Source organism: Homo sapiens, chromosome 5 (assembly GCF_000001405.40).
Source record: "Homo sapiens chromosome 5, GRCh38.p14 Primary Assembly".
Lineage (NCBI taxonomy): Eukaryota > Metazoa > Chordata > Mammalia > Primates > Hominidae > Homo > Homo sapiens.
In genome coordinates this window covers 130,787,982-130,932,160 of record NC_000005.10, presented here as the reverse complement: position 1 = coordinate 130,932,160, position 144,179 = coordinate 130,787,982, and the positions used below count along the sequence as shown (strand labels likewise).

Genomic DNA, 144,179 nt, shown 5'->3' with positions numbered 1-144,179 from the left:
TTTCCTCTTGTCTCTCTAGCTCTTTCAATTGTGATGTTAGGGTGTTGATTTGAGATCTTTCTAGCTTGCTGATGTGGGTATTTAGTACTATAAATTTCTATCTTAACATTGCTTTAGCTGTGTCCCAGAGTTTCTGGTACGTTGTCTCTTTGTTCTCATTGATTTCAAAGAACTTCTTGATTTCTGCCTTAATTTCTTTATTTACCCAGGAGTCATTCAGGAGCAGGTTGTTCAATTTCCACGTAGTTGTGTGGTTTTGAGTGAGTTTCTTAATCTTGAGTTCTAAATTGATTGCACTATGGTTTGATAGATTGTTTGTTATGATTTCAGTTGTTTTGCATTTACTGAGGAGTGTTTTACTTCCAATTGTGTGGTTGATTTTAGAATAAGTGCCATGTGGCATTGAGAGGAATATATATTCTGTTGATTTGGGGTGGAGAGTTCTGTAGTTGTCTATTAGGTCCACTTGATCTAGAGCTGAGTTCAAGTCTTGAATATCCTTGTTAATTTAGGATTAACTGTCTGATTGTCAGTTAATCCTGCCTTGCTGACCTGTCTAATATTGACAGAGGGTTGTTAAAGTCTCCCACTATTATTGTGTGGGAGTCTAAGTCTCTTGGTAAGTCTCTAAGAACTTGTTTAATGAATCTGGGTGCTCCTGTATCGGGTTCATATGCATTTAGAATAGTTAGCTCTTCTCGTTGAATTTTTCCCTTTACCATTATGTATTGCCTTTCTTCGTCTTTTTTGATCTTTGTTGATTTAAAATCTGTTTTGTCAGAGACTAGGATTGCAACCCCTGCCTTGTTTTGCTTTCCATTTCCTTGGCAAATTTTTCTCCATCCGTTTATTTTGAGCCTATGTGTGTCTTTGAACCTGAGATGGGTCTGCTGAATATAGCACACTGATGGGTCTTGACTCTTTATCCAATTTGCCAGTCTGTGTCTTTTAATTGGGGCATTTAGCCCATTTACATTTAAGGTTAATATTGTTTTGTTTGAATTTGATCCTGTCCTCATGATGCCATCTGGTTATTTTGCACAGTAGTTGATGCAGTTTCTACAGAGTGTCACTGGTCTTTATATTTTGGTATGTTTTTGCAGTGGCTGGTACAGATTTTTCCTTTCCATATTTAGTGCTTCTTTTAGGAGCTCTTGCAAGGCAGGTCTGGTGGTAATGAAATCCCTCAGAGTTTGCTTGTCTGGAAAGGAGTTTATTTCTTCTTCACTTATGAGGCATAGTTTGGCTGAATATGAAATTCTGGGTTGAAAATTCTTTTCTTTAAGAATGTTGAATATTGGTCCCCCAATCTCTTCTGACTTGTAGAGTTTCTGCTGAGAGGTCTGCTGTTAGTGTGATGGGCTTCCCTTTGCAGGTAACCTAGCCTTTCTCTCTGGCTGCCCTTAACATTTTTTTCTTCATTTTGACCTTGGAGAATCTGATGATTATGTGTCTTGGGGTAGATCTTCTCATGGAATATCTTAGTAGTGTTCTCTATATTTCCTGAATTTGCATGTTGGCCTGTCTTTCTAGTTTGGGGATAATATCCTGAAGTGTATTTTCCAGCTTGTTTCCATTCTCCTCATCTCCTTCAGGTACTCCAATCAATTGTAAGTTTGGTCTTTTTGTGAAGTCCCATATTTCTTGAACGCTTTGTTCATTTCTTTTCATTCTTTTTTTCTCTAATCTTGTCTGGATGCCTTATTTCAGCAAGGTGGTCTTCAAACTCTGATATCCTTTCTTCTGCTTGGTCGATTTAGCTCTTGATACTTGTGTATGCTTCATGAGGTTCTTGTGCTGTGTTTTTCAGCTCCATCAGGTCATTTATTTTCCTCTCTAAACTGGTTATTCTAGTTAGCAGTGCCTCTAACGTTTTATCAAGGTTCTTAGCTTCTTTGCATTGGGTTAGAACATGCTCCTTTAGCTCAGTGTAGTTTTTTTATTACCCATTTTCTGAATCCTACTTCTGTCAATTCATCCATCTCATTCTCCGTTCAGTTCTGTGCCCTTGCTGGAGAGATGTTGCAATCAATTTTGGGGAGAAAAGGCACTCTGGCTTTTTGGATTTTCAGTGTTTGCTTCGTTGATTCTTTCTCATCTTCATGGGTTTGTCTAGTTTCGATCTTTGAGGCTGCTGACCCTTGGATGTTTTGTGTGGGCTTTTTTTTGTTCTTGTTGTTTCTGCTTTCTGTTTTTCTTTCAAAGGTTGGGTCCGTCTTCTGTAGGGCTGCTGTGGTTTGCTGGAGGGTCACTTCAGGCCCTATTCATCTGATTCACTCCCGCGCCTGAAGATGCCATTCAAGGAAGCTGGAGAACAGCAAAGATGGGTCCCTGCTCCTTCTTCTGGGATTTCTGACCTCAATGAGCACAAACATGATACCAGTAGGATCACTCCTCTATAGGGAGTCTGACAACTCCTGTAGGAGGGTCTCACCTAGTTGGGTGGCACAGGGAACAGGACTCTTTTTTTTATTATTATTATACTTTAAGTTCTAGGGTAGATGTGCACAACGTGCAGGTTTGTTACATAGGAATACATGTGCCATGTTGGTTTGCTGCACCCATTAACTGTCATTTACATTAGATATTTCTCCTAATGCTATCCCTCCCCCTACCCCCCACCCCCTGACAGGCCCTGGTGTGTGATGTTCCCCGCCCTGTGTCCACGTGTTCTCATTGTTCAGTTCCCACCTATGAGTGAGAACATGTGGTGTTTGGTTTTCTGTCCTTGTGATAGTTTGCTCAGAGCGATGGTTTCCAGCTTCATCCATGTCCCTGCAAAGGACATGAACTCATCCTTTTTTATGGCTGCATAGTATTCAGTGGTGTATATGTACCACATTTTCTTAATCCAGTCTATCATTGATGGACATTTGAGTTGGTTCCAAGTCTTTGCTATTGTGAATAGTGCCGCAATAAACATATGTGTGCATGTGTCTTTATAGTAGCAATTTATAATCCTTTGGGTATATACCCAGTAATGGGATCACTGGGTTAAATGTTATTTCTAGTTCTAGATTCTTGAGGAATCACCACACTGTCTTCCACAATGGTTGAACTACTTTACAGTCCCACCAACAGTGTAAAAGTGTTCCTATTTCTCCACATCCTCTCCAGCATCTTTTGTTTCCTGACTTTTTAATGATCGCCATTCTAACTGGTGTGAGATGGTATCTCATTGTGGTTTTGATTTGCATTTCTCTGATGACCAGTGATGATGAGCATTTTTTCATATGTCTGTTGGCTGCATAAATGTCATGTTTTGAGAAGTGTCTGTTCATATCCTTTGCCCACTTTTTGATGGGGTTGTTTTTTTCTTGTAAATTTGTCTAAGTTCTTTGTAGATTCTGGATATTAGCCCTTTGTCAGATGAGTATATTGCAAAAATTTTCTCCCATTCTGTAGGGTCCCTGTTCACTCTGATAGTGGTTTGTTTTGCTGTGCAGAAGCTCTTCAGTTTAATTAAATCCCATTTGTCTATTTTGGCTTTTGTTGCTATTGCTTTTGGTGTTTTATTCATGAAGTCCTTGCCCATGCCTATGTCCTGAATGGTATTGTCTAGGTTTTCTTCTAGGTTTTTTTTTTTATGGTTTTAGGTCTAACATTTAAGTCTTTAATCAATCTTGAATTAATTTTTGTATAAGGTGTAAGGAAGGGATCCAGTTTCAGCTTTCTACATCTGGCTAGCCAGTTTTCCCAGCACCATTTATTAAATAGGGAATCCTTTCCCCATTTCTTGCTTTTGTCAGGTTTGTCAAAGATCCGATGGTTGTAGACGTGTGGTGTTATTTCTGAGGCCCCTGTGCTGTTCCATTGGTCTATTTCTCTGTTTTGGTACCAGTACCATGCTGTTTTGGTTACTGTAGCCTTGGAGGTGGTGTGATGCCTCCAGCTTTGTTCTTTTTCCTTAGGATTGTCTTGGCAATGTGGGCTCTTTTTTGGTTCCATATGAAAGTTAAAGTAGTTTTTTCCAATTCTGTGAAGAAAGTCATTGGTAGCTTGATGGGGATGGCATTGAATCTATAAGTTGCTTGGGGCAATATGGCCATTTTCACAATATTGATTGTTCCTATCCATGAGCATGGAATGTTCTTCCATTTGTTTGTGTCCTCCTTTATTTCATTGAGCAGTGGTTTGTAGTTCTCCTTGAAGAAGTCCTTCACATCTCTTGTAAGTTGGATTCCTAGGTATTTTATTCTCTTTGTAGCAAGTGTGAATGGGAGTTCACTCATGATTTGGCTCTCTGTTTGTCTGTTCTTGGTGTATAGGAATACTTGTGATTTTTGCACATTGATTTTGTATCCTGAGACTTTGCTGAAGTTGCTTATCAGCTTAAGGAGATTTGGGGCTGAGATGATGGGGTTTTCTAAATATACAATCATGTCATCTGCAAACAGGGACAATTTGAGTTCCTCTTTTCCTAATTGAATACCCTTTATTTCTTTCTCTCGCCTGATTGCCCTTGCCAGAACTTCCAACACTATGTTGAATAGGAGTGGTGAGAGAGGGCATCCCTGTCTTGTGCCAGATTTCAAAGGGAATGCTTCCAGTTTTTGTCCATTCAGTATGATATTGGCTGTGGGTTTGTCATAAATAGCTCTTATTATTTTGAGATACGTTTCATCAATACCTAGTTTATTGAGAGTTTCTAGCGTGAAGCGCTGTTGAAATTTGCCGAAGGCCTTTTCTGCATCTATATAGATAGTCAAGTGGTTTTTGTCATTGGTTCTGTTTATATGATGGATCACGTTTATTGATTTGTATATGTTGAACCAGCCTTGCATCCCAGGGATGAAGCTGACATGATCATGGTTGATAAGCTTTTTGATGTGCTGCTGGATTCGGTTTGCCAGTATTTTATTGAGGATTTTTGCATCAATGTTCATCAGGGATATTGGTCTACAATTCTCTTTTTTTGTTGTCTCTCTGCCAGGCTTTGGTATCAGGATGATGCTGGCCTCAGAAAATGAGTTAGGGAGGATTTCTTCTTTTTCTATTCACTGGAATAGTTTCAGAAGGAATGGTACCAACTCCTCTTTGTACCTCTGGTAGAATTTGGCTATGAATCCATCTGTTCCTGGACTTTTTTTGGTTGGTAGGCTACTGATCATTGCCTCAATTTCAGAGCCTGTTATTGGTCTATTCAGAGATTCAACTTCTTCCTGGTTTAGTCTTGGGAGAGTGTATGTGTCAAGGAATTTATCCATTTCTTCTAGATCTTCTAGTGTATTTGCAAGGAGGTGTTTATAGTATTCTCTGATGGTAGTTTGTATTTCTGTGGGTTTGGTGGTGAGATCCCTTTTATCATTTTTTATTGTGTCTATTTGATTCTTCTCTCTTTTCTTCTTTATTAGTCTTGCTAGCGGTCTATCTATTTTGTTGATCCTTTCAAAAAACCAGCTCTTGGATTCGTTGATTTTTTGAAGGGTTTTTTGTGTCTCTATCTCCTTCAGTTCTGCTCTGATCTTGGTTTTCTTGCCTTGTGCTAGCGTTTGAATTTGTTTGCTCTTGCTTCTCTAGTTCTTTTAATTGTGATGTTAGGGTGTCAATTTTAGATCTTTCTTGCTTTCTCTTGTGGGCTTTTAGTGCTATACATTTCCCTCTACACACTGCTTTAAATGTGTCTCAGAGATTCTTGTATGTTGTGTCTTTGTTCTCATTGTTTTCAAAGAACATCTTTATTTCTGCCTTCATTTCATTATGTACCCACTAGTCATTCAGGAGCAGGTTGTTCAGTTTCCATGTAGTTGTGCGGTTTTGAATGATTTTCTTAATCCTGAGTTCTAATTTGATTGCAGTGTGGTCTGACAGTTTGTTGTGATTTCTGTTCTTTTACATTTGCTGAGGAGTGCTTTAGTTCCAACTATGTGGTCAATTTTGGAATAAGTGTGATGTGTTGCTGAGAAGAATGTATATTCTGTTGATTTGGGGTGGAGATTTCTGTAGATGTCTATTATGTCAGCTTGGTGCAGAGCTGAGTTCAAGTCCTGGATATCCTTGTTAACCTTCTGTCTTGTTGATCGGTCTAATATTGAGAATGGGGTGTTAAAGTCTCCCATTAATATTGTGTGGGAGTCTAAGTCTCTTTGTAGGTCTCTAAGGACTTGTTTTATGAATCTGGGTGCTCCTGTATTGGGTGCATATATATTACGATAGTTAGCTCTTCTTGTTGAATTGATCCCTTTACCATTATGTAATGGCCTTCTTTGTCTTTTTTGATCTTTGTTGGTTTAAAGTCTGTTTTATCAGAGACTAGGATTGCAACTCCTGCTTTTTTTTGCTTTCCATTTGCTTGAGAGATCTTCCTCCATGCCTTTATTTTGAGCCTATGTGTGTCTCTGCACGTGAGATGGTTCTCCTGAATATAGCACAGTGATGAGTCTTGACTCTTTATCCAGTTTGCCAGTCTGTGTCTTTTAATTGGAGCATTTAGCCCATTTACATTTAAGGTTAATATTGTTATTTGTGAATTTGATCCTGACATTATGATGTTAGCTAGTTATTTTGCCCATTAGTTGATGCAGTTTCTTCCTAGCATCGATAGTCTTTACAATTTGGCATGTTTTTGTAGTGGCTACGTGAAACATGCAGTGGCATGTTTTTGCAGTGGTACTAGTTGTTCCTTTCCATCTTTATTGCTTCCTTCAGGAGCTCTTGTAAGGCAGGCCTGGTGGTGACAAAATCTCTCAGCATTTGCTTGTCTGTAAAGGTGTTCTCGGTATTTCCTGAATTAGAATGTTGGCCTGCCTTGCTAGGTTCGGGAAGTTCTCCTGGATAATATCCTGAGGAGTGTTTTCCAACTTGGTTCCATTCTCCTCGTCGCTTTTAGGTACACCAGTCAAATGTAGGTTTGGTCTTTTCACATAGTCCCATATTTCTTGGAGTCTTTGTTTGTTTCTTTTTACTCTTTTTTTCTCTAAACTTCTGTTTTCAGTTTATTTCATTGATTTGATTTTCAATCACTGATACCCTTTCTTCCACTTGATTGAATTGGCTGTTGAAACTTGTGCATGCATTGCGTAGTTCTCATGCCATGGTTTTCAGCTCCATCGGGTCATTTAAGGTCTTCTCTACACTGTTTATTCTAGTTAGCCATTTGTCTAATCTTTTATCAAGGTTTTTAGCTTCCTTGCGATGGGTTTGAACATCCTCCGTTAGCTTGGAGAAGTTTGTTATTACCGACCTTCTGAAGCCTACTTCTGTCAACTCATCAAAGTCATTCTCTGTCCAGCTTTGTTCCGTTGCTGGCGAGGAGCTGTGATCCTTTGAAGAAGAGGCGCTCTGGCTTTTAGAATTTTCAGCTTTTCTGCTCTGGTTTCTCCCCATCTTTGTGGTTTTATCTACCTTTGGTCTTTGATGTTGGTGACCTACAGTTGGGGTTTTGGTGTGGATGTCCTTTTTGTTGATGTTGATGCTATTTTTTTCTGTTTGTTAGTTTTCCTTCTAACAGTCAGGTTCCTCAGCTGCAGGTCTGTTGGAGTTTGCTGGAGGTCCACTCCAGATCCTGTTTGCCTGGGTATTACCAGTGGAGGCTCAGTTGGAAATACAGTAATCTCCTGTCTTCTGAGTCAGTCACACTGGGAGCTGCAGACTCGAGCTGTTCCTATTTGACCATCTTGGAGCAGGCCCCCCCATTTTTTCAGATGGAGTCTTGCTCTGTCGCCCAGGCTGGAGTGCAGTGGCACCATCTCAGCTCACTGCAAGCTCTGCCTCTTGTGTTCATGCCATTCTCCTGCCTCAGCCTCCTGAGTAGCTGGGACTAAGGGTGCTTGCCACCATGCCTGACTAAATTTTTTTGTTTTTGTATTTTTAGTAGAGATGGGGTTTCACTGTGTTAGCCAGGATGGTCTTGATCTCCTGACCTGGTGATCCGCCCACCTCGGCCTCCCAAAGTGCTGGGATTACAGGCATGAGCTACCGTGCCCGTCTGGGAACTGGACTCTTTTAACAAAGTACATTAACTGTCCCTTGGTGGAGGAGGTGAGCATCACTTGGGGTAACCCACTCATTTGGGCTGCCTGGATTCCTCAGAACTACCAGGAGGAAAGGCTAAGTCTGCTGGTCCACAGAGACTATGGCCACCCCTTCCCCTAGGGACTCAGGGCCAGTGAGATCTGGGTTCTGTCCCTGAGCATCTGGTTGGAGTTACTGGAGTTCCTGCAGGGAGGCCCGACCCAGTGAGGAAGGATGAGTCAGGATGAGGCCTGAAGAGGCACTCTGAGTGCAGTCTGCCACAGCTGGTATATTGGGCTGTGGAGGACATGTCTTGGGACCAAGCCATCCAGACTCCCTGGCTCCAGCAGAGGAAAAGTGTGGCCTGGACCTACAGAGATGGATGCCGCCTTTCCCCCACCCAGGGAGGTTAGGGTGTTAGGCAGTTGTGAGTCCCAGTGCTGGCTGCTGCCCCTCCCCCAGTGAGCTGAAATGGCTTAGACAGCAGGCAGCCACAGCTGTAGTACTGGTTGCCCCTTTCCCCAGGAGCTCAGTGGGCTTAAGCAGATTCTAGCTGAGAGGCTGTTGAGAACTGTGCAGCTCTGGGGTTGGGAAACAAGGCCCTGGTGGTATGGGTTTGGGAGTGGGATCTTTCGATCTGGGTTACACAGTTCTGTGGAAATAGCATGGTTTCCCTGGCTGGGTAGCACGCTCACTCACTGCCTCCCTTGGTTGGGAGGTGGGGGCTCCTCTGCTCTGTGTGGCTCTTAGGTGGGCTGCCACACCACACTGCTCTTCCTCTCCGTGGATTACGCCAGCCACCTAGTCAGTTCTGGTGAGAGAACCTGGATACCTTGATTGCTGGTGAAGGATTCACATGTTTATTTTGTTTTTTTTTCGTTGGGAGCCTCTGATCGCTGCTGTCCACTGATTAATGATCTTGAGGATATTATTCTGGATTATCTGTGTGGGGCCAATGTAATTACATGAGTCCTTATAAGTGAAAGAGTGAGGCAGGAGAGTCAGTATCAGAGTCAGAGATATTCAAAGATGTTATGCTGTTGGCTTTGAAGACAGATGAAAGGGCCATGGACCTAGGAGTGAGAACAACCTCTAGAAGCTGGAAATGGCAAGAAAAAAGATTTTCTGTAGATCCTCTAGCAGGAATGCAAGGTTGCTGGCTGCTAACACATTGATTTTAGGACTTCTGACTTGCAGAGCTGTAAAATAATAAGTTGTTTTATACCACTAAGTTTGTGGTAACTTGTTATAGCAGCAATAGAACACTAATACAGTGGGTTAGTCTCTAATTTGGATAAGTATCTCCTTCAGGATCTTGAAAAAGAACACATGGAAAATAGATTTTTGATGATTTATATATCTAAAAGTATCTTTATTTTTATCTTAGAGTTCTTTGAGGTTGGAAGTAATTTTCCCTCAGGATATTGAAGGTATTTCTCTATTGCATACTTTATTCCAGTTAGAAGTTTAATGCCATTATGATGCCTTATCCTTTCTTTGTTGCCTGCTTTATTTATCTCTCTGAAAGTTTCTAGTGTATGTATTTTTATCTCTTATGTGGAGAAATTTCATGATGATACACTTTTGTTTCAGCGTGAGTCTTTTTCTGTCTATTGTGTTAACCACTCCCAATTTGGAAATTTAACTTTATCAATTCTGAAACATTTTGTGCATGATTTATTTGATAATTTCCTTTATTTCCTTTCCTCTCCTTTATTTCCTGTCTCTCTTTCTGGAACTCTTGTTACTTGGATGGTAGACATCCTGGACTCATTGTTAAATTTTCTTTTTTTCTCCTTCCCATTTTCTATTTTTTTATTTGCTCTACTTTCTGGAGATTTCTTTAACCACTTCTTCTAATTCTTCTTGACATTTCTTCTATCTTATTTTTAATTCCCAAGAGTTTTTTCTTGATCTTTGAGTGTTTCTTTAAAATTTGCCATTCTTTTTTTCATATATATAGTATTTTTTTCTTCATCTTTAAAGACAATAAGTAAAATATCAGGCTCCCTTTAAGACATCTGTTTCTGACTTTCCAGTTCATTTTGGTCTTTGTTTCATGTAGGAGGCTTTTCTAAAATATCTGATGTTGCTTGTCTACCTGTTCACATTGAAGAGCGAGGCACTAGAAAGCTGTTTGGAAGTGTTGTGTGTCAATTTAAGTGTGTATATGTTTGTGGCAGAGATGTAGGTTGCTGATTGGTGGCCCTCACCGAAGGGTTATTTGGCTTGGGTCTTTCAGGAATGGAATTTCAATTATTATTGTAGTTTTATTTTTCCCTAACTTGTGCTGGTCAGTTAATTCAGAGATGATTCTTTTAACTTCTTATCTAAGATATTTAAAGTCTGCTGGTGTTCTTGGAGACAAATAGGAGAGAGGACCCATGCATCTTATTGTTCAGTATACAGACATTCACTTAATCCTTCTGTTTTTCAACTTGCCTGGGTTTTATATAGATACAGTCTCCCTGATTTAATCTCTAAGTTATCTGTGGGAATGGAGGAGGGAATCTGTGTTTTCAATAACATGTTATACAAATTCTTTAACAGTCCTCCTGTATCAAATTCAATTGCATGCTATGATGACTCCAATTTCTGAGAATCTCTTGGATTCTAAGGTCCAAAAAAAGCTAGCTTCCAGTTTCTTTGATTTGGGACTTTTCTTGTTCCCTAATCCTCTTCCTAGCTTCCAAAATTTAGTCTGTGTTATTGCTTCTTGGACTTACTTTATTCTTACGAGCTTTAAATCTTTTCTCCATCATTTTAATGAATTTCAAGAGAGACAGTAGAAACAAAGTATGTTCAATTCTTCATATTTAACTGGAAGTTCAAGGATTTATCTATTTTTAAAAATCATATATTGATTTTTAATAAACATTTATGAGCTCTAGTGCTCAGCCTCTCAGTCTGGAAGTTACCTTATTTACTAAGGCACATGACAAAGTAACTGATGAGTCTGTAAAACTGTATAGTTCTTCTACCAATTTTCTGGCTATGTTGGCAATTGGTGATTTAAGTGTTCATGGCAGCACTGAGGGAACATTGTGCTTTGTCATTGCCATGTCCGTATGTCATATAACAATTGTTTGAAAATTAATGATGGTTCAAAAATTTTTGAACTTTTCCTAAAGGTGTACTGTGCTCAAACACTATAAAAGAAAATTTGTTATCATGGTGTTGAAAGAGCCATTCCACTCTTCTCTCCCTATTTTAATAGAATTTTGTTTTTTATCATTATTTCTGAGAATTCTTTCTGAAACTCCAAACCAGCAGAGTATTCTTTGGTTTGTTAATTTTTTATTCCACATCCTTTTGAATTCATATTTTGTGATTAAATGGGGAGACACTTTCATATTCTTCCCCCCACGTAAAGTATTTATTGTAAAATTATTATTATTATTATTTTGAGGCAGAGTCTCACTATGACTCACGCTGCTGGAGGGCAGTTGTGCAGTCACAGCTCACTGCCACTTCGACCTCCTGGGCTCAAGCAATTCTCTTATCTCAGCCTCTTGAGTAGCCAGGACTACAGTCATGCCACCATGCATGGCTAAGTTTTTTCTGAGATAGGGTCTCACTGTGTTGCCCAGGCTGGTCTTGAACTCCTGGGCTCAAACCATCTTCCTGCCTTGGCCTTCCAAAGTGTTGGGATTACAGGCATGAGCCACCAGGCCCAGGCTACTTTTTAAGTTTTAAGAGAGTGCTTGTTCTAATACTTTGGAGTACATTGAAGAGATAATACCTGATCCATGTTTTGGGGGATATTTATCTCCATTGCTCTACAGTCTTAATATTTTCATAAGAGAGAAACTTAGTTATTTTAGTTTGTGTTCAAATAGATATCTTTTATCATTTTAATTTTGTGTCTTTGGACCTTCTCCAGCCTCATTGTTTTGTTTGTTTTGAGGTTCGTTAAACGGAAAGTCACATGGTATTTCTGGTGTGACTTATCTATGAGTTTTTAATAAGGATAGAATTTTGTTCTGTATTTGGCTCAGTATATTTCCTGATGATACCCAGAGCTTTTCTTGTTGTAGACTGCATTCCAAAATCTATAGAGATGGACTTCCAGGACAAACTGTGATCTTTAGTTTTGTGGGGTATCCTCTGTCCCATACTCTTCTTTAATTCCCTAATATTACTTCCATTATTTCAATCATCCCCAATTCCTTACCCATTGCCTGTCTACACTCTTTTCAATTTCCTCTTACTTCCACCTACTGTTCTCACACCTTTCCTTAGTCCTGCCTCTTTTATCATGTGTGCCTTTAAGGCTTTCTGAGAACAAGAGAACTATGAGAACTTTGGTCTCCCTGGTTTCCATTTTTGTCATGCTATGCCTGTACTCCCCACAGCAGCTTGAGTGTTCTTTAGAAATATATGAATTAAATCATGCTGCTCCTTAGCTTAATAGCCTCCAGAAGCTTCACATTGTGCTCAGAAGTAAATCCAAGTTTGACAATGCCCTACATTATCTGGCCTCTGCCTACCTCCTTGATCCTATCCCCTGTTAGATCACAGTACTGCCAGATACAATGGCCTTCTTGCTGTTCTGGTAACACTTCAAGCTCATTCCTGCCTTGTCTCTATGCACTCAAGTTCCTTTTCCTTTTCCATACTGTGCTCAGATCTTTGCATAACTGGCTCCTTCATATCATTCAGAAATAACCTTAGATGCTACCTCTGGAGAAGTGTCTTCCAATTCAATCCAAAGAAGCATACCCCGAGTTTCAGTCACTTTCCATCACATAACACCATTTTATTGTCTTCACATTACTTATTATAATCTAAAATCATCATTTACACTATTTGTATATTTTAAGATTGTCTTGCTCTCTATTTTTTGATCAATTTTTTTTTTTTTTGAGACGGAGTCTCGCTCTGTCGCCCAGGCTGGAGTGCAGTGGCGCGATCTCGGCTCACTGCAAGCTCCGCCTCCCGGGTTCACGCCATTCTCCTGCCTCAGCCTCGCGAGTAGCTGGGACTACAGGCGCCCACTACCACGCCCGGCTAATTTTTTGTATTTTTAGTAGAGACGGGGTTTCACCGTGTTAGCCAGGATGGTCTCGATCTCCTGACCTCGTGATCCACCCGCCTCGGCGTCCCAAAGTGCTGGGATTACAGGCGTGAGCCACCGCGCCCGGCCTTTTTGATCAATTTTGCATAGTATATCTTTTTTCCATTCTTTTACTTTTAAAAAAAATTTTACATTTTAAAAATTGAGGTAAAAAACACCTATACGTTTATGATCTTTGCCATTCTTTTTTTTTTGTCTTTAGTTCTGTTTATGTGATGAATTACATTTACTGATTTGCATATGTTGAACCAGGCTTGCATCCTGGGGATGAAGCTGACTTGATCATGTTGGATAAGTTTTTTGATAGGCTGCTGGATTTGGTTTGCCAGTATGTTATTGAGAATTTTTTTTATTATACTTTAAGTTCTGGGGTACATGTGCAGAATGTGCAGGTTTGTTACATAGGTATACACATGCATGGTGGCTTGCTGTACCCACCAACCTGTCATCTACATTAGGTATTTCTCCTAATGCTATCCCTCCCCCAGCCCCTCACCCACCAACAGGCCTCAGTGTGTGATACCCCCACCCCCGTGTCCATGTGTTCTCATTGTTCAGCTCCCACTTATGAGTGAGAACATGTGGAGCTTGGTTTTTGTTGTTGTGTTAGTTTGCTGAGAATGATGGTTTCCAGCTTCATCCATGTCCCTGCAAAGGACATGAACTCATCCTTTTTTATGGCTGCATAGTATTCCGTGATGTATATGTGCCACATTTGCTTTATCCAGTCTATCATCGATGGGCATTTGGGTTGGTTCCAAGTCTTTGCTATTGTGAACAGTGCCACGATAAACGTACATGTGCATGTGTCTTTATAGTAGAATGCTTATTCTTAAATGTATGGTTTAATGGTAATAAATACATTTATATATATTTCCCCATTCATCCCTCCCTTCCCTCTACCATTCCCAGCCTCTGTTAATCACCAATCTATTCTATCTTCATGAGATCCACTTTCTTAGCTCCCACATATATCAATGAGAACATGCAACATTTGTCTCTTTTTGCTTGGCTTATTTCACATAATGACCTTCAGTTCTATCCATGTTGTTGCAAATAACAGGATTTCATTCTTTTTAATGACTGAATAATACTCCATTGTTTGTATATACTGCATTTTCTTTATTCATTCATCTGTTGATAGGCACTTAGATTGATTCCGTGTCTTGGCTATTGTCAATAGTGTTGCAATAAATAAGGGAGTGCAGATATCCCTTCAATATATTGATTTCCTTTCTTTTGGATATATACCTGGTAGTGGTTAGTTTTTTAAGGAATCTCCATGCTCTTCTCCATAGTTGCTGTACTAATTTACATTCCCACCAACAGCATATGAGCGTTTCCCTTTTTCTACATCCTTGCCAGCATCTGTTATTGCCTGTCTTTTGGATAAAAGCCATTTTAACTGGGGTGAGATTTTACCTCATTATGGTTTTGATTTGAATTTCTCTGATGATTAATAATGTTAAGCATTTTGTCATACAGTTGTTGGCCATTTGTGTGTCTTCTTTGGAGAAATATCTAATCTGTTTGTTTGCCCAATATTTAATTAGATTAATCACTTTTTTCCTATTGAGTTGTTCGAGCTCCTTATATATCCTGGTTATTAATTTCTTGTCAGATGAATAGTTTACAAATATTTTCTCCAACTCTGCATGTTGTCTCTTCACTTTGTTGATCATTTCCTGTGCAATCAGAAGCTTTTTAGCTTGATGTAATCCCATTTGTCTACTTTTGCTTTGGTTTCCCGTGCTTTTGAGGTCTTACTTGAAACATGTTTGCCCAGATCAATATCCTGGAGCATTTCCCCAGTGTTTTTCTTCTAGTAAGTTCATAGTTTCAGGACTTAGATTTAAGTCTTTAATCCATTTTAATTTGATTTTTGTGTATGGAGAGATAGGAGTCTAGTTTCATTCTTGTGCCTGTAGTTATTCCGTTTTCCCATCACTGCTTATTGAAAAGATTGTCTTTTCCCCATTGTATGTTCTTGGTGCCTTTGTCAAAGATGAGTTGGCTCTAAATGCATGGATTAATAAATGAGCTCTCTATTCTGTTCTATTGGCTTATATATCTATTTTTATGCCAGTATCATGCTGTTTTGGTTGCTACACTTTTGTAGTAAATTTTGAAGTCAGATAGTATGATGCCTCCAGCATTTTTCTTTTTGAGTAGGATTGCTTTGGCTATTTGGGGTCTTTTGTGATTCCATATACATTTTAAACTTTTTTTCTATTTTTGTGAAGAATGTCATTGGTATTTTGATAGGGATTGCATTGAATCTGTTGATTGCTTTGGGTTGTATGAACATGTTAACAATGTTAATTCTTCCACTCCATGGGCATGAAATATCTTTTCATTTTTTTTTGTTCTCTTCAATTTATTTCATCAGTTTTATAGTTTTTCTTGTATAGATCTTTCTTTAGATTGATTTCTACATATTTTGTATTTTTTGTAGCTATTGTAAATGGGATTACTTTCTTAATTTCTTTTTTCAGATAGTTACTCTTGGTGCATATATTTAATAAATGCTACTAATTTTTATATGTTGATTTTGTATCCTGCAACTTTACTGAGTTTATTGATCAGTTCTAAGATTTGTCTGGTGGAGTCTTTAGGATTTTCTAGATATAAACTCATATCATCTGTAGAGAGGGACAGTTTGACTTCCTCTTTTCCAATTTGGATGCCCTTTATTTCTTTCTCTTGCCTAATTGCTCTGGCTGGAACTTTTAAGACTATGATGCATTAGAGTGGTGATAGTGGGCATCCTTATCTTGTTCCATTTCTTAGAGGAAAAGACTTTCAGCATTTGTCCATTTGGCATGATGTCAGCTGTGGGTTTGTCATATATGGCACTTATTATGTAAAGTGTGTTCCTTCCATGCCTAATTTATTGAGGATTTTTATCATGAAATAATGTTGAATTTTATAAAATTGTCCTTTTTCTGCATCAATTGAAATTATCATATAGGTTGTGTCCTTTATTCTATTGATGGGATATATCACATTTAGTGATTTGCATATGTCAAACCATCCTTGCATCCATGGGATAAATCTCACTTGATCATGGTGTGTTATCTTTTTGTTGTGTTGTTGGATTAAGTTTCGTAGCATTTTGTTGAGAATTTTTGCACATATGTTTATCAAGGATATTGACCTGTAGTTTTCTTTTTTTGTTTTTTCCTTATCAGATTTGTTATATGATAATGCTGGTCTTCTAGAATGAGTTTGGAAGTATTTCCTACTCTTTATTGTAATTTTTTTTGGAGTTTTAAGTAGGATTGGTATTAGTTCTCTAAATAATTGGTAAAATTCGGCAGTGAAGCTGTTAGTTCCTGAGCTTTTCTTTGATGAGAGACTTTTTATTATGGCTTTGATCTTGTTATTCATTATTTGTTTGTTGAGGCTTTCTATTTCTTCATGGTTCAGTCTTGGTAGGTTGTATGTGTCCAGTAATTTATCTATTTCTTCTTGGTTTCCAATTTGTTGGCATATAGTTGTTCATAATGGTGTATAATAATTCTATGTATTTTGTGGTATCAGTTGTTACATCTCCTTTTTCATTTCTGATTTTATTTATTTGCGTCATCTCTCTTTTTTCCTTAGACTAGCTAAAGATTGTCATTTTAAAATTTTTTTCAAAAATCAACATTTCATTTCATTTATCTCTTGTATTTTAAAAAAATCTTAGTTCAGCTATTGTGGAAGACAGTGTGGCAATTCCTCAAAAACCTAAAGACAGAAATATCATTTGACCTAGCAAACCCATTGCTGGGTATATACCGAAAGGAATATAAATTATTCTATCCTAAAGACACATGCACACGTATGTTCATTGCAGCACTATTCACAATAACAAAGACATGGGATGAGCCTAAATGCCTATCAGTGATAGACTGAATAAAGCAAACGTGGCACATATACACCATGGAATACTATGCAGCCAGAAAACAGAATGAAATTACATCTTTTGCAGGGACATGGATGGAGCTGGAGGCCATTATCCTTAGCAAACTAATGCAGGAACAGAAAACCAAATACTGCATGTTCTCAATTATAAACGGGAGCTAAATGATGAGAACACATGGATGCCTAGAGAAGAACAACACCCACCGGGGCCTTTTGTTGGGCATAAAAACATAAATAATGGGTAGTAGGTTTAATACCTGGATGATGAAATAATCTGTATAACAGACCTCCATGATACAAGTTTACCTATGTAACAAACCTATACTTGTACCCCTGAACTTAAAATAAAAGTTTTTTAAAAATCTTGATTTCATATATTTCTGTTCTAATCTTTATCACTGCTTTCTTTCTACTAATTTTGGGTTTGGTTTATTCTTGCTTTTCTTAGTTCCTTGATTTTCATCATTAGGTTATTTATTTGAAGTCTTTCTACTTTTTTGATACAGATGTTTATTGTTATAAACTTCTCTCTTAGTGTTGCTTTTGCATATCTCATACATTTTGATGTGTTATATTTCTATTTTTGTTTGCTTCAAGACACTTTAAAACTTCCTTAATTTCTTTGTTAACTCATTGATTATTCAGAAGCATATTAATTTCTATTTGTTTGTGTAGTTTCCAAAGTTTTTCTTATTGATTTCTAGTTTTATCACATTTTTGTGAGAAGAGAGACTTGATATAATTTCTATTTTCTGAATTTGTTCAGATTTGTTTTGTGGCCTAACATATGGCCCATTCTGGAGAATGTTTCATGTGCTGAGGAAAGAATGTGTATTCTTCAGCAGTTGGATGGAATGTTCTGTAAATGTCAGTTAGGCCTATTAGATCTAGCGTGTAGTTTAACTCAGCTGTTTATTTGTTGATTTTGTATCTAGATGATCTGTTCCTGTCAGTGGGGTATTAAAGTCTCCAACTAGAATAGTATAACATACTGTAATATATTGCAATTATTTTTATTGTAGTATATCTCTCCTTTTAGATTTATTAATGTTTGCTTTATATATTTGGAAACTGGTGTTGGGTGCATATATATTTGTTATATCCTCTTGCTGAATTGACCCCTTTATCGTTACATAATGACTTTGTCTCTTTTTACAAACTTACATTGGCAATCTATTTTATCTGGTGTAAATATTGACACTGCTGTTCTTTTTAGTTTGCAGGTACATGTGGAATATCTTTTTCCACCTCTTCACTTCCAGTCTATGTGTGTCTTTATAAGTGAAGTGGGTTTCTTGAAGGCAGCATATAGTTGCATTTTGTTTCTTTATCCATTCATCCACTCTGCCTTTTAATTGGAGAATTGAGACAATTTATATTCATTGTCACTATTAATAAGTAATGAGTTATTACTGCCATTTATTGCTTATTTTCTGCTTGTTTTGAGACTCTTTCCTTTTTTCTTGCTTTATGTTTAAGTGATTTTCTCTGGTAGTATGTTTTAATTTGTTGTTTTTTATTTTTAGTGATTCTACTATAGATTTTTGCCCTATGGTTACTATACAGAAATGCTTACAGAAAACACTTATAGATATAACAAGTTATTTTAAAGAGATGACAACTTATCTTAGATCAAAAATATAAAGATAGACATAAACAAAGGTAAAAGACAAAATATTCTACACTTTAACTCCATCCCCCCACATTTTGACTTTTAGTTGTCTCAATTTTTACATTGTCTACTCTTAGCCAGTTGCTTTAGCTATTGTTTTGTTTGATAGGTTTGTCTTTTGGGCCTCATACTAGTGTTATATGTGGATTGCATACCATCATTACAGTTATAGAGTATTCTGGGTTTGTCTGTGTATTTAATTTTACCAATGGGTTTTATACCTTGAAAAATTTTATTTTTGCACATTACTGGTTATTTTCTTTTAGATTGAAAAACTGCCTTTAGCATTTCTTTTAAGATGGGTCTGGTGACTTTCTCTCATCTTTTGTTTGTCTGGGAAAGACTTTATCTCTCATAGTTGAAGGAGAATTTTGCTGGACACAGTATTACTGGATGGCAGCTTTTTTTCTTTAAATATTTTGAATATGTCATTTTATTCCTTCCTGGCTTGTATGGTTTTTGTTGAGAAGTCTGTTGCCAGATGTATTGGAGCTTCATTTTATGTTATTAGGATCCTTTCTTTGTCCTTGGCCTCTGAGAGTTTGACTATTATATTTCTTAGGGTAGTCTTATTTGGGCTGAATCTGGTGTCCTCAGGCCTTTCTGTACCTAGATATTTATATGTTTCCCAAGGTTTGGAAGGTTTTCTGTTATTATCTCTTTGAATAAGCTTTCTACCTCTTGGTCTTGCTCAGTTCCCTCTTGGACATCAATATTTCTTAGATTTGGTCTTTTGAGGTACTTTTCTATATCTTTTAGGCAGTCTTTGTTCCTTTTCATTCTTTTTTCCTCCTCTGACTGTGTATTTTCTAATAGCTGATCTTCAAGCTCACTGATTCTTTCCTCTGCTTGTTCTATTTTGCTGTTCAGCGCCTGTAATGAGTTAAGCATCTGTCTTTTTCAGTTCCAAGATTTCTGTTTGACTTTTTCTATTATTGCAATCTCTTTTAAATTTTTCTGATAAATTTCTGAATTGCTTTTCTCTGTTATCTTGGAGATCACCGAGTTTCCTTAAAATTTCTATTTTGAATTCTTTGTCAGAGAGTTCACAAGTTGCCATCTTGTTAGAGTCAGTCACTTGATTTTTGCTTTGTCCTTTTGGTGAAGTCATAGTTTCCTGTTTTCTGTTGTTTCTTGTGTGTATATACCTATGTCTTTGCATTGAAGGATTATTATTGCAGTCTTCTCTGTTTTGTTTTGGTTTTATTGGATAAATTTGCTTAGGAAATTTTTACTGCTAGGTTGCTGCCTCCTTTTTGGCTCTAGGTGGCACCTTAGGTCCAGGTTCATCTTGGCTTTATTAAATAATTGGAACACTGCCTGTCTTGAATTGGGAAGGTCCCAAAGGCATTATCCCACTAATGTATCAAAGCTGTTTGTGCCCAGGGGATCTGTGGAATGTATCTCCTACAGTATTGGGCTGATGAATGGCTATTCTGATTTGGCATCTCCTTAGGTCAACTGGTAGAGCAGTTTCCAGGGCCAGGGATGATAGCCCTGTATTCCCACTTTGTCTTTTCCTGTCCTTAGGGATATTTCTCCCATCAGGCAGTCACAATGCTTCCTATGTGTTAAGGCAAAAAAGGTCTTCTGTCATGGCACCCAAGATGGTAGGGGTACTGATTGACTACCTCAGTCTCACCTTTTCCAGCATAAAAACCATGAGTTGGGGGCAGATTTTCTATGTGCTTGGTGCTGGGCAGAATGTGGGGTATGTGTTGTGGATATGGAAGTCTGATTCTCTTAACAACTTCTCAGTTTTTTCACTTTTCTGTGGCCTTGAGAACGCTCTCATTTCTCATATTTGTGTTCTGGGATGTTGCTGGTGAAAATCTTGGTGCTGTATATTTGTTTTTGGTTTTCTTTAGGGGAGAGTGAAGCCAGTTTGTTTCTACACTGCCATTTTGCAACCAGAAGTATTTTACTTCCAACTTACCTATGTTGTTGAATTGGAAGTATGTTTCTTGTAAATAGCATGTGGTTGGGTTTTGTTTTCTCATCCAGTCTGCCAATCTCTGCCTTTTAATTGGCGTATTTAGAATACTCATATAGTTGAGTTTTTAGAAATGACTTGGAGTGGATTTCTTTGGGTTTATCCTACTTGGGATTCACTTAGCTTTTTGAATTTGTGTTTATATCTTTCACCGCATTTGGATCTTTCACCGCATTTGGAGAGTTTTCAGCCATTATTTCTCTGAATACTCTTTCAATTCTATTCTCTTTCTCCTCTTTTTCTGGAATTCAAAGAATGTGAATATTGGATCTTTTGATAGTCTTGTAGGTTCTTGGGACTCATTTCTTTTTCAGTCTATTTTTTCTTTGTTCTTATTGGGTAAATTCTATTGATTTGTTCTTAAGTTTATTGGCCCTATCCTCTGTTACCCCTACTCTACTATTGAGCCCATCTGGTGAGTTTTAAAAAAACCTCTGTTAGGCGGGTAGATCATGAGGTCAGGAGATCGAGACCATCCTGGCTAACATAGTGAAACCCCATCTGTACTAAAAATACAAAAAAATTAGCTGGGCATGTTGGCGGGCACCTGTAGTCCCAGCTACTTGGGAGGCTGAGGCAGGGCGGAGCTTGCAGTGAGCCAAGATTGCGCCACTGCACTCCAGACTGGGAGAGAGAGCGAGACTCTGTCTCAAAAACAAAAAACAAAAAACAAAAAACAACCCTCTATTATTGTATTTTCCAGTTTCATAATTTTTATTTGGTTCTTTAAATAATAATTTTCATTTTTTACTGTTATTTTTATTTTTCATTTATTTTAAGATAATTTGTAATTCCTTATTCAGTCATTTTTATGACGGTTGCTTTAAAATCTTTATCAGACACTGATTCATCTCAGTGTTGGTATCAGTAGTTTGTCTTTTCTCATACAAATTGAGATTTTCTTGCTTTTTGATATGACACGTGATTCTTAAATTGTATCCTTGACATTTTCTTTGTCATTTTAGGAGACAATGAGTTTTACTTTAATTTTTTATTTTAGCAGGCAGCAAGTCTGTTTAGATTTAGTACAAAGGCCCTTGATTACTTTTTTACGCTGTGATTCGGTGACATAGGTCTTGTGGTGATATTTTTGTCTGCTTGGTTTATCTCATGCTGCTGGATCTCCTACTAGTCCTTAATGGTGCTCCTTGATGGGGTGAAAGGAGTTTCCTCCAGCCACGTTTCCAGGTGCCTCTGTATGCAGGAAGAGAGTTTCTAGCCCATGGGGACCAAGACTACTCCTGGGTTGGATATTTGTTGTAGAATCCCCTCTGCTTATGGGGAGTGAAGTGGCTTTCCACTTTTGTAAGTTCCTTGAAAGCTAGCATATTTCTTTTCTTTTCTAGCTGAATGTTTAGAATAGTGTTTAGTGCATACTGGCTCATCAATATGTATCTTTCAGTTAATGAATTAATACTTTATGACCTGCCCTCTCAAGTTATGAGGTGAAAAACATGATCCATGTCAGATAATTAATAATTTTCTGTAGCCGGATGTGTTGGCTCATGCCTGTAATCCCAGCACTTTGGGAGGCTAAGGCGCGCAGATCACCTGAGGTCAGGAGTTTGAGACCAGCCTGGCCAACATAGTGAAACCCTGTCTCTACTAAAAACACAAAAATTAGCTGGGCGTGCTGGCATGCACCTGTAATCCCAGGTACTTGGGAGGCTGAGGCAGGAGAATCGCTTGAACCCAGGAGGCAAAGGTTGCAGTGAACGGAGATCGCGCCACTGCACTCTAGACTGGGTGACAGAGCGAGACTCCATCTCAAAAAAAAAAGTTTTTTTTTTCACCTGAAAAGTTGGAATTAAGAGCATCAGGTCTGTATATGAAAGTGGTTGCAACTTGCAAAGTATATACTAAAGAGGTGTGAAGCAGCTATAATCTGCCATGTGTAATGAGTTTCAGAAAAGCCATCTGCAGAATGAGACAAAAGAATGAAACGGGTTTACTGAGATAAGTAGGACCTGGTGTTAGAGAGAAAGCCATGGTGGCTCTCCATGGGACTCAGCTATATTCACATGTCTTGGGGTTGCACAAAACATCCCTATATCCTTGTAATAAATTTTCTTTCTATGCTTTTGAAAGCCTAAGTTTGTTTATATTATGCACAACTGAAGTATCTTAGCTAATGTCATGTGTTTACATAAAATAATGAACTATTTGAATATTTATTTTATGTTGAAAAGAATCATATGAGCTTTTCCTTGCATCTGAAACACCATTTATACTATTGTTTCTATGGGAAAATCTGTGTCCAAATAATGTAGATGATTGTTTACAACAAAATCTATGGAGATTACTGCATGTTAGTTTTTACCAATTACACTTTTAAAAGCGCATATTTATATATTTATCTCCCCTTTACTTTATGTACTTTTTGGAGGTGAGGTGAGGTTGGGAAGATACCATGCTATGGTCCTAGGAAGATCTTATTAGCTGTTGGTGAATATTAAAAGAATTTTTCCTTGCCCATCAGTGTATCCCAAACCTATTGACTTTTTCAGTCAGAGTTTTTGGAGGCAGAATTCAACATCAGTAAAAATTTGTTATGCAAATGTGAGGAAGCATAGGACAATGCTGAAGGAGAAAAGATTTTTGCAGCATTTGTTTCTCTTAAAAGATGAAATCCATTAACCTTATGATCTTTTTACTACAAAAACTTGTAAAGTGAAAGAAAGAGAAGATAAAGATAAATGGCCTTTAAATCAAATTGGTTTGATAAATAAATAATCTCTGAATGTTCAGCCATACTTTTAGGTAGCTGAGTTTTGTGTGTGTGTATGTGTGTGTGCATGTGCGTGTGTGGGCGTGTGTGTGTCTATAGATGGCTTTGAAATGCAAGTAAAGCATTTTAAGTCAAATACGCAAGAAAAAAGAGATGTAAACATGGTCTGTTAATTGCTGAGGCAATATCCAGTGAACATCAATTAAAATAGAAGGCTTTGAAATCAGGGAAAAATAATAAAAAAAATCATTGTTTTTCTTAATTACAGAGTAAGAATGAGGCTAATTCACTGCGCTCTTCCTCAACCCTCCTCAATCATAGATAAAGAAATCTCTGTGGCATGTTATTCAGTACAAGAACTTTACCATCAGTTTTATTCATCAGCAAAACCAAAGGAACAATTGCAGGATGTTCTCTATTATTTAGCATGGAATGCCTTTATTACTTTATATTCTTGCCTGACATTCTTCCTTGTTTGTTGCCATTAAATGCTTGGATTTTAGTGACACAGTATAGTGCCAAATACGTCAGTGCCTAGGACTTTATGTTATACTACTTAGAAAGTTATGGCAATATCACCTCTTGCTTAAAACACTTGGTCGACACTGCCTACCAGGTTGAATATAGTGGAATACATACAATATAAGGCCATGTTGATTACCATGAGAAACAAAATAAATAATTAACTGTAAAAATAATATTAAGAATGAATTGCTTGGCAGACTATTTGATCCCATTAATGATTTCACTTTTATAAGATTAAATAAGATCCTATCATATTCTGTGGTGCTGATACTAAAAGTTCTATCCCCTCCCCCATTTTTAGCTCCCTGTCCAAAACGGAAGGCAAGTGCTTTTTTGGCATACTTTTCTTTCTTGTATTAATTACTTGACTTTTCTGTACCTAGAAAAAGGCAACTAGCAGGCAACATAATCATCCTGCTGTCATTTTCTAAATTATTCTAATGTAATTTTCAGAGCATGGCTTCCATAGATCATTTATTCATTTAGTTGCAATGCTTTTGGAAGTATAGAAGTATAGAAGTATATTTTCTTATGTGGTGTTATAACTTATAAGGACAATTTGGAAATAATAAGTTTGGATGCTTCACTAAGACATTTTGGCTATCTTTCCCTAACCATATTAGGAGCTTCATTTCAGGCATCTTTCAAATCCCTCCTCTAAACCTTTTACTTTGGGGATGGTTTCTGGATACCGTAAAAACAGTTGGCTTTTGAAGGTGGTAATTGTGGACTGCATGCTGTTTGGCAGCTACTAATTCTCTTTCTTTTTCTGTGGGCTCTAAGTGGAATGTCCTTGAAATAATAATGAGGCATTACTCTCTTTTCTACCATGTCCAGAATATTCCTGGTGATCTTAAATTGTATTATTTTTGATGCTCATACCAGAGACACCTATGTTAATTAGTTCTGTATATACTTCTTAAGTTCTCATCTCTAAAATTAAAAGAGCCAAATTATAGACATAGTGAACTTTGACTCTGAATGTGGTTGGGTTTAAATAAGTTCCTCCAAATAATAATTTGACTTTAATATATTTTCATTTGCAATCCTGTGTCACATTTTATGCCTCATGATTGGTTTCCATTTTTTAGTAATAAATAATCAACTGCAGGTTTCTTTGCGGTGTTGATATTTCCGTTTATATTACTTTGTGTATTTAAATATTTCCATAAGGCTACATCTGGCTATTTCTTACCTTGGATGATTACTTCTGCAGTTTCTGATGTCAAAATTCCTTTTTTATTTAAGAGTTAATTACAATTAAATACAGTTTTGGTCCCACCTAATATTATTTTTTTGAGGTTTTCTTTTTAGAGCTAAAGCCGCATCTTACTGCTAGATAGGAATTAGTTTCCAGAGGCTTGTACCATTATTGAGTCACTAAATATTTCTTAAACCCATCTATACTATATTTCCCTAGTCTCTTCACTCTCCCATACTCCTAGATAATAATTTCATATAAAACCTCCTCCCCCAGCACCACTCTCAGCTTTTTATTTCCCTGAGAAAATAGAAGCAATCAGAAGAGAATTTGGACAAGCTACCCACAACATCTACTCACTTCTTTGTATCTGTCCTCATATACTCTGCTTTCTTTCCTATTTGCTCTAATGAACCATTCACGTTCCCAGCAAATGCCAACATCTCCATTCTGCCGAGGTCCCTTCTTTTCTTGTGTAGTTGAAGAAATGTCTCTAGCAATTCTTTGCTCTCCCTCCCTCACTAATAAGTTTTCCCCCTCAAGTGGACTTCTCTTATTGACCTGCAAACATGCAGATACAACTTTATCTTTAAGAAAACTCTCTTTTTGACTCCACATCCTCCTCTAGCTATCATCCTGTTTCTAGCCTTTTTCAAAAACACATTTATATTCATATATTTTAAAACTAATCCTGTCAATCTGTTGTGCAGAGTTATTGTATCATTTTGCATTCCCATTAGCAGTATATGAAATTTTGAGTTGCTCTACTTTCTTGCTAATACTTGGTATTGTCAGTATCTCTTCCTCTTATTTTTTCTTTCTTCTTTTTCTCCTCCCCTTCTCTAACCCTTCCATCTTTTATTTTTTTACTTTTTTGTTTTCTTTTCCTTTTTTTTATTATTATTATATTTTAAGTTTTAGGGTACATGTGCACAATGTGCAGGTTAGTTACATATGTATAAATGTGCCATGCTGGTGCGCTGCACCCATTAACTCGTCATTTAGCATTAGGTATTTATGCAGCCAAAAGACACATGAAAAAATGCTCATCATCACTGGCCATCAGAGAAATGCAAATCAAAACCACAATGAGATACCATCTCACACCAGTTAGAATGGCAATCATTAAAAAGTCAGGAAACAACAGGTACTGGAGAGGATGTGGAGAAACAGGAACACTTTTACACTGTTGGTGGGACTGTAAACTAGTTCAACCATTGTGGAAGTCAGTGTGGCGATTCCTCAGGGATCTAGAACTAGAAATACCATTTGACCCAGCCATCCCATTACTGGGTATATACCCAAAGGACTATAAATCATGCTGCTATAAAGACACATGCACACGTATGTTTATTGTGGCACTATTCACAATAGCAAAGACTTGGAACCCAACTCAAATGTCCAACAATGATAGACTGGATTAAGAAAATGTGGCACATATACACCATGGAATACTATGCAGCCATAAAAAATGATGAGTTCATGTCCTTTGTAGGGACATGGATGAAATTGGAAATCATCATTCTCAGTAAACTATCGCAAGAACAAAAAACCAAACACCACATGTTCTCACTCATAGATGGGAATTGAACAATGAGAACACATGGACACAGGAAGGGGAACATCACACTCTGGGGACTGTTGTGGGGTGGGGGGAGGGTGGAGGGATAGCATTAGGAGAACCCTTCCATCTTTTAAATTTTAAACATTCTGTTAGGTTTATAGTGATATTTCATTGCGATTTTAATTTGTATTTCATTAATGACTAATAATGTTGAGCATCTTTCCATGTAGTTATTTGCTATCAATTTATCTTCCTTGGTGAGGTGTTTGTTAAAATCTTTTGCCCATTTTATATTGTAGCTGTTTTTCTTTGGCTAAGATTTGAGAGATTTTAATATATTTTATATAGAAGTCCCTTGTTGAATATGTTATTTGTGAATATTTTCTCCTAACTTTCAGCTTGTCTTTTCATTCTCTTAAATTTTTTTTTTTTGGCAGAGAGAAAAGTTTTAAAATTTGATAAAGCCCAATTTGTCCTTAAAAAAAGTCATGCTTTGATGTCAAATCTAAGAACTGTTTTTTAACCCAAGGTCAAGAAAATTTTCTTGTGTATAAAGTTTTATATTTTACATTTGGGCCTATGATACACTTTGGGTTAATTGTTGAACAAGTTGTGAGGTATGGGTTGAGGTTTAATTCTGCTTTTCCATACAGATGTTCAGTTGTCCCAGGATCATTTGCTGAAAGGACTATACTGTCTCCACTGAATTCTTTTGCACATTTATCAAAAGCCTATTTTGTTCATATTTGTGTAGATCTATTTTTGAATTCTCTATTCTGTTCTTTTAATCTATGTGTCTATTATTTATCCAATAACACATTGTGTTGTCTACTAGTCTGAATCCTCAAAGTTTTTTTTTTTTTTTAAATTGTTTGGGCTATTCTAATTTCCTTGTCTTTACATGTAAATTTTATAATCAGCCTTCTCTCTCCCTGTTTTTTTTTTTGTTCTTAAGTCTACATGGCTACATCCAGTCACTTTCTTTCTTTTTTTATTATACTTTAAGTTCTAGGGTACATGTGCACAACGTGCAGGTTTGTTACATAGGTATACATGTGCCATGTTGGTTTGCTGCACCCATCAACTTGTCATTTACATTAGGTATTTCTCCTGGTGCTATCCCTCCCCCAGTCCCCCACCCTCCGACAGGCCCCTGGTATGTGATGTTCCCTGCCCTGTGTCCATGTGTTCTCATTGTTCAATTCCCACCTATGAGTGAAAACGTGGTCGTTGGTTTTCGGTCCTTGTGATAGTTTGCTGGGAATGATGGTTTCCAGCTTCATCCATGTCCCTGCAAAGGACATGAACTCATCCTTTTTTATGGCTGCATATTATTCCATGGTGTATATGTGCCATATTTTCTTAATCCAGTCTATCACTGATAGACATTTTAGTGGGTTCCAAGTCTTTGCTATTGTGAATAGTGCTGCAATAAACACATATGTGCATGCGTCTTTATAGTAGCATGATTTATAATCCTTTTGGGTATATATGCAGTAATGGGATGGCTGGGTCAAATGGTATTTCTAGTTCTAGATCCTTGAGGAATCAACACACTGACTTCCACAATGGTTGAACTAGTTTACACTCCCCCAACGGTGTAAAAGTGTTCCTATTTCTCCACATCCTCTCCGGCATCTGTTGTTTCCTGACATTTTAATGATCGCCATTCTAACTGGCGTGAGATGGTATCTCACTGTGGTTTTGATTTGCATTTCTCTGATGACCAGTGATGATGAGCATTTTTTCATATGTCTGATGGCTGCATAAATGTCATCTTTTGAGAAGTGTCTGTTCATATCCTTTTCCCCTTTTTTGATGGGGTTGCTTTATTCTTGTAAATTTGTTTAAGTTCTTTATTTTATTTTATTTTATTATTATTATACTTTAAGTTTTAGGGTACATGTGCACAATGTGGAGGTTAGTTACATATTATACATGTGCTATGCTGGTGTGCTGCACCCATTAACTCGTCATTTAGCATTAGGTATATCTCCTAATGCTATCCCTCCCCCATCCGCCCACCCCACAACAGTCCCCAGAGTGTGATGTTCCCCTTCTTGTGTCCATGTGTTCTCATTGTTCAATTCCCACCTATGAGTGAGAATATGTGGTGTTTGGTTTTTTGTTCTTCAGGTAGTTTACTGAGAATGAGGATTTCCAGTTTCATCCATGTCCCTACAAAGGACATGAACTCGTCATTTTTTATGGCTGCATAGTATTCCATGGTGTATATGTGCCACATTTTCTTAATCCAGTCTATCATTGTTGGGCATTTGAGTTGGTTCCAAGTCTTTGCTATTGTGAATAGTGCCGCAATAAACATACGTGTGCAAGTGTCTTTATAGCAGCATGATTTATAGACCTTTGGGTATATACCCAGTAATGGGATGGCTCAGTCAAATGGTATTTCTAGTTCTAGATCCCTGAGGAATCACCACACTGACTTCCACAATGGTTGAACTAGTTTACAGTCCTACCAACAGTGTAAAAGTGTTCCTGTTTCTCCACATCCTCTCCAGCACCTGTTGTTTCCTGACTTTTTAATGATTGCCATTCTAACTGGTGTGAGATGGTATCTCATTGCGGTTTTGATTTGCATTTGTCTGATCGCCAGTGATGATGAGCATTTTTTCATGTGTCTTTTGGCTGCATAAATGTCTTCTTTTGAGAAGTGTCTGTTCATGTTCTTCACCCACTTTTTGACGGTGTTGATTGTCTTTTTCTTGTAAATTTGTTTGAGTTCATTGTAGATTCTGGATATTAGCCCTTTGTCAGATGAGTAGGTTGTGAAAATTTTCTCCCATTTTGTAGGTTGCCTGTTCACACTGGTGGTAGTTTCTTTTGCTGTGCAGAAGCTCTTTAGTTTAATTAGATCCCATTTGTCAATTTTGGCTTTTGTTGCCATTGCTTTTGGTGTTTTAGCATGAAGTCCTTGCCCGTGCCTATGTCCTGAATGGTAATGCCTGGGTTTTCTTCTAGGGTTTTTATGGTTTTAGGTCTAATGTTTAAGTCTTTAATCCATCTTGAATTAGTTTTTGTATAAGGTGTAAGGAAGGGATCCAGTTTCAGCTTTCTACATATGGCTAGCCAGTTTTCCCAGCACCGTTTATTAAATAGGGAATCCTTTCCCCATTTCTTGTTTTTCTCAGGTTTGTCAAAGATCAGATAGTTGTAGATATGCGGCGTTATTTCTGAGGGCCCTGTTCTGTTCCATTGGTCTATATCTCTGTTTTGGTAACAGTACCATGCTGTTTGGTTTGAAGTCAGGTAGCGTGATGCCTCCAGCTTTGTTCTTTTGGCTTAGGATTGACTTGGCGATCTGGGCTCTTTTTTGGTACCATATGAACTTGAAAGTAGTTTTTTCCAATTATGTGAAGAAAGTCATTGGTAGCTTGATGGGGATGGCATTGAATCTATAAATTACCTTGGGCGGTATGGCCATTTTCATGATATTGATTCTTCCTACCCATGAGCATAAAATGTTCTTCCATTTGTTTGTATCCTCTTTTATTTCATTGAGCAGTGGTTTGTAGTTCTCCTTGAAGAGGTCCTTCAAGTCCCTTGTAAGTTGGATTCCTAGGTATTTTATTCTTTTTGAAGCAATTGTGAATGGGAGTTCACTCATGATTTGGCTCTCTGTTTGCCTGTTATTCGTGTATAAGAATGCTTGTGATTTTTGTACATTGATTTTGTATCCTGAGACTTTGCTGAAGTTCCTTATCAGCTTAAGGAGATTTTGGGCTGAGACAATGGGGTTTTCTAGCTATACAATCATGTCATCTGCAAACAGGGACAATTTGACTTCCTCTTTTCCTAATTGAATGCCCTTTATTTCCTTCTCCTGCCTGATTGCCCTGGCCAGGACTTCCAACACTATGTTGAATAGGAGTGGTGAGAGAGGGCATCCCTGTCTTGTGCCCGTTTTCAAAGGGAATGCTTCCAGTTTTTGCCCATTCAGTATGATATTGGCTGTGGGTTTGTCACAGATAGCTCTTATTATTTTGAGATACGTCCCATCAATTCCTAATTTATTGAGAGTTTTTAGCATGAAGGGTTGTTGAATTTTGTCAAAGGCCTTTTCTGCATCTATTGAGATAATCATGTGGTTTTTGTCTTTGGTTCTGTTTATATGCTGGATTACATTTATTGATTTGCGTATATTGAACCTGCCTTGCATCCCGGGGATGAAGCCCACTTGATCATGTTGGATAAGCTTTTTGATGTGCTGCTGGATTCGGTTTGCCAGTATTTTATTGAGGATTTTTGCATCAATGTTCATCAAGGATATTGGTCTAAAATTCTCTTTTTTGGTTGTGTCTCTGCCCGGCTTTGGTATCAGGATGATGCTGGCCTCATAAAATGAGTTAGTGAGGATTCCCTCTTTTTCTATTGATTGGAATAGTTTCAGAAGGAATGGTACCAGCTCCTCCTTGTACCTCTGGTAGAATTCGTCTGTGAATCCATCTGATCCTGGACTCTTTCTGGTTGGTAAGCTACTGAGTATTGCCACAATTTCAGAGCCTGTTATTGGTCTGTTCAGAGATTCAACTTCTTCCTGGTTTAGACTTGGGAGGGTGTATGTGTCGAGGAATTTATCCATTTCTTCTAGATTTTCTAATTTGTTTGCATAGAGGTGTTTGTAGTCTTCTCTGATAGTAGTTTGTATTTCTGTGGGATTGGTGGTGATATCCCCTTTATGATTTTTTATTGTGTCTATTTGATTCTTCTCTCTTTTCTTCTTTATTAGTCTTGCTAGCAGTCTATCAATTTTGTTGATCCTTTCAAAAAACCAGCTCCTGGATTCATCAATTTTTTGAAGGGTTTTTTGTGTCTCTATTTCCTTCAGTTCTGCTCTGATTTTAGTTATTTCTTGCCTTCTGCTAGCTTTTGAATGTGTTTGCTCTTGCTTTTCTAGTTCTTTTAATTGTGATGTTAGGGTGTCAATTTTGGATCTTCCTGCTTTCTCTTGTGGGCATTTAGTGCTATAAATTTCCCTCTACACACTGCTTTGAATGTGTCCCAGAGATTCTGGTATGTTGTGTCTTTGTTCTCATTGGTTTCAAAGAACATCTTTATTTCTGCCTTCATTTCGTTATGTACCCAGTAGTCATTCAGGAGCAGGTTGTTCAGTTTCCATGTAGTTGAGCGGTTTTGAGTGGGTTCCTTAATACTGAGTTCTAGTTTGATTGCACTGTGGTCTGAGAGACAGTTTGTTATAATTTCTATTCTTTTACATTTGCTGAGGAGAGCTTTACTTCCAAGTATGTGGTCAATTTTGGGATAGGTGTGGTGTGGTGCTGAAAAAAATGTATATTCTGCTGATTTGGGGTGGAGAATTCTGTAGATGTCTATTAGGTCTGCTTGGTGCAGCGCTGAGTTCAATTCCTGAGTATCCTTGTTAACTTTCTATCTCGTTGATCTATCTAATGTTGACAGTGGGGTGTTAAAGTCTCCCATTATTATTGTGTGGGAGTCTAAGTCTCTTTGTATGTCACTCAGGACTTGCTTTATGAATCTGGGTGCTCCTGTATTGGGTGCATGTATATTTATTATCCTTAGCTCTTCTTGTTGAATTGATCCCTTTACCATTATGTAATGGCCTTCTTTGTCTCTTTTGATCTTTGTTGGTTTAAAGTCTGTTTTATCAGAGACTAGGATTGCAACCCCTGCCTTTTTTTGTTTTCCATTTTCTTGGTAGATCTTCCTCCATCCTTTTATTTTGAGCCTATGTGTGTCTCTGCATGTGAGATGGGTTTCCTGAATACAGCACACTGATGGATCTTGACTTTTTATCCAATTTGCCAGTCTGTGTCTTTTAATTGAAGCATTTAGTCCATTTACATTTAAAGTTAATATTGTTTTGTGTGAATTTGATCCTGTCATTGTGATGTTAGCTGGTTATTTTGCTCGTTAGTTGATGCAGTTTCTTCCTAGCCTTGATGGTCTTTACAATTTGGCATGATTTTGCAGTGGCTGGTACTTGTTTTTCCTTTCCATGTTTAGTGCTTCCTTCAGACGCTCTTTTAGGCAGGCCTGGTGGTGACAAAATCTCTCAGCATTTTCTTGTCTGTAAAGTATTTTATTTCTCCTTCACTTATGAAGCTTAGTTTGGCTGGATATGAAATTCTGGGTTGAAAATTCTTTTCTTTAAGAATGTTGAATATTGGCCCCCACTCTCTTCTGGCTTGTAGAGTTTCTGCCGAGAGATCCGCTGTTAGTCTGATGGGCTTCCCTTTGTGGGTAACCCGGCCTTTCTCTCTGGCTGCCCTTAATATTTTTTCCTCCATTTCAACTTTGGTGAATCTGACAATTATGTGTCTTGGAGTTGCTCTTCTCGAGGAGTATCTTTGTGGCGTTCTCTGTATTTCCTGAATCTGAATATTGGCCTGCCTTGCTAGATTGGGGAAGTTCTCCTGGATAATATCCTGCAGAGTGTTTTCCAACTTGGTTCCATTCTCCCCGTCACTTTCAGGTACACCAATCAGACGTAGATTTGGTCTTTTCACATGGTCCCATATTTCTTGGAGGCTTTGTTCGTTTCTTTTTATTCCTTTTTTCTCTAAACTTCCCTTCTCGCTTCATTTCATTCATTTCATCTTCCATCACTCATACCCTTTCTTCCAGTTGATCGCATCGGCTCCTGAGGCTTCTGCATTCTTCGGGTAGTTCTTGAGCCTTGGCTTTCAGCTCCATCAGCTCCTTTAAGCACTTCTCTCTATTGGTTATTCTAGTTATACGTTCTTCTAAATTTTTTTCAAAGTTTTCAACTTCTTTGCCTTTGGTTTGAATGTCCTCCCGTAGCTCGGAGTAATTTGATCATCTGAAGCCTTCTACTCTCAGCTCGTCAAAGTGATTCTCCGTCCAGCTTTGTTTCGTTGCTGGTGAGGAACTGCATTCCTTTGGAGGAGGAGAGGCACTCTGCTTTTTAGAGTTTCCAGTTTTTCTGCTCTGTTTTTTCCCCATCTTTGTGGTTTTATCTACTTTTGGTCTTTTTTGGGTGAGGTAACGATGGGTTTTTGGTGTGGATGTCCTTTCTGTTTGTTAGTTTTCCTTCTAACTGACAGGACCCTCAGCTGCAGGTCTGTTGGAGTTTGCTAGAGGTCCACTCCAGACCCTGTTTGCCTGGGTATCAGCAGCAGTGGATGCAGAACAGCGGATTTTCGTGAACCGCAAATGCTGCTGTCTGATCATTCCTCTGGAAGTTTTGTCTCAGAGGAGTACCCGGCCGTGTGAGGTGTCAGTCTGCCCCTACTGGGGGGTGCCTCCCAGTTAGGCTGCTTGGGGGTCAGGGATCAGGGACCCATTTGAGGAAGCAGTCTGCCCGTTCTCAGTTCTCCAGCTGCGTGCTGGGAGAACCACTGCTCTCTTCAAAGCTGTCAGACAGGGACATTTAAGTCTGCAGAGGTTACTGCTGTCTTTTTGTTTGTCTGTGCCCTGCCCCCAGAGGTGGAGCCTACAGAGGCAGGCAGGCCTCCTTGAGCGTCGTGGGCTCCACCCAGTACGAGCTTCCAGGCTGCTTTGTTTACCTAAGCAAGCCTGGGCAATGGCGGGCGCCCCTCCCCCAGCCTTGCTGCCGCCTTGCAGTTTGATCTCAGACTGCTGTGCTAGCAATCAGCAAGACTCCGTGGGCGTAGGACTCTCTGAGCCAGGTGCGGGAGATAATCTCCTGGTGCGCCATTTTTTAAGCCCTTCGGAAAATCGCAGTATTAGGGTGGAGTGACCCGATTTTCCAGGTGCCGTCTGTCACCCCTTTCTTTGACTCAGAAAGGGAACTCCCTGACCCCTTGCACTTCCCGAGTGAGGCAGTGCCTCGCCCTGGTTCGGCTCGTGCATGGTGGGCTGCACCCACTGTCTGGCACTCCCTAATGACATGAACTCGGTACCTCAGCTGGAAATGCAGAAATCACCCGTCTTCTGCGTCACTCATGCTGGGAGCTGTAGACCGGAGCTGTTCCTGTTCGGCCATCTTCTGTTTAAGTTCTTGGTAGATTCTGGATATTAGCTCTTTGTCAGATGGGTAAATTGCAAAAATTTTCTCCCGTTCTGTAGATTGCCTGTTTACTCTGATGATAGTTTATTTTGCTGCACAGAAGCTCTTTAGTTTAATTCGATCCTATTTGTCTGTTTTGGCTTTTGTTGCCATTGCTTTTGGTGTTTTATTCATGAAGTCTTTGCCCATGCCTATGTGCTGAATGGTATTGCCTAGGTTTTCTTCTAGGGTTTTTATGGTGTTAGGTCTTACATTTAAGTCTTTAATCAATCTTGAGTTAATTTTTGTATATGGTGTAGGAAGGGATCCAGTTTCAGCTTTCTCTATGTGGCTAGCCAGTTTTCCCAGCACCATTTATTAAATAGGGAATCCTCTCCCCATTCCTTGTTTTTGTCAGGTTTGTCAAATTTGCTCACTTTCTTTGGTTATTGTTTGCATGATATCTCTTTTCCCATCCTTTTACTTTTTTGTTTCCTCTGTTATTTCTATTCTTTGATTGGCTCATTCATTGAATTTTTCATTTTTAGTTGTTGTGTTTTATTTTTCTTTCATTTCCAGGATATTCGCCTTTATTTCACCTTTTTGTGGATTTAATTGAACATTTTATATGATTCAGTTTTCTCTCCTCTATTAGCATATCAGATATATATATATATGTATGTATATTTCCTTATATGGTTGCGCTGGAGTTTGCAATATGCATTTCCAACTAATCCAAGTCTACTTTCAGATAGCACTGTACTGCTTTAGGGATAGTGTGAGTACTTAACAATAACAAAATAATCTTGATCCCTCTCTTATATCATTGCTATTATTCATTTTACTTACACATAAACATACATAATCACACACACAGACATAATCAAATACATCACTGCTATTGTTATTTTGAACAAATAATTATCCTTTAGATCAATCAAGAATAAGAAAAATAAAAGTGTTTTACCTCTACTTATTCTTCTCCTATGCTCTTGTTTGCTTTATGTAAATCTAAGTTTCTTGTCTTTATCAGTTTTCATCTCTCTAAAGAATTTCTTTTGACATTTATTGCAAGGCAGGTCTACTGGCAACAAACTCCATATTTTGTTGTCTGAAAAAGTATTTATTTTTCCTTCATTTTTTTTCTGGAACTTAGTGGAATTTTTTTTATTATTATAGTTTAAGTTCTAGGGTACATGTGCACAATGTGCAGGTTCGTTACATAGGTATACATGTGCCATGTTGGTTTGCTGCACCCATTAATTTGTCATTTACATTAGGTATTTCTCCTAATGCTATCCCTCCCCCAGTCCCCCACCCCATGACAGGCCCTGGTGTGTGGTGTTCCCCGCCCTATGTCCATGTGTTCTCGTTGTTCAATTCCCACCTATGAGTGAGAACATGGGGAGTTTGGTTTTCTGTCCTTGTGATAATTTGCTCAGAATGATGATTTCTGGCTTCATCCATGTCCCTGCAAAGGACATGAACTCATCTTTTTTTATGGCCGCATAGTATTCCATGTTGTTTATGTGCCACATTTTCTTAATCCAGTCTATCATTGATGGACATTTGGGTTGGTTCCAAGTCTTTGCTATTGTGAATAGTGCCACAGTAAACATACATGTGCATGTGTCTTTATAGTAGCATGATTTATAATCCTTTGGGTATATACCCAGTAATGGGATGGCTGGGTCAAATGGTATTTCTATTTCTAGATCCTTGAGGAATTGCCACACTGTCTTCCACAATGGTTGAACTAGTTTACAGTCCCACCAACAGTGTAAAAGCATTCCCACCAACAGTGTAAAAGGATCTCCATATCCTCTCCAGCATCTGTTGTTTCTTGACTTTTTAATGATCGCCATTCTAATTTTACCATTATGTAATGGCCTTCTTTGTTTCTTTGTCTCTTTTGATCTTTGTTGGTTTAAAGTCTGTTTTATCAGAGACTAGGATTGTAACCCCTGCTTTTTTTTGCTTTTCATTTGCTTAGTAGAACTTCCTCCATCCCTTTATTTTGAGCCTATGTGTGTCTCTGCATGTGAGATGGGTCTCCTGAATGCAGCACACTGATGGGTCTTGACTCTTTCTTTATCCAATGTGCCAGTCTGTGTCTTTTAATTGGAGCATTTAGCCCATTTACATTTACGGTTAATATTGTCATTTGTGAATTTGATCCTGTCATTATGATATTAGCTGGTTATTTTGCCTGTTAGTTGATGCAGTTTCTTCCTAGCATCGATGGTCTTGACAATTTGGCATGTTTTTGCAGTGGCTGGTACCCGTTGTTCCTTTCCATGTTTAGTGCTTCCTTCAGTAGCTCTTGTAAGGCAGGCCTGGTGGTGACAAAATCTCTCAGCATTTGCTTGTCTGTAAAGGATTTTATTTCTCTTTCACTTATGAAGCTTAGTTTGGCTGGATATGAAATTCTGGGTTGAAAATTCTTTTCTTTAAGAATGTTGAATATTAGCCCCTACTCTATTCTGGCTTGGAGAGTTTCTGCTGAGAGATCTGCTGTTAGTCTGATGGGCTTCACTTTGTGGGTAAGGCAAGCTTTCTCTCTGGCTGCCCTTAACATTTTTTTCCTTCATTTCAACCTTGGTGAATTTGACAAGTATGTGTCTTGGGATTGCTCTTCTTGAGGTCTATCTTTGTGGCATTCTCTGTATTTTCTGAATTTGAATGTTGGCTTGCCTTGCTAAGTTGGGGGAGTTCTTCTGGATAATATCCTGATCTTGGATAATATCCTGAAGAGTGTTGTCCAACTTGGTTCCATTCTCCCTGTCACTTTCAGGAACACCAATCAAACAGAGATTTGGTCTTTTCACATAGTCCCATGTTTCTTCTCATTTCTTCTTACTCTTTTTTTCTCTATTGTTCTCTTCTTGCTTCATTTCATTCATTTGATCTTCAATCACTGATACCCTTTTTTCCACTTGATTGAATTGGCTATTGAAGCTTGTGCATGTGTCACGTAGTTCTCATGCCGTGGTTTTCAGCTCTATCAGGTCATTTAAGGTCTTCTCTGCACTGTTTATTCTAGTTAGCCATTCATCTAATCTTTTTTCAAGGTTTTTAGCTTCCTTGTGATGGGTTCGAACATCCTTCTTTGGCTCAGAGAACTTTGTTATTACCGACCTTCCGAAGCCTACTTCATCAGCTTGTAAAAGTCATTCTCCATCCAGCTTTGTTCTGTTGCTGGCGAGGAGCTGCAATCCTTTGGAGGAGAAGTGGCACTCTGGTGTTTAGAATTTTCAGCTTTTCTGCTCTGGTTTCTCCCCATCTTTGTGGTTTCATCTACCTTTGTTCTTTGATGTTGGTGACTTACCGATGGGATTTTGTTGTGGATGTCCTTTTTGTTGATGTTGATGCTATTTTTTTCTGTTTGTTAGTTTTCCTTCTAACAGTCAGGTCCCTCAGCTGCAGGTCTGTTGGAGATGGCTGGAGGTCTACTCCAGACACTGTTTGCCTGGGTATCACCAGCAGAGGCTGCAGAAGAGCAAATATTGCAGAACAGCAAATATCACTGCCTGATCCTTCCTCTAGAAGCTTCGTCCCAGAGGGGCACCCGCCTGCATGAGGTGTCAGTTGGCCCCTACTGGGAGATGTCTCCCAGTTAGGCTACACGTGGGTCAGGGACCCACTTGAGGAGGCAGTCCGTCCATTCTCTGAGCTCAAACACCTTGCTTTTTCTTCAAGTTTTTATCCTATGTACTTTTCTTCTCCTTTTTCATTTCTTTTGCTACTTTCTAATATGTAAGTATTGAAGAGACTTAGGATTGAGTCCTTGTTTCTTTTATTTTTCTTACCTAACATTCATTCCCAATGTCATCTTACTTCATATCATGGATTTAAACAAGAACTATTAATACATACACTAATAGTTCCTCAAATTATATCTCTAAAATCTTGTGCTTTTCTGAAATCTAGACTCATAACAACTACCTACTTATCATTGCTACATGGATGTCAGACTTAACTTGTTTAATATGGAACTCTTCACCTTCCTTCCCAAACTGAGTTTTCATTTAATTTTAGCAAACAGCATCTTTGTTTTGCTTGTTGTTTAGGTCAAAATTCTTAGAAGTAGCCTTAAGCTCTTCTTTTTCTCTCACCTCTTCATCTGATCCGACAACAAGTGATGTTGGCTCTACTTTCAAATTGTAACTGGACTCAAAGCATTCCTCATTTATTCCACTGTCTTGTCCCCAAGCCACCATCATTTGTCTTTTGGATTGTTGTGGCAGCTTCCCAGCTGGTCTTATTTCTCCTATCCAGTTATAGGTTTGTTAACACAGAGACCAGAAAGCTCTTGCAAAAACATGAGTCAGTCATGTCACTTCTTTCCTTACCAACATTTCCTGGCTTTTTATGTCACTCAGAGTCAAAGTTCTTTTTTTTTTTTTTTTTCCAGACAGTCTGTCACCCAGTCTGGAGTGCAGTGGCATTATCTCGGCTCACTGCAACCTCTGCATCCAGGGTTCAAGTGATCTTCCTGCCTCAGCCTCCTGAGTAGCTGAAATTACAGGATGCCACCATGTCAGGCTAATTTTTGTATTTTTAGTAGAGATGGGGTTTCACCATGTTGGCCAGGCTGGTCTCCAACTCCTGACCTTGAGTGATTCACCTGCCTTGGCCTCCCAAAGTGCTGGGATTACAGGTGTGAGCCACTGTGCCTGGCCAAAAGTCAAAGTTCTTAAGATGTCCTGCAAGGCCTCCATGATCTCCTTCTCTTACTTTTGAGAACTTATTGACTATTCTCCCCCCATTCACCCCATTCTATCTGCCTTGACCTTGCTGTTTCCTTTTCCTGGAATGCACTTTCCTCAGTAAGCTGCCTGATTTGCTTTTCAGACTCCTTCTTGTCTTCATGTAAATGTTTCATTTTCAGTGAAGCCTTTTCTTGCTACCCTAACTAAAATTTGCACTCTTTCAACAGTCCCTTTCCCATTTCTCTATTTTTTTGTTTTAAAATCACTTATCCCATTTAGCATACTACTTAACATGTCACTTTTTTTCTTGTGTATTTTTTGACTCCCGTCAGTAGAATATAAGCTTCAAGAAGATTTTTGAATGCTTGATAAATATTTGTTGAATAAAAGAATGAATCTATTTTTATTTATTTTATTCTTAGGTCAAGTTCCCTAGCAATCCATTTCTCTCATAACAGTTACAATGATATTTTAGAAACATAAACTCAAAAATTTCTCTAACTTGAAATGAAAATAAAATCTTTAACTGGGCCTGCAAAGCACTGCATGATGTGACTCCTGCTTACCTCAGAGAATTTATCTTGCTTCACTTACATCCTTGCTGCAAGCTCCAGACACCTGCTTTTCTTAATGCTCTTGAGGACACCGAGTTCCTTTCTGCCCCAGGAGCCTTTACGTGCCCGGTTCTTTCTGCTTAGAATACCTCCAACCTCTACCTTGTTCTTTGGGTGACTTTAATTTCAGTCAGAGCTTAGTTTTTAAATATAAGTACTTCATTATTAAAACTGCTTATGCTGAGGTTAAAAGGGATAAAATATACTTAAAACAGAAAATTCAGTGACAGCATGATAGTTCCTAGCTTCATTAAACAAATTTTATTCAGGATGTTTAGTAGTCTTTATTCAAGATTTTAGCATATCATTTGACTACAATATAGATTTTCACTTGGGTGTACTCACAGATACAAGGGAGTATCTCTATTTTTGGGCAAGAGATTAAGAATAAAAGAGGAAGAAGGAGAGGGGAGACAGAGAAGATGAGAGAGGCAGATGCTGTAATAACAGTCCTCTCTTGCATCTTAACAATATAAAGAGGAAGACGAAACAATCCCTACAAACAAAAAAGAGCATAGTTTATGCTCCAATCTTAAAACCTCCAGGCAATGTTACTTTATTGATCCTTGCAAAGTCAGTGAAGTAGATGTTAGGAACTATGTTTATTGTGCTTCTCAATTCTTTGGTGAAAAGCATGTCCTCTGGGTCTTATTGCGGGTAGGCAATAGCAAGAAGGTATGTGGATGGTAGTGTGTAATGAATCCACTCTAACATTCCTATCTGTCTAGGCATTTAGCTTTTATTTCTTTATATTCTAAGAAATTTTTGGCATCTCAATCTCACATTAAATACATAATCTTGGCTGGGAGTGGTGGCTCACGCCTGTAATCCCAGCACTTTGGGGGGATCCCAGCACAAGGGGGACGGATTGCCTGAGCTCAGGAGTTCGAGACCAGCCTGGCCAACATCATGAAACCCCGTCTCTACTAAAAATACAAAAATTAGCCAGGTGTGGTGTCACACACTTGTAATCCCAGCTACTTGGGAGGCCGAGGCAGGAGAATCACTTGAACCCGGGAGGTGGAGGTGGCAGTGAGCCGAGATCACGCCATTGCACTCCAGTCTGGGCAACAAGAGTGAAACTCTGTCTCAGAAACAACAACAACAACAACAAGACCAAAAACAAATACATAATCACTGGTAAGTATATTCATATTAATAAATTAGGTCCCACTCAAAGTTATATTCCATCCTCCGGTCTAACACTCTTAACATCCATTCCCACATTTGCAATTATCTTGGAGTAAAAGTGGTCTCCTACCTTCTCAGACATTGCACTATCCCCTAGGATCATTAGACTTTACTTATATGTGTAGACGTAATAAGGCATCCTATTAATAAGATGCCTCTAGCAAAGCATCTGCTTCAGATGGGTTATTACAGTGTCTCCAAGCAAGAGATGATGAGTCTTCTTAGAAGAGACTCAGAATGACCCAGGGATCAATATTCTCACTTTCGTCTAAGTCTACCCAGATGTCCTCATTTCAAGAATCTGAGTTCTGCTTTTTTCACATTAGTGCCCTACCTTTCACAAAGGAGAATGTGAGTCTGTGAATCAATTTCTGTTATAATTTTCAACCTGCATAATTAAATTTTGTGTCTGATTTTAAGCACTGTCTATAATCTTTAAGAAGCAAAAGATTCTCTTGGCCTGCCGTAGAAGTTTTCATTTTCTTGAACTTAGATTTAAAAAAATCCTTGTTTATTGCTTTTTGTAAGCTTTCCAGGAGGCATAAATAAATAAATAAATAAATAAATAAATTTATTTCACCCCACAGTTTTGTAGTCCCCACTACTGCCATAAAAGTCAAATACAGGAGCCCCCTTTTTTCCAGGACATTTGCTTTAAGGCACCTCATTTCATTCTCTTACAGATTACAACTTAATAAAATATGATACCACTGTATGACAGATGATCAGTACCCATTTTTAATTGACAGGGAATTCAGCACAACATTCAAGGCTAATGGAATGACAAAAGTCCTAGGATTTTATTTTTGAGGATCTGTTTTCTGATCTCACTCATAGTGCCAATTGCTGTATCATTTGGGTTCAGTTGGGAAAAAGAATTGACTAGGAATTTCTACACCATGAGTTTACCACTAAGAATTGAATGCATAAGTATTGGAGGGTTGACAAATCAAAATCAAAGCATGGAAATCAGTCATATAAAACAATTACAGGAACCAGCTGCTACCTCTGAGTCCGAGGAACAAAAGGATACTATAACCTAGGATTTTTGAATGAGGAGTCCTGCAGAGTTTGGTCTCAGAACTTTGCATATCTCGGCCGGGCGCAGTGGCTCATGCCTGTAATCCCAGCTCTTTGGGAGACCGAGGCGGGCGGATCACGAGGTCAGGAGATCGAGACCATCCTGGCTAATACGGTGAAACCCCGTCTCTACTAAAAATACAAAAAATTAGCCAGGCGAGGTGGCGGGCGCCTGTAGTACCAGCTACTCGGAGGCTGAGGCAGGAGAATGGCGTGAACCCGGGAGGCAGAGCTTGCAGTGAGCCAAGATTGCTCCACCGCACTCCAGCCTGGGCAACAGAGCGAGACTCTGTTTCAAAAGAAAAAAACAAAAAACAAAAACAAAACAAAACAAAACAAAACAAAAAAAACTTTGCATATCTGAATTCTGCTGGTATTTGTGAAGGAGTGTAATGGTCTTGATTTCATCAGTGTTGGAGGTCACTGGAGGCCAGAGCCAACTGTTGATGCTGAGGTGAATTGCCACTGCTCTAGCAATACAGGCAACAATGGCAAAAATCCCAAGAAAACAAACCAAAGCAAAAACAGAATAAAGCCCTTCTGCACTCCTTCTGGCTTCCAATCCCTTCTATTGCCTCCTATTGACAGATCTAAAGAGCTGGCTGGTAAACGAGTCTGGAAAATGTGATTTGTAGGTTCTCAGTGCAAGCATTACATAAGAGAGTATAGAAGAGTGGAGCTGGATGACAAAAGGTACATGACATTCAACAAAAGAGTTATAGAGGCAGTGATTTTTTAAAACTGCCACCTAAAAGATGAGTAGGAGTTAGGCCAAGAGGTGGAAAAAATATTCAAATCAGAGGGAACCACATATGCAAAGGCCAGGAGAAAGAGAGAATGGCATGTTTAGGTCACTAAAAATGAAACTCATGCCATTTTCTTTATATGACCCAGGAAACTGGTTAATGGACACTCCTAGTTAGAGACTGAGATCAAAGCAATGGTTCTTATGTTACTGCTGATGTGTTCTGATATTATTACAATAACAGAAATTTATGGATTCACAGACCGTTCAGATTTTCCAAATTCAGCATCTAAAGAAACTGCAAAAAATTTGGCTAATGTTTGTAATTTTGTCCATCTATTCTTCTCTCTCTGTCTACACACACACACACACACACACACACATGCAAGTCCCTTTGTATCTGTGGATTCTGCACCTGTGGATTCAATCAACCTCAGATAAATAGTATTCTGAAAAAAAACCTACTCCAAAACAATAAAAGTGATACAAATAAAAAATTCAGTATAACAACTATTTACATAGCATTTTCATTGTATTAGGTATTATAAGTAATCCAGAGATGATTTAAAGTATACAGGAGAACGTGTATAGGTTAATATGTAAATACTACACCATTTTATATAAACAACTTCAGCATCCTTGGATTTTGGTATCTGCAGGAGGTCCTGGAACCAATTCCCCATGGACACTGAGGGATAGCTGTACACACACACACACACACGGTTTTAAAAAATGTTTTGGAATAAGAAACACTAAAGCAAATGAAGAAAAACCAGATACATGTAATGTTCATGTTTTTCTGTTTTAGAGGTTTATTTTTCATAGAAATTTTCTATGAAAGGTAATATGCATTATATTTCAAAAGTTTTCATCTGTTTCTTTTCGGTCTTGGTGAGAAGAACTATCTTATATAGCTACATGATGTAAGGTGATTTCAGCTTGTGTGACTGCAGCCCAGTGACTTCAAAGACTTTTAATGGTATCAAAGACTACGTGTGGGGTGAGCCTCTGAGAACAAGGGTGTTTGCTTCATGTACCTGATCTGCTGCACCTGCGGGCTTAAGGAAAGGGAAGAATGCCCAAACTCGTTGTCCAACTTAGGCTACTGTGTTTTACTGCTTAGATCTGTGCTTACATAGACATGTGGAATGGATACTTGGGTACCAATATCCTATGGCTAATAATGCCATGCAAAACATTTCTGAATTTTACTTTCTTTAGAACTCATTGAAGCCTCAGATTCCTCAGAACTGGCTTGCTCCATGTACTGAGAACATGACACATGGCACATTAGCTACAGGACGACATGCTGATTTATGCATTTATGGTTTTGTTTAATCATCTATCATCACTAATTGTCAGAGATAAAGGTTTATTGTGTTTCTGTGACTTCCCGATGTGTTGTTCTCTTTTGCTTTTATGATCTTAAAAACATTGAGAGTACTTTTTTTTCCTCTTTCGTTTAATTTTTCTTATTGTCACCTTGTGCACATTAGCTGTGGTTAATTAAGAAAGGCGGGGCATTATGTAACTAAGGCATCCAGCTTATCTAATTTTCTCCTTCATTATAAACAAAAACAAGAAGCTCAACTAAAAAAAGAAAAGAACCTATTATACCTCTTCCCAGGTGTCTGCATTTATTAGAAGAAATTATTTCTAACAGAATGGGGGAGAGAGATGAAAACATATTTTTGGATGATTGGTTGGGAAAACGTACGACCATCTCTTGTTGGAGAGTATATTAGCAATCACAGCTGTTCATTAGTGGTCAGGCTTGAGTAATTAAGAGATTAATTAGAAGAGGAGATAAAAATGTGTTCACATTCTAAGAATAAAAATCACACTAATGAATAAATAAATACATTCTGATGAATAAATGAACACATTTATGCTTTAATATATCTGAATTTCACTGTCAAGTTCTGCAGATAATCTCCAAGCATTTATTAATAATAGATACATCACATAGATTGTATTCAAAGCAAAAAGCTTTGTATTGTATTCAATCAAAATGAAAAAGCTGCTCTGTAGTTCCACATTGCAAAGAGTGCCATCAGTCACATCCCCATAGCACTGGGAAGAAAAGACAGCTTCAGTTTCATTATCACACCTGACATACCTCTTTACCTGTCTATGATCCATCTAGATAAAGAAAATAAAAGGATCTTTGAGAAAACTGAGTTATCAGTCTGTGAGAGAGTGCTGTAGATTCTCCTTTCTTTTTTTTGGGCAAAAAGAGAGTAGGTTATTTTGATTTAAGCCAAATGAAGGAGTGACACTCCAAGAGATCTACTCACAGAGCACAGAGACTGGGAGGGTCTGAAGAAGGAGGTGTGAGTGGCACTGAATTGAAAGTTGGATGTTTGCTTATGCGGTGGGTTTGAAATCAGGATGTGGAAAATGTGAGACTAGGGGAAAGAGAGTTGAGCATTAGGGAAGTCACAGCTCCAGTGTTTAGTAGGTAAAGGACGATTCTCTCACGGACTAGTTGGGCACTGTGAAAGGTAACCGGGCTTCAGCCATGTTGCTGGAAGCAAAAGATCATGGATTATATGTCTGAGGGGTGGGAAGTCAGGGTGGATTGGGTGAGGTCTCTCTGAGTAGATTGTCTACATCAAAGAACTGAGTGTTCTCTGTGGGGCTTCCTGAAGAGTCTGCACATACTCTTACATGTGTGATAGTGGGACCTTGAACATCTGTGACATAGAAAGCATCAACCATCAAGGAGCATGAGCAGCAGCACCAGGGAAGTCAGAGGCATTCTCCCCTTTCCTCCTGTATTCACTAAAGTTCCAAACCATGGAGAAGGGGCAACCCAGAAAAGGGAGGGGGAGGAGGGAGAGAAGTGGAAGAGCTGACACTGTCACTCTCCAAGTGCTGGCCAGTCCCAGCAGGGAAAGATTAGAGCATTAAACTGCACTTGAGGGTTAAGTTTTAAACTGTTTTTAATGTTACTAGACTGGTTTGTTTTATAACTGAAATTGACTATGGAGTTTTCCATTCTGTCTGAAATGTCTTTAAAGGGAAGGCAAAGGAGACTTGATATAATTCATTGAAGAATAAAGGTTGGAAAGAAACAAAAATTCTTCTCATGGCTGTACTCCATTGAGTCAGACCGTTCAATATAGCCATGAGGAACTGTATGGTCTTATTCCTGATCATTTCTCTATTTTCATCTTCTAACATAATCTTCTGAATTCCGATCACTTTACTTCTACTGGTGCCAAGGTCTCTCCCATCTTAGACTGCTGTTCCCTCTGCCTGGAAGATTCTTTCCTGGATCTTCACAGCACTGGCTCCTGTTTCCCTCAGCTCAAATATCACTCTCTTAGAGAGGTATTTCCTGACTGCTGTTTAATGTCGTGAGCCTCCCTTGTGCAGTTACTTCATCTCATTACCCTGTTTATTTCCCTCATGCTATTTATCACCATCTCTAATTATTTTACTTACTTGTTTGCTTGTTTATTGGCATTGTGTCTGTCTATTTTACCTCTGTATGTCCCAGTGCCTGGGCTATAACCACTCAGTGAACGTGGATTAATGAATGAATGAAACAAGCTTCAATAATTCAAGATAACCTTAAGGTTATCTGTAAACAAGCAGAAAAAAAAACCCAATTGCTATGTAACCCTCTTCCAAATGTAAACTGGTGGCTAATGACATAATTAATTGGGGCTCTAGCTTAAGGCTTTTCACTGTAGGGAAACAGATGTTTCCATAAGTTCTGGTTTCCTTGTGACAAAATCATTCCCTTTAGAAAGCAAAATGAAATACTAATTTGTGTTTACTATGTATTAGATACGTTAAATATTTACTCATTTACTGCTACAAACTCTTTAAGGTCAGCATCGCAATTTTGTAGATTCAGAATCTAACTATTTTATAGAATTGGAATCTAAGGCTTCCAATGAGAACGTAACTAGTAATTTGTTGTGTCAGTACTGCATGCAAGCCTGTTTGGCTCCAAAGTCCATGGTCTCCCTGGAACATTGTATTACTTTCCATCATAAAAATCTCAGGCCACTAGTGACATCATTCATGACATTACTGGTGACTTTATGGACTTGAGATGCCCCTAACTCACTGTTTATGACTTTGGCTACAGAATCAAGGGCTCATTATAACAAAGTCTTGGAGTTGTTTATCTTGTTTTGCATGTATTGTTTGGACAGAACCTTAAAGCCCTAAAGAATATAAACTGTAGAATCATCTTTCACTGATTGTCTAAGACAAGGATTGTCTGTGCAAGTGATTTACTGGGAAGTGTTTCTAGGAGAAACTGTTAAGGGTGTGAGGGAGGTAGGACAGAGCAAGGCAGAAGCCAAGTAAGGGGCTAGTTTCAGGCAAAGTCCTGGGGAGGGTGTAGTGAATTCCTGCAGCGGCATTGCTGAGTAGAAGATGCATCTCAGAATTGTCTTGACCTGAGGGGAGGAGATGGGCTTCCATATTTCCCTGCCAGTCCTGCGCTAGAGGAGGAAGGTAGGGAGGTACAGAGGTAAACTTCTAGGTGCTTCTGGCTCCCTGCTATTGCAGCCCAAGCTGTGCCAGGACTCAAGAGCACCTAGTGGAAGACAGTCCTGCATAGAGAACTTTGGAGGTAAAAGCACATCAAAGCCCGAGGAAGGGTATGTGGGGATGGCAGAAGCGGTCCTGGGGAATTGGGGAAGCACCAATCAGTGCCCACTATATTGATCATAGCTATTTCATTTTAAAGGAAAAATTAAATGTCCTCTTGTACAATAAAAAATGGAAGGTTTATATTTGGTCATGATTGGGCTATTTAATTTAAGCTCTAGTGATAATTCGTCTCAGCTGGATATTTTTAAATGAAGGTAGAGAGTGACATGCTGTTTGCCAAGTTGGCTTTCAGTGGAAATGGCATGTGGTTCTAGTTGAGGCCTGGAGCCATAGGGAACAAGGCATCAGAAAATGCATTGGTCACTGATTTACACACATTGACTGCCCTCTGACTCTGTCTTTATTGTCTCTTCGGCCCTAAACCTCAGCACATTTATTGCTGCAGAGGCCAAATGTTCTTAAGGCAATCTATGGGGTGCCTTTCTTTCTGGCTGCTTCTTTATACTGAGAACCTTTGTAGTTCTTTCATTACTCACAGTTAGACTTCATTTCTGTTCTGCAGTTTTCTGATCCTCCCTATCAATTCCTTCCTTTGACATGCTGGCAGAATTTGGCTCTCTTATTCTTTAGCTCTTCCTGTCTTGTGTCTCTGTGTGTGTTTAAATTACCATTGTGCCCTTATTTTTATTGAAAGAACTTAAAATGACAACTCTGATAGTGCATCAACTTACTTTTATTTCTTTATGTTCCTTCCCAAATTCAATACTTTCATTTTTCCTTTTGTGTATAAATTACTCTTTAATAGCTTCAGTTTAATTTACTTTCAATTTTTGTTACAGCTCAAATTAATTTAATAAGAGGAAAACCTAAAAGAAATTTAAGTACAGTGGAATCCAATTCATGGTTATTTGTCAGGGTTGAATTCAATTTACAATAGTTTTCCAGAAGTGATTCCTTATGTCAGAATAAAGGTAATAATAACATTGTAAATATTTTCATATGTATTTTGAAAATTATTGACTAAGCAGTAAATGCTGAATTTACTCATGTTGCTTAATTTTTTGTGTCAACTTGGTTGACGCATGGTTCCCAGATATTTGGTCAAATGTTATTCTGGATGTTTCTGAAGGTGTTTTTGAGTGAGACTAACATTTAAAGCAATGGCTTTTGAGCACAGTAGATTACCCTACATAATGTGGGTGGGCCTCATCCTGTCAGCTGAAGACCTTCATAAGCCAGACTGACCTCCCTTGAGCAAGAGGCAGTTGCCATCAGACTGCCTCTGAACTCAAACTGCAACTCTTCCCTGGGTCTCCAGCCTGCTGGCCTACCTTTGACTTGTCAAATGTCCACAGTCACATGAGCCAATTTCTTAAAATCTGTCTATCTATCTATCCATCCATCTATCTATGTTTGTTTATCATGTTGGTTCTGTTTCTCTGGAGAACCCTGATTAATACATCTAGCTACTGTTTTTTTTTTTTTGAGACAGAGTCTCACTCCATTGCCCAGGCTGGAGTGCAGTGGTGTCATCTCAGCTCACTGCAACCTTCACCTGCTGGGTTCAAGTGATTCTTCTGCCCCAGCCTCCTGAGTAGCTGGGACTACAGGTGCATGCCACCACACCTGGCTAATTTTTGTATTTTTAGTAGAGATGGGGTTTTGCCATGTTGACCAGGCTCGTCTCGAACTCCTGACCTCAGGTGATCCACTGGCCTTGGCCTCCCAGAGTCCTGGGCTTACAGGTGAGCCACCATGCCCAGCCACATCTAGCTACTTTAAATTACTGTTAAAACCCGGTCCTTTCAAAATGGGAAAAATCCTTCAGGTGAAAGGGTTTAGTCATCAATGAAATTACTTCAGAAATCATAAATGCTGAGGGTAGTCTATTTTTGATCATTACTATGGTCTGAGTGTGTCCTCTAAAACTCATGTGTTGAAAACGTAATCCAATGCAATCGTGTTGGGAAGTGGGGCCTTTTGGGAGGTGTTTAGGAGATGAGGGATCTACCCTCAGGAATAGATTAATGTTGTTATAAAAGGGCTTGACAGAGGCAGTTTGGCCCTCTTGCCTGTCTGTCCTCTGCCATTTGAGGACAAAGTATTCCTCCCGGTTAGAGGACACAGCGTTTAATGCACCATCTTAAAGTAGAGAGCAGCCCTTGCCAGAGGCCAGACCTTGATCTTTTACTTCCCAGCCTTCAGAATCGTGAGAAATAGATTTCATTTCTTTACAAATTACTTAGTCTGTGGTATTTTGTTATAGCAGCATAAATGGACTAAGACAGTGATCTACAAATAAACGTACACATTAAAGGAAAATTGTAGCAAAGGCCAGACTTCACCATCCTTAGCCATTACTTTTGACTGAGTTTTATGCTTTGTCACTTTTCAGCCCTCTCTGCAGTGAACAGGCTGTAGACTGCCTTCTGAAAAAGGCTTTAATTTTTTTTTGTCAAATTTGAGTAATGTACAGTCTTTTTCTGAGAAAAAATGTAAATATCCAATGTTAAACTATAATCTGTATTAGAATAATACTTAAATATAAACAAAATAGAAATAAACTCTTTTATTTGGTTCACTGATATAACCCAGCACCTAAATTAGTGTCTGGCATGTATTAACTATATCAGTTCATTCACTGGGGAATGAATGAGTAGATGAATGATTATAGTTCTTATAGAACTATGAAATTCAAAGCAAATTTCAATATTAAATATATAAAAATCCAATAAACTGAGATATTTAATAATATTCATTTGGTGTATGATATTGTTTTAAGAAAATTAAATTTCTGCTTTCAGCCTGAATATGGTACTATTGCTACAGTTAAAAAACGTTTGGCTTTAGCATTTCTGTTAAAATCACATGATGACTCAGTTCTTTTCCAGTTTTATTTTCTCCTGAATTAGTATAGCAAAATCTATATTCACATGTTGTCTTTTGGTCTTTAGTTTATATCAATGCATTATTTTAATGTACATATGTCCAGTGGTGTGGTGGCAAATATTTAACTACTAGCTCTTTGACAAAAACCAAAATTTGATAATATAAAGGATGTGTAGCACACATAATCTTTATTGTAAATTTCATATAGCTAATTGATTCTCACAGAATGGGTTTTTTTTTTATTTCGGAGGAGTTCTTTTGTCTTATATAATCAATCTATGCAATTGATGAAGAAGTGTAGTTCCTATCTGAATATTGAGTGGTATTTTTGTTTACATTAATGTAACATCAAAGTGAAATGATAAAGATGTATGTTGGAAGTTCACTTTTAAAAAAATCAATACTGTGAGCAACTTATTTGTTGAATCAGCTAATAGTCTTTGAATACTGGAGGAATATTTTTTAATTTTTAAAAAAATTTAAGATACACTTTGAAATTTAATCTCCATTGTTAACCTGTTTCAACCACTTTCTTAGGTCTAGACAATCAAGAAGCAATAAGTCAAATCCTGATTTGTAATGTTTGCTGATTTCAAGCTACCAGTGTGATGTCACTGAATAAAGAATGGGAAAAAAATGAGCAGTAGCACACCATTCCATGTGTTTCTACCATACAGATATATTAGACATAAATAATCTGAAGAGTATATATAATAGTAAAATAATTAGGAAGTGATAAGCTTTGAGTGTTTATTACTTTTGCTTTCAATATAATCTGTTTAAAGTTTATGCCATTTGATTTTTAATAAAGGCTGTGCTTACAAATGAGATCTACCATAACTATGCATCTCTCTCACTATCTCGTGATAATTAAAGTAATATTATTAGATGCTAAAGAGACCAAAAATGCAAACAAAGGCAATATTGTGGGGCAATACTGGGTAATATGGTGGTCATCCAGATGCTCTACAATGTGCCTATGTAATTCTTTTTGGAATTTAAAAATTCGTATGGGAACTCTAGAACCCCAAGGAATACATGTATGAATCCCAGGGCTCTTTGGCTTCTCACTGGGCCAATGCTGAGTTTTCCTCCAGAAGGCAGAGGAGTACTGTAAGGGGACTCACATGTGAATGTGATGCAGCAGCGTTTCGCTTTAATGCTGCTGCCAGGGCATCACTGTGGAATTTAGAAGGGCGCAATAGTGTCTTACACTTTGAAGCAGCTAGAAATCCCATTTAACACCCTAGTCAATAAGGAAACCCTTGAAAAGTGAGAAGGCTGTGCCAAAAGCCAGGTGAAATTTAAAAATTGCTTCCTTCATAAATTATTATCCCAGCATGTCATTTCCAGGACAGATTTAGATATATGAACTGAGTTTTTTCTTACAAATTCTTTGAACTAGAGATCTAGATCTCAAGATTGAAAAAAAAGTGATGGGCATTCCTAAAAAGGAAGTGATGTGCATTCTTCTTGCAAAGAAAAGGAAGAAAGTGGAAGTAAGATAAACTGTTTGTAATATGGACAGCTTTTAGGCAATGTCCTTTCTGCCTGGAAACTACCTATTTGCAACTGAATATTCGATTCAGAATAGTGTGATGTGTGATATACTCTGGTGAAGATCTTTTCTTGGAAACAAGAACGACCATAGATGGTTGCCTATTATAGAGAAGTAATAGTGAATATGCCTATGCTTAAGTAACTTTATATTGGAGGACTTGGTCACCTAGATATTTAGATTATTTTCTTTAATGAGAATTTTAAAATCACTCATAGATTTTTGAGAGTATACATTTTGTATGCAGTCTTGAGGCTGGTGATTTATATTCCTGCATCAGCACTTCAGAAGATCTCTTAGCATCTTCAGAAATATTACTCAGTTTTTAAAATGGTATTTTATATTAATTTTTATTTTTAAATACATGACAAATTTAGAGAAGAAGATTTCAAACTTACTAAGTAAAATCAGTGCCCAGCTAGGGTGGAAGAACGGTGGAACCTGCTTTCTCTGCCTTGAACACTTTTTGCTCAGATGTCTCTCATGGCTAATTTCTTTACCTCCTTCAGGCTTTTGCTCAAATGTAGCTTTCTTATTCAGACTTCTCTGCTGCATTAATCCGTTTTCATGCTGCTGATAAAGACATACCCAAGACTGGGCAATTTTACAAAAGAAAGACTTACAGTTATTGGACTTACAGTTCCACGTGGCTGGGGAGGCCTCACAATCGTGGTGGAAGGCCAGCAGGAGCTGATCACATCTTAGATGGATGGTGGCAGGCAAAAAGAGAGCTTGTGCAGGGAAACCCTGCCTTTAAAGCCATCAGATCTCATGAGACTTACCCACTATCATTAGAACAGCATGGGAAAGACTTGCCCCCATGATTCAATTCCCTCCCACCGGATCCCTCCCACAACATATGGGAATTCAAGATGAGATTTGTGTGAGGACACAGCCAAACCATATCATTCTGCCCCTGGCCCCTCCCAAATCTTATATCCTCACATTTCAAAACCAATCATGCCTTCCCAATAGTCCCCTGAAGTCTTAACTTATTTCAACATTAACTCAAAAGCCCACAGTCCAAACTCTCATTCAAGACAAGGCAAGTCCCTTTCACCTATGAGCCTACAAAATCATAAGCAGGTTAGTTACTTCCTAGGTACAGTGAGGGTACAGGCATTGGGTAAATACAGCCATTCCAAATGGGAGAAATTGGCCAACACAAAGGGGCTACAGGGCCCATGCAAATCCAAAATCCAGTGGGGCAGTCAAATCTTAAAGCTCCAAAATGATGTCATTTGACTCCATGTCTCACATCCAGGTCACACTGATGCAAGAGGTGGGTTCCCATGGTGTTGGGCAGCTCCACCCCTGTGGCTTTGCAGGGTACAGCCTTTCATGGGCTGCTTTCACCAGCTGCTTTCACAGGCTGGTGTTGAGTGTCTGTGGCTTTTCCAGGTGCATGGTGCAAGCTGTTGGTGGATCTATCATTCTGGGGTCTGGAGGGCAGTGGCCCTCTTCTCACAGCTCTACTAGGCAGTGCCTCAGTAGGGATTCTGTGTGGGGGCTTCCACCCCACATTTTCCTTCTGCACTTCCCTAGCAGAGATTCTTCATGAGGACCCTACCCCTACAGCAAACATCTGCCTGGACATCCAGGCATTTCCATACATCTGAAATCTAGGCGGAGGTTCCCAAACCTCAATTCTTGACTTCTGTGCACCTGCAGGCTCAGCACCACATGGAAGATGCCAAGGCTTGTGGCTTGCACCCTCTGAAGCCATGACCTGAGTTCTGTGTTGGCCCCTTTCAGCCACAGCTGGAGCGGCTGGGACTCAGGGCACCAAGTCCCTTGGTTGCACACAGCACGGAGACCCTGGGACCGGCCCACGAAACCACTTTTTCCTCCTAGGCCTCCAGGCATGTGAGGCTGCCATTAAGACCTCTGACATGTCCTGGAGACATTTTCCTCATTGTCTTGGGGATTAACATTGGGCTTCTTGTTACTTATGCAAATTTCTATAGCCGCCTTGAATTTCTCCTCAGAAAATGGGATTTTCTTTTCTATCTCATTGTCAGGCTGCAAATTTTCCAAACTTTTAGATTCTGCTTCCCTTATTAAACTGAATGCCTTTAACAGCACCCAAGTCACCTCTTGAATGCTTTGCTGCTTAGAAATTTCTTTCACCAGATAGCCTAAATCATCTCTCTCAAGTTCAAAATTCCACAAATCTCTAGGGCAGGGGCAAAATGCTGCCAGTCTTTTTGCTAAAACATAACAAGAGTCAACTTTGCTCCAGTTCCTAACAAGTTTCTCATCTCCATCTGAGACCACTTCAGCCTGGATTTCATTGTTCATATCATTATCAGCATTTTGGTCAAAGCCATTCAACAAGTCGATAGGGAGTTCCAAACTTTCCCACATTTTCCTGTCTTCTTCTGAGTCCTCCAAACTGTTCCAGCCTCTGCCTGTTACCCAGTTCCAAATTTGCTTCCACATTTTTGGGTACCTTTTCAGCAGCATCCCATTCTACTGGTACCAATTTACTGTATTATTCCATTTTCACACTGCTGATAAAGAAATACCTGAGACTGGGCAATTTTACAAAAGAAGGAGGTTTACTGGACTTACAGTTCCACGTGGCTGGGGAGGCCTCACAATCATGGTGGAAGGCAAGGAGGAACAAGTCACATCTTATGTGGATGGCGGCAGGTAAAAAGAGAGCTTGTGCAGGAAAACTCTGCCTTATAAAACCATCAGATCTTGTGATACTTGTTCACTATAATGAGAACAGCATGGGAAAGACCTGCTCCCATGATTCAATTACCTCCCACTGGGTCTTTCCCACAACATGTGGGAATTCAAGATGAAATTTTTGTGGAGACACAGCCAAACCATATCATCTGCCTATTAAAAAAGTGTATACCCCCAGAAAATCCTGTTCCCTTCCATGATTGATTTTTCATCTTAGCATTTATTACCACACAAGGTACTATACCTTCTCTCTCACTCTTTCTTATGGTCCAGACACAGGAACATAAAAATACATTTTTAAACAAAAATATTTAAATAATAAATATCAATTTGTATTTTTTTTTTACTGAATGATGTAACTTTGGATATTTGTCCATGTTTGCACCTCACTATTCCTAACTGCTGTTTATTAGTATTCCCAATAAAGATATACCATAATGATTTATTTATTCTCTTACTGATGAACATTTCTCCCCAGTTTTTTTGCCATTGCAAAAAATGTTGCAATAAAGATCACTTTACAACCTTCCTTTTATGTAGTCACAGGTTTTTCTAAGAATATTTAAAAGGAAGTAGAATTTTGGGGTCTTGGGATATTGTTTGAATGATCTATTCTCCATAAAGAAAAATTACTTCAAAACATCCACTTATTATTATAGTTATGTTAAAATACATTTATTATTATCTCATAGTTATCTTGGTTGCTTGGGCTCAGTTGAGTGATTCTCGTCTGAGTCTTCTTGTGGTTATAGTCCGATGGCTATTGGGCCTGGAGTCAGTCATCTGAAGGCTCGAGTGGGCTGATAGGCAAGGAAGCTTCTTTATTTACATGTGTGGAGCCTCATTTGGAATGACTGGAACTGATGGGGGCTTGTCAGGCATCTTTCTCTTTCCATGTGTCCTCTTTACATAGCTAGCTTGTGCTTCCTTATAGCATGGTGATCTGAGGATAGTCAGACTTCTTACATGACAGCTAGCTTCCCCCAGAGCAAGTGTTCCAAGGAGTAAGGTGCAAAGATTCTTATATCCTGGACCTGGAAGTCCCTGAACATCATTTCAGATGCATTCTGTTGGTTAAACAGGGAGAGAGGGGAGGGGACTACATAAAGATGTGTACAGTGCAAGATAGGGCTCATTTAGGGGCCATATTTGGAGATTAGCTACCAAGGACGTGGGTTTCTCATTATAGTTTAGCAGGTTGGGATTAGAACTAATGTCAAATTAAAATGGAGATTTAGTGAAAAACAAGCCACAGATTAATAGAATAGGTGTATTTAACCTTGTAATGATACTTATATAGTGATTTCCTATAGTCCCTGAAATGATTTTGTGTTCCCAGTTGATCCACACAACGTGTTTCCAGGGAATTAAGCAATCTAGATCCAATAATCTAGACATTTCAGACCTGGAAATGACCCATATGTGTTTTTAGTTTCCTTTTAACACTTATAGATGAGGGAAATAGGGTTCAGAGAAGTTAGGGTAACATGTTCAAGGTAATTAGTATAAGGAGTTTGTAGCAGGACCAAAAATAGTACTCAAGACTCTTTCAGCGTTCTTTCCCTTATGTTTTATTTTATTATAAATCAGCTTCAGTGAGTAATAGTGCATCTACTCTAGGAAGATGTTTGTATTCATGTAAGTTTAGTAATATTGGAAGTGGTGTGGGTGGTAACTCTTATTACTTAGTAAGTAGGGTGTAAGTTTTTTACACCCTACTTTTTTTGTAAACTATTTGCAATGTTTTTTAAATGACCTATCCCTTAGAAATACTATATGCATTGCTTCATTTCACTTGGTAATATGTTTCAGGGAATAAAATAAAGTTTTAACATATGTTTTGTGGTTGAAAAACCAGGGATCAACTTGTTTCACAAAACTGAGTCTAGAAGCTGGCTGGGAATGATTTTTGGGTCCCAGTTCGTGGTCCACCACTGGGTGGTGAGTGTTGGAACTGCCAAAGAAACATAGGGATGCTTGGTACATGGGATGAGAAATAATTGGAACATACCTGGCATGATACTTCTAAGAAATCTATTCTGGTTTTTGGAATACAAATATATTAATTTATTCTAAAACTTTCCTAGGAGATATGATGCAGATGTTATAGAGGGTGCTTGGGCCCTAAGTGAGTTCCATGGTTCTCATGGAGTTCAGATGCTATTCATTGGCATACCCCAGATTCAGAGCTTGAAGTGGAACTGAGCTATTGAGCTCAACTACTCATCAGGAATTCTGTTGGTCTGGCAGGAGATAAACCTGGATGATTACCAGAAGCAGCTGTGGGCCAGATGGGACTGGCAATGCTTGCTGCAGCCTAATTCCCAAGAACTTCAGTGCTCAAGAAGAAAGGCATATGCTTTGTCCCCCTGCTGCCTCCACCCCAGACCAAGCTAATTCCACCCTTCATTCCCTTCTCTGTTCTCTGTCTTCTCCTCCCACTCAAACTTCACTCAGCATCAGCGCCAACTTAAGAGTTCCTTTGCAGCTTTCTCTGGCAACTCTGTTCTGCACTCTCAAATCTATTTCACCTGTTAGATTTTTTTCAAAATAGCATCAAAAAGTGAGTGTATTTAATCATACTCAGCTCATAATAGAGAAAATTGGTGAATAGATTAATAATTCATGCTCCAGCATTAACTGGCAACAGAGAAAGTTGGTCACAGGAAGGCAGAAGAACCTCATTTTCTTTCTTTTTTTTATTATTATTATACTTTAAGTTTTAGGGTACATGTGCACGATGTGCAGGTTAGTTACATATGTATACATGTGCCATGCTGGTGTCCTGCACCCATAAACTCGTCATTTAGCATTAGGTATATCTCCTAATGCTATCCTTCCCCCCTCCCCCCACCCCACAACAGTCCCCAGAGTGTGATGTTGCCCTTCCTGTGTCCATGTGTTCTCATTGTTCAATTCCTATCTATGAGTGAGAACATGTGGTGTTTGGTTTTTTGTCCTTGAGATAGTTTACTGATAATGATGATTTCCAATTTCATCCATGTCCCTACAAAGGACATGAACTCATCATTTTTTATGGCTGCATAGTATTCCATGGTGTATATGTGCCACATTTTCTTAATCCAGTCTATCATTGTTGGACATTTGGGTTGGTTCCAAGTCTTTGCTATTGTGAATAGTGCCACATAAACATACGTGTGCATGTGTCTTTATAGCAGCATGATTTATAGTCCTTTGGGTATATACCCAGTCATGGGATGACTGGGTCAAATGGTATTTCTAGTTCTAGATCCCTGAGGAATCACCACACTGACTTCCACAATGGTTGAACTAGTTTACAGTCCCGCCAACAGTGTAAAAGTGTTCCTATTTCTCCACATCCTCTCCAGCACCTGTTGTTTCCTGACTTTTTCATGATTGCCATTCTAACTGGTGTGAGATGGTATCTCATTGTGGTTTTGATTTGCATTTCTCTGATGGCCAGTGATGCTGAGCATTTTTTCATGTGTTTTTTGGCTGCATAAATGTCTTCTTTTGAGAAGTGTCTGTTCATATCCTTTGCCCACTTTTTGATGGGGTTGTTTGTTTTTTTCTCATAAATTTGTTTGAGTTCATTGTAGATTCTGGATATTAGCCCTTTGTCAGATGAGTAGGTTGCGAAAATTTTCTCCCATTTTGTAGGTTGCCTGTTCACGCTGGTGGTAGTTTCTTTTGCTGTGCAGAAGCTCTTTAGTTTAATTAGATCCCATTTGTCAATTTTGGCTTTTGTTGCCATTGCTTTTGGTGTTTTAGACATGAAGTCCTTGCCCATGCCTATGTCCTGAATGGTAATGCCTAGGTTTTCTTCTAGGGTTTTTATGGTTTTAGGTCTAACATGTAAGTCTTTAATCCATCTTGAATTAATTTTTGTATAAGGTGTAAGGAAGGGATCCAGTTTCAGCTTTCTACATATGGCTAGCCAGTTTTCCCAGCACCGTTTATTAAATAGGGAATCCTTTCCCCATAGCTTGTTTTTCTCAGGTTTATCAAAGATCAGATAGTTGTAGATATGCAGTGTTATTTCTGAGGGCTCTGTTCTGTTCCATTGATCTGTATCTCTGTTTTGGTACCAGTACCATGCTGTTTTGGTTACTGTAGCCTTGTAGTATAGTTTGAAGTCAGGTAGCGTGATGCCTCCGGCTTTGTTCTTTTGGCTTAGGATTGACTTGGCGATGCGGGCTCTTTTTTGGTTCCATATGAACTTGAAAGTAGTTTTTTCCAATTCTGTGAAGAAAGTCATTGGTAGCTTGATGGGGATGGCATTGAATCTATAAATTACCTTGGGCAGTATGGCCATTTTCACGATATTGATTCTTCCTACCCATGAGCATGGAACATTCTTCCATTTGTTTGTATCCTCTTTTATTTCATTGAGCAGTGGTTTGTAGTTCTCCTTGAAGAGGTCCTTCACATCCCTTGTAAGTTGGATTCCTAGGTATTTTATTCTCTTTGAAGCAATTGTGAATGGGAGTTCACTCATGATTTGGCTCTCTGTTTGTCTGTTATTGGTGTACAAGAATGCTTGTGATTTTTGTACATTGATTTTGTATCCTGAGACTTTGCTGAAGTTGCTTATCAGCTTAAGGAGATTTTGGGCTGAGACAATGGGGTTTTCTAGATATACAATCATGTCGTCTGCAAACAGGGACAATTTGACTTCCTCTTTTCCTAATTGAATACCCTTTATTTCCTTCTCCTGCCTAATTGCCCTGGCCAGAACTTCCAACACTATGTTGAATAGGAGTGGTGAGAGAGGGCATCCCTGTCTTGTCCCAGTTTCTGTGACTGGCTTATTTCACTTAGCATAACATCCTCAAGGTTTATCCATGCTGTACCATATGACAGTATTTTCTTCTTTCTAAAAGGCTAAATACTATTCCATTATATATTTATACCATCTTTTCTTTATCCATTCATCAATTGTCAGTGGACAATTAGATTGTTTCCATCTCTTGCTTACTGTGCATAATGCCACAATGAACATGGGAGTTCAAGCATCTCTTGCTGCCTTCAAAATTTTCTCTTTGTCTTTGACTTTTGACAGTTTGATTATAATGTGTCTTAGTGTGATCTTCTTTGGGTTCATCCATGATGGACTCTGTTGGCCTTTGTGAATCTATATGTCCATTTTCTTTCTTAGATTTGGGAAGTTTTGGGCCATTATTTCTTCTACTTCTTTCTTTCTCTCTTTTCCTTCTGAGACCCTATAATGTATATATTGGTGTGCTTGCTAGTGACTCATAGTCCTTGGCTTTCTTCCCTCTTCTTCATTCATTTTTCTTTGTGTTCCTCTGATAGGATAATTTTAAATGACTTGTCTTTGAGTTCACTGATTCTTTCTCCTGCTTTCTTCTGCTTCAAATCACTCTAGTGAATTTTTAAAGTCAGTTATTTTGTTCTTCAGCTCCAAATTTTTTATGTTTGTTACTTTGTAGTGTTTTCTATCTCTTTGCTGTTTTCCTGAGCTCATGGGGCATCCTTATGAAGATCATTTTGAATTCCTTGATAATTCATATACCTGGGTTTCATTAAAGTCGGTTTCTAGAGATTTATTTTATTCCTTTGGTTAGGCCGTGTTTCCCTGTGTCTTTAGATGCCTTGTTACTTTGTGTTTGGATGCACACATTTGAAAAAAGAACTACCTCCCCCAGTATTTACTGGCTTCATACGGGGACCTTCACAAATCCGACTGGCTAGTGATTCTGGTGACTTCTCAAAGATTTTTTGGTAATGTGTCTTCTCCAGACTTATGCATGTAAATTCTTAATGACCAGTTTTCTTTTTTCTGAAGCTCATTATCTCGTCCTCCCTCTGGTGTTTGTCTGGAGTACTACAGGTTCTCTGGAGCTGCCATTGGCCACCCAGGTTTTATTCTTAGTGGCACCCTGTCAGGGTCCCAATAGCATTCTTAGTCAGGTTAGGCAGAAATTCATTACTCAGGCAGATGCTGGAGAAGCTGGAACATTGGACACATGTTCCACTCCCTCCTTTCCCCCTGAGGGGAGAAGCTGCCAAGTTGCATCAGCCTCTGTCCTCTGCACCATAGGTCCTTGGAGCAGCAGTAAGCTACTCGGCTGTTTTTTGTTCTTAGTGATTCCCAGGCATCTAAAATATGCTGCAACCCACAAGTACCCAAAACGGATGAAACAGAAGCCAGACCCGCAGGCAGCCCTCTGAAAAGCTGGAAATGTCGGATAGAGACAGCAACTCTTTTTCCTCCCCAGCAGGAAGTCAGGAGTTAGGAGTTTTCTCCCACTTGTGCTGTGCTGAACTGGGGGTAGGGGAGGATGGCAGGTGAGTTTGTTACAATTCTTACCATCACCTTTGTTCTTAGTGGGTCCCAACTTGGTGCTGTTTCTTGTCCATGCTCATATTCATGTAAGACAGAAACCAGTCCCTTGGGTAGCCCCACAAAATGTCTGAATATTAGGCCTATGTTCCAGTCTTCTCTTTCCCTCCCTCAGGAAGAAGCTGGGAGTTGAGAATTACCTCAGGATCACTCTGGGCTATGCTGGGGATATGGGCTCTGTTGAGTGAGTGCCACAAATTTTCCTGTTGGTCAATGTGACTGGTTTCATGCTTCCCCAGGGTGCAGGAGCCTCTGACCTAGTTTCTGGATTTCTCACAAAGGGGTCTGGTCCATGTGTTGTTGTTGAATCATTGTCTGTAGGGGGAAAGAATGGTTTGGAGCTTCCTATTGTGCCATATTGCTGATGTCGTCCCCCAAGGAGGAGTGTTAATGCATAAATGACTTAGAACAGTTCCTAGGATTTAATAAGCACGCAACAAATCTTAGCTACTTTTATTCTTCTGCCTTAAGAAGGCTGAATATTTTTCTTATATGCCCTATTACTTATGTTACTTTGAAAACTGTTAAAATAATGTAATGAGAATTATAGTGTTAATAAAAAAAATCCTGATATGTTGACTACAACTTCAAAAGAGAAAACAGAAGAACTAAAGTGAAACCATATTTGTTTCTTTTGAATAACTAACACACTAGTCAGTATAATTACTGGTTCTTTTAAGATTGACATGAGAAGCATTGATGGGCAGTAAGTAAACATCAGTGCTGCTTTATGACAGTTTCTGAACAGCAGAAATTTCTGTGGTCTACAACTACTGTGATCCAGAAGGAATTAGACTAACAAAACTCGTAAGACAAATAAATAATACCATTAAACCAGAACCTCTTGGCAAGCTATAAGAGAGTCAGTTTTTTTGTTTTTTTTTTTTTTTGAGATGGAGTCTCGCTCTGTCACCCAGGCTGGAGTGCAGTGGTGCAGTCTCAGCTCACTACAACCTCCACCTCACAGGTTCAAGCAATTTTCATGCCTCAGCCTCCTGAGTAGCTGGGACTACAGGTGCATGCCACCACGCCCGACTAGTTCTTGTATTTTTAGTAGAGATGGAGTTTCACCAGGTTGGCCAGGCTGGTCTTGAACTCCTGACCTCAGGTGATCCACCTGCCTTGGCCTCCCAAAGTGCTGAGATTATAGGCATGAGCCACTGTGCCCGGCCTAGAGTCAGTTCTTATTGAAGTTACTTAAAATGCCACTGGACTTCTATGGTAAGTCAGGCACTACCTGGTTTCAAATCTTTGTTTAGAAAGGCTTTGTAGATGGCAATAGTGGGCATATATAGTCATATTCCTCTGTAGATATAATATATGTCATTATAGCAATTTCTGAAGCATTGCTATGGTTAAGACACTATATCTGAACTGGAGTACTTTTGAGAGTAATAGGGGGCCAGGATAACAGGTCTAGAGCACCCCAGAACTTATAGTCACCCTATGATCACCAAGAAACATCAAATCCATTCATGGTAGAAGGAAGATGTTAAAGCCTATGAGATTGCCCCTCTCTTGGCTCTCATCTGAAGGCTTCTCCATTTTGGCCCTGTTTTCCTATGTGTCTGGACATTTATACACATCTGGCAGTGGCTGGTTGCCTAAGGCCATAGATAAGTACAGTTCTTGACTTTGGGCATGGGTTAAAAAACGATTGTAGCAGCTCTATGGAGTTAAAAATTAAATATACTTTTCTCTGAAGGGAAATAAATATTACATGAAGGATGTCTTTACCTTCAACTGTAATGAAGAATGTGTTAGCTATATTTATGTCTATATTTCTATTTATATATCTATCTGATCATCTATTTTTTCTCTTGGCCTGATATGGTTTGGCTGTGCCCCACCCAAATCTCAACTTGAATTGTATCTCCCAGAATTCTCACCTTTTGTGGGAGGGACCCAGGGGGAGGTAATTGAATCATGGGGGCTGGTCTTTCCTGTGCTATTCTCATGATAGTGAATAAGTCTCATGAGATCTGATGGGTTTATCAGGGGTTTCCACTTTGCTTCTTCCTCATTCTTCTCTTGCTGCCGCCACATAAGAGGTGCCTTTTGCCTCCCACCATGGTTCTGAGGCCTCCCCAGCCATGTGGAACTGTAAGTCCAATTGAACCTCTTTTTGTTCCCAGTTTTGGGTGTCTTTATCATCAGTGTGAAAATGAACTAATACGTGGTCCAAACATTTTAGAATTTCTTCTTGAGCCCTGCACTCTCTCACTAATTAGAAAACTATTCTTTGGTGATAATCTAAAGAGAAATCAAAAGTGAGCAACACAGTAATGGGGAAGACCATGTTAGAGGCTTTTTCCCCAAAATTTTTCTGTGATGTGACATTGATAGCACTTAATCACTTGAAAAAAAGTTCCAAAATCTCCCTGGAGCCTCTTAGGATGCTTTTATTTAAAACTAGTAGCTTCTGGAACATTTTCCATGGTTCAGCTCCCATGGGTTCCTATGTGTAGTGCAGAGCTTGAGAAATATGTCAATACTTCCCTTAAGTCAGAAATTAGTTTAGCTTCTTGAGGTCACAGACCAGATGTACTGTTGTAGTTATATGAGATTGTAACTTCTCTGCATGGTTAATGCTCCTGTTTTTAATTTTTGGAAAACAGATTCTTTGGTTGCTGCTATTCCACACCCGACATGCTGAGTCCTGCTTTTCCTTCTTCACTGTTTAAAACAGGGTGATGTTTTTCTGCATTACACAAGTGACCTTGAAATGGAGACACTGATCTCAGGGGTTTAGGTCCTGTGCATTTTCTCCTGTTAAAACCCAGAAATGTAGTCATGGAATGCATTGGCTTACTGAAAGTTCCCTGGGGCTTTTGACTATGCTGCTTTGAATTTCCTGCATTCTTTGTTTTTAAACTATGTGTGTGTGTGTGTGTGTGTGTGTGTGTGTGTGTTTTGTGCACCTTGAATATAGCATCAAGGCAAAATTTCTGGAGAGAACAATGCAAAGAATGTACTTTCTCTAGAAAAAGGAAGTCTAGATAAAATGGTCTTTCTGGGTTCCCAAATGCATGTGTTTTATATCTTTTGTTTGTTTAAAATTTTTGCTTCCTAATAGATCACCTCAAATCTTTTTATATAAAACTAGCTGCAGCAAGGGCATTAAAAAATCTCACATCTGTATGAAGTTATTTTGGGGGAAGTCAATTGAAAAGCAGAATAATAATTAAATAACCTTTGAATAACTCTTACATTCTGGGTTAATAAGAATCTGCTTTCCTCTTTGTCCAGCAGTTTGAATGTTTTGAGTCAAGTAAAGGCGACATGAAAGAGTGATTAGCATGGGTGAACTTTTGGACATGCAAAGCTCTTTTAGGTCCAGATAAGCAGTATGACAAAGTGGTGAAGAGTCCTGGCCACAGCTGGACATTTCCAAGTTTGAATTCCTAGACCTGTTCTTACTGGGGCTACCTTAGACATGCTATCTAGATTTCCTGGGTCACAGTTCTCTCATCTGTACAGATAATGATACCTAATTCACATGGTTGTTGTGAGGGTTAAATGAAATAAAAGCATAAAGCCAATTAACTGACACATTAAAATATTCAATAAGCAAAAGACATGTTTTCTCATTTATGACACCAATGAGTACAGGGGTGCAGTCTGACCTTGCAGAACTACTCAGCTCATTTTTATTCTGCTGCTTTTACTTTCCCAGTATTAGGAAAAGCAAACCTTCACACCATGATTCAAATGAAATCTCTTGAAAATGTGAGGATCATTTAAGTCACTTACCTATGTTGCTCTTTTCCAATACTTGCTCATAATGTTTATACCCTTCAAATAGTGGGGATACAGTTATAGGGCCTTTGTTAAATAAAGTACCTTCTTCCAAAAAAAACCCCACTAAACCTGCAGACAAATAGAGTTGCATAAATCAACATAATACCTATTTTTATTACCAAAGGAGCTTGCACATTTCTTCTCAGTATCTTTAAAACTCATATTAAATGTTTTGTAACATTGATTTATTAAAAGTAATATTTAATATAATTTTGTTCAACTCTGTAATGATAATGGCTAGCATAAGATGCTATGTGTTGGGCATTGTACTACGTACTCCATGAGGACTGGGGTCTCACAACTATATTCCTTGTTATATCACCCAATTAATGAGTGAGAAAATGGAATCTAAAAGAGGTCAAGTAAAACTGCCAGCAAAAGGCAGAACTGGCATCTGGAAACTTGACCTTGAAATGTTCATGGTGCTGGTAAGGCCTCTCTACCAGTCTGCCTAGATAATAAGATTTAGGATGACCACCTACCTGCTTTCAATCTGGGAGTCTAGAATTTTAGTAGTTGTGGCTATGCAGAGAGTGCCTATATGACCAGTCCCATATAAAAACCTTGAGATCTGAGTCCTACAGTGGCTTTACTGGCAGAAACATTATACATATGTTGCTGTATTTCACTGTTGGAGGGGCAGTGAGCTCTGTGTGGCCCTTTCTGGGAGAGCATAGGAAGCCTGCATGTGAATGTAACCAGACTCTGTCTGCTGTGTTCTATGCCTTGTCGATTTGGCTGTGTAGCCTTGCTGTGTTGTTGTAAAAAATATTTGCCATGAGTGCAAATCTATACTAAGGTCCATCAGTTCTTCTATGGAGGTGCCAAATGTGTGGGTGGTTGTAGAATTGCTGAAACAAGTGGTAGTCAAAGTCTGACACAGATGTGGACATGACTACTGAGAGGACAAATTATCCATCAGTTAGGAACTTTATTTACATCATCTTCCTAAAGATTGCAAATGGTATTAGTTAGTAGAGCTGACGTTACAGCCCTTTTAGGAGCCTCAGCTCCAACACCCCATGTTGGGTCATTATATGGAGTATAATACACGCTTTGTAAACTATATGCATACAGACATACAATAGTTAAAAATAGGCCAGTGTGTCCAATGCCTGTCATCTTTTTATGTGTATCCTGTGTTTTTATTGTTTTGCAGCTGAATGCCAAACATAGAAGATAATTACAAATATTCAGCTGTGTGAAAGTGAAGATAGGGCTTAAGTACAAACAGGAGACATGAATTTTTAAAATAAATGCTTAAATATGACTCGTGTTCTACAAACATCTGGAAGCTAGGTCTGCATAGCTGAACTGTCTCATCTGTGGGCCCATCATGATGATCATGATCCCTCCTCCCACACAGTAATCAATGCATGGGATCAGGATGCCAATGGCTAAACATGATCAGAATGAACCCCCTTTCTAGAGCTTTTCCTGTTCCTCTGCAGACAATTGTTTATCTTCTTAAATAAGGTTTTAGATGTTTTTATTTTTTTCTTTGAATTTCCCCCTTGCTTTTTAAGCCATATACAATATGTCTATATTATTCTTACAATAAAGAAATGTGATGTTTATAATCAGTATTATAACATTTTGAGTTTACCAGTGATATGGTTTGGCTCTGTGTCCTCACCAAAATCTCACCTTGAATCATAATCCCCACATGTCAAGGGAGGAACGTGGGGAGAGGTGATTGGATCATGGGGGCATATTTCCCCATTGCTGTTCTCATGATAAAGAGTGAGTTCTCACAAGATGGTTTTATAAGTGTTTGACAGTTCCTTCTTCACATGTTTTCTCTTGTCTGCTGCCATGTAAGATGTTCCTGCTTCCCCTTCTGCCATGATTATAAGTTTTCTGAGGCTTCCCCAGCCATGTGGAACTGTGAGTCAATTAAACCTCCTTTGTTTATAAATTACACAGTCTCAGGTAGTATCTTTATAGCATTGTGGAAATGGACTAATACAGTAAATTGGTACCACAGAGATTGGGGTGCTGCTATAAAGATAACCTGAAAATGTGGAAGCAACTTTGGAACTGGGTAACAGGCAGAGGTTGGAACAGTCTGGAGGGTCCAGAAGAAGACAGGAAGATGTGGCAAAGTTTGGAACTTCCCAGAGACTTGTTAATGGTTTTGACCAAGATGTTGATAGTGATATGGACAATGAAGTCCAGGTTGAGGTGGGTCTCAGATGAAGATAAGAAACTTCTTGGGAACTGGAGCAAAGGTCACTCTTGCTATGTTTTAGCAAAGAGACTGGTGGCATTTTGCCCCTGCTCTAGAAATCTATGAAACTTTGAACTTCAGAGAGAGATGATCTGGAATTGAAACTTATGTTTAAAAGGGAAGCAGAACATAAACGTTTGGAAAATGTGCAGCCTGACTATGCAGTAGAAAAGAAAACCTCATTTTCTCGGGAGAAATCCAAGCCAGCTACAGAAATTTGCATAAATAATGAGGAGCTGAATGTTAATCACCAAAACAATGGGGAAAATGTTTCCAGGGCATGTCAGAGACCTTCATGGCAGCCCCTCTCATCACAGACTTGGAGGTCTAGGAGGAAAAAATGGGGGCAGGACCTTGGGCACATGTGCTGTGTGCAGCCTCGGGACTTGGTGCCCTGTGTCCCAGCCACTCCAGCTTTAGCCATGGCTAAAAGTAGCCAGGGTGCAGCTCAGGCTACTGCTTCAGAAGGTGCAAACCCAAGACTTGGTGGCTTCCATGTGGTGTTTGGCCTGTGGATGCAGAGTTCAAGAATTGAGTTTTGGGAGCCTCCACCTAGATTTTGGAGGATGTGTGGAAATGCCTGGATGTCCAGGCAGAAGTCTGCTGCAGGGGCAGAGTCCTCATGGAGAACCTCTGCTAGTGCAGTGCAGAAGGGAAATGTGGGGTTGAAGTCCCCACACAGAATCCTTGGTGGGGCACTGCCTAGAAGAGCTGTGAGAGGAGGGCCACCATCCTCCAGACCCCAGAATAGCAGATCCACTGACAGATTGCACTGTATGCCTGGAAAAGTCACAGGTACTCAATGCCAGCTCATGAAAGCAGCTGCAGGGGCTGAACCCTGCAAAGTCACAGAGATAGAGCTGCCCAAGGCCATGGCAGCCTACCCTTTGCATCAGTGTGCCCTAGATGTGAGACATGGTGTCAAAGGAGATTATTTTGGAGCTTTAAGATTTAATGACTGCCCTGCTGGATTTTGGACTTGGATGGCCCCTTTATTCTGGCCAATTTCTCCCATTTGAAATGGGAGCATTTATTCAATGCCTGTACCTCCATTGTTTCTTGGAAGTAACTAACTTGCTTTTGATTTTACAAGCTCCTAGGCAGAAGGGACTTGGTTTGTCTGAGATGAGACATTGGACTTGAACTTTTGGATTAATGCTGGAATAAGTAAAAACTTTGGGAGACTGTTGGGAGGGTATGATTGTGTTTTGAAATGTGAGGACATGGCATTTGGGAGGGGCCATGGGTGGAATGCTATGGTTTTGCTCTGTGTCCCCACCCAAATCTCATCTTGAATTGTAATCCCCACATATCAAGGGAGGGACTTGGTGGGAGGTGATTGGATCATGGGGGTGGTTTCCCCAATCCTGTTCTAATGATAGGGAGTGAGTTCTCATGAGATTTGATGGTTTTATAAAGTGCTGTTCCCCCTTCACTTTCTCTTCTCTCCCCTGCTGCCTTGTGAAGAAGGTGCCTGCTTTGCCTTTTGCCATGATTATAAGTTTCCTGAGGCCTCCCCAGTTACGCAGAACTATGAGTCAATTAAAACTCTTTCCTTTATAAATTACCTAGTCTTGGGTAGTATCTTTATAGCAATGTGAAAACAGACTAATATAACCAGAAATCACAACTAATTTGTACACATCTACAAGATTGTGAGGGGGTAAACAATAGCAAATAGGATCTCTGAGTCATAAAATTGTGAAAAAACTGTTCTCACTTGCTAGTTTTTTGTTTTTCTGAATTTCTCAGAGCAAACATTACTTTCATAATGAGGTAATGTATTAATGTTTATTTATTTTGAAATTTTGAAATATGCTGGGATCTTGGGAAGGTCAAGCCCATTCATCAAAATATTTATTTTTCGGAAGAAGTTTACAAGACCCTATGTTCAAGAACATTTAGATGTTAGAGTCATGAAAAAGGTTGGGGTGAACCCCTGATTCCCACTGAGGAGGTGGCAAAGAATGTCCACACTACAACATTTGAATATCCAAGTGCTCTTTTTAGTGTAAGGTACTAGGATTAATTTTATTGATGAGGTATCAAAATCAAGCTATTTGATAAACACACAAGCACTTCTAATAATCAATAAACTACTTTTATTTTGTAGAATTTTATAGTAGAAGCAACTTTAAGAAATACTTGTTTTAGTAAGTATTTCTTCCCAAGATGAGGAGGCTTAAGCCTAAATAAATAAAGTGATTTTTGCTGAGTAGTAATGAAGGAGTGGCAAAATCAGGGTAGAAGTCCGTTTGCCTAGGTTCTGGGTCAGTACTCCATGGGCTGTGTTTAATTTTCCTTAAAGTGACATTTTTCACTAATTAAATGTCAGGTTTTGGCTTAGCTATCTTTTTCTAGGCATTACAAACCCAGCACAGTAAAGTAATTCTGTTTGCTTCTAGTTGCTCAAAGAAATTAGGTTAAACATTCTGGATTAACTTTACTCTTTTTGTAAGAGACTACCCAAGAGACATTGTAAGAAACATTTCAAGTGTGCAAATGCTAAAGCTGGACATCTAGAGAAAGTAGGAATGGAAAGTGAGTCTGAGAAATAATTAATAGATTTTAGAGAAGTAGATCAAATGATCAGTTGGGCAACTGTTTTATGAGTTGTTGGAGTCAAGCTTAGTGAGCTTGACTTGGTTTTATAAAGCGCTATTCCCCCTTCACTTTCTCTTCTCTCCCCTGTGAAACCCCAGTTATTTCCAATAGCTCTGGGATTGGCTTTACAGGTACTCCATTTCCAAGACTACTTTTTTCTTTTCTTTTCCTTTCTTTTTTTGCACAGTGAGAGCTGCCAATGCCAAGGCAATTGACAATGTTTCATGGAAAAAATAAAAGCTCTCTGTAGTTGGTATTAACGGTAAATTATTTTTAATGATTTTTCAAATTACAATTTAATCAGAAAAATTATTATTTGACTTGTCCTGTTGAGTAAATATTAAATGAGTTACACTACATCTGTCTCCACCACACTTTCTGAACCTTGACAGTCAATTTCAAATGCATTTCCTATTTTGTCCTTATTCTGGGAGTAGGAAACTTACATGGCAGAGTCCCTGGAACTGGGCTCTCTCTTTCATTTCACCTCTCTCCACACCGATTTGTTAGCTATTTAAGTATTTAATAGGATATAGATTTTTTCATTTCCACCTGCCAAAGAGAACGTTGAGTGGCCAAAAAAAATCCAAAAAACCAGAAATAATTAAATGTAGCTTTTGAGAGTTCATAAGTAAAGTTAAAATTTCAATATAAAAGGAAAAAGGAAAGGCCTTGAATGAAGTGTCTATGTTTTCCTCAAATATGTAAGCTAAATCACATACACATCTTTGATACCTAGAATAAAATTATTTCTTTGTAAGTTCACAAAAAAGCAATTTATAAAATAATTTTAGGTTTATGTTAGAGGACATCTGACCAAAAATAATACTAAGGGGACACTGCCATGAGGCTTGAAAATTAACTTGGTTTTCATTGTGAATATCAAGTCTTTGTAGGCACTATCTTGTGTGTTGTATGCCTGACCTTCCACAGGCTGGAGAGGTCCATTTTTTGTCCTACCTAAGAATTACAATGAGTTCAATTCCCGTGCATCAGTTCAACTCCTACTTTTGTGAAGATGGGCTTGGAAGCTAAGCAACTACCTGTTCTTCCCATGTGCAAGATTCAGCTTAATGATGGCTGGTGGGATGTCATGAGACTACTTTTGTTCATCTGTTTTGAGTTTAAAAGAAACATATTCGAATTTATACTTTCAGCTGAATCATGGAATCATGAATGTTAGTGCTAGAAACAAATATATTGAGGTCCAGTCTTCACTGCTATCCAGTCTCCCTCATTCATACCTAAAAGAATTGACAATGGTGACATCCAGTGATGACTTTTTGTTTCTAGTTTGGGATACCTCTTTTACTCATAGAAGCATTAGAAAGTAAAAAACATGTCAAATTTCTCAGGACTTAAAAAATTTTGAAAAATAACCCAAACTTTTCCCCTTCCATGTGTAACTAATATAAATTAACTCTTAGAAATGGAATGGCCATATTTTGAGGCATCATTTTCTCATATTAAATCCATCCATTTCCAGATGAAGACGGTATTGTCCTGTAGAAAATAGCCAAGATTTCACCTAGGCTGGTGAGACAAGATTTTCCAAGTATCCTTTCAAATATATTCCATAAGTGTTGGCTTTTTTTCTTTATAAATTATAGGAGTGATGCATTAATACACAGAAACAGAGGGGAGGAAAGGAGACAAGAGGGAGGGAGGGAGAGAGAGAGAGCAGGAGAGAGAGAGAGAGACACTAATTTTAAATTTTAATCTCTTTACTGAATAGTAAACTACTCAAATGTGGTTTAAAATTTCTCTTGACATTTATTGCATTTTGGCTTTCTATTCCATTTGGTTTAATAGAAATACATAGTCTGGGGTCAAGTCACCTAATCTCAACCTTGATCTGAACCTTTTAAGACACTTACACAACTTTCATAAAGATATACTATGGGAGTTCAAATAGACAGTAAGAATTTTCTAATAGAGGATATTCTTGTATTTAAAATTCTAAGTCAGGTATGGGTGATAACATTCCTCTTTCTAAGGTTATGTACAGATTTTAGATAAAATGGCCAGTATTGTTCCGGCAGACCAGAGAAGCATCCTCTTTATGTGAAGAATGTGATTCTACTTTTACAATCCAGGGATGTCCATGAGAATCTGGATGATCTTATCCAGAGACCAGGTGCCATTCATAATTTTCTCTCTGTTTTCCTTGCTTATTATTTCCTTCTTCACGGTAAATGACAGAGCTCCAGGTTTTATACCATCAGTCAAGCAGCAGTAGGATGAGGGAGGGATGAACTGGCATGGCTTCTCCTGTAACAACAAGTTCAGAGGGGGTAGGCATCACTCCTTATTACAGTCTGTTGCATAAAATTTAGTCACATGGTGATGTGCAACAAAATACAGGGCTGAGAAATTTAGTTCTTATTCTGGGTAGCCAGGTGTGCAGCAGAAATCAAGGGTTCTATTCCTATAAGTGCAAAGGAGAGAATGGATCTGAGGGGAGCCACTAGCAGTCTCACCGATACTGTTTGGTAGTTAGAGTCATCTTGGGAACTCTAAAAATATGTAATACTGGGCCTCAACCTTGGAGATTCTGAATCAGTAGGTCTGGTTTAGGCTCACTGGTCAAAATGTCCCCAGGATCTATCTCAGTGATGAGGCAAATCACCAGAAAGTTATATTCCAGAGGAATTGCCTTTTCAGAAAACCTATTATGCTCTCAAAGCTTTCAAAGGGAGAGGTATGATAAATAGCTGTATGTGAAGCATCTCTGCACTTTTTTGCAAGTAGAACTTTTGTCAAGGATATTATGCATTATGTTGTTTAGTCCTTATGTAAAGGAGGACTTATGACTAATTTCTTTCAGCACTCAGAACCAGGTAAATACATTTATTCTTCTACACACTTATTTTGTTGTATTAGACAATTAAACCTGCACAATCTACTTATTTTTTCTCTTTGTTTCAGCTATAGAAAGCAAAGAGCTTTGATGTTCATGTGTTGTAGCTTTTCTTAGAATTTGTGCAGATAGTTTCTTCTGTCTTCTGACAAAAATAATAAAAATAGGAGTTTCTAAGTTTCGTAAATTTGAAATACATTGTGAATAATGACAATACCATTTAATTTTTGAGTGCTTATTTTGTGAGAAGCACTATGCTAATCATCTTATAACATCAACCCGGGTGTATCACCAACTTGTATGATCCGATGTGGTTCAGTTTCTACATTGTGTAACTTCCAAATAAACATTGTCCAGCCAACAAATGTAATTAAACACAACACTCAAGTTTTACTTAGATCTCTCAGAGATGAATATTAACAGGAATACAGCTAATTAAACAGAGTAGAATGTCCTTAAATATCTTTCTCCTTAATCTCTTGAAACTTTTATGGCTCAGCGGTTGCCAAATTTCCCCAACTCTCTCTGACATTCAGTGAGTCTTTTTTCCGTTTCTTTTTGTCGTTCCTCTGTAACACTTTGCGTTATCTTTCTGTGAGAGAGGACAGAACTTCCACTCTCAACTTCTGTTGGCTAAGCAACTACATTCTAGGATGACTGGAGGACCAGGCAACTCCAGGCTTGCTGGTTCTTCCCCACTTCCCACAGATGAATTTTATGGATCTTTTTGAATGCATTGATCTCCTCTCAATGCATTTTCCACCTGGTTATGCTTTTGAGGTATCCCCATGAGAAGACATGGAGGTTTTGTAAAATTAAGCAACTTCTCCAAAGTCACCCAGCTAAGAATCAGGATATTGAAGTCCAAAGAGTGCAGCTTCAATGTCTATGTGACTCGACACTCTGTTCTTTTCTTATATTTTATATGGCTGGGATGACAGCACAGTTATTCTTTCCATAGTTTGAAAACATTTCCAATATTATCATCTAGAAGCAGTATTACCTCTTCAGATTACTTATCAGAATTTATTTAATTGCTTATTTTTGTTCCACTTTGCCATTGCACTCATTGTAAGCTCAGTGAGATAGTTTTGTCTTGTTCACTACTAAATTCTCACCATTATATGCAATATTGTGTTCAGAGTAGGCAAAAAAAAAAATACTCATTGAAATAATGACTGGATCACTAGATGAAAAGAGTGAGTTACCTTTCCCTACAACTGTGGAATTTTTTTGTCACTAATAGTGTACCTATCTTTATAATGTGAAGTTTTCTTGGAAATGAAAAATAGTTACTTGTCACAAAAATCTGAGACCTTTGGTATATAGTAATGAGATAGGCTTCTTTCACGGCTCATAACTTGATTTTGAAGGAAATTACAAAAGGATAGTTAAAAAAAAAGTTTTTGTCTGTGGCAACACTATATGTGACATAGTGAAGAAAACAGAATTTTAGAGCCAGAAAAGAAAGGTATAAATCCCAGCTGGTATAAGTTGGGTATAAGTTCTTACCCAAGACTTACTGGTCACAGTCTTGGGTAAGAACATTAAATAATTTAAACTTCAAATTCCTCATTTTAAAGTGGAAATACTACTTATTGAAAGTCATTGTTTATTTCTTAGTATCCAATATGAGATGTATGTGAAAGGTCTTTGAAAAATCTGAATATGGTTATTATGTAAATTATTAAAATTTTGATTTGTTAAATGTTGTGAGTAATGACTGCATCATCTTTGGGTAAAAAAGTACACAATAGTGTCCCAACTGTGTTCTCTCCTTTTTTACATTAAAATATCAGAAGAAAGGAATGTGTGGGGCTTTATTTTTAACTTTCTTCATTAATCTTTGAACAATAACTATGCCTGTTATCAAATGCATTTCCATTGTTGAGTTCATCAACTGAACAATATGCCTATCACATCCCACATTTCACAGACTGTTACAACATTTTGGTTTTTATAAATATGGTTTGTAATGTTGTTCTTTAGTATTATACAAGGTTTTCCGAAAAAATGAAATATTATTTATTTCACTAAACAATTAGCAAGATAAAAGTTATTTTTTAATCATCTTGTCAAGAAATAAAATTTGAGCAATAAACAAAACATAATATCTCCATTTGGTTGAATTAAACAGTTATAGATCTTTTCTAATCTTTTCTGGTCTTATTGAGGTTATTAAAAATCATTATGTACATTATGTATTAAAGCTTTATCATAATGAAACATTTTTAGCTAAGATTCTCCAAAATGAACAATAACTGCACTTTAGCAATGTCAATAATTCAGGATATGAGTTAAACAAAATTAGGACCCAAGACAATTAATTCTATGTATATTGCAGAATATAAACCATAGGGAAGTAGCAAGCCTCTATAGTTATATTGCATATATATCAGCAATTATATGGAAAAGTTAATTGAAAACAAATATATAAAAGCTCTAAGAAAAAACCCTAGACATTTCTTAAATACAAATTTTGATGAGTTCCAGTTTCACAGTGCTGATACTATTTTCCTAATGGATTCCAAGAGTCCGATTCCACTTTTATTCTGTGTCTTGCAATGAAATAGTCAGCTTTACCATAAAACTTATGGAAAGCATGATTGCACAGAATGGCTGATATCCTTGTAACTTACCTTCAAAACTTAAGGTAAGTTTTGAAAATGTATTTTGCCAGCATAATATACATTGAACTGGTGCACATGTCTAAGAAAACTATCTTGCAAATATATATTCACTAGATCATTGCCCTCTTGGGGTCCACATATCACTTGTATTAAAGAGGATCACCATCAGTTCAGAGTGTTTTAAAATAAATGCATAATCTCATTTCATTGTGTTTTCTCCCCCATGGTCCTCATCATTAGACTCACCTAATTTATTTTACATCTGTATTATCTGCATGACTATAGACACTCCAAATAGCAATATCTGTTTTAGGCATCATTTTGATCTGGACTCTCTAAGCATTGAAGGATAAATTTCATTAACTCTTCGAGAGGAACTAGACCAAAACTCTAGTATAAAGTACATAAAATTTGTAAATCATTAACTTAAGCACAAACACAAAAAAACTACATATAAATGTACCTTCTATGTGCCTTTTGGTTCATTATCAATTATCTCCTAATTAGGAGTGAGCAAGACTAATGTTTGTTCCCTACTTCTATTTGGGACTTTGCGGTTGGAGTGGGGCATTTCATTTAGCATCATTTGCTCAGTTGTTTCTGTGGCTCACACCCAATCATATCTCACGTCATTCCATGACATTTATACTGTAGAGCTATATTGGGCAAGGCTTGCTTTATTGCAACCAATAGAAAAAAATGACTCTGGGTAATTCAAGCCGAAAATGGAGGTAGCTACACAAACCAAAAAAAAAAAAAAAAAAAAAAGGCCATGCCCCAAACCAAGGAATTATGGTTTTCAGAGGCAGAGGCAAAGGCTGGGTCTGGGACTATAGTAACTGAAGTACATGGAACCAATGTTAGGGTGCTGCTCTTTTTATGAGTTGGCCCATGTCCCCATGGGGCCCCATGTCTTTCTGTTTGAACTCCAGATTCTCAGGAGAAAGGCATGGACTCATCCGACTTTTTTCTAGTGTTTTTAACCTCTATTTTCACCAATCATGGGCAGCAGAGTAGTGGAACAGCACAAATATGGTGGTGTTGGCATTGCTGTGAGCCAAGATGTACCCTAATTTTGTGTTTGTCACAGTTGGTCACTCTCATCAGGGCTGATATGGTCATTGGAAGAATTTTTTCTCTTTATACTAGTAATTCCTTAAAGTTCAGCATTCAAGCACAGAATCTTTATCAGGTTTACATCTACAGCTCTGCTTATTTCTATTTCCATTAGTTCTTGCTCAGATTGTGCAATGCTACAGTTATGACTGCTGATGCCCAACTATGACAAAATGCTCCCTTTTGTACTTCTGGAGCAGGATGGACTCACCCACCACACCATTCTATTTTTACAAAGAAGAATAAACTTTTGAGCTGAATGAAGGGCTGTTTGAAAGATTCTCCTCCAGTACTCACAAGTAATTTACCCTGCAGTTAAGTCCTGTCTCCACTACCAAATATTTTCCTCTCCATTTCTACAGATCTGTTAATAATGGCCTATGGGCCTCCTGGAGTTTTGCTATTTAATTATTTTATGTTGGTTAATGCAGAAAATGAATCTGGACAGTACTTTATTTCAATCTGTCTTCAAGGTCCTGGGGAGATTTACTGAATATGGCAAGCTTTGTTTAATGTTCATTTAGTTCTTTCATGTCCACTTACTGTGGAAAAGAATGACTGAGATGAATGGTGACTCCGTGGCATATTTACTTGCCCAGGTGGAAAATTGTTGCTGCTGCTTTCAGAAAAACTTTCCAACCTAAATTAAGGCCATATTCCTTGAAGTTAAAATGGCAAAAGACAAATCTATACATACTATAAAATATATATTGTCTTTTTTTGAAATCATACTCTTTGATTTTTTTTTTCAATTTTATAGCAGTAAAGTTTCAATGAACTCAAAATGATATTTTTGTTTCCTCATTTAAGGAGTAGTGCCAGCAGACATAGTATCTATTTCTAGTTTTGACTCATTGCCTGACCTTAAGTAGGTCATTTGAGCTTTTAGGTCCTTCATTAATAAAATGGGAATATTAGTATTTATATTTTTCATGGAAACCAACAGAATTCTTATTCAATGAAGAATCATTGGCATGGTTGAGAAGGTGTTGGTTGCTCCCACCACCCAAAGCATTCACATTTTTACCATGTTTTCAAATTACTTGAAGATTTTGACTATCTTCCGATCTTTTCTTATGTTTAAAAGACAGTTCTGATGACTACACTTCATTTTCTGATCATTGCAGTACTCAAGGATTGTACATTAAGGCTAGGCACAGTGGCTCATGCCTATAATCCTAGCATTTGGGAGGCCGAGGTGGGCAGATCACTTGAGGTCAGGAGTTCGAGACTGGCCAACATGGTGAAACCCTGTCTCTACTAAAAATACAAAAATTAGCTGGGGTGGTGATGTGTACCTGTAATTCCAGCTACTAAGGAGGCTGAAGCACAAAAATTGCTTGAGCCGGGGAGGCAGAGTTTGCAGTAAGCCAAGATTGCCCCACTGCACTCCAGCCTGTGTGACAAACGAGACTCCATCTCAAAAAACAAAAGGATTGTACATTAAGCATTGGCCACCTGATGCTTCAGATCCCTTCATTATGGAATCACGATTGCCTAAGTACACTAGAGACTTATAGGCTTATTTTGATTTGTGCAAATCTAGGAAGTTATTTGGGGTACTAAAATAGTTTCTTAGTATTATGAAAACCCTTTCCTTATTCCAGAGTCCATTGAACCTGATCATATTGATTATATTAAAAATGTTTCCATAATTCTCTCTGTTATAAATGGAGGTTAAAACAAAGATTATAGGACATAGTCTGATACCAGAACTATATTTTTCTGAAACTTTCTTCAGCTGCATTCTTTCCCCTTTAGGAATTTACAGTTGAAAGACATTTATATCTTTTTACTATCCAATCACACAGAATCTAATTATATATTGTTTTGCTTCTGCTCTTCTTTGCTGTAGATGTTTTAGAACCTTGAGAACATTCCAAAACTAAGTATGATTCAAGAAAGGCTAATGCTTTTCAACTTTAGTTTTCTTTTACAGTTTTTGTCTTTAAGAACAGCATATGCCATGCTTACTTTGCTTATCTTTTAGAGTGACTTTATTTGTAATGATCACGGCTACTATATCCCAGTTACCAAGAATTTGATAGGAACCATGCTAATAACTAAATACATATTTTCTAACATGTAGCTTCAGTATCTCAGTTGTCATAAGACAAGGTTATTATTCCATAGGTATTAGATATGTGCTAATCATTACATAAAAATATTACTTTGTAATTGTAACATCATTGTAAGTGGATAATCTGCTTAATATTGGAAGTGGAATAATTTTCTTCATTATTAATTTGTTCTATTATCTATGTCTCATAATAATTTGGGTAATACATAAAGTTCTATGACATTTAAAATTGTAGTCATGCAGAAATTGCTTGGTTGTTCCTATAAAGCTAAGTAGGAAAATATAGGTAAACAGACGTGTTTTGAATAATATTTAGGGACATCTAAAATATGAATCTGGACTCACAAATGTTTAATTTCATTCCATTTGGAAGTCATGTTAGTAGTGGTTAAGTACATAAGTTCTGGACTCCAACTGCTAATGTCTAAATATATGCTCTGCCACCTTCTTACTATATGACTTTGGGCAAGTTACATAACTTCCCTGTACCTTAGCTTTCTCATCTGTAGAACAGAAACAACAGCTTCTTATTAATCGGTCTCCCTTATTCTGCTGCTCTTTTTACTATGTGCTCCAGTGTCATTGGCTCCTTATGTTTCTCATGATAGAGTCTAATATACATTGTACAACTGGATTATCCCAGGAAGTACACCCTAATTAAAACTATTGTGTCAGTTTGAGTTCAGTGAAGTGAAACTACTATGAATGATGCAGAATAAGAGATTATTCTAATACTAATTTAAGATTGTGTTTGAAACAAATGGGCTTTGAATTTTAGCCAATGTTTTCCTGCTTGTTTTGAGATGTTGTTTTTTTTTTTTTTAGAAATGTAATGGATTAGGGTGATAGGATAAAACAGCAGAAATGTCCCAGGCATATTTGTATGGCAAAGTTGGCATTTCAAATCAGTGGAGAAAATACAAAGTATTCAACAAGTAGTTTTGTGGAAATTGGTTATTCATTAGGAAAGAAGTCAGGTTATATGTCTAGTAGATGCTATTCACAGAAATTCTATGTGTGATAAGGATTTTTATATCAAAATCCTGAAGTATAAAAGTAATGATAGAAAACATATGACTATGATTATGACTTAGAATAGCATAAGCCATATTAATCAAGGCACAAGAGTGATTAAGATTGATAAATATAAATTTGATGTCAAAATTAGAAGCTTCTTCATAATAAGCAACACAATAGGAGAAAATGTTTGCAATGTATATAAACTAAAATTGGATTCATATTAAGAGTATATAAAATTTCTATAAGTTGAGAAGTGGTATGGCCTGAATGTTTGTGTCCTCTCAAAATCCACAAGGTGAAGGTAATAGAAGGTAGAGCCTTTGGAACGTGATTGGGTAATGAGGGCAGAGGAGTCCTTGTGAGTGGGATTAGTGGCCTTATTAAAGGAATTGCAGACAGATAGCTTGCCTTTTTCACCATGAGAAGTTACAATGAGAAGGCAGTCCAGGAAGTAGGCCCTTGGCAGACATCAAATCTGTCTTGATCTTGGACTTCCCAGCTTTCAGAACTGTGAGAAATACATTTGTGTTGTTTATAAGCCACTTAGTCTATGATGTTTTGTTATAGCAGCTCAAACAGACAACCAGAAAAGAGAAAGAAAGAAAACCAGTAGAAAAGTGGAAAAAAGGCTACAAACGTGGTACATAGTGGTTGCCTCTTCAAAGAGACCTAGGATTTGGAGTGGTAATAAAAGAGGGATTTAGTTTTATGTATAGGATTATGATTTTTTCAAAGATAATCTAATGAATTATTTTATCTTTATATATTCTAGATATCAATTTTTTGTCTTCAAATGTGGAACAAATAATTTATTTAACTATGTTTTTTGATTAATTGGAAATTTATTCATTTCCATAGTTTTGCTATCCAAAGACTACTGTAATGAATATCCATTATGTATCTCCTTAAGAACATGAGGAGATTTTTCTTCAAGATAGATTCCAAGAATAGAACTGCTGGCTCATGGTAGACACTCATGTTTAAGTTTAGAAGGTATAGCTAAATTGCTTTCCAAAGCACATGGGGCAATTTATATTTTCACAATCAGTGTGTACCTGTTCTAGTTTTTCTGTATCCTTGCCAACAATCAATACACTAATTCAAAGTAAGAAATACGACAACTCAATAGAAATATGGGCAAAGGCTATGGATATATATTCATTTACTGAAAAATAAACATAACAGCCAGGAAAAATCGTGCTTGTTCTCACTCATAATCATGAAAATACAAAATATAACAACCGTGGGGTACCCTTTTTCAACCATCTGTTTGGCAAAAGTTAAAAAAAGTTGTGTGAATTTTAGGAAATGCATGCCAATATTTTCACTATCCAGCAAAGTGAGATAAAAGACTTCTAATTTTTTGAAATTAGAAAAAAAAGTTCTACTTAAGGTAGTAGACAAATGGCCCAGGGAACTTGTACGGAGAAGTGAATAAGGATGAATCCAATGTTGAAAGTCAAATATAGCCAAGCTCTGTCAGCAAACTGACAGCAGCAGGGCCTTCCACAGTTTTCCTGTTATTACAATTAGATTGAGTAGAACCAGAAAAGGCTGAGGCTCCTAAAAATTGGCAAAAATCCAGAATTGAGTAGAAGAGATGGGGTCCCTTGACAGAGCTCAAGGCCTAGTGGTCAATGTAGAAGATGTGTGGAGTCAAGTTGAAATATGAGTATCCTGTGAAAAAAACTGGAGAGTGAGAACTGAATTTTTTGAGGCGTTAGGAGAGAAACGTCCCTAAGCGAGTTCAGAGTGCTTTCTTCAGCAATAAGGGCTTATTTCTGTAACCATTATAAGAAAAATATACATTTAATGGAGCACTGCATGTGCCTGGGGAATCATAGTTTAATGTTGAAAAGGTTGCAGAAAAATTAGGGGCATTTGGAAAGTGAGCTTGGTTCTAAGGCCAGTATCTTCAGGGCACTGTACTGTTAGATTAAGCCTTGCTAAAACTATCTGGGACCTTTTGCTTGGAATTATGATCCAGAATTATCAGGATATTTCCCAAGAGACGTGTGGAGCCATAGGCTACACTAGGTAGGGTTGTGCTAAGCAATATTGGACAGTGGATTCTAATATACTATAATTTTTAAAGTCAGAGATCACTCTGTATCTTGGGCATATTGTGAATTGGAATTTCCAAAGGGAACTGAGGGAGTGAGTTAATTAGGCACACATCTGAGATAGTGTGCTCAAATTTCTACAGACCAGTTAGAAATAGGTGTGTTCATTGTGAACAATGTGAGCCTCTCCTAGGTAGTCAGCCAATTTTGCTACAGGCACACTGAGGAGCAGTGTGTATCTACTCCCCTGATATATTACCCAAGTACCAGCATGAAGCTACAAATAGAAGGAGGAGAAGGAAACAGCTTCTTATTTGCCCAACCCAGAAGTGGGGAATGAAGGTGGGGCTAGAACTTAATTTAAACAAGAGGAGAAAGGCCTCCTCTCTCCATAAATGGGACATAGATTGTACAAAAGATGTGAAGCACTGAATAGAATTGTAATGCTATAAAAATTTAAGATCATTATTTAGAGGATGAATTTTCATTAATCTATGAATCAAGAAAACATATATTGGTATTTCAAAATCTTTTTGTGTACCTGATAAATATGGGTTATTCTGAACTGAATGAAAGGAATAAGATTGGGGACACCATGACTTGAGCTCAGGATACCCATTGCCAAGGAGCGAGAAGTGGTAGCTTTTAGTGTTGTGTTTAATTTTAGGGAGTGGGTATCATCAGTTACATTTGGCTAAGGAAGGTAAGGCAGCTTTCCTCAGGTTCATCCCATTGGAATACATTACATAAGGTTTTTCTAAAGTGAGGTTATGTTTCATTGGTTGATGAAGAGGAACAGTGGGATCCAAACAGTTTTGGAAGTGCTGGTGTAATTAGATAAATATTTGTACGGTACTTGGAAGACTATGAAGGAACCCTGAGAGAAACAACTCCTAAAGATGCCAAGGTGCTTCCAGGAGAGGGTCATTCCTGCTACATATCTGGGAGGTATGCATGGAACATAGAGTTTTCTAGCAGGAAAAAAGCCAGTTCCTGAAGATCCTTTGGCTTCATCCACATCCTCATCCAAGTAGCATTAGATAACTAAAGCCGTTTATGAAACTCAGTAGACATCACGGATCAAAGAAGGCCCTAGATAAACAAAAGCATATTGCTGCATTAATTCAAGGAAGTGTAGGGGCATCTTGCAAGTCTGCATCCAAGACATTGAAGATAAGGTCCATTTGATGGGTATAGAATAATTTACATGCATGAGTCACATGATAATGATTAACAATTTTTTTTATACACTAAAAAAACTATTTGTTTTGACTCTCTTACTTTTTCCCCCACAGAAATTTGCTGTCCCATCCCTCCTTTTCCCACAAATAATCCATATTAACTACATACCATGTCTTCCTTCAAATTAGTGGAATTATATAAAGATATATGTATATGTGTGCAAGTGTACAAACATACATATATAAATATACATATATGTAGATACGAAACCTATCTTTTGTTATTGTTTTGTAAAACACTTTTTCACATGAAAAATGCTGTGAATTTGGTACAACTCTCTGCCAGGACCGGAAGGGAGTGAGAGAGAGAATCCCCTTTTGGGAAGTGTTTGTTTCACCAGACATTAGAGAAGGTGGTGGTCATGTGCAAGGCTTATAGTCTAGAGCGAGGAACTTGTACCAGTTGAGGGCCTGAGTTTTGAATGAATAGCAAGAATGATCCCACTCCAGAACATCCATATCCATGTACATTTTTAAGAAGTTGGAAGATGGGCTGGAATCTGAATTAGATAACTGTTTTATAAATTCTTCTGGATTTAGTGTGAATCATGATCAGCCAATGGTAAGGTTGTTTATTAATGGATAACCCCTTGTGTCTTCTAAACCAAGTGCAAATGCAATAGTTCATTATGCTCACTGAGGTAGACCCCTGCAACATCAAATGGTGGCTGGAAGGGCCTTGGCATCCCAGTAGAGTGCCCAGGTGCACCAGAGTCATGGTAGAACCCCACAACAGTATTCTCTTTGTTCAGTGCCATTGAATTTCTGAGCATAATATTAGTGTCTCAGGAAATCCTTCCCAAGAAGTTATTTCCAGCTGGCAGCCAGTAATTTATTCCAAATGTCTGAATGAGCTGAAGAGAGTTTCCCCTGGTCTGAAGTTGCTTGTCCTGGCAGACAGATGTCTGCACTGCTTCTTACTTTTTAAAAAATTTGTCTCTGCTACACAAGGCTTAAAGATCTCTCACCTTTGTGTTGTTTGACTGGAGACAGCAAAATAATGAATCTGAATAGGAAACAGATCCTATCACAACTCCTCTCCATAACTGTCTTATTTATTTTTCCTGACACAATGATTTTATCTTCATTTGTATCCCTCATTATGGATTTTTCTTTTATTTTACACTCAGTGTTTGGCCTTGGCAACATCAACTCTACTGTTTGGAAAACTCTTTGAATTTGAATTTGAGGCTAAGCCACAGTTGAAGTTGGCTTTGGCAACTTCTCTTTCAGACAGACAGATTTCTTCAGTTTCCTTAAAGGATGTCTAGGACACCAAGATGAGTCTATGTCCTGGACAACACAAAGACCTCTCAACAGATGTGAGGTATGCTCAAAGGCAGTCTAAACACCAAATTTTTTAAATGGAAGGAAGTGAGACATCTAAAGTGATTTTCTAAAAACAATCATTGCCTTACAGCTCTAGGGATTCAGCAAGCAAAGTATTTAATGCTTGTCATTAATAGGATATACCTAGGTAATTTCTGGTGCTTTTGAGGTATAACAATAGAATTATTTAATTAGGAAAGTTTCTAGGGTTTTATTGAGATGTTGTAGAGTGGGAGTTTTGAACAAGTATTATTGCATAGAGATGGTCTATGACTTATGATGGTTTGACTTGAGAATTTTCAACTTGATGGTGTGAAAGCAATACTCGTTCAATAGAAACTGTATTTTAAGTACCCTCACAACCATTCTGTTTTTTCATTTTTTAGCACAGTATTCAACAAATTACATGAGTTCTTCAAAATTTTATTATAAAATATCCTTTGTTTCAGATGATGATTTTGACCAACCGTAGGCTAATGCAAGTGTTCTGAGAATGTTTAAGGAAGGCTAGGCTAAGATATGATGTTTAGTAGGTTAGATGTGTTAAATGCATTTTCAACTTTTTTGGTATTTTCAACTTACAATGGGTTTTTTTGGTGATGTAACCCAATTATAAGTCAAGGATCATCTGCATGCTGATTTGTTAATTAACATTTCAAATTTCCTCTAATTAAATATTAAAAAGTGTGAATCTGATGTATTCATTTTTGTCTTTTCAGCCCCAACAGTACAGAAAAGTCTAACCAATTCATTTAAAAAGATCTTGTCACCTGTAGGATCCTGTTTGGTCCCTGCAGAATGCTTCTGATGAATGCCACTGCTCAGGTCTTCCTCAATAATTACCATTTCTCCTGCTTATTTTTTCCCTTGAAAACCTTTCCAGGGGCCCTCTGAGGCTCTTGTCCATAGTAAACAAAGCTTACCACTGTGTCTTCTACTTTCTGGAATGCTTTGTCCCATTATTGCTTCAACTTAAACCTAGTTCTTGAGGACCTTTCCTCTTGTATCTTTCTCAAGTGAATGGTTGTGGGAGTACTCAAAATACAGTTTCTATTGAATGAGTATTGCTTTTGCACCATCATTAAGTTGAAAATTCCCAAGTCAAACCATCATAAACCAATCTCATCTTCCTGGTGAAGTTCACACATTTTAGCTTCCAATGTCATTTCTGAATCCTCATTTTTCCACCTGCATGAAAAAAAAAATCTACCTCTTTGATGTTCATACTCTTCCACATGATTATTGCTGATTATATGGCTACTGTCTGTTGGCTAAAACACTTTGGGCATCCCACTTACAAAATTCCTCTCTGCCTCAATTTATGCCATTGTGCCAAATGACTTCAGAGTTTACAGGGCCCCATTTACTGTGGTTTGAATATGCACTCCACAGTTCATGTGCTGGAACCTTAATCCCCAATGCAGCAATGTTGGGAGGTGGAAACTTTAAGAGGTGATTATGTTATGAGGGCCCTACCATCACAAATGAATCAATGCCATTACTGTGGGAGTGGGCTCATGATAGAAGGATGAATTTGACCTTATTTCCTCTCTCTGTCTCTCACACTTGCTGTGTGATGCCTTCTTCTATGGGATGATCCTCACCAGATGCTAATGGCATGCTTTTGGACTTCTTAGCCTCCAGAGCTATGAGCCCAATAAACTTCTGTTCTTTATAAATTATTCAGTATGTGGTATCCTGTTACAGCAGCAGAAAACAGAGTAAGACAGAAAACTGGGGCCGGACATGGTGGCTCATGTCTGTAATCCCAGTACTTTGGGAGGCTGAGGCAGGTGGATCACTTGAGGTCAGGACTTCAATACCAGCCTGACCAACATGGTGAAACCCCATTTCTACCAAAAATACAAAAATTAGCTGGGTGTGGTGGCATGTGCCTATAGTCCCAGCTACTTGGGAGGCTGGGGTGGGAGAATTACTTGAACCTAGTTGGTGGAGATTGCAGTGAGCCGAGATTACTCCACTGCACTCCAGCCTGGGTGACACAGTGAGAGGCCCTGGCTAAAAAAAAAAAAAAGGTACAGGAAAGTGAGGCTGTGGTATAACAAATACCTGAAAATGTGGAAGTGGCTTTGGAGCTGGGTAATGGGTAGAGGCTGGAAGAATTTGGAGAAGCAGGCTAGAGAAAACCTGTATTGTAGTGAATAGAGCATTAAGAGTGATTCTAGTGAGGGCTCAGAAGAAGAAGAGACATTCTTCTTTTCTGGAAGAGGAGCAGTGGAGTAAGTTGGAATCTTCTTAGAGATTCCTTAAGTAGTCCCGGCCAGAATGTTGGTAGAAATATGGACAATAAAGGTCATTCTGATAAGATCTCAGATGGAAATGAAGCACAGTGTATTAGAAACAGGAATAAATGTCATCTTTCCTATACCGTTGTAAAGAACTTGGTGGAATTGTGTCCATGTCCTAGGATTTTATGGAATGTAGAACTTCTGAGCAATGAACTAGGGTATCTGGTGAAAGAAATAGCTAAGCAGCAAAGCATTCAGTCTGCTGCATGGCCACTTTTAATTGCATACAGTGAGATGTGACTTCTTTAATTTTAAAGCCTTAAACTGTCTTTCCACATCAGCCATACACTTCCTTATTCACATTGTGGACCCTGTGTCACCCTGAATCCCATAACAGTAATTGTTTTACAACCATAATACCTAACACAGATTAAGCACTTACTCTGCACTAGGGCACTGAGCTGTAATTTTTATATTTATTGTTTTATTTAATTTTGAAATCAACTCTGTGAAGTAGGTACTATTTTGATCCCCATTTTACTGAGAGAGAAAGTGAGGCGCTGAGTGGTTAAATATTCAAGATCATACAGCAAGAAAATGGTAGAGCTTGGATTAAAATTTATGATATCTGTGCAAAGTTCAAGGTTTTAATTCCCACAGTATAAACATTATGCTCTCTAACCCTACCACCCACTTTCAGTACCTGTCATTCAGTGCCATTGCTCCTGATCCTTAGTCTTATGGTGAATTCTAAGAGCTCCTTGGGCTGCCTGATTCTTCTATACATGTTAGCTTCTCTCCATTTTCATTTTCTTTATTATTAAGTCTAGATTCTGTGGACTGTCATTGAACTATGCTCTCTTGATAGGTTCTCCCACTTTCTTTCCTGTTGTCCTTCACTCACACCTGCCTAGAGAATCTCTAATCCACTCTACAAATGGGTGGGCAAGCATTTTGGAGAAATATCACCCAAAAGTGTAGAAATGCAAATCTTACTTTCTTTATTTAGTATGTAGTAAAAGTAACTCTTCATTGTGCCATAACAAATTAGTTTCTCATTTAAACAACCAGTCTAGTGGCTGACAGAAATGATATCTTAGTCGATTTAGGTATTTTCCCTCTTTTTCTGAAATTGTATCTAATTTTCAGGGAATTTACATATCTTAAAGTGAAAGTTGGGGGGTGAGGGCGGGAGGAGAAAGACCTTTCCTTGTAGTTGTCAAAAAACCTCACTGTAATCCATTGAGATGTCTGCATTTAGGTTGGTTTTTGGCACAGGAGGGAGGTGACTGCTTCATTCTACCTCACTGCTTACTTTTAAAAAATTTCAGTAGCTTTAGGGGTACAAGTTGTTTTCAGTTCCAAGGATGAATTGTATAGTGGTGAAGTCTAGAATTTTATTGTACCCATTACCTGGCTAGTGTACATTGTACCCAATAGGTAGTTTTTCATCCTTCCTTCCCTTCTCACCCTCCCCTCTTCTGAGTCTCCAGTGTCTCAGATAGCATTCTGTATGTCTTTGCATGCCCATAGTGTAGCTCCCACTTATAAATGGTATTTGGTTTTTGCTTCCTGAGTTACTTCACTTAGAATAATGGCCGCCACAGGGCAATCAGGCAAGAGAAAGAAAAGGGTATTCAAATAGGAAGAGAGGAAGTCAAACTGCCTCCGTTTGCAGATGACATGATTTTATATTTAGAAAACCCTATTGTCTCAGCCCCAAAACTCCTTAAGCTGATAAGCAACTTCAGCAAAGTCTCAGGATACAAAATCGATGTGCAAAAATCACAAGCATTCTTATATACCAAGGACAGACAAACAGAGAGCCAAATCATGAGTGAACTCCCATTCACAATTACGACAAAGAGAATAAAATACCTAGGAATCCAACTTACAAGGGATGTGAAGGACCTTTTCAAGGAGAACTACAAACCACTGCTCAACGAAATAAAAGAGGATACAAACAAATGGAAAAACATTCCATGCTCATGGATAGGAAGAATCAATATTGTGAAAATGGCCATATTGCCCAAAGTAATTTATAAATTCAATGCTATTCCCATCAAGCTGCCATTGAGTTTCCTCACAGAATTAGAAAAAACTACCTTAAATTTCATATGGAACCAAAAGAGTCCATATAGCTGAGACAATCCTAAGCAAAAAGAACAAAGCTGGAGACATCACACTACCTGACTTCAAACTATACTACAAGGCTACAGTAACCAAAACAGCATGGTACTTGTACCAAAACAGATATATAGTCCAATGGAACAGAAAAGAAACCTTAGAAATAACACCACACATCTACAACTATCAGGGAGCCTGCCCCGATAGTCATATGGGTTTTTTTCTATTTTCCCTAAGTGTTGGCCGGTTTGAGAAATAAAGGGACAGAATACAAAAGAGAGAAATTTTAAAGCTGGGCATCTGGGGGAGACATCACATGTTGGTAGGTTCCGTGATGCCCCACAAGCCACAAAACCAGCAAGTTTTTATTAGGGACTTTCAAAAGGGGAGGGAGTGTGCAAATAGGTGTGGGTCACAGAGATCATATACTTCACAAGGTAATAGAATATCACAAGGCAAATGGAGGCAGGGCGAGATCACAGGACCACAGGACCGGGGTGAAATTAAAATTGCTAATGAAGTTTCGGGCACCATTGTCATTGATAACATCTTATCAGGAGACAGGGTTTTGAGAGCAACCGGTCTGACCAAAATTTATTAGGTGGGAATTTCCTCTTCCTAATAAGCCTGGGAGCACTATGGGAGACTGGGGTTTATTTCATCCCTATAGTTTCAACCATAGAAGACAGCCACACCCAAGGGGGCCATCTATAGACCCACCCCCAGGCGCGTATTCTCTTTCCCAGGGATGTTCCTTGCTGAGAAAAAGAATTCAGTGATATTTCTCCCATTTGCTTTTGAAAGAAGAGAAATATGGCTCTGTTCCACCTGGCTCACCGGCGGTTAGAGTTTAAGGTTACCTCTCTTATTCCCTGAACAATTGCTGTTATCCAGTTCTTTTTTCAAGGTGCCCAGATTTCATATTGTTCAAACACACATGCTCTACAATTTGGGCAGGTAACGCAATTATCACAGGGTCCTGAGGTGACATACATCCTCCCCGACTTACGAGATGACAGTATTAAGAGATTAAAGTAAAGACAGGCATAAGAAATCACAAGGGTATTGATTGGGGAAGTGATAAGTGTCCATGGACTCTTCACAGTTTATGTTTAGAGATTGCAGTAAAGACAGGCATAAGAAATTATAAAAGTATTAATTTGGGGAACTAATAAATGTCCATGAAATCTTCACAATCCATGTTCTTCTGCCATGGCTTCAGCTGGTCCCTCCGTTTGGGGTCCCTGACTTCCCACAACATACAACCATCTGATCTTTGACAAACCTGACAAAAACAAGAAATAGGGAAAGGATTCCCTATTTAATAAATGGTCTTAGGAAAACTGGCTAGCCATATGCAGAAAACAGAAACTGGACCCCTTCCATATACCTTATAAAAATTAACTCAAGATGGATCAAAGACTTAAGTGTAAAACCCAAAACCATCAAAACCCTAGAAGAAAACCTAGGCAATACCATTCAGGACATAGACATGGGCAAAGACTTCATGATAAAACACGAAAAGCAATTGCAACAAAAGCAAAAATTGACAAATGGGATCTAATTAAACTAAAGAGCTTCTGCACAGCAAAAGAAACTATCATCAGAGTGAACAGGCAACCTACAGAATGGGAGAAATTTTTGCAATCTACCTGTCTGACAAAGGTCTAATATCTAGAATCTACAAGGAACTTAAATTTACAATAAGAGACAAACAACCCCCTCAAAAAGTGGGCGAAGGATATGAATGGACACTTATCAAATGAAGACATTTACACAGCCAACAAATATATGAATAAAAGCTCATCATCACTGATCATTAGAAAAATGCAAGTCAAAACCACAATGAGATACCGTCTCATGCCAGTTAGCATGGCAATTATTAAAAAGTCAGGAAACAATAGATGCTGGCAAGGCTGTAGAGAAATAGGAACGCTTTTACATTGTTGGTGGGAGTGTAAATTAGTTCAACCATTATGGAAGACATTGTGGTGATTCCTCAAGGATCTAGAACCAAGGAAATACCATTTGACCCAGCAATCCCATTACTGGGTATATACCCAAAGGATTATAAATCATTCTACTATAAAGACACATGCATACGTATGTTTATTGCAACACTATTTACAATAGCAAAGACTTGGAACCAACCCAAATTCCCGTCAATGATAGACTGGATAGAGAAAATGTGGCATATGTACACCATGGAATACTATGCAGCCATACAAAAGAATGAGATTATGTCCTTTGCAAGGACATGGGTGAAGCTGGAAGCCATCATCCTCAGCAAACTACACAGGAATAGAAGACCAAATACCACATGTTCTCACTCATAAGTGGGAGTTGAACAATGTGAACACATGGACACAGGGAGGGGAACAACATACACTGGAGCCTGTTGGGGAGTGGGGGGCAAGGGGAGGGAGAGCATTAGAACAAATACCTAATGCATGTGGGGCTTAGAACCTAGATGATGGGTTGATAGGTGCAACAAACCACCATGGCACATGTATACCTGTGTAACAAACCTGCACATTCTGCACATGTATCCCAGAACTTAAAAGAAAAAACAAACAAACAAACAAACAAAATAATGCCTCCAGTTCCATTCAGGTTGCTGCAAAACACATTATTTTATTCTTTTTTTTTGTGGCTGAAGAGTATTCCATGGCATATATACCACATTTTCTTTATCCACTCTTTGATTTATGGGCACTTAGGTTGATTTCATGTTTTGCAATTGTGAATTGTGCTGTGATAAACATATGTCATCACCTACTTAAAGGCACCTACAATTCTGTCACTCACTGGGCCATTTTTTATGCTAGGCTGTGGCACTGAGGGATCTAGCAACATCCAGCATGATGTGGTTGCAGAAATAATGGATAAGTTAGGTGCCTGTGCCCATGAGCCTAAGCAACCTCACAGAGTCTCTCCCACTGTGCATGCCAACCCCCCATGCCAGTTTTCTAAAACTTTTGACCTCAGCTGCACTTGAGATATATTCACATTCCATCTTATTTATTTCATTTATGTTAGTGTCTCAGGGAATTGGTGGTCATGATGGTGGGGGAGGAGGGGATGACAGGCTGCCATCTTTTTGAAATCCCTTGTGGGTCATTCTTGGCTTCTTATTCTTTTTCCATCAAATTTTGACTCCATCATTACGTTCTGTTGATTTTATCTTGAAGTCATCCCTTAATCTTGGACCTACTCCCTAAGATCCCATTCATACTGCCACTCTACTAATAGATATCCCTAAATGACCCTATCATGTCTCTCCCACATTGTTGCCGCAGCCTCCAAATTAGCACCCCCACTTCTGGGTCTATCTGCTTGTCACAGCAATGTATTCTACATATTGTAGCCAGAAAACTCTTTGTAAATTGCAAATCTGGTCACATAACTTGTTTTCAAGAAATCTTCTTGTAGCACCCCGAATAATAAAGTTCATATTCCTTATGTGGCTTACAGATGCCCCAGTAATCCAGCCCCTGGCAAGCTCTCTAGTCTTATCTTCAGATACTTCTTACTGTCATTCACTTTGGGCTTCAGCCATGCGCTTAGACCTTTTTATAAGCTGTTCCCTTTGTCGTTAATTACCTTATCCTCACTTGTGCACCCATCTGGAGCTTACTTTTTCTTTATGTCTAAACTTAGACTCAATTTCCAGACCTCCTGAGACAGGATCAGTGCCACCCTATATGCGTCCATAAGTGCTTATCAGACTGCCTTGTTAACGCCTGTTCGTTGACTGCATCTCTTTCCTGACTGTGAGATCCGGGGGATCAGGCATCATGCGGGTATTCATTATCATTAAGTTCTTACAGAGAATAGTAGATAAAAATCCAGTAATTTAGACTCTCCTTTTTTTCAATGACACAAAATGTAAGAGAAAATTTGTCTTTTTTTTTACATAAGCATCGTGTATTTAATAAAAAACTTTTGCCCATGAGGGCTGTTAGAAATTGAAACATGTTTTTTGGAGAATTGGTATGTTAACTTCTGTCTTATGTCTTTTATATTACATGTTATTAAAACAGCAATTAGATGCCACTATACCTCAGAATAGCTAAAAATAAGATTGATAATACTACATACTGGTGAAGGTGTGGAACTACTGTAACTTTCATACATTGTTGATGGCATGCAAATTGGTACAGTTGCTTTAGAAAACTGTTTGACTTATCTACTAAAATTGAATATTTGCATACTTATTAGTCATTCTCATGTACTCCAGAAGACATGATGATAATGTTCACAGAAACATTATTTGTAATGGCCACCAAATGGAAACAATCCAATTGTCCATCCATAATAAAACAGATGGTATGTTCATTTAAAAGTAAAATGTTGTATATTTATACTATGAAATACCATATAGCACCAATAATGACTAGTCTATAGCTACGCACATAAACATTGCTGAATCTTATGGCTATTTTTATTTATATAAAGTTCACTATAGGCAAAACTAATTTATAGTTTTAGAAGTCAAGAGAGTGGTAGCCTTTGAGGGAGAGTAGTGATTGGGAAGGTGCATGAAGGGGAATTTTGGGGTGTTAGAATGTTCTATTTCTTAACTTGGATGGTAGTTATATGGCATGTTTATTTTGTGATTATTTATATTTTATGATTTGTGTACATAAATGTACAATTTGTGCACGTTTCTGTATGTGTGTTATACTTCAACAAAAATGTAGGCACCTCCCCAAACCAGGTTGATAATTGTTTATCTGCATGAAAGCAGAAATATGATCAAATATAAATTAGAAGAGGCCACCTTTACTATGTTCTTTACCTAAGTATACAAGTTTTACCAGTACAAGGCCAATACTGTCCTTCTGGAAGCTCCATAAAGGCTCCTTTAAGCATTATAATTCAACATATAATTTCAAAGTAACCAATCAGGAGAGCATTACTCTAAAGCAGAGATTCTTAACTTTGTAGTTCCATTGGCAATTTGGTATGAGACCTATACATTGCTTCCCAGAAGGAAGAAATGTTTCTAAGTGTATAAAATAAAAAGAATGCATGTAAAATTACAAAGGAAATTCATGATAGTCTAATTATAAAAATATAAAAAATGAATTTTCATTAACATTATATAATATGACAGCACATTTATGCTGTGGTTTGAATGTTTGTGTCTCCTCCAAATTCATTTAATCTTCAATGTTATAGTATTAGAAGTTGGGGCATTGGGGAGTTGATTAGGTCATTAGGTCTCCACCTTCATGAATGGGATTCGTGCCTTTATAAAAGAGACCCCAGAGAGATAGCTAGCCCCTTCCACCATTTGAGGATTCAGTGAGATGTATCCTATGAAGGAGAAAGTAAACCTTCATTAGACATTGATTCTGGTGGTGTCTTGATTTTGAACTTTCCAGCCTTCAGAACTATGAGCAACAAATTTCTATTGTGTATAAGCCATCTAATTTATGGCATTTTTGTTACAGCAGCTGAATAGATCAAGACAATTTAAATATAGGCAAATTACAGTTAAAATTTATTAAGAGGTAGGTCAGGGTGAAGGTTGTTGACACACTCCTATGTCACTTTACAAAAGGGTACATCTTACAGTAATTTAAGCAATCTCATTGGAATTGTCCAGTTTTGGGAAACTTGAAACAGTAACGAAGATGACTTACATCTGTCCATGTCTTGATGAATAAACAATTGTAGATAGAAAATATCAGAAAGCGGAGTAGATGCCTGGACCACCAACATAAGATTGCCACCATTTTGGTGATGGAATGACGTCTAGATGCCAAGTAGTTGGCTAGCCATGTATCCTGAGTGGCTGTAAGTAGAAAGATCACAATTGCATATCATCTAGTGGCAGTTCTAATAGCCACTGTAATTTTTAAGTATTGGTGAAAAAAATATTTGAAGTATATGTAATAGCTCTACTGTGATAGGAAAATATCTTTGGTTTTTATTGATGATGAAGTCATAAGCACTGCTAATGCTTCCATGGTTTGTTGCCTGTTTTCATGATGAAGGAAATGTTACATTTATTTAGAGGTTAGAGGTTAGTGAAGTAAAGATGAAGGTGGTAAAGATGCAATTTTTTCCCATCAAAGTTATGAGTTCCTTGAACGATAATCTAGATTAAGAACTGCTGCTCAAAAGTGAAGGTAGAAGTTACAGGAAAGCGGTGAAACAAACAAACGAAAATTCTCAGTAATCACAAGCAACACTTTAGGCTTTTTTTTTTTTAAAGATAAAGAGCTGAGGGTAATATTAAAGGTAAACAAAAAGTTTCAAATATTCAATGCTCCCAGGAGAGCAAAACCTCTGAATAAGAAGCCAGCTGTTGACACCATTCCTTTATTGTTTATGCTGAGTCATCTTTGTGGGATGGGACACTTGGAAGCATAAACTGACGGATAGAAACATTTGAATTTTTTCATATATAAGTTATCTTTGCATACATGTAGATTACAGAATAAGATGATTTAATAATTCCTTCTCATTATTCCAGTCTTAGATCAGCCTAAATGTCACCTTCTTTAAGAAGCCCTTCCATGGTCCCTGCTCCCTCTTCCCCAAGCACCTGAAATTATGCTATATGGTGCACTCACCACCCTGATAGTTTTGTTTTAGGATTTGTTCTTTTATTTCACTACCTTCTAAGCTCCATACAGACAAAGACACATATCTGTCTTATTCTTGCTTTATCCCTAGCAAATAGCAGTGTCTCGTATGTGGTATGCATTCAACAAATATCTGTGGGACAAACAGGTGAATAAGTAAGTTACTGAATGCTTTCTCAATCCATCTCTCTCCTGTTTGTTAAAGTTAGTCATGATGGGGTAATGGGGAAGGGAAGAAACAGTAGAACGGTAGGAGTTCTGATTCATGGAGAACACTGACTTAATGCAGAATAATCACTGCATAATAGGGCTTTCAAAAATCTAGAGATTGGGATATGAGCATAGCAAACAGATAAAACGTCCCTGTCTAATAGAAGCATTGACAAAAGTGAAAGTGAAAATGCCTCTTCTTTTGTATGGGCAAGCCTCTTAAATCCTGTGTGTATTTTCCTCAGTTTTACCTAAGAGATCATAATTTTTATTAACCTTTTAAAGTTAGGTAACTAACCTAGTAAAATACAGAAATGCAGTTTGATGAAAATAACCGTTTCCCAAGGCTTTCCGAGAATTACACTGCTGAGTAAATTAAATTCACTATAGAAGAGATCAGCTGTGACTAATCTAGATCTTTTTTTTCCATATTATTCTTGATTTATTTTTCCCAAGTCCAACAGACAAAACCAGCTTTGCTTCTGAGTGACTGCAATCTATGTTTTAATGCAAAATGATTTATTTGTATTCCAAATGAGTAGCTCATGTAACAGTATAGGGTAATTTTTTTTCACCCACTTTGGCACTGCTAAAAAGACAAGATTTGTGGCCTTGATATATATTCTTGATTTTTGCTGCACATTGTAAAATGTGTGCTTTTATAACACCACAAGGAGTAGGGCAAAGAAGAATGACAATCAGCACTACCCTTGTCCTTTAATTTTATTTTATAACTTTACTGTTTGATAGTCTTCTTAGATGAACTGAACTTATGCCCCCAATCCTTATAGAACAGGAGACATATGCTCCTATATACTGGCAATATTGATCACTATCATGAGACAGTAACAAAATCAAAAGATAATTGGCCTTTGCCATTCAACTACTGCCATAAAGAATTCTACAACATAAATTTTTTTAAAAAGAAAACTAAACAAATAATATTTCCTATGGCATGTGTTCTTCAATAAATGAAAAGTCACTAATGGATAACTCTACCTTGCAAGGAAACTAGTTTTCTGATCAGAGAGTACATTTTGTAGCTAATTAATTCTGGCTTGCAGGTGTTAAAAGGGGAACAACCAGAGTTTGCCCCAGTCTATGGGGTCATGAGTAGAAGCACCCTATATCAAAACATTTCTTGGTTAAATAAACTCCCATGATCCATGAGGCTGGTCTTTGGGAGTTCATTCAGAAACTTTGTTGATCAAGTGCTCAATCGAGGCCAAGAATTTTTCCAAAGGAAAATCTTGTTCATGTGTGGAATTACTTCTGAGCTGCACCTTCATATAGATGTTCTATGAGATAACATTAGCTAATTTTTTTTAATTAGCAAAATGTAAACTCTACCACCTGTTCTCTTGGTTTCTAGAATATACAGATCTCTTCTCAGGCATCAGTAAGCAACTCCACTGTACTCATCAGATTATCGAAACATATAGATGACTTTGCATCACCTACTCTTCATTTGGCTGAGATGAATTTCATTTGGGGAAGGATTTTGAAGGAGAGATACCATTTGTCTCCTCCTGGTGCTTTTGGTCCTATTCTAGGCTCTATGTAGAAATGAAATAACTATATATGAGTACCATACTCATTTAGGCCTTTATAGAATCACCACAATTTGCTAACTTGTACATTTATATATTGCTCAACTTATTATTCAAAATTGTTTTAAGAAACAACTGAATGGTACCTATGTCTACTTCCGTTGCTATATTAGAAAATATATGTTAACAGTTAACTTTTGCAACAGAATTACCTATATAATGCTTCTGGAAAGAAATTTATTTTAGGATTTACTAACAAAAAACCACCTCAAAATAAAACCAAAACTTTGTTTTCTCAGAAAAAACTGTTTTGCTTTTTTCTTTTAATATACATTGTGACACTATATATTTTTTTTCCAGCTGCATTCTAGGAGACTCAGAATTAAATCTGTGGTATAATTATAGCAATTATTTTAATCCTTATGTTTAACACATTTGGGTACATTTTTCCTTAGTTTCCAGTTTTCATTTTCTATTTTATTACCCAGGCATAAATCTTTTATAACAATTTTTATCAAACAATTTTAGAAAGAAATTAGGTTCATTATATTCAAACAGCCAGCCTCCACAACAGAAAGGACACGTATTTACTTAGCACATAGAAGAGGGACTGACCAAGTGGGCAATAACTGGATAAATACAGATCAAATGGACAAAGTCTATAATCAATACACAAGTATATATGTCCATAGAAGATTGCTTTCCAGGGTAGGAGAAATGAATTATAAGGAAAGGATGGGAAATAGAAAATCAGAACACTGAGAGAACTAAGTACAAGTTCAAAATCAGTAACATGTATCATATACTCATTTAACTTAGTAGAATTGCAAAATAGTGAAATTGTAGAAAGAAAGCTTTTACTAAGAAGGATTTTTAGACAATTTTGAGTGGTGGAGGAAAATATGACAGATTGGATGTGCAGGCATGAGTGTGTGTATTTGTGTGTGCATGTGTTCCCATGGATGTGCATGTTTTTGGAAGACTAGAGAGAGGGCTTCTGGAGAAAAAGCAAAGAGGTAAAATACAACATTTTCACTATACCTATAGAGAATAAAAGAGCCAGAAGTGGTGGCTTATTCCTGGAATCCCAGCACTTTGGGAGGCCAAGGCGGGCAGATCACCTAAGGCCAAGAGTTTGAGACTGGCCAGGCCAACATGGCGAAAACCCATCTCTACTAAAAATACAAAACTTAGCCCACTGTGGTGACGTGCACCTGTAATCCAAGCCATTCGGGAGGCTGAGGTGGGAGAATCACTTGAATCCAGGAGGTGGAGGTTGCAGTGAGCCAAGATGGTGGCACTGTACTCCAGCCTGGGAGACAGAGAGAGACTCTGTCTTAAACCAACAAACAAACCAGAGTGAAAGATAACTGTTCCCCTTCTGCATGGGAATTTTATTCCCAGATAAACATATTTTTTTATATACTCCTGAAAACCCAGCAAATATAAAATATCAACTCTGTTATTAGGAAGCATTGCTTGTGGTAAAAATGAGCATTGAGGCATCCAAATAGGAGGAGAGTAAGTCAAACTATCACTGTTTGCAGACAATATAATCCTATATCTAGAAAACCCCATAGTCTCAGCCCCAAAGCTTCTTAAGCTGATAAACAACTTGAGCAAAGCCTCAGGATACAAAATCAATGTGCAAATCACTAGCATTCCTATACACTAACAACAGAAAAGAAGAGACCCAAACCAGGAACTCAATCCTGTTCACAATTGCCACAAAAAGAATAAAATACCTAGGAATACAGCTAACAGGGGAGATGAATGATATCTACAAGGAGAACTATAAAACACTGCTCAAAGAAATCAGAGATAACATAAACAAATGGAAAAACATTCCATGCTCATGGATAGGAAGAATCAATATTGTTAAAATGGCCATACTGCCCAAAGTAATTTATAGATTCAGTGCTTCCTATTAAACTACTATTGGGATTCTTCACAGAACTAGAACAAACTATTTTACAATTTATATGGAACCAAAAAAGAGCCCGAATAGCCAAGGCAATCTTAAGCAAAAAGAACAAAGCTGGAGGCATAATGCTACCCAACTTCAAACTATACTACAGGTCTACAGTAACCAAAACAGCATGGTAATTGTACAAAATCAGACAAATAGACCAATAGAACAGAATAGAGACCCAGAAATGAGGCTGCACATCTACAACTATGTGATTTTTGACAAACCTGAAAAAAACAAGCAATGGGGAAATGATTTCCTATTCAATAAATGGTGCTGGTGCTGGGATAACTGGCTAGTCATATGTAGAAGATTGAAACTGGACACCTTCCTTATACCGTGTGCAAAAATTAACATAAGATGGATTAGAGACTTAAATGTAAAACCCAAAACTATAAAAACCCTAGAAGGCAACCTAGGCAATACCATTCAGGACATAGGCAATGGGCAAATATTTCTTGATAAAGATGCTAAAAGCAATTGTGAGAAAAGCAAAAATTGACAAATGGGTCCTAATTAAATTAAAGAGCCACTGCACAGCAAAGGAAACTGTCAACAGAGTGAGCAGACAACCTATAGAATAGAAGATCATTTTTTCAAACTATGTATCTGACAAAGGTGTAATATCCAGCATCTATAAGGAACTTAAATTTACAAGAAACAAGCAACCCCATTAAAAAGCGGGCAAATGACATGAACAGACACTTCTCAAAAGAAGACATATATGTGGCCAATAATCATATGACAAAAGCTCAACATCACTGATCATTAGAGAAATGCAAATCAAAACCACAATGAGATAGTGTCTCACACTAGTCAGAGTGACTATTATTAAAAAGTCAAAAAATAACAGATGCTGGTGAGGTTGTGGAGAAAAAGGAATGCTTATACACTGTTGGTGGGGGTGTAAATTAGTTCAACCATTGTGAGAGACAGTGTGGTGATTCCTCAAAGACCAAAGCATAGAAGTACCATTTGATCCAGCAATCCCATTACTGGGTATATACCCAAAGGAATATAAATTGTTCTATTATAAAGACACATGCATGCATATGTTCACTGCAGCACTATTCACATAGCAAAAACATGGAATCAACCTAAATGCCCATCAATGATAGACTGGATAAAGAAAATGTGGCACATGTTACTATGCAGCCACAAAAAGAAATGAGATAATGTCCTTTGCAGGGACATAGATGGAGCTGGAGGCCATTATCCTCAGCAAACTAATACAGGAACAGAAAACCACATACCACATCTTCTCACTTATAAGTGGAAATTAAATGATGGGAACACATGGACACATGGAAGGAGGTGACACACACTGGGGCCTAATGGAACATGAAGGGTGGGAGGAGGGAGAGAACCAGGAAAAATAACTAATGGGTGCTGGTCTTAATACCTGAGTGAGGAAATAATCTGTACAACAACCCCCCATGACACAAGTTTACCTATATAACAAACCTGCACATGTGCCTTTGAACTTAAAAGTTATAAAAAGACCTTTGATTGGTAAATTTTGTCTGGTCTGATGGGAAGTCATAATTCTGGCCTTCTATGATTGTGGTGATTCCTGTAGTTGGACATGTCTCTGTGGGACCTATGGAACTATTTCTAGAGATACAGGCTCCTGTGGGGCAGGAGGCATTTTAGCTGATGTGTTTCATGCCTCCTTGCACCTGCGCTGTTACCTGGGGGTGACCAAGACAGCCTTAACATTCCCCTCATTGTGACTGAACTTTTCATGTTCTTCCTGATGATAGGCTCCTGAGTGTATAATTATTTGCATTTCTCTAATGATCGCCTTCTTCTTAGAGCATTAACTTCAGAAAGCTTGCACTCTGCCCCTTTGAAATTTATATCTTCTACAACCTAAAAATGAATTTCCTAAGGGTTTAGGAGCCATCCCTTTGAAAGATAGGACTCCTTTCTCCCAGTGTTTGTGGAGAGATAGGAGACTAACTCTGATAAGGGGCAATTAGTAAACAGAGATAGCCTAATCACATTGACCAACCTCCCCACTAAAGTCCTCCTGTACTTTTCCATTAGCTCATCACAGCATTTAAAAATTCTGCCTTTTATTCCAGAGGAGTTTAGTTCAGTCTCTGTCCATATTGCAATAGTCTCGAATGGAGTCTTCCTCGCCATTTTTAACAGATTTCCAGTGCAATTTTTCTTTTACGGGGGTGAGGTGAGGGAGCAAAGAGAACAGCTGCTGTATGTCTGTGTAGACCATTGCATAAACTGCTGCAAGGACTTCACTTGAAGAATCCTGATGCTACACTTCCATGCTGGCAAACTGTGGCTCCTGTCCTATGTCTTTTAGAGTCAGCTAAGGCCAAGTGGGGCCTATGATAGTCTTGTGAGTGATTGTTTAGTTGAACATAAGAAGATCCTTCTTACTGGGTGTCCTCTTATGATGACCTCATTCTGCTTTCTTGATACTAGTTTTCATTTTCCTTTCTGGTGGAATTTGTTTTCAATGAAAAGGCCAAGTAGAACCAGAAAGTGAAATGATGAGTCCTTATTAACTTGCTCTGTAGTTTTCAGGAGTCCATTCTGTTTATTTTTGCCATTAATTATGTGATTCTAAATTATTTTATTGTTTTTGAGAAAATCTTCTTGGACTTACCCTTACAATTGGGCTACTTACTTGTGTTGGACTGTTGAAGAACAGCTTAGGCATTTTAGTTAGTTGCCTGCAAGAAAAATAGCTTATTCACATTTAAAGGAGATAGCTGGTGTACAGTCAGCCCCCTGTATCTGTGGGTTCTGTGTCTGTGGATTTAACTGTGGATCAAAAATATTTGGAAAAGGATTATTTGTTTAGAACATGTACATTTTTCCTTGTTATTATTCCCTAAATAATATAGTATAACAACTATTTTATAGCACTTTCATCATATTAGGTATCATAAGTAATCTAGAGAGAAGATTTAAAGTATCCAGGAGGATGTGTGTAAGTTATATGCAAATACTACACCATTTTATGTAAGGAACTTGAGCCTCTGTGAATTTTGGTATCCATGGGGGGTCCTAGAACAAATCTTCCATGGCAGGGATCACTGTACTGTCATCGAGGAACAGGATTTATAGGAATGTGGGTAAAGAAAAACAAAACAAAACAAAACAAACCATAGGAATTCTGGGATCAGTGGAGTTAGTATCTGCATTTTTTTGGAGTGAAAGTGGGGTAAATTGATTATCTGGCAGCTAATAAGAAGTCACTCTGGACAACATGCCCTTGAGCAGGCTGGCTGGGGTTATCTTATAAAAAACCCCAAACCAATTTTAGCTGTATATGGATTCTTTGAAAAACCTTGAGAATTTATTGTGGAGTACATGCAATAGGCTGTCTCACTGTATTGTCTATCATGGTCTTTCATCAGTAACTTTTCCTTAATTATTAGTCCAGGTCTGCAGCATTTCCTCATCAGAATTTCTCAGCACATTCAGGTAGCCTTAGCTTGGGCAGGATGATGGTAGATGTTCCTTCCTGAGGACTAAATGTATTTTTCAAGACAATTACATAGGTTCAATTGATCAAGCCAGAGACACTGTTCAGAGGCCTATAGATAGAACAGAGAAGAACCAAATAAGGAAAGGAGGAAATTTTGGACTCATTTTAATCTTTTAAATGACACTTTAAATGTATGTCATATATTTGAAGGAAAGTACATTTAGGAATTGGAAAAATTATTCCAAATATATTATACCTCAAATTAAAGCACATTCAGTCAGATAATGGATTGCTGCAAAATTATTATACATTATCTAAAGAGCTGTCACAAATTTACAAATGAATATTACAGTTTTGAAGTACTTAGAGAATACAGATGGCTTCCTTGGACTAACGCTAGCTGTCAGCTGTTAATGCATAATAATTATGTCTTCACTAATAGTTCTTCCAAGAAGTTGTTTTCTGTATCTCCTTATTATGATTCTCACCATCTTCTTCTACCTCCTCCTGTTTTTAACCTTACCTCTTTGATTGTTAATATTAGGCTATGCAAAGATGAATTCTCTAGAATACGAAAGAAAGGATTTAACAAATTATAGAATTTGTAGAGTCATGGATAGCACATTAAAAACTACAAACATGGCAGAAGCTTAAACAAGAAAAATAAGAAAAACATCTCTGGAACTGTTCCAGACATCTTTATAAACTAAATAGGACTATTAAGGATTATATGATATTGTAGAATAAATTTGAACTTAAGTTATGGGGAAATAGAACCCTGGAAGAAATTTAGTTAAATTCAGCAACATTGCAGTAAATATAAGCTCAGTTCAGGTGCCGTAGGAGTTACAAAGGTAAGACCTCTTGTATCCTCATGAAATTTATGATCAGGCTGAGTTCCTTATTACTTAGAAATCCTGTCCTTGAGAGAAGGGTGACTTCTAGTTATTTAAAATCCCTAGAACCTAGTATAGGGCCAGTAAATGCCCAGGAAATAGCTATTGAACTGAAGCACACAAAGGCGCCTTACAGGAATAAAAATGTGAGTTACCTAATGCAATGGATGATTCATAAGAAAATGGTTATATTAATTAATCAAGAAATCTTTTTCTGCAACACCAATAGCCCTTTAAAAGTACCTCTCAACTATTTTCCTTTGAGTTATAAGAAAGCATCATCTCTATCTGACAGAGAAGCACAAACTAAAATGAAATAAGAACCTCTTACTGAGCTATTGAGCACTTGCAGTGCCCTGAGTGTTCCACAGGATGCTTTAGATGTTTTAACTCACTTTATTCTCCCACAATTCTATGAAGACAATAGAGTAAAACAACTGAAGCTCTGAAAGGTGAATTTTTTTTTTTTGCAGTTATATGGCAAGTATGTAGAGAAACCAGGACCGAGGCTCTATTTTGTTTAACTCCAAAGCCCATGTTATTTCCCTTGGTTTTCGCTGTTTCTGAATCACAAGAAAATTACCTGCAGCCACTAGATACATGCCTTCAAAGAGCCAGAAACTTTGACAAGTGTTCTTAGTTGAAGGTTAATGCATTCAAGGCTGACTGGGAATTGCTCACAGATAAAAGGTAAGGTAAAGTTTAATTTTCCTAAGTGAGTGATATTTAAGACATCTTTTCCTCTCATTTCCAAATCCCATTTGCAGTACATGTTATCACAAAAATATATGTGCATTTTTATTGTGACCTCCAAATAAATGTGAATTTTTATTGATTTTTTCTAGGTTTATATATCAACAAAAAAGGGAGGAATGGAAAGAAAATTGGAAATTAATATTTTAGATGTTGATATGGTTTGACTGTGTCCCCACCCAAATCTCATCTTGAATTGTAGTTCTCATAATCCCCACGTGTCATGGGAGGGACCCCGTGGGAGTTAATTAAATCACGGGGGGTGTTGACCCCCATGCTGCTGTTCTCAGATAGTGATTGAATTCTCAAGAGATCGCATGGTTTTATAAGGAACTTTTCCCCCTTTTGCTCAGTACTTTTCCTTGATGCCACCATGTAAAGAAGAATGTGTTTGCTTCCCCTTCCACCATGACTGTAAATTCCCTGAGGCTTCCCCAACCCTGCAGAACTGTGAATCAATTAAACTTCTTTCCTTTATGAATTACCCAGTCTCAAGTATGTCCTTATGGCAGAGTGAGAATGGACTAATACAGTAAATTGGTACCAGTAGAATGGGTGCTGCTATAAGGATACCCAAAGGTGTGGAAGTGACTTTAGAACTGGGTAACAGGCAGAGGTTGAAACAGTTTGGAGGGCTCAGAAGAAGAAAATGTGAGAAAGCTTGGAACTTCCTAGAGACTTGTTGGATGGCTTTGACCAAAATGCTGATAGTGATATGGACAATGAAATCCAGGCTGAGGTGGTCTCAGAGATGAAGAACTTGTTGAGAACTAGAGTAAAGGTGACTCTTGCTATGCAAAGATACTGGCAGCATTTTGCTCCTGCCCTAGAGATCTGTGGAACTTTGAACTTGAGAGAGATAATTTAGGGTATCTGGCAGAAGAAATTTCCAAGCAGCAAAGGATTCAAGAGGAAGCAGAGTATAAAAGTTTGAAAAATTTGCAGCCTGACAATATGATAGAAAAGAAAACCCCATTTTCTGGGGAGAAATTCAAGCCAACTGCAGAAATTTGCATAAGTAATGAGGAGCCAAATGTTAATCACCAAGACAATGGGGAAAATGTCTCCAGGGCATGTCAGAGACCTTCATGGCAGTCCCTCCTATCACAGGCCTGGAGGCCTATGAGGAAAAAATTGTTTCATAAGCCAGGCCCAGGGACCCTCTGCTCTATGCAACCTCAGGATGTGGTGCCCTGCATCCCAGCTGCTCCAGCTCCAGCCATGGCTAAGAGGAACCAATATACAGCTCACACCATTGCTTCATAGGGTGCAAACCTCAAGCCTTGGCAGCTTCCACGTGGTGTTGGTTCTGGGTGTGCACAGAACTCAAGAATTGAGGTTTGGGAACCTCTACCTACATTTCAGAGGATTTATGGAAATGCCTGAATGTCCAGGCAAAAGTTTGCTGCAGGAGTGGAGTCCACATGGAGAGCCTCTGCTAGGGCAGTGCAGGAGGGAATTGTGGGATCAGAGCCCTCACTCAGTCCCCACTGAGGCATTGTCTAGAGGAGCTGTGAGAAGAGGGCCACTGCCTTCCAGACCTCAGAATGGTCGATCCACTGACAGCTTGCATCATGCACCTGGAAAAACTGCAGACACTCAAGGCCAGTATATGAAAGCAGGCAGGAGGGGGGCTGTACCCTTCAAAGCTACAGGGGCAGAGATGCCCAAGGCCATGAGGGCCCACCTCTTACATCAGTGTGACCTGGACGTGAGACATGGAGTCAAGGGAGATCATTTTGGAACTTTAAGGTTTAATGACTGCTGTATTGGATTTTGGACTTGCATAAGACTGTAGCCTCTTTGTTTCTCCCATTTGGAAGAAGTATATTTATCCAATTCCTGTACCCCTATCGTATCTAGAAAATAACTAAGTTGCTTTTAATTTTACAGGCTCATAGGTGGAAGGGACTTGCCTTCTCTCAGATGATACTTGGACTTTTGGGTTAATGGCGAAATAAGCTAAGACTTTGGAGGACTGTTGGGAAGGCATGATTGTGTTTCCAATGTGAGGACATAAGACTTGGGAGGGGCCAGGGGTGGAATGATATGGTTTGGCTGTGTGCCCACTAAAATCTCATCTTGGATTGTAGTTCCCATAATCCCTACATGTCATGGGAGAGACCCGGTGGGAAGTTATAGAATCATGGGGTGGTTACTTCCATGCTTCTGTTCTCATGATAGTGAGTGAGTTCTCATGAGACCCAGTGGTTTTATAAGGGGCTTTTCCCCCTTATGCTCAGCACTTCTCCTTGCTGCCACCATGTGAAGAAGGATGTGTTTGCTTCCCCTTCCATCATGCTTGTAAGTTTCCTGAGGCCTCCCAAGCCCTGTGGAACTGTGAGTCAATTAAACCTCTTTCCTTTATAAATTACCCAGTCTTGGGTATGTCCTTTTAGCTGTGTGCAGATGGACTAATACAGATGTTTGCTAAGTACTAGGTATTTAGTAGTATCAGCAGAATTTAATATTTATAAGCCATTTTTTCTGACCCTGAACTCCATTTATTTTCTCTCTACTGTGCTAATTTCCCCAAAATTATCAACAGATCTGACAATTAATAGATTGTACTAGCTTCATTAGAATCTAGCAGCAAATTTTGGGCAAATTTCTCTAAGCATCAGTTTGCTAATCTATAAAATAGGGATAATGATAATGATTATCTCATAGAGCTTGAGGATTAAATAATTTAATTTTCTATTATGTCTAACATATAAATTTTGTCCATCTTTTCATGACACTAACAGTGTAAGATGTCATATTTTACATTTGTCTAAATGAAACTAAATCTTAATATACTCACACGCCAAGTTTGGCTATGTCTTTAACATCAGAAAAATTTGAGGCATCACTCCTCCATTATATAGAAAGAAGTTCCAGAGTGTACTCAGTTTAAGAAAAAAGGCAAAGGGGCATGATCTTCTGTTTCTGCTGGCCATGATGCCCTGGCTTCTTGTGTTATTCAATGCCTGGTCCATCACCATGTGCTGGCACAAGCTGCAGGGAGACCATGTTCTCAGCTTCAGCTATAGAATGTCACTGGAGTGCACAAGACCATGATTTACAGTTTGCAGCCCATGCATACATTCATGCATCTGTCACCATCAGAGTTCCTGCCATGACCCAGGGGAACACAAGTTGCTACCTTCATCTCTCCACTTCCCAGTTAAGGAGGGTTGCCACAGTCTGGGCTGAAGCCTTGCCCTTCCTCAGACACTGCACAATATCTACCTCTTTCTCTCTCAGACAAAACAGCTCCTTCTCTTAAAAAGGGACTTTGTGGCCCAGCACAGTGGCTCACGCCTGTAATCCCAGCACTTTGGGAGGCCTAGGCGGGCAGATCATGAGGTCAGGAGATTGAGACCATCCTGGCTAACATGGTGAAACCCCATCTCTACTAAAATACAAATAATTAGCTGGGCCTGGTGGCAGGCGCCTGTAGTCCCAGCTACTCGGGAGGCTGAGGCAGGAGAATGGCGTGAACCTGGGAGGCGGAGCTTGCAGTGAGCCGAGATGTCACCACTGCACTCCAGCCTGGGCAACACAGTGAGACTCTGTCTCAAAAGAAAAAAAAAAAAAGGGACTTCATGTGAATTTTTCTGCAGGGTCGCTCAATGTCAATTTTCTATTTCAGGCTCGAAATCTGGAGAGGTTTTTAACAAATACTTCCTTTCCCATCTCCCACTCAACAACAGCAACACAAACACACAGAGATAGACACATACACACATACACACACACACACAGAGTAAAAGTCTAGAAGTCAAGAACTCAAAGTTATAGTCTCATTTCTGGGAAGCTTGGTGTGGGGGTGAATAATAGGAAGATGGAAGCAAGCACTATTTACCAGCTTCTTACAAATATTTCTAGAGATATTTTATATTTGTAAATATTAGTGTGTATCTTGTATTTTTGTAGACAATTAGGTATCAGTACTTCTCAAGCTATCTGTAGTGAATGACCAGTTAAAACATTCCAATGAGATGGAGACCAATAATTTTGTAAAATATAGTAAAATGGTTGTGGCAATGCCAATAAAGTTTTCTAAGTTTTATTTTTACTTATTTAAGGTTTCTGAGTGCTTACTCTCAATTCTCTGTACTTACCTCATGATCAACTAGTAGCACTGGTCTACAAATTGCATTTTGAATATAGTACGTTATACATAGTTTCTTATTATAATATACGTATTTCTTCATAGCTTTTTTGTCTATTTAATATTATATCTCAAAGATCTTTCAATGAAAGGACAATTTAGAGCAATCTGTAGATAACATGAAACTGAGTAAGAAAAAGCTTGTTTTTGTAAGGTACCCAGATGTTTGGGGTGGTTTGTAGCACAACATTACCTGGTAAAAGCTGACTTATACTTCTACTTATATTTTACTAATCTCATTTAGAATTACTCAATGTCAATTATCATTCCCGATAACTTTTTAGTTATCACTTCTTTGTCTTGGATTCAGCATTGCCAATAAGGAATCTGATGTCAGTCTTATTCTCATGAATTTCCTATTTTTGGTAACGTATGTCTATTGCTGTTATACTTGAAGGGTACCTTGGTTGGGTTAAATGATTGGGTGACTTTATTTATTTATTTATTTTTATTTATTATTATTATACTTTAAGTTTTAGGGTACATGTGCACAATGTGCAGGTTAGTTACATATGTGTACATGTGCCATGCTGGTGCACTGCACCCACTAACTCGTCATCTAGCATTAGGTATGTCTCCCAGTGCTATCCCTCCCCCCTCCCCCAACCCACAACAGTCCCCAGAGTGTGACGTTCCCCTCCCTGTGTCCATGTGTTCTCATTGTTCAATTCCCACCTATGAGTGAGAATATGTGGTGTTTGGTTTTTTGTTCTTGCGATAGTTTACTGAGAATGATGATTTCCAATTTCATCCATGTCCCTACAAAGGACATGAACTCATCATTTTTTATGGCTGCATAGTATTCCATGGTGTATATGTGCCACATTTTCTTAATCCAGTCTATCATTGTTGGACATTTGGGTTGGTTCCAAGTCTTTGTTATTGTGAATAGTGCCGCAATAAACATACGTGTGCATGTGTCTTTATAGCAGCATGATTTATAGTCCTTTGGGTATATACCCAGTCATGGGATGACTGGGTCAAGTGGTATTTCTAGTTCTAGATCCCTGAGGAATCACCACACTGACTTCCACAATGGTTGAACTAGTTTACAGTCCCACCAACAGTGTAAAAGTGTTCCTATTTCTCCACATCCTCTCCAGCACCTGTTGTTTCCTGACTTTTTAATGATTGCCATTCTAACTGGTGTGAGATGGTATCTCATTGTGGTTTTGATTTGCATTTCTCTGATGGCCAGTGATGCTGAGCATTTTTTCATGTGTTTTTTGGCTGCATAAATGTCTTCTTTTGAGAAGTGTCTGTTCATGTCCTTTGCCCACTTTTTGATGGGGTTGATTGCTTTTTTCTCGTAAATTTGTTTGAGTTAATTGTAGATTCTGGATATTAGCCCTTTGTCAGATGAGTAGGTTGTGAAAATTTTCTCCCATTTTGTAGGTTGCCTGTTCACTCTGATGGTAGTTTCTTTTGCTGTGCAGAAGCTCTTTAGTTTAATTAGATCCCATTTGTCAATTTTGGCTTTTGTTGCCATTGCTTTTGGTGTTTTAGACATGAAGTCCTTGTCCATGCCTATGTCCTGAATGGTACTGCCTAGGTTTTCTTCTAGGGTTTTTATGATTTTAGGTCTAACGTTTAAGTCTTTAATCCATCTTGAATTAATTTTTGTATAAGGTGTAAGGAAGGGATCCAGTTTCAGCTTTCTACATATGGCTAGCCAGTTTTCCCAGCACCGTTTATTAAATAGGGAATCCTTTCCCCATAGCTTGTTTTTCTCAGGTTTGTCAAAGATCGGATAGTTGTAGATATGTGGCATTATTTCTGAGGGCTCTGTTCTGTTCCATTGATCTATATCTCTGTTTTGGTACCAGTACCATGCTCTGTTGGTTACTGTAGCCTTGTAGTATAGTTTGAAGTCAGGTAGCGTGATGCCTCCAGCTTTGTTCTTTTGGCTTAGGATTGACTTGGCAATGTGGGCTCTTTTTTGATTCCATATAAACTTGAAAGTAGTTTTTTCCAATTCTGTGAAGAAAGTCATTGGTAGCTCGATGGGGATGGCATTGAATCTGTAAATTACCTTGGGCAGTATGGCCATTTTCATGATATTGATTCTTCCTACCCATGAGCATGGAATGTTCTTCCATTTGTTTGTATCCTCTTTTATTGCCTTGAGCAGTGGTTGTAGTTCTCCTTGAAGAGGTCCTTCACATCCCTTGTAAGTTGGATTCCTAGGTATTTTATTCTCTTTGAAGCAATTGTGAATGGGAGTTCACTCATGATTTGGGTCTCTGTTTGTCTGTTGTTGGTTTATAAGAATACTTGTGATTTTTGTACATTGATTTTGTATCCTGAGACTTTGCTGAAGTTGCTTATCAGCTTAGGGAGATTTTGGGCTGAGATCATGGGGTTTTCTAGATATACAATCATGTCGTCTGCAAAGAGGGACAATTTGACTTCCTCTTTTCCTAATTGAATACCCTTTATTTCCTTCTCCTGCCCAATTGCCCTGGCCAGAACTTCCAACACTATGTTGAATAGGAGTGGTGAGAGAGGGCATCCCTGTCTTGTGCCCGTTTTCAAAGGGAATGCTTCCAGTTTTTGCCCATTCAGTATGATATTGGCTGTGGGTTTGTCATAGATAGCTCTTATTATTTTGAAATGCATGCCATCAATACCTAATTTATTGAGAGTTTTTAGCATGAAGCATTGTTGAATTTTGTCAAAGGCCTTTTCTGCATCTATTGAGATAATCATGTGGTTTTTATCTTTGGTTCTGTTTATATGCTGTATTACATTTATTGATTTGCGTATATTGAACCAGCCTTGCATCCCAGGGATGAAGCCCACTTGATCATGGTGTATAAGCTTTTTGATGTGCTGCTGGATTCGGTTTGCTAGTATTTTATTGAGGATTTTTGCATCAATGTTCATCAAGGATATTGGTCTAAAATTCTCTTTTTTGGTTGTGTCTCTGCCCTGCTTTGGTATCAGGATGATTCTGGCCTCATAACATGAGTTAGGGAGGATTCCCTCTTTTTCTATTGATTGGAATAGTTTCAGAAGGAATGGTACCAGTTCCTCCTTGTACCTCTGGTAGAATTCGGCTGTGAATCCATCTGGTCCTGGACTCTTTTTGGTTGCTAAGCTATTGATTATTGCCACAATTTCAGATCCTGTTATTGGTCTATTCAGATATTCAACTTCTTCCTCGTCTATTCTTGGGAGAGTGTGTATGTCGAGGAATTTATCCATTTCTTCTAGATTTTCTAGTTTATTTGCGTAGAGGTGTTTGTAGTCTTCTCTGATGGTAGTTTGTATTTCTGTGAGATCAGTGGTGATATCCCCTTTATCATTTTTTATTGTGTCTATTTGATTCTTCTCTCTTTTTTTCTTTATTAGTCTTGCTAGCGGTCTATCAATTTTGTTGATCCTTTCAAAAAACCAGCTCCTAGATTCATTAATTTTTTGAAGGGTTTTTTGTGTCTCTATTTCCTTCAGTTCTGCTCTGATTTTAGTTATTTCTTGCCTTCTGCTAGCTTTTGAATGTGTTTGCTCTTGCTTTTCTAGTTCTTTTAATTGTGATGTTAGGGTGTCAATTTTAGATCTTTCCTGTTTTCTCTTGTGGGAATTTGGTGCTCTAAATTTCCCTCTACACACTGCTTTGAATGCGTCCCAGAGATTCTGGTATGTTGTGTCTTTGTTCTCATTGGTTTCAAAGAACATCTTTATTTCTGCCTTCATTTCGTTATGTACCCAGTAGTCATTCAGGAGCAGGTTGTTCAGTTTCCATGTAGTTGAGTGGTTTTCAGTGAGATTCTTAATCCTGAGTTCTAGTTTGATTGCCCTGTGGTCTGAGAGACAGTTTGTTATAATTTCTGTTCTTTTACATTTGCTGAGGAGAGCTTTACTTCCAAGTATGTGGTCAGTTTTGGAATAGGTGTGGTGTGGTGCTGAAAAAAATGTATATTTTGTTGATTTGGGGTGGAAAGTTCTGTAGATGTCTATTAGGTCTGCTTGGTGCAGAGCTGAGTTCAATTCCTGGGTATCCTTGTTGACTTTCTGTCTCATTGATCTGTCTAATGTTGACAGTGGGGTGTTAAAGTCTCCCATTATTATTGTGTGGGAGTCTAAGTCTCTTTGTATGTCACTCAGGACTTGCTTTATGAATCTGGGTGCTCCTGTATTGGGTGCATGTATATTTATTATCCTTAGCTCTTTTTGTTGAATTGATCCCTTTACCATAATGTAATGGCCTTCTTTGTCTCTTTTGATCTTTGTTGGTTTAAAGTCTGTTTTATCAGAGACTAGGATTGCAACCCCTGCCATTTTTTGTTTTCCATTTTCTTGGTAGATATTCCTCCATCCTTTTATTTTGAGCCTATGTGTGTCTCTGCATGTGAGATGGGTTTCCTGAATACAGCACACTGATGGGTCTTGACTCTTTATCCAATTTGCCAGTCTGTGTCTTTTAATTGGAGCATTTAGTCCATTGACATTTAAAGTTAATATTGTTATGTGTGAATTTGATCCTGTCATTATGATGTTAGCTGGTTATTTTGCTCATTAGTTGATGCAGTTTCTTCCTAGTCTCGATGGTCTTTACATTTTGTCATGATTTTGCAGCGGCTGGTACTGGTTGTTTCTTTCCATGTTTAGTGCTTCCTTCAGGAGCTCTTTTAGGGCAGGCCTGGTGGTGACAAAAATCTCTCAGCATTTGCTTGTCTGTAAAGTATTTTATTTCTCCTTCACTTATGAAGCTTAGTTTGGCTGGATATGAAATTCTGGGTTGAAAATTCTTTTCTTTAAGAATGTTGAATATTGGCTCCCAGTCTCTTCTGGCTTGTAGAGTTTCTGCCGAGAAATCTGCTGTTAGTCTGATGGGCTTCCCTTTGTGGGTAACCCAACCTTTCTCTCTGGCTGCACTTAACATTTTTTCCTTCATTTCAACTTTGGTGAATCTGACAATTATGTGTCTTGGAGTTGCTCTTCTCGAGGAGTATCTTTGTGGTGTTCTCTGTATTTCCTGAATGTGAACGTTGGCCTGCCTTGCTAGATTGGGGAAGTTCTCCTGGATAATATCCTGCAGAGTGTTTTCCAACTTGGTTCCATTCTCCCTGTCACTTTCAGGTACACCAATCAAACGTAGATTTGGTCTTTTCACATAGTCCCATATTTCTTGGAGGCTTTGCTCGTTTCTTTTTATTCTTTTTTCTCTAAATGTCCCTTCTGGCTTCATTGCATTCATTTCATCTTCCATCGCTGATACCCTTTCTTCCAGTTGATCGCATCGGCTCCTGAGGCTTCTGCATTCTTCACGTAGTTCTCGAGCCTTGGTTTTTAGCTCCATCAGCTCCTTTAAGCACTTCTCTCTATTGGTTATTCTAGTTATACGTTCTTCTAAATTTTTTTCAAAGTTTTCAACTTCTTTGCCTTTGGTTTGAATGTCCTCCCGTAGCTCGGAGTAATTTGATCATCTGAAGCCTTCTACTCTCAGCTCGTCAAAGTGATTCTCCGTCCAGCTTTGTTTCGTTGCTGGTGAGGAACTGCGTTCCTTTGGAGGAGGAGAGGCACTCTGCTTTTTAGAGTTTCCAGTTTTTCTGCTCTGTTTTTTCCCCATCTTTGTGGTTTTATCTACTTTAGTCTTTGTTGGGTGAGGTAACGATGGGTTTTTGGTGTGGATGTCCTTTCTGTTTGTTAGTTTTCCTTCTAACAGACAGGACTCTCAGCTGCAGGTCTGTTGGAGCACCGGGCCGTGTGAGGTGCCAGTCTGCCCCTGCTGGGGGGTGCCTCCCAGTTAGGCTGCTCGGGGGTCAGGGGTCAGGGACCCACTTGAGGAGGCAGTCTGCCGGTTCTCAGATCTCCAGCTGCGTGCTGGGAGAACCACTGCTCTCTTCAAAGCTGTGAGACAGAGACATTTAAGTCTGTAGAGGTTACTGCTGTCTTTTTGTTTGTCTGTGACCTGCCCCCAGAGGTGGAGCCTACAGAGGCAGGCAGGCCTCCTTGAGCTGTGGTGGGCTCCACCCAGTTCGAGCTTCCTGCCTGCTTTGTTTACCTAAGCAAACCTGGGCAATGGCAGGCGCCCCTCCCCCAGCCTTGCTGCCGCCTTGCAGTTTGATCTCAGACTGCTGTGCTAGCAATCAGCGAGACTCCGTGGGCGTAGGACCCTCCGAGCCAGGTGCGGGATATAATCTCGTGGTGCGCCGTGTTTTAAGCCCGTCGGGAAAGCGCAGTATTTGGGTGGGAGTGACCCGATTTTCCAGGTGCCGTCTGTCACCCCTTTCTTTGACTCAGAAAGGGAACTCCCTGACCCCTTGTGCTTCCCAAGTGAGGCAATGCCTCGCCCTGCTTCGGCTCGCGCGCGGTGCACGCACCCACTGACGTGTGTCCACTGTCTGGCACTCCCTAGTGAGATGAACCCGGTACCTCAGATGGAATTGCAGAAATCACCCGTCTTCTGCTTTGCTCCCGCTGGGAGCTGTAGACCGGAGCTGTTCCTATTCAGCCATCTTGGCTCCTCCTGACTTTGTTTTTTTATAATCTTGCTTACATGTTTTCATGACTCCTGGCATGGGGAGTAGCTACAGAGAAATCTAAGGTAACCTGACTTCTTCCTCTCTATGTGGCTTCCTTTTTCTTGGGGGTGGCCATACTTTTTTCTTCAACACAGCTTTTTCTTCATTTAAGTTTACCCAGTTATATCTTGGTGCCTATCATTTAAAAAGTATTTTTTTTTCCTGTCCGGGCAAGGTGGCTTATGCCTGTAATCCCAGCATTTTGGGAGGCCGAGGAGGTTGGATCGCCTGAAGTCAGGAGTTCGAGACCAGCCTTGCTAACATGTCAAAACTCCGTCTCTACTAAAAAATGCAAAAATTAGCCTGACATGGTAGCAGGTGCCTGTAATCCCAGCTACTGAGGAGGCTGAGGCAGGAGGATCACTTGAATCAGGGACACGGAGGTTGCAGTGAGTGGAGATCACGCCACTGCACTCCAGCCTGGGTGACAGAATGAGACTCTGTCTCAATAAAATAAAATAAAATAAAATAAAATATTTCTGAGACACTTGGGAAATAGAGTGTTCTTTAGATATTCAGATTAAATTTTTTCTGTATTTTGAAATAAAAACTTTTTGGTGTCTTTGCATGGTATGTTCAGTTCCATTCATTATAAATTCTGCTTTCATGAGTATTAATTATACGTATGATGGATCTCTGTGTGTGGCATTTGATCTACCATCTTTCCTATAACTATTCCTATATGTTTATTTATATTTATAATTTTTCTAGGCTGTCAAAATGTACTTAAATGTGATTTAAGTCACTCTATTTTTAGTTTGTTTTGTGGTGAGGACACTTAAGCTCTACTCTCTTAACCAAATTTGAAGTATACAATCCAGTATTGTTAACTATAGTCACATTGCTATACATATTTCTAGTTGTGTTTAATATATATTTTTTCTTTGTGTTTTTTTCCTTTTATTTCTGCACTTAACTAGCTCATCTTTCCTCTTCTGCTGTCTTATTGACTCTTCCTTGAGCTATTTGTCTCTTTTGTGAGCTCTTCTTTTCAGTGCAAATAATATTATCTGAAATTCATTTGAGACCATGAAGAATTATTTGTTTGAACTGCTAGTCTTTTGGGGAATTTTCTTGCAATGTATTTTCTTCATCTGCCTGATTTTAATTTTCTCTCCTGTTATGGTCTGAGTGTTTGTGTTCCCCTAATATTCATACGTTGGAGGCTAATGCAAGGTAGAGCCTTTAGGAGGTGATTAGATCATAGGGTAGAGTCCTCATGAATGAGATTGGTGCCCTTGTGAAAGAGGCCAGAGGAAGCTTGTTTGCCCCTTCTGCCATGTGAGGACAGAGCAAGAAGTTGCCAGCTATGAGAAATGAACTCTCATGAGACACTGAACCTGCTGGTACCTTGATTTTGGACTTCCCAGACTCCAGGCCTGTGAGCAATCTATTTCTGTTGTTTATAAATTACCAAAGGTATTTTGTTATAGCAGCCTAAATGAACTAAGACAGCTTCCTACATTTGTGTGTGTCTATTCATATTTTAAATTTTTTTGTTCTGCTTTTAACGGGTCTAATTATTTGAAGGATATAGTTGGATAACTGGGCAGAGATATATGTGATGTGCGTTGGGACGCTGTAGGTTTGATTTATGTTTCTCATCTTAAAAACCCTTTTAAAAAGCTTGTTATTTCCTCTGCCTCAGGACTCTTGGGAGCTCAGCTTTCAATGTCTTAGCACTTTATGACATATTAAAGTCCTTTATGTCACAGCTCTGCTGCTGAGATCTGGTGGTCTCTCCTCAATTTTACCCATCCATGAATAGTCTAGGTTGTAGACCAGAGAAATCACATATCATCATGATTATCCATTCTCTTTCCTGTGGTTCTGTTTATAGTCCCTATTACTTTTCTGGCCCACCCATCCTCCTAGATCTTATTGCTGACTTAGGACAGAATTATTTTCTTTTAGACCAGTGTTTCTTTGTTCAAGACTTAAGCCTGTATGTGTCTTTTCTTAACGTCCCACCTTGTTTTGGTCTAGATTTTACAGTATTGCAAATATGCCCCAGTTTTATAATTTAATTGGTGATGAAGATTTTTCTCCTTGCATTCTTTTTGTTGTCTTTAGTGGGTTTCACAGGAATGAGAATACAATAAAAAGTCTTTTCTCCATCATTTTCAACTGAAAAGCCAAACAGCTTTAAGATTGAATTGACACAGTGAAAGCTCTCTCCTAATAATTTTCATTGATATGAAGTACAGAGATATTTAAGGGATAGAATCAACAGAACTTGCTGATTTGTGGGAAATAGGGGCCAAGGGAAGGGGAGCAATTAAGGGCAGTCATTACATTTTCTTGGCTTGAGATATTTGGATGATGATGGTGCCAATTATTTGATGGAGAAAGTAGGAAGACTGGGTTGCCAAGGGAGGATATATTAAGGGTTACATTTTGGATTTATTAAAATTGAGAAATATCTGAAATATTCAACTAGGGATTTCATATATTCTCTTGGATATGAGTCTGGAATTGCCATGGGAGGATATATTAAGGGTTACATTTTGGATTTATTAAAATTGAGAAATATCTGAAATATTCAACTAGGGACTTCACATATACTCTTGGATATGAGTCTGGAGCTCTGAGCAGAGCTCTGGGCTTAATATGAATTTGGGATGTGTTAGCTTAAGTAATGTAGGATAATTTCAGCCTTGGGGATGGGTAAAGGAACCTTGGATGTAGGTTGTACAGATAAAAAAGAGTAGAATGTAGCTCTGAGATTCCCTTACCCTTAGAGGTCAGTTATTAGAGAAAGTGCAAAGGAAGCTGAGGTAGAAGAAAAACAAAAACACAATATCTGTGAAGGGAAGAGGTGATACTATTTCAAGACAGAGGGAATAGTCGATCATATTAAATGATTCTGAAGGGTGGAGTAGATGAGTGAAGGAAGTGCCCACTGAATTTGGCAACACGAAACTCAGCAGTGACCTTGACAACGGCAGCATCAGTGCATTAGTGGGGTGAGACACCAGATTGCACTGGCTCAAATTAGTAAAGTGGAAGTGAGGAAGCAAAAGGAAAGCAGGTGACATTTAAAAAATATTTTATTTTAAATCAACAATTTATAGTTGTGTATATTTATGGAGTACAAAGTGATGTTATGATTTAAGAATAAAATGTGAAATATTAATAATTACATTAAGCTAATTAATATATCCATGACTTCAAATACTTATTTTTTGTGAGGAAAACATTTTAAATTTACTCTCAGTAATTTTAAAATGTGCAATACACTATTATTAGCCATGTTAACCATTTGTGCAAAAGAATTAAAAAAATACCTTATTACTCCTGTCTGATTTTGTACGCTTTGGCCATGATCTTCCCATTTCCCCCACCCCAGCTTCTATTACCACAACTCTCTGCTTCTGAGTTCAATTGTTTTAGATGTCACATGTCAGTAAAAACATTAGGTATTTGTCTTTCCGTTCCTGGCTTATTTCATTTAGCAGCATGTTCTTCAGTTTAATCCATGTTGTCACAAATGACAGAATTTCCCTCTTTTTTTTTTAAGGCTGAATAGTATTCTATTGGAAAGCAGGTGACATTTTTGAGAGGTTTAGCTATGAATGGTGGCACAGAAATAGGGTAGTAAGTCAGCTTTAAGAACTGAACATCCCCATCACTTTTGAAACCCTTCCTGTGTCTCCTTTCCTCTTCTCTACATGCAGCAACTACATTTAATTCTTGTTAATCATTACTTGTCTTTTTAGCTTTACCATAAACTTAAAATGCAAAAAAAAAAAAAAAAAAAGAAATAGAGTAGTAAAAAGTAGCATCAGTGTTTTCTGTTTACTTTGGTTTAATATAAAAGGTACTAAAGCATGTTTGTGTCCTGATTGAAATGATACATAGAAGTGAAGAGATTTATCATACAGGAGAGAGATGGATGATTGACATTGCATGGGCGTTATAGAATGCATGAGGGAATTTAATTGAGAGCAGAAGTGGAGTGACTGGCCTTGGACAGATGTATGGTCATATCTTTTGTTGAAACAGAATAGAATATGGGAATATGGGTATTAATGCAGGAAGGTTTTTAAATTTGGGGGTAGAAAAATGATGAAATTTATTTCTGATGGCTTCTGTTTCCTCTGTGAGATTTGAGGGAAAGTAACCTGGTTGCCTCTTTTGTGAGGCTTGAGATAATAAAGGTATTAGAAACCCTTTCATTGTTGTTAAGGATTCAAAACATCTGCCCTGTTGTATTTGATATACTTAAATTATTATATTATATTCCAGGATTCTTTTTCTAGAAGATAACTAATGAAACTATTAATCAAGGCTAAATGCCTACTGACACATTACTGTTTGAGTTAATGCCTACTAGTATATCTGTTTTACAGATTAAAAAACCTGAACCCTACAGACATTAAATAATTTACTCAATATGACATAGGTGGGAAGTGAGGGAATTGGATTGCAATCTAACCTGGCTGATCTTAGAATCTGCTTTTAATCCCTACACCATATTGCCTGTGCTTGTTTTAACATTTAAATTACACACATACATACATACATAATGAAAGTATAATAACATGGACTTTTTTCTCATTACTGTCCTTGTTTTTGTTTCAAAAGTTCCTGTACCCCACCCACCATTTTTTTTAAAGATTCTTGGTAAAATAAACACCTCATTTCTACATTACTGAAGTCAAGAGGAGTGGAAATAAAACTATACATTCTCACCTTAGCATTTTCTTTACATATCAAGAATTTTTATTTTAAATCTTTAACAATCAGTGATGAGAGAACTTGAAACTTGACAGCATTGTCTTCCTCCAAATCTAATGTTAACATTTGCTTTTATGAGCATGTTATTTTCTACATGACATTTTCCTTTAACATTTTTAATAAGACAGAAAAAGAATTCAGAGATTTGACAGAGTACCTATATAAAGCAGAGAAGAACAAAAATACGCTGTCTAGGCACTGAGTTAATGAAGAATTATATTTAAAAGAATCGTTAAAGATGTTGTAATAATGTAGGTGTATTTTTCCTCAGTGCAGTTTAGTTCTCTTATTTTTCTTTGTGTAGGAGTACTGTCTGCAATTTGGGTGCAAAAGTTTAACATTTCATTTATTAAAGAAAACTTAATTCTAACCGTATATTTGTACCCATTATTAGTGTTCAATAAATCAATAAAGTGACCATAGTTAACATTAAGCTATTGAACTTTTCAAAATAGCTAGAAGAGAATAATGCAAATGTTTCCAGCATAAAGAAGAAATAAATTTTTAAGGTGATGGGTATCCCAATACCCTGATTTGATCTTTTCACATTATATGAGTGTATCAAATTATTACATGTACCCCCAAAATATGTACATTTATTATGTATCAATAAAAAGTAAATAAAAAATAATTATAAGAGTGGAAAGCAGATCCTTAGCTAGAGAGGAGAAATGTAATAAAATGGAAGAAAAGATTGATATGGAGGGATACAAAAGAAAACATTAACGTGGGAGGGATACAACATTTTCTGCGGTTCCTGAATTTTCTAACATATTGATCATTTATTACAAAAGTCTGTGAAAGAACTATCCTATTTCATTGAGAAGAAAGTGAAATATCAAAAATATGTATAATTTGTTTTGGGATAAACAGTAATTCAATAATGTATAGTATCTAAAATTCATGTCTCTTTTTCTCTGACATTCTTCTTGCTTACCTCGATTCAGGAAGTGTTGGCTGTGTAGAGTTACTGTTGAATAAAATTAATGCTTAAAATTCATAGCTATATTTGGAAAAAATTTAAAGATAATAATTAAAATGCAAATGCAACTGGAAGAATTTAACTATGTAATTAAGTTCATTTTGAGACTTCAATGATACCCTGACACATTATCTGACCTTAGGATCAGCTTTTGTTGAAGAGAGGAGAAAGTGAATATCCACACACAATTGGAGGAAAGGACACAAGATGGAATGTTTGGCTAGAGGCCGGAATGACAACTTTGCTTACTTGATTTTTCTTCTTTACAGAATGGCCCTGTCTGAGAGATATGTTACCCTAAACACCAAGACTCAATATATATGACTTAAGAAAAAAAAGATCCTTATGCACTATCTGAAGGTGATGCTTCCTGACTTTTGCAACAGGTAATTATTTTTCTTTCAATGGAGGGAACCACACTTTGATCACATAATTTCATTTTATAATATGGATAGTTTTAGGATAAACTAATTAAAGCTTATATTACTTATATTTTCAAAAAGCCCTCATGTAGTGCATTATGTGATTAATTAGCTCTTGTAATTTGGTAAAATGAGAGTTGTATTGGCTCTCCAATAAGAATGAAAAAAGAGAGAGGGATTATCATAGCATATCTAGAACAATATACAAATCTTTATTTTATTGCTTTTGGCCTCCTTGAGGTGTGAAGCGTGGCAGACATGTTGATGCTTTCCTTTAAGTTCATGACCATGGAAACTCCTTCTTCAAAGAAATGTTGAAAAATACTTCATTTATACCTTCTAAAGAAGGGATGTCAGAAAAGTTGGTGGACTAAATTTTTAGCTACTTCATTCCTATCCTTTACCAATATTCTTGATCCTACAACTTGCTGCTTGAATTTGGATGCCTCTTTTGAGAGTTAACGTTTTATGCAAGGTCCTAATTAACAGAAAGAAGGAGTTCCTTCTCATTGGAAGTGAAGTAATTTTCCTGAATCAATAATATATATTTCAACTGATGGTCATTTAGATTGTGAAAGTTGATAACCCAGAAACTAGGAAATGCTTCAAAAATGTGACATAGCCTAAGAGAATTACAAATATTATCTAGTAACTTTTGCATATTCTAGAAGTATGGTTTGACTCCTGCATCTTGCAGACAAATACTAGTATTAGAAAAAAAGGATTTTTTTCTTTTTGCCTCATGCTCTTTAATATTACAAAATTATTTCAATGTAAACATTTCAGCTATTTTCTCATAGCAGTCCAGTGAGATAAACATAAATTGGCATTATCACAGATCAAATTCTTTTAAATTCACTGCTTTGAGGTAAATCACCTGAAGGAGCTGGTAAGAATTAGATGGCAGCTCCAGAGCATCACATGTTTGATATACTCCCCATGGCCTCAGTTCATATACTTTCTCATCTGTGATTTATTGAGGAATGAGTTGTCAGTAAGCTGAAGAGCAAAGTAGCAGCACTGGAAATGAAAGGGCCAAGGAAAAAATGATACATTTTAGAAGGTGAGCCTTGGGAGGAAATGGGTTGATTAAATTCATCTTCTATCCCAGGACCCTGCCTCTGCTTCTTTGGTAATTAAAATTATATGGAGAGAGAGAGAGAGAGAGAGAGAGAGAGTTCAGACTAACATCTGTGATTTTAAGTATTAATTTAAAACAGCTGTAAAAAATATTCAAATATTCACTTTAGGTAATATGTTGGCTTTTTCCAGAAAGAATGCTGTCTTCCTGTGCCTGCGGAGATGATAATCAAGCTGGCACACTGACAATCAATGTAAATTCATTAAACAAAACAGGAAGTAAACAGGTATCTTTAAGTTTGTATCTCCCATTCATAAGTACTTTCAATCATACCTGGTTATGAAATAGTTTTGATGTTGCAAATCAATAAAACAAAAAACAAATAAATGAAACCCAAAGGAAAAAAAAAGAATGGAAAAATCCCGAAAGAAATAAACAGATTTTCCACCAGAGTATTTTGTTCTCTGAAATTATTCTGACTGCCTCTTAGCCGCCATGTTTTATACATATTCATTTGCTGCATTTATCCTGATTACCAAAATAAACATGTATAGTGTAGGAAAAAAGGAAGAAATACACAAAAGCACAAGGAAAAATTAAAAACAATTCATGCTCTTTTCACTCAGATATGATCAGCTTTTGATATTTTACAGAGTATTCTTTTATTTTTTTTCCTCTGCTTATTTTTTTCCAAATCTCAGTGTAATGCAAATACCTTTGTGTTTTCATTTTCATGACTACATACACAGAAACTCACCTAAAATAAAAAATATAGTTTGATTTTTTCATTTTACATAGAATGATATTATGTGTATATTTCTGTGACACTGGTATATCATATTATTTCAAATAACTTATTCTTTTTACAGTCTGTAGTGACCGTTAGAAGCCTACTTAATATCCAGTAATCTCTTCTTTCTAAGAGAATCCCAGTTTTATTGAAAGCAGCAATGTGCCCAGATGAAACAAACAAAATCAACAGGTTTATGTGTCCTTTGCATACATAGCCATTTTGTTGACAGCTGATGTGATACCTTCATTCTTGTCTTCTTTGGTTTAAGAGAATTTAAACAAGAGACACACAGCAAAGACACAACACACAAAGCAAAGACACACAGCAAAGGAGATACAGCATAGAGTAATTTATTGCAAAATAAAAATAATATTTGGAAGTTAGGTGCAGAATAGACACTACACCCTGAGAGAAGAGAGAGGATTCAGGGTGTGCTGTTCATAAGGATGAGACAGCAAAGACTGGCACCTGGGTGACTCCTTTTATGGCAGTCTTACATGATTATTCATAAGGAAGTGGAAAGAAGTGTTACTAGTAAGCATATTCTGGGTGGTCTTCTTGTTGCACACGTGCAGTAGCTGTTACATGTTTGTTCATATGTTTCACGTCTCATTAGCATCTTAAATATCCATCCAGGGGTGTGTTTTTTACTATTAAAATGAGTAAAGGGTCAGTTTGAGGACAGGTAAAATCAAAGTGTGCATGTTCTCTACAGGGGAAATCTACTGAAGATAGCTTTGCTTGAATACTCAGTTACAATGCACATGTTGAGGCTTGTTGTGTTGACTGTATGGTCATGATGGTTGCTGCATCCCGAGAACATGGTCACTTCCTTGACTATCTATACTGCCTCAATTTGACGTAATTCTAGCCATTTGTTTAAGCCACTGCTTACTTAAAATTGTTACAATGGAATGCAACTATTGTTATGTATGTAATAGTTAATAAATATGGATGCGCCATATTTTAATGTTATATGTAATAGATAATAAATATGGATGCACCATAAATTATTTAAGAATTCAATAAGTAAATAACATCTAGAATATTTTCAATGTTTCACTATTAAAACAATGATACAATAAGCATATTTGTATATATCTATGCCAGTCAACTTTTGTACATATTTTCCATTTCTTTGCCATTTTGCACTTCTTCTTTGATAATCATTTTGTTTAATCTTCCATCTCACTAATTCATATTTTATCTGGGTCTCTTCTTATTTCCAGGTTGTTATTTTGTGTGCATTTTAAAATTTCAGCATTTATTATGAACATATATGTATGTGTATGCATCTACATACATTTAATGTTTTAGATATATAAATAAACTGAATATATATTAAATATGTATTAAAATTATATGTTATATATACATATATATTATGTTTAATCTCTAAGCCCCAAAATAATTTATTTCAGAGAAGCATATTTCTTTTATAATGGATAAGAAAGTCTCTCTGAGGATGTTAATTATATTTATTTAAAGTTTTTTTCTGTTTTTCTCTACTAAGTCTAAGAGATTATGATACTAATTTTATTGTAATTTAGGTTTAGCAGTTCTCACCCCTGCAACCCCCACTAGGCTTTTGAGTTTTCTTCTGAATATCTGGAAATTCTTGGGAAATTTTAGATTGCAATTTGATAGGCAGAGAGTATTTGTTTGGTTTATATGGGGATCTCTAAAGGCTTTGCAGTGAATGTAGGTTCTGACTACTGTAGATTCATCATGGCTACAGATATATAGTACAAGTACCTGGGGAAATCATCCCTTGTGGGTTGCATGTCTTCAGGATATTGGCTCCTTGAAGCTTCTTTGCAGGGTGGACCTGAAAGAGCAACAAAGTATGTCAGGTACAGTCAGGCATTGATCTCTTCATTTATTTCTGGATTCAATTTTTATGCTTTGCCTGGTGCAGTGGCTCATGACTCTAATCTAAGCACTTTAGGAGGCTGAGGAAGGAGGATTACTTGAGCCCAGGAGTTTGAGATCAGCTTGAGCAACACGGTGAGACTCCATCTCTACCAAAAAAAAAAAAATTAATTAATTAAAAAATTAACCAGGCATGGTGGTGTGTGCCTAGTCCCAGCTACTTGGGAGGTTGAAGTGGGAGGACTGCTTGAGCCTAGGAGGTCAAGGCTGCAATGAGCCATGTTCATGACACTGCACTCCAGCCTGGGTGACAGTGTGAGACTCTGTCTCAAAAAGAAAAAAGTTATATGTATTTTGCGTTTACATTTAGAAATGAACTTGGCCATAGGATTTCCTTTCTTATAATTTCCTTTATGGTGGCCCTGTAAAATAAGTTGGGAGTTTTTTTGTATTTTTCTATTATCTCAAAAATTGTTTTAAAAACTGGCATTATTTGTACCTTAAACATTTTTTAGAATTGAGTGGTAGAGACATCTGATGTTGGTTATATATTAGTTCATTCTTACACTGCTATGAAGAAATACCTAAGACTAGGTAATTTTTAGAGAAAAGAGGTTTAATTGACTCACAGTTTTTCATGACTGGGGGGCCTTAGGAAACGTACAATCATGGTGGAATGTGCCTGTACACAGGGCAGCAGAAGAGAGAATGAGAGCCAACAGGGGAAATGCCAGACACTTATAAAACCATCAGATCTCATGAGGCTTACTCATTATCATGAGAACAGCAGGAGGGAAACTGCCCCCAAGGTCCAGTTACCTCAACCTGGTCCTGCCCTTGACACATGGGAATCATTACAATTCAAGGTGAGATTTGGGTGGGGACACAGAACCAAACCATGTCATTCCATCCCTGGCCCCTCCCAAATCTCATGTCCTCACATTTCAAAACACAATCATGCCCTTCCAACAGTCCCCAAAGTCTTAACTCATTTCAGCATTAACCAAAAAGTCCAAGTCCAAAGTCTCATCTGAGAAAAGACAAGAACCTTTCATGTATGAGCCTGTAAAATCAAAAGCAAGTTAGTTACTTCCTAGATACAATGGGTGTACAGGCATTGGGTAAATATGACCATTCCAAATGGGAGAAAGTAGCCCAAACAAAGGGGCTACAAGCCCCCTGCAAGTCTGAAATCCAACAGGGCAGTCAGTAAAACTTAAAGTTCCAAAATGATCTCTTTTGATTCCATGTCTTACATCCCGGTCACACTGATGCAAGAGGTAGGCTCCCACAACCTTGGGCAGCTCTGTCCCTGTGGCTTTGTAGGGTACAGCCCCACTCCTGGCTGTTTTCACAGGCTGGCATTGAGTGCCTGTGGCTTTTCCAGTTGCAAGGTGCAAGCTGTTGATGGATGTACCATTCTGGGGTCTGGAGGATGGTGACCCTCTTTTCACAGACCCTCTAGTGAGTGGTCTGTGAGTGGTCTAGTGAGAGTCCCCAGTGGGGACTCTTGTGGGGGCTCCAACCCCACATTTCCCTTCTGCACTGCTGTAGCAGAGGTTCTCCATGAGGGTTCCACCCCTGCAGCAAACATCTGCCTGGACATCCAGGAATTTCCATACATCCTCTGAAATCTAGGCAGAGGTTCCCAAACCTCAATTCTCGACTTCTGTGCACCCACAGAAGACCACATGAAAGCTGCCAAGGCTTGGGGCTTTCGCTCTCTGAAGCAATGGCCCAAGCTGTACCTTGGCCCCTTTTAGCCATGGCTGGAGTTGAAGCACATGGAACACAGGGCACTGTGTCCCGAGGCTGCATAGAGCAGTGGGGCCCTGGGTCTGGCCCACAAAACCATTTTCCCTCCTGGGCCTCCTGGCTTGTGATGGGAGGGGCTGCTGTGAAGGTCTCTGACATGCCCTGGAGACATTTTCCTTACTGTCTTGCTGATTAATATTTCACTCCTTGTTAGTTATACAAATTTCTGCAGCCAGCTGGAATTTCTCCCCAGAAAATGGGCTTTTCTTTCATATTGCATCATCAGGCTGCAAATTTTTCAAACGTTTATGCTTTGCTTCCTTTTGAATGCTCTGTGCTTTGTCACTAAGAAATTTCTTCTGCCAGATTACCCTATATCTTCTTTCTTGAGTTCAAAGTTCCACAGTTCTCTATGGCAGGGTCAAAATGCCACCAGTCTCTTTGCTAAAGCATAGCAAGAGAGACCTTTGCTCCAATTCCCAACAAGTTCCTCATCTCCATCTGAGACCACCTCAGCCTGGACTTCATTGTCCCTATCACTGAGAATTTAATCAATTAAATCAATACTGGGCAAAGCGTGTCTATGGTAGTAATGGAAGCAGGTAAGGCTACTATGTACCTAATAGTCAGATGTTATCTTTATGATAATGGTGAACTTTTGAAAGTTATTTGAAAATGTCCTTTCTAAAGAAATTTCCATGAATCTAAAAATAGTAAGGCTAAGAAATGCTTTTGTTTACATATACAAGAGCAGAATTAGATGTGATCATAATAAGTAAATGTGGTGTTAAAATGGCAGTCTTGCTCCTTGAGAGGAAAAGGCATTGGAACAGCCATTTTTAATGTGTCTTTTACTTAAATGTTGCCAAAAATTCTTCCATCCAAGTACATGTCCTTTTGCAAATGATTAAGCAATTAATTACTCTTCTCTACCATATCTGCTAAGTTAAATGTCACATTGATTGAGAGATTTTGAATTGTTTTATGCAGCTTTCTCAATCAGATCATATGTGGTTTTTATAAAATGGTGTATTCTTTTTGACATTGTACTTACCTTTTAGAAAAGTCATAAAAGCGGAAAAAACTGATGAGGTTTGAGGCTTTTGGTTCATTGTATCTTTGTGGAGTCTTGACCCATATTCTCATGGAGCTAGAGGATAATTAATGTTTCCTGTGATTTATGATATCCACCTCTAGGAAACTACAAGAAATTATTCTTCCCTGCTACCACTCTCTGTTCTCTGTCTGCAGATATGTTGAAAGAAATGTAGCTTTTGCTCATAAATTTCATCATTTGAGATTGTTATTTCAGTTGAGTATTATCAGAAAGCATTTCTAATAATTAACTCTTGTTGCATACCTGTAATCAGAAAGGGACCTTCTTCACTTCACTGCACTGCTGTGCTGCAGGATATTAAGCTGGCAAGCATGAAAATAGCTTTGTGAACAGCTGGGCTCATCACAGTGAAGCTTGAGATCAAAGCTGCCAAAAATGGAGGGCGCTTATATTCACCAACCCAAAAGAGATGGTTTTGGCCTTGAGAGAACATTGCTGAGCATAGGAACAACAGATTAATGGGAAAACTGTTGATAAAGCAGTAACTATCATCCTTGAACTATTTAATCCACTGAAACAATTGAATGACTTCTTAATCCTTAATCATTTTAAATGATTCAGACCTGTTGAATAGAGGTGAGATTATCTGCCTCTTATCAACTCTCATAAAATATTTTACACAAAGTGAACCAAATTGCATGCAACATAGGACTATGTGATTAAAATGCACTTAAGTGCTCACCCTTACAATGCCATCCAGATACATTCTAGGAGAGCAAAATGTTCTGAAAAATATTCAGGTGCCCTTGAAAGAATGAACAGTGAACATATTGTCATTAGGAAAATTTAGCCTCCTGTGAGATAACTTTCAAAATATTATCAATAATGGATACTGCCATCAGAACTATCTCCCTAAAATATATTAGACTATTTTTACTATCCTATGCTCTGTGTTCAGTTGCTTAAAAAATTAAATTCAAAAGTGTTTGGCATTCAAAGCAGTTTATGCTAGCACCTCAGGTTACCTCTTCAGCCAATTCTCCCACTACTCCACTGTGTGTATTCTGACCTAGTATTCTGTCATATTTTCTATTTCCTAATAATGTTAGATAATTCCAGATTTCCTTATATGGCTATACTGATCTCTCAACTTGCAATGCTTTCTCTATATTTTTTTACAGTTAAAAAAATATTGAAGGCATTGCTCAAATGCAACATTCTCTTTTAAACTTTCCTGGATTCTCACAATTAGAATATATATATATTTTTTGTTCCAGGCTCTTATAATGCTTGTATTTCCATTTTTAATGCTTGTATTTCCATTTTGACTTGCATTGTGGGTAGTTTTTACTGTTTCTCCCAAATATTTGAGTCTCTGTGTGTAGGGCCTATGAGTAATTCAACTTGTGTTACCCAGAGCTTAGCAATTAATCAGAATTTATTTATTGGTCATTGATATGGTTTAGCTGTGTCCCCAACCAAATCTCATCTTGAATTCTAACTCCCACAATTCCCACATGTCATGGGAGGAACCCAGTGGGAAGTGATTGAATTATGGGGGCAGATTTTCCTGCGCTGTTCTCATGACAGTGAATGAGTCTCATGAGATCTGATGGTTTTAAAAATGGGAGTTTCTATGCACAAGCTCTTTTTGCCTTGCTGCCATCCATCCAAAATGTGACTTGCTCCTCCTTGCCTTCTGCCTTGATTGTGAGGCTTCTCCAGTCATGTGTAGGTATGAGTTCTCCATTAAGCCTAATTCCTTTGTAAATTGCCTAGTCTCAGGTATGTCTTTATCAGCAGCATGAGAACAGACTAATACGGTCATTCTTTGCAAGATGCTACTTGCTTTGGATACAAATATGAAAAGACATGGTCCCTTGCGTGTGTTATGTGCTTATGAAATACATGTTGAGTTGACTGATTAATGAGAGAAAGGTCTGAGTTCTCCACCTCTGATAATGAGTTGCCACTGTTATAGTTCTAGAAAATCTGATAAACAGAGTGAAGATATTTTAAAATACTGACAGTTCTTGTGAAGAAAATCAGTGAGGTTGAGATATGTCAAGATAGAACATTAACTTCCTAAGTTTGAGCTTTGCTATAGCTGCTTTGTGTCATGATTTAACAAGGAGAATCATCTTCTTATTTTGTCTGAGTCTTAAAGGACACAGCTTTGAAGCCTTTTCTATGGATGGTTGGATACTATCAGTTTCACATGTAATATGTAGGCACATTTATAGAGCTTTGAATTTGTGGAGTCTTTTAAAAAACTGATTGTGATCAATATTCACATTCTTCCAAAAGCTCAAGAGCCTCCATTGAAAAGCCCCCTGATATATAAAAGATATAAATTTGAGTACTAATTATAGCTGAGCAGTTAGTTTGGGAATATGGTATAGAAAGCCTTGATTCTCTAACTAAAAATTTTGAATTTTTAATTAGCAGTAACAAAACACTGAAAGTTCCAAGTAGTTGAATGACTTAATGTCCATTGTGTACGATGCATGTTAAATGTGCTGAAGTAAGGTGGATATGTTGGCTGCACAATAAGTGATTGAAGATTAGAGACCAGATATAAATATAGCTTCATTATTGGTGATAGATGATGAGAACCATGGTGAAAGTTACTTTGGAAATGAAAAAGACAGCGCAGTGTTGTCAGAACCAATTTGGAAGATTTATCAATAGAATCTAGTGATTGATGAGAGACATGGGGAGGAGGGAAAAATGTAATAAAGATGATAGGCCTGCATGCCTGGGAGCACCTTTTATGAGGGAACATAGGAGGAGGAAGATAATTGGAGAATGAGAGATTGCGCAACCAGCATGACCTAGGTTGTTTCAATAATGTTAACTTCCAAATCTCAGTGGATTAAAATGTAGTAACAAATATTTATTTCATGTTGTTACTGTGTGTTTATTTTGTCCTGGCTGGCATTTCTGCTCCACATTTTCCTCACTCTGGGGCCCAGGCTGACAGATCAACCACTGTCTGGAAAGTTACTAGTTGCTTTGGCCCAGGTAGAGGGAGAATTTGAGGGTCTAGCATCAGAAATTACTACAGCCTGGAAGTGAGAGTGGCAAATTTAAACCATTGTCAGGTGACACTATCTTCTTCTAATGCCAGTCAAATGGGATATTTCCTGTTCATTGCTTATGGCCTCACCCCTGATTTATTTCCCCCAGCCTTATTGAGGCATAATTTACAAATAACAACTGTATATTTTTAAGGTGCAAAACATGGTGTTTTGATGTGTGTACACATTGGGAAATGATTACCACAATCAAGCTAATGAACATATTTATCATCTTACGTAATTAACTTTTTTTTGTAGTGAGAACACTTAAGATCTACTCTCTTAGCTCATTTTAAGTATACAATGCAGTATTATTAACTGTGGTCACCATGCTATACATTAGATCTCCAGATGTATTCATTTTGTATAATGGAAATTTTATCTCCTTTGACCAACGTCTCCCCAGTTCCCCCAACCCACCAGCCTCTGGCAACCACCATTCTACTCTCTGCTTTTAGACTCCATATATAAGGGAGATCACTCAGTATCTATCACATGTATATATCCAGTTTTCCAGCACCATTTACTGAAGACACTGTCCTTTCCCCATTGTATGTTCTTGGCACTTTTATCAAAGATCAGCTGACCATATATGTATAGATTTACTTCAGTTCTCTGTATTCTGTTTTATTGGTGTATATGTCTATTTTTATGCCAGTATCCTACTGTTTTGTTTACTATAGCTTTGTAATATATTTAAAAATCAGGAAGTGTGATACCTGTAGCTTTGTTCTTTTTGCTCACGATTGCTTTTGCTGTTGGGGACTTTTGTGGTCTCATATAAATGTTAGGATTTTTTTCTATTGATAGGGATTACATTGAATCAGTAGAGCACATTGGGTAGTAGGGCCATTTTAACAACATTTATTCTTCCAACCTGTGAACCCAGGAAATCTTTCCATTTATTTGTGTCTTCTTAAATTTGTTTCATCAATGTTTTGTAGTTTTCAGTGAACTGAAAGTGGACCCCTGGTTCAGTTTACTCCTAATATTTTATTCTTTTTGAAGCTATTATAAATGGAATAGTCATCTTAATTACTTTTTCAGATAGTTCATTGTTAGTATATATCAATGCAAATTGTTCAAGAGTGTGATTTAAAATTTTTATATTTTTGTGAATTTTAATTTTCCCTCCCATTATTGATTTCATACTATTGGGGTCCAAAAGGATACTTGATATGATTTCAGTCTTCTTAAGTTTGTTAAGACTTGTTTTGTGGCTTATGACTATGTAAATATGATCTATCTTGGAAAATTTTCCATGTGCACTTGAGAAGAATGTTTATTCCGTTGCTGTTTGGTGAAATGTTCTATATGTCTATTAGATTCACTTGGTTTATAGGTTATTCAAATCCAATGTTTCCATATTAATTTTCTGTCTGGATGATCTATCCATTGTTGAAAGTGGATATTGGAGTCTTCTGCTATCAGTATATTGCTACCAATTTCTCCCTTCAGTTCTGTTAATATTTGCTTTATATAGTCCAATGTTGATTTGCATATTTATATTTCCAATGCTTTATATATTTATATGCTCCAATGTTATATATACAATATAATATTTACTTTATATAGTTATATGTTCCAATGTATATATTTATATGTTTCAGTGTTAATATGTGCTTCATATATTTATATGTTCCAATTTATATCCAATGCATGTGGTCCAACATTAAAATATATATATAATCATTATATATATACACATTTATATATATATAATCATTATATATACATTTATATATATAATCATTATATATATACATTTATATATATAATCATTATATATATACATTTATATATATAATCATTATATATATATACATTTATATATATATATATATATATATATATATAATCATTTTCCATCTCTTTACTCTCAGCCTATGTGTGTCCTTAAAGCTAAAGTGAATCTAGTGTAGGCAGCATATATTTGGTCTTTTTTTTTTTTTAAATCCATTTAGCCACTATGCCTTTCGAGTGAAAAATTTAATCCATTTACATTTAAAGTAATTATTGGTAGGTAAGAACTTCTTATTGCAATTTTGTTTATTTTTTTTCTCAATGGTTACTACTTCTTCTGTTCCTCTTCTTCCATTTTTGTTGTCTTCCTTTGTCATTTGATGAGTTTTGTAGTGGTATGCTTTGATTTCGTTTTCTTTATCCTTTGTGTATCTACTAGAAGTTTTGTCTTTGTGGTTACCATGAAGCTTACACAATCTTATACCAGTCTATTTCATGCTGATAACAACTTAACTGTGTACAAAAACTCTACACTTTTACTTCCCCTCTTCCCACATTTTATGTCATTGCTGTCACAATTTACATCGTTTTATATTGTGCATCCATTAACAAATTATTGTAGCTATGATTATTGTTAATACTTTGTCTTTCAACTTTTACACTAGATTTTAAAAATCTGTTGTGCATCACCATTACTGTATTAGAGTACTCTGAATTTGACTATGTATTTACATTTATTAGTGGGTTATATACTTTTATATGTTTTCATGTTATTAATTAGTGTTCTTTCATTTCAACTTGAAGAGAACCCCCTTTTGCATTCCTTGCAAGGCAGGTCTTAGTGGTGATGAACTCTTTCAGCCTTTGTTTGTCTGTGAAAATCTCTGTCTCTCCTTCATTTCTCAAGGACAGCTTTGTCACTTATAATATGCTCAGTTGGCACTTTTTCCTTTCAGTACTTTGAATATATCATCCTACTCTCTCTTGAAATGCCAAGGTTCTGCTGAGAAACCCACTAATAACCTTATGGAGGTTCTCTTGTATTAGTCACTTTTCTCTTGTTTCAAAATGTTCTCTTTATATTTGAGTTTTGATAATTTGATTTCAAAAGATTCATATTTAAATTTGGGCATCTCAATTTATTGTATTATTACCAAAATATCTTTATGATGCCTTTTTATTTTACTGGAAAACAGCAATAAATACTATGTTGGACAAGACTGAAAAATAATTTGGCCTAAGAAATAGAATAGAGAATAAATTTTTAGTATTAATTCCTAAGTAGTTCTGGGATTAATTTAGTTAGTATATGGTTTTAGCGTATTTTAGTGTCTTCTGGGAGAAAACTTTATACTGCTGAAATTGTGGTCCGGGGATAAAAAACAAATGGTGAGAGCAGAAAATTTTGATAGACTGCTGATCTCTCTGGAGGGCGATGTCTCCATACCTGGTTATTCCTAAAATATTGGTTGAGCCTAAAAGGTAGAGATGAAAGAAAAGCTGAGAAGTGTTGGGGTAAATACTTATTCCATTCTTCTGATGTCTCTTGCCAGGTAGGACATCTTTCTCCTCTGTGCTCCTTCCTTTTCCTCATGAGAGAAGAATGGACTAACCTCATTGGTGAGTTTGGGACAAGAAACAGAGCATGCTTGGCATATTATTTCCCTTTTGTCTTTGTGATTCTTCTCTCTGTAGAGAGATCTGATGTGCTCTTGGTTATATGGGGAAAGGACTTCCATTGTCCAGTGCTGATAGTGACTGAAGGGTAAGTATCTAATTCTGGACAAGGGAGTTTTAGGAACATCTTTTTTTCTCCAAAGCCATCTATTCCAATCTAGTTTAATCTATAATAAATCTGATATTTTTAATCTCCTCTGCCTAACATTTTTGCTTTCAGTTAGCTTGTATCTGACAGGGAAGAGAGTATCACATAAGCTGCCTTCAAACCTCAGCAGTCTCTATGTTATTTTGAATAGGGATACAATTTGTAAACGTATAGGCTGGTCAATGCTTAGGTGAAATTGATTGGTCAATGTTTCATTTTTGGAACATTTTCAGATCCAGAAATATTTGCTATTTACAAATATTTCCAAAGGCATTCTAAATTATTTGGTTGAACAAATAAAATCTGATTCATAAACAAAGTTTAAAAACCAGAATACCATGCAGACTTTGGATAATGGGTTAGTGGAAGGTTTGTGGGGTAGATAAATGAATGTGATAATTAGCCAAGTATTTTGAGATGTGTTAAAGTGAGATGTATCTCAGACATGAGGATAGTCTTGGAGAAATCAGAAAACATGTTCAATCAGGAAACATGGTCAATGAAGAGTTTGGTGTGTGATTGTGCAGTGTTAGTAAGAGAAGGCATCAGTGATTGGAGAAAGAATTTGTATATGGCTATATAAGTGTGCATTTCTGTGTGTGTGTAGGGTGTGTGTGTGTATATGTTTATGGTTGTATGGATAAGCATGTGTGTGTGTGTGTGACTGAGTGTGGGTATGTATGGGTGTGGGTATTTGTGGTGTGTTTTTGGGTGCATGTGGTTGTTTGTATGTATGATTGTGTGTGGTTGGGTGAACGTGTATAGGTGTATGGGTGAGTGTGTGTTTGCCTGGTTGTGTGTGTCTGTGTGTATAGGTATGGGTGTGGCTGGTGAGGGACATGGGTGTGTCTAGGTCTGTGTGTATGTGTATGTGTATTGGTATGAAGGGTACGAAGTACACAGCAGAGGGCAGATGAAACCAAAATGCTTATATAGTGATAAAAGACATCAATTTCCTCAGTGAATTTCAAGATACATCTTGGGGAAATATCAAACAAGTGTCGACTTTTCAGATATTTGCACTAAAATTTAACTTGAAATATTAGAATTTTCTTTTAATTAAGACAATTTGAAGAAGCACAGTCGAGCCTGTGAACAACCTTTTGCAAACTGAGACAGTAGTCCTAGAGAACCTCTCATATGGTTGGGCAGTTTCTGTGCATCCTGCACAATTGCTCCTAGTAAGGATGAGGGTAGGGGCTGAAATTCAGCTGTTTCTTTTTTTTGCTGAGTCATGAGCACTCCATCCAGAAAGGGTGCCTTTTTCTAATTTGTATGGTAATGTCCTGAGGTCCTAGATAGCATAGTGGGATGGGGTTTTTACGGTTTATTTTTCCATGTGTGTCTTAAATGTATACCTACCTCTCTCTGGAACATCTCCTATTAATGGGTACAATTTCTCCTGGCCTAAAGGAACAAGTTTACTTTTTTTAAAAAAGAAAGGCCGATCTGGAACCTGAGAAATTTGGACAGATTTACAGACAAGCACTTTAGAGGCTTAGGGAGGACATTTGTTGTTAGTCTAGGAAAATGTGTAGGTAGCTTTTGCATTCTAGAACTCCTACTACGGTTTTGCTCTTTTTCTTAGCTCTTCCCAGATACATTTTATTTAATAATCATTTTAGATATTTGTGTTTTGAGAAAGATCTCTTGAAGAATAAAATCTCTAAGACATCTAGGAATGAATTTCTAGTGCTGCAAAGAAGCTTCACAGGAGCATGGTGTTGGAGAGTGGGGTGGGCTCATAAATCCCACTGTGACAGCATTGATTTGTTCCTCCTAAGAGATGTACATTTCTCAAATATTTGAAGAAACTAGAATCCTGAGAAAGACACCTGACGAGTCCTTCTCTTAGGAGAGCAGACTTTAGATAAGAGATTAGTGGAAGGTTTGTGGACTAGATAAATGAATGCGATAGTCAAGTATTTTGAGATGGGTCAGAGTAAGACCAAGTATTTTGAAGTTGTGCATATAGAGAATAAATAACTCTAAGAAATCTAAGGGAAAGATTGCATATGAAAAACTGAGAAGGAGTTGCAATGGATCATCCTAAGGAGGCGTTTACCTTTGCCAGCCTTTCCAATGTGCTGAGTCTAGGGCAAACAAAGTTTCTCAAGCCTCATTTATCCTTTTATAGCACATTAATAAAGTGATTCACTTGTTTGTCAGCACTTTTTACTCTATAAAGCCTCAAATTGACATCAATCACACATGCCAAGGTGTACAGAATAATAAATGCATCTTTCTCCAAATCTAACTGCAGTAGATTCATACAGCCCCTTTTAATTTACTTTACCTAGGCTTTATATTTTAACCCCTTACAGGGACCAGCTTTCTGCATACCTAGGCAGTTATTTGAAGGACACAGGATTGTTTCTTCCATCACTTTCTATATTTCAGCCTTCCTGTCACTAATAAGCCACTGATGTATTAATTTCTAAAATGAATCATGTGTGTGTCTTTGCTGAGGGACTATAGGCAGTTACATAATATAGTTTACAAAGGTGAAGATATTGGATACAAACAGACCTTGGGTTTGAGTCCTCAGTCTGCTAATTACCAGATGTTTGACCTTGAGAAACTAATTTAAATCCACTGAACCTCAGTTTCTGTATCTTTAAGACTATTATAATGATTCCTAATTTTCAGTCTTTGGGAGAATTAACTTACATATGAGAATTACATTAAATATCTAGCTTAATACCTGACACTATGGTAGGAAAATTTATGTAATTATATTTGTAGAAATTTTACCTCTTTTTTTGCAAATCTGAAAATTATAAAACCATCTTATAAGAAACTTTCAATGGTGATGAGTGTAATAGTAGAGATGACCCATCCTTGTAACCATATATTTTTTTTCCTCTAAAATTTTACTTAAAGTTTAGAATGCTAGTTAAGGTCCTGTGTTCTGTGCTATGCTGGTTTAGGAATTGTCATTTTAACTGAAATACAGTAGTCTCCTTTTATCTACAGTTCCGCTTTCCATGGTTTCAGTTACCTGTGGTCCACCATGGTCTAGATATATTAAATGGAAAGTCCCAGAAATAAGCAATTCATAAGTTTGACGTTGCATACCATTCTGAGTAATGTGATGAAATTTCATGTTGTCCCACCCTGTTCTGTTCTGGATGTGAATCATCCCTTTGTCCAGGGTGTGCATGCTGTATATGCTACCCCACTCATTCAATAGTCACTTAGTAGTTCTGTTGATAGTGAAAAAAATAGCACTTTTCCCACATGATTATCTTATTCCCAAAGATCATGACATATCCTCAGATATCAGCATGCAAAAGTGAGGGATAAAGTTTAAATATTTTCCTAGATTGATTTAAATGTAATTGACAAGTAAAATTGAATTACAAAGTACAATGTGATGTAGTGATATATGTATGAGGATGAAGTTGTTTTTGCTAGGGAGGAAATAATATGGGAGAAATGTTCAAAGTTGCATTGACTTGGGGCACAAGAGGAGATATGGTGACCCTGGTCATGTTGTAGTGTAAGTTTGTTTAGTAATCTTTTGATTTAATGTTATTGATTTGATGTTCAGCTTTAGCAAATATAACATGCAATCTTGACTTAGTATAATATTGGTTGGTAATATAACCTTCTTTAAAATCAAAAGACTTAAGAATCCTTTAGAATAAATTTCCTCCTTCCCAATACTGTAGTTTTTAGTTATCTCCTTGTATTTTTATGTAGACCATTTATTGAAGGATAAAATAATGAAAATTGCAAAATTCATAAATGTACATTTTAATAAATCTTCACAAGTTTTATTTTATACAGATGGAACTAGCATCTAGATTAAAAATCAAAACGTTGCCCAAAACCCAGAAGTGCCCTTATGCCCCTTTAAGTTACTATCCAATCCTCTTTCCCTGCCATCAAGGATAATTTTATTCTGACTTCTAATACCATAGATTAGTTTCACCTTCTTTTGCCTTTTTGTAAATAGATTTATATGATATGTACTCTTTAGTGCCTTACTTATTTTATTCATGCTATGTTTTGAGATTCATTTATATTATGGGTAAGTGTAACTAATTCATTCTCATTGTATGATATGTCATTATATGTAATACTATAATTAATATATCTATTCTTTTGATGGTGGACATTTTGGTATTATGAACATTTCCAGATTGATGGTATTACAAATAGTGCTGTTATGCATATTCTGGTTTGTATCTTTTGTTGACCCTACATATATATGTCTAGAGTGTATATACCACAGAATGAAGTTGTAGGGTGCAGGCTGTACATACATACATTACCTTTGGTAGATGCATCTGAACAGTAGTTGTACCAACTTATACTCCCATCAGTCCATGTATGAGAATACCAATTCCTCCTTACCAAAGCCAACATTTGGTATTTTCTATCATTTTAATTTTTACCCTTCTGATGCATTTAATTTGCATTTCTCTGATGACCATTTGGATATCCTCTTTTATGTATTGCCTACACAAGTCTTCTGGTCATTTTTTCTAGTGAATTGTCTTCCTTTTTCATGTTGATTTGAAGATATTCTTTATATATTTTGGGATCATACAGTATATTCTCATTTGAGTATGTCTTGTTTTTGCTCAAAATATGATTGTAAGATGCTTCAATACTTTCTGTTTCTCAGTTGTTTTATTCAGGATAATGGCCTCCAGCTCCATCTGTGTTGCTGTGAAGACATGGTTTTATTCTGTTTTCTGGTTGCATGGTATTCCATGGGATATATGTAGCACATTTTCTTTATCTAATCAACCATTTGTGGAGACTTAAGTTGATTCCATGACTTTGCTATTGTAAATAGTGCTGCAGTAAACATATGAGCCCAGGTGTCTTCTTGACAAAACAATTTCTTTTCCTTTGGATAAATACCCAGTGGTGGGATTGGTGGGATGAATGGCAGTTCTGTTTTTAGTTCTTTGAGAAATCTCCATACTGTTTTCTGTAGGGGTTAAACTACCTTGTATTCCCCTCAATGGTGTATAAGTGTTCTCTTTTCTCTGCATCCTTGCCAACATCTGTTATTTCTTGTCTTTTTAGTAATAGCCATTCTGACTAGTGTGAGATGGTACCTCATTGTGGTTTTGATTGGCATGTCTCTGATGATTAGTGGTGTTAAATCTTTTTTTAAAAAATATGTTGGTTGCTTGGATGTCTTCTTTTGAGAAGTGTCTGTTCGTGTCTTTTGCCCACTTTTCAATGTGGTTATTTGGTTTTTGCCTGTTGAATTAAGTTCCTTGTAGATTCTGGATATTTGACCTTTGTTGGATGTATGGTTTGTTAATGTTTTCTGCCATTCTGTAGGTTGTCCATTTATGCTGTTGATAGTTTCTTTTGCTATGAAGAAGCCCCTTAGTTTAATTAAGGCTCACTTGTAAACTTTGGTTTCTGCCGCAATTACTTTTGAAGACTTAGTCATAAATTCTTTCCCAAGACTGATGTTCAGAATGGTGTTTCCTAGGTTTTCTTCAAGGATTCTTTGAAATTTTTTTTAATTTTTAATTTTTGTGGGTACATCGTACATGTGTATATTTATGGCGTACATGAGATGTTTTGATAGAGGCATGCAATATGAAATAATCATATCATGGAGAATGGAGTATCCATCCATTTATCCTTTACGTTACAAACAATTCAATTACAATCTTTTAGCTATTAAACATGTACTGTTTTTATTGACTATAGTCATGGTTGTGCTATTAAATAGTAGGTCTTATTTTTGAACTATTTTTTGTACCCCTTAACCATACCCACTCCACCCACCCAGCCCCTTAGTATCCTTTCTGGCCTCTGGTAACCATCCTTCTACTCTATTTCCATGAATTCAATTGTTTTGATTTTTAGATCCCATGAACAAATGAGAACATGTGATGTTTATCTTTCTGTGCCTGGCTTATTTCACTTAATGTAATGATCTCCATTACCATCCATGTTGTTGCAAATGGCTGGATCTCATTCTTTTTTGACTGAATAGTACTCCATTGTGTATAAGCACCACCTTTTGTTTATTCACTCACTTGTTGGTGAACACTTAGATTGCTTCTAAATCTTGACTATTGTGAACAGTGCTGCAACAAACATGGGAGTGCAGATACCACTTTGATATACTGATTTTCTATCTTTTCAATATATACCCAGCCATGGGATTACTGGATCATATGGTAGCTCAATTTTTAGTTTTTCTGAGGAAACTTCAAACTGTTCTCCATAGTGGTTGTACTAATTTACATTTCCAAAAACAGTGTGTGAAGATTCCCGTTTATCTACATCTTCATCATCATTTCTTATTGCCTGTCTCTTGGATATAAGCCGTTTTAACCAGCATGAGATGATATCTCATTGTAGTTTTGGTTTGCATTTCTCTGATGATCAATGATGTTGAGCGCCTTTTCATATGCCTGTTTCCTATTCGTATGTCTTCTTTTGAGAAATGCCTATTCAAATCTTTTGCCCATTTTTTGATTGGGTTATTACATTTTTTCCTGTAGAGTTGTTTGAGCTTCTTATACATTCTGTTTTTTAATCTCTTGTCAGATGAGTAGTTTGCAAATATTTTCTCCTATTTGTGGGTTGTTTGTTCACTTTGTTGATTATGTCCCTCATTGTGTGAAGCTTTTGAACTCGTTGTGCTCCCATTTGTCCATTTTTGTCTTGGTTGCCTGTGCTTGTAGGGTATTACTCAAGAAATATTTGTCCACAACAATGTCCTGGAGAGTTTCCCTAATGTTTTCTTGTAGTTATTTCATAGTTTGAGGTCGTAGGTTTAAGTCTTTAATCTATTTTTATTTGATTTTTATATGATGAGAGATAGGGGTCTAGTTTCATTCTCCTGCATATGAATATTCAGTTTCCCCATCATCATTTATTGAAGAGAATATCTTTTCCCTACTGTATATTCTTGGCCTCTTTGTTGAAAACGAGTTCACTGTAGGTGTGTGGATTTATTTCTGGGTTCTCTATTCTGTTCCATTGGTCTGTGTGCCTGATTTTATGCCAGTACCGTGCTGTTTTGGTTGCTATGGTTCTGTAGAATAATTTGAAGTCAAGTAATGTGACTCCTCCAGTTTTTTTCTTTTTGCTTATGATAGCTCAGGGTATTCTGGGTCTTTTGCAGTTCCACATAAATTTTAGGATTGTTTTTTCTATTTCTGTGAAGAATGTAATTGGTATTTTGATAGAGGTTAAATTGAATCTGTAGATTGCTTTGGGTAGTATAGACATTTAAGCAATATGTATTCCTCTAATCCATGAATATGGAATATTTTTCTTTCCCTCTTCTGTTTGTTTTCAACAGTGTTTTATAGTTTTCATTATAGAGATCTTTTACTTCTTTGGTTAAATTAATTCCTAGCTATTTAATTTTATTTGTGACTATTACAAATGGGATTACTTTCTAAAATTTCTTTTTCATATTGTTCACTGTTGGCACATAAAAATGCTACTAATTTTTGTATGTTGATTTTGTATTCTGCAACTTTACTGAATTGGTTTATCAGTTCTCATTGTTTTTTGGTGGAGTATTTAGGCTTTTCTATATATAATATATCATCTGCAAACAAGAATAATTTTAATTCTTCTTTTCCAATTTGGATGCCCTTTATTCCTTTCTTTTGTCTGATGGCTTTAGCTAGGACTTCTAGTACTATGTTGAATAACAGTGGTGATAGTGGGCATCCTTGTCATGTTCCAGGTCTTAGAGAAGAGGCTTTCAGTTTTTTCCACTCAGTATGATACTAGCTGTGGGTGTGTCATATATGGCTTTTGTTATGTTAAGGTATGTTCCTTCTATACCCACTTTTTTATCATAAAGGGATGTTAAATTTTATCAAATTTCTTTTCACCATCACTTGAAATAATCATATGGTTTTTATCCTTCATTCTGTTGATATGATGTGTCACATTGATTGATCTGCATATGGTGAATCATTCTTGCATCCCAGGAATAAATCCCATTTGATCATGATGAATGATCTTTCTAATGTATTGTTGAGTTCAGTTTGCTAGTATTTTGCTGAGGATTTTTGCATCAGTATTCATCAGAGATGTTGGACTGTAGTTTACTTTTTTTGTCTTAATGTGTCTTTGTCTGATTTTGGTATTGGAGTAATGCTGGCCTCATAGAATGAGCTTGGATATATTCTCTCCTCCTGAATATTTCAGAATATTTTGAGTAGGATTAGTATTAATTCTTCTTTAAAGGTTTGATAGAGTTCATTAGTGAAACCATGAGGTGCTGGGGTTTTCTTTACTGGGAGACCTTTGGGAGACTTTTTTTTTTATTTTTTTGAGTCAGGGTCTCGCTCTGTCACCCAGGCTGGAGTGCAGTGGTGTGATCTCAGCTCACTGCAACCTCTGCCTCCTGGGTTCAAGTGATTCTTGTGCCCCAGCTTCCCAGATGGCTGGGATTACAGGTGCCCACCTCCCAAAGTGTTGGGATTACAGACATGAGCCACTGCGCCTGGTCACTGGGAGACTTTTGTTTTTCTTTTTTTGAGACAGAGTCTTGCTCCATCACCTGGCCTGGAGGGCAGTGGTGTGATCTCAGCTCACTACAACCTCCGCCTCCTGGGTTCAAGCAATTCTCCTGCCTCAGCCTCCAGAGTAGCTGGGACAACATGCACATGCCACCACACCCGGCTACTTTTGTATTTTTTTTTTTAACTTTTTAAAATTATTATACTTTAAGTTTTAGGGTATATGTGCACAACGTGCAGGTTTGTTACATATGTATACATGTGCCATGTAGGTGTGCTGCACCCATTAACTCATCATTTACATTAGGTATATCTCCTAATGCTATCCTTCCCCCCTCCCCCCACCCCACAACAGGCCCCAGTGTGTGATATTCCCCTTCCTGTGTCCAAGTGTTCTCATTGTTCAATTCCCACCTATGAGTGAGAACATGTGGTGTGTGGTTTTTTATCCTCGTGATAGTTTGCTGAGAATGATGGTTTCCAGTTTCATCCATGTCCCTACAAAGGACATGAACTCATCATTTTTTATGGCTGCATAGCATTCCATGGTGTATATGTGCCACATTTTCTTAATCCAGTCTGTCATTGTTGGACATTTGGGTTGGTTCCAAGTCTTTGCTATTGTGAATAGTGGTGCAGCAAACTTACATGTGCATGTGTCTTTATAGCAGCATGATTTATAGTCCTTTGGGTATATACCCAGTAATGGGATGGCTGGGTCAAATGGTATTTCTAGTTCTAGATCCCTGAGGAATCGCCACACTGTCTTCCACAATGGTTGAACTAGTTTACAGTCCCACCAACAGTGTAAAAGTGTTCCTATTTCTCCGCGTCCTCTCCAGCACCTGTTGTTTCCTGACTTTTTAATGATCGCCATTGTAACTGATGTGAGATGGTATCTCATTGTGGTTTTGATTTGCATTTCTCTGATGGCCAGTGGAATGATGAGCATTTTTTCATGTGTCTTTTGGCTGCATAAATGTCTTCTTTTGAGAAGTGTCTGTTCATATCCTTCACCCACTTTTTGATGGGGTTGTTTCTTTTTTCCTTGTAAATTTGTTTGAGTTCTTTTTAGATTCTAGATATTAGCCCTTTGTCAGATGAGTAGATTGCAAAAATTTTCTCCCGTTCTGTAGGTTGCCTGTTCACTCTGATGGTAGTTTCTTTTGCTGTGCAGAAGCTCTTTAGTTTAATTAGATCCCATTTGTCAATTTTGGCTTTTGTTGCCATTGCTTTTGGTGTTTTGGACATGAAGTCCTTGCCCATGCCTATGTCCTGAATGGTATTGTCTAGGTTTTCTTCTAGGGTTTTTATGGTTTTAGGTCTAACCTGCAAGTCTTTAATCCATCTTGAATTAATTTTTGTATAAGGTGTAAGGAAGGGATCCAGTTTCAGATTTCTACATATGGCTAGCCAGTTTTCCCAGGACCATTTATTAAATAGAGAATCCTTTCCCCATTTCTTGTTTTTGTCAGGTTTGTCAAAGATCAGATAGTTGTAGTTATGTGGCATTATTTGTGAGGGCTCTATTCTGTTCCATTGGTCTACATCTGTGTTTTGGTACCGGTATCATGCTGTTTTGTTTACTGTAGCCTTGTAATATAGTTTGAAGTCAGGTAGCATGATGCCTCCAGCTTTGTTCTTTTGGCTTAGGATTGACTTGGCAATGTGGGCTCTTTTTTGGTTCCATATGAACTTTAAAGTAGTTTTTTCCAATTCTGTGAAGAAAGTCATTGGTTGCTTGATGGGGATGGCATTGAATCTATAAATTATCTTGGGCAGTATGGCCATTTTCATGATATTGATTCTTCCTACCCATGAGCATGGAATGTTCTTCCATTTGTTTGTATCCTCTTTTATTTCCTTGAGCAG

At 37.8% G+C, this 144,179-nt stretch overlaps 1 long non-coding RNA gene across 1 annotated transcript, besides 1 other annotated feature; it reads left to right on the top strand.

Moving 5' to 3' along the window:
• Positions 33,835-34,371: an enhancer, noted in NCBI's record as "H3K27ac hESC enhancer chr5:130233483-130234019 (GRCh37/hg19 assembly coordinates)". NCBI's record gives its function as "activates a minimal SCP1, AML or CMV promoter by ChIP-STARR-seq in naive H9 embryonic stem cells {active_cell/tissue: H9 hESC(naive)}" and the evidence as "EXISTENCE:reporter gene assay evidence [ECO:0000049][PMID:30033119]".
• LOC107986449 (uncharacterized) lies at positions 60,734-133,631 on the top strand. Its single transcript, XR_001742881.1, has 4 exons — positions 60,734-60,952; positions 120,469-120,585; positions 121,894-121,988; positions 133,556-133,631. It is a non-coding gene; the product is annotated as an uncharacterized LOC107986449 (long non-coding RNA).
• Positions 133,632-144,179: the final 10,548 nt, after the last annotated feature.